This window comes from Trichosurus vulpecula, chromosome 5 (genome assembly GCF_011100635.1).
Source record: "Trichosurus vulpecula isolate mTriVul1 chromosome 5, mTriVul1.pri, whole genome shotgun sequence".
Classification (NCBI taxonomy): Eukaryota; Metazoa; Chordata; class Mammalia; order Diprotodontia; family Phalangeridae; genus Trichosurus; species Trichosurus vulpecula.
Window position 1 is genome coordinate 160,610,995 of NC_050577.1, and position 144,179 is coordinate 160,755,173.

At 35.9% G+C, this 144,179-nt stretch overlaps 1 protein-coding gene across 1 annotated transcript in view; it reads right to left on the reverse strand.

Moving 5' to 3' along the window:
• SEMA3A (semaphorin 3A) overlaps positions 1-7,912 on the reverse strand; it is a 299,829-nt gene extending 291,917 nt beyond the window's left edge. Inside the window, exon 1 of the mRNA XM_036761139.1 lies at positions 7,719-7,912. Coding sequence (XP_036617034.1) covers positions 7,719-7,830 — 112 coding nt within the window. The 5' untranslated portion in view covers positions 7,831-7,912. The remainder of the gene's footprint in view (positions 1-7,718) is intronic.
• Positions 7,913-144,179: the final 136,267 nt, after the last annotated feature.

The window sequence follows — 144,179 nt, forward strand, 5'->3', positions numbered from 1 at the left end:
TGAGCTTTTATTATATTTACTTAATATGGCAATTTATTTAGTGTATTTAAAAGACATAAGGAATATACTCAATTTCTTTTTAGCTGCGTTTGAATTTTAGAACTGAATAAATGAACCTTCATGGATATAGATTTTCAATTAAACTCCCTGTAGTGTGAAACTCCTGAAAATATGACTTATTTTTCTCATGAACAGTCAGAATGATCATAGTTTTTTAGCTAGTACCACATCTATATGATATCATTGAAAAGTCTCCTTTTCCACGGCCTATCTCTTGCAAGCAGTGGAAAATTGGAAATACTGGTCCGCCTACATATAAGGTCATGTATGATTTAGACTATCAATAAAAAAGATGACTGAAATAGTTTGCCCTGTTTAATTCTACTACAAATATATAGTAGTAAGCTTGCAGATAATGCGAAATCATCTGTACTTCTGTAATATAAATATATTTAATTATGACTATATACATATATGTATATGCACGTATGTGTATGTGTGCATGTGTATATAAACAAATACATATAAATAGGTTTTAAAGTAAACTCTTTCACAAGTTTTACACTAAGCAATAATCTTAAACTTACTCATTCTTTATATTTATCACCATGATTTTCTTTTTGCTTGTCTTCTTTCCCTAGCTCTATTATAAATTGTGTATTTTCCGATCCTGGGTCTGACAGAATCCAGCTTTGTTAATGTTTGGAAACAGTGTCAGAATTCCTTGTTTACACAAATGTTTATATCTTGGCAATGGTCAGATGGAGTGGATGGAAACTTTCAGAATTATTTGTGTCAGGAAGGATGGTGGATGTTCCCATATGTTTAATTAAGGGCAAGTAATTACAAAGAAACTATAAGTTAGAGAGGAATAACAGGGAGCTATTCTTTTTGAAACACACTTATTTCATTTTTCCTAAAAACTTCCTGTTTCTTATCTGGCTACTCTGTAATCACATAGGATGTAAAACTTGGTGTCAAAAGGAAGACTATTTTACAACACTTAAGCATGTTTAACAAATCATGGTAAAAACAAAGGCATTTTCACTTCAGCATACCAAGTGTCTTGAAATTATATACATGAAAAATATATTTTCCTATATACTCAATATATTTTTCAGCCACAGCTGAACTGTGGTAAGATTTGAACCATAATAAAGTAGCAAAACTAACACAAAGCAAATTCTTTAGCAAGTTGTACTTGAGCCAACAACCCTATCTTTTGCTATTGGGTCTCCACGCAGAACTGTATATTTATCCTATTTTCTTGACCATTTCCCAACTAATGAAACAACTGTCACAAATTGCTACTGCCACCTATTAGTGAAAACAGAGAACTGCAAATCCTGATAGTTCATTTTTAACTTGGACCATATGGGGGGGAAGTCATCTCACTAATCACACACGCCCTACTATGTTAGAATCTCAGCTAATGTCTCAATGTGTATGTCAAACACACAGATGTATATTTCATATGCTAGCTAAAAACTTTGATATTGTCACAAGCAAAGAAAGATTTTTCTTATAACTACAAAAAGATTGATAGAGCGTGGCGTTTCAGGGACTTTTCTTTTGTGCATGTTGATTTGTAGGAAAGGAAAGAACACGCATTTATTAAGCACCTACTCTGTGCCAGGCACTATGCTAAGAGCCTCTTGGTTTTGATACAAATGTCCAATTTCTAATATTAACATGTAGTCAACATATCATATGTGTATATTTCAATGTACACTGTATACATATATATATTTTCTTTATATATACACACACATATGTTTATATGTATGTACTGAAATACATAGGAAGAGGGGAAAGGAGAGAAAGAGACAGCAAATAAGGAAGAGGAGGAAAAAGTAAACTATAAAAATAAGCAAAAGAAATAGCAGCTGAAAAAGGACAGAAATTTCAATGTGCCAGATATAGGATAAATATTCTATTCAAAAGCACCTCTGGTACTGGTATGATATGGAATGGATTAAAGGGATCCAAATTAATCACTGTTGGCATACTACAGACTTAAATAATTCCCCAAAAGTTTGAATGGTAGTTTGAGAGTCTTGTCTTTTTGGGATTTACAATTTGAAAATTTGAAAACAGGAAAATATGAATAAAATATGAAGCACAACTTAATTCACATCTCCCCTCTGAAGCCCATGACAACTTAATAAAAAAGGAAATGAAATTTGAGTACAAATTAAAAATGCAAAAGGGAAAATTCACTTAATGTTATTAAATTCAGGATATACATATAATACATTGTATCTATGCTGATAAAAACTTTATCTTTTGAAATTAAGAAACTGTCCTTTGCTTTTATAGGAATTATTTGTAACTATATTAACCATATCAGTAAGTATGACATAAGAAGAAAATATTTCAATTATTAATGCTATCAATAAAATAATGGCTAATTTATATAGCACTTGAAGTTTTGCAAAGCTCTTTATAAATATTAACTCGTTCTATCCCTGTACCAACCCTGTAAGGTAAGTAGAATTACTACCCCATTTTACTGATGTGGAAACTGAAGTTGACAAATGTTAAGTGACTTACTTGCCTGTGGTCACACAGCTAGTAAGTTCCTAAGGCAGCATTTGAAATCAAGACTTCAGGACACACAGAACCATCGACCTACTTCCTAATCAGAATAATCAACATTTTTTTGTGTGTTTGATTTAATTAAATAATGAACATGTTAATATGTTTCATAATTTGAGTTATAAATCTGTTTATAACTTGTTAGTACATGATTTAGTACAAATAACAGGAACATTGGAATCCAAAGACCCGAATTCAAGTCCCAGTTCTTCAATGAACAACCAATACCTTGGGCAAATAATTTAGCTTTTCTAGATTTGTTTCCTTGTTTGTAAAATAAAGAGCTGGTCTTTAGATGATGTTTGAGGTTTCTTTTCACTCTAGGTTCCATGATAATAGGAAAGGGAGTGTTTCCAAGTTCTTAGCCCCCTAGAATGGCAGGTATTAAACTACCAGGCACACATCTATTGGTAATTCATACCTTGCTGACCCAATACTGGGTGGAGTAGTATCAATTACCCCTGTGTGAGAATGGGAAGAGAAAGAAGAATGGGAAGAGGGTGTGTGGGTGGTAGATATTTTCTCTGGGTCATTAGTTCAGATCTGGTTTAGGCTTCTAGTGACTAACAGTCAATGTCAAGTGGGTTAGTGGCTTAAGTGAAAAGTGGAAAGACTCTGTGGTCTCAATCACATGCCTACTTGCCAGAGTCTATCCTACAGAAACCACATAATGTCAATATGGTTGAGGGCTATAAGCAAAGTTGCTAAGGATTAGACTTTTACTGGCACCCTTGAGCTAGGTTGGGAGCAGTGTGAGGGAGCATCTATTATTGTAAGGACTATGTTTGTTGGAGTGGATGAATAATCCCCTTCCCCCTTCTCCCACCAACATTCAGGGCTTTTAACTAGATACTTGAAGAATACCAAATATTCTTAAAAGCTGATTGTCATTTAAAAGAAAGAAATGACCTCCTAAATGTAGGTCAGAAAATTTTAATCAGCACTTAAAAATGATACCAAGTGAAAATGCATGACTTTATATTTTTTTTGGGGGCACAGTGGCTAGTTCCAAATTCATGAATTACTGGCTGCTACCATGAATTACATTAATTTCTTAAATTTTACCATTGGCAAGTTCCTTATGAAAATCCACACAGGGATTTTCAAATGTCAGGTTTCTTTCAAATATAAGGATAATGAGGCAACATGGCACAGTGGATTTGGAATCAAAGTCCCTGGGCTCAAATCCATCCTCAATCACTTAGAATTTGGTATGGCTCACATATACTTCTTGCCTTCATGTTTTTAGAAAACCTATCATCTTTATCTTAATTCTTTGGGAGCCAGACTGTACCTCAGGCCTAGGCTGCATATTGCAGAGACTAACCATACCTTTTACTTGTACCTTTCAGTGAGCAAACTGTTGCCATAATCAGTGGCCAGGTAGATTAGGAGACTTATTTTCATAAAGTTAAAGAACACATATGCTTCACATGAAGGTATCTTTCATGTATATCATAACTCTAGGGGAAAGAGAAAGGTTTTAGAGATCTGAAAGGAAGCCAAGAAGTTGTACTACTGAATTTGTGTGGAATATTTTTCCAATTACTTGTTCAGAAGTATTATACTTTCACTGAGCAATGAGAAAGGGGGTAACACCCATTCCTCATAAAATCCACTACAGTAATTTTCTATGAACAAGTACTATTCATTTAGCAAATAGATGAATATGAAATACTTTCATTTACCATGTTCTCTCATTTTAAAAGATTTTAGGGTTTTTTGGGGGGAGGGAGATTTGTAAAATTATGTAATACAATAAAAACCTTAAAAGAAAACCCCATGAATGAAACTACCATTTACTTTATTGGTGTTACTAACCAAGAAAGAAATACTTTTGAAGCTAAGGTTACAGTCATTGACTTACACTTTGGTCTCACTTGATCACTATCATATTGAGGACTGAATACAGTACATATTAGTGCTTTCTCTCTGTCTCTGTCTCTGTCTGTCTCTCTTTCAAGAACAGTTCATTAGACAGAATGGTGAAATAGACATCACTTTAAAAACCTGAAGTTTTGTTCCATTTCCTTATCATTTCTATTAGTTTTTTGGCCCTCAAGTACTCACTCTATTATATTTTCCAAAAAAGATGACTTTATAGTATTTCAGATGTGGAATTTAAACAATTTTGAGGGAGGTAAAGAACAGTTACAGAATGCTAGTTCCAGAGAAGTATTTCAACATTTAGCCATATTAAAGATGTTTAAGGAAAAGAAGACATAATCTCTGGATGAGATCCCTTGAATGTAAAGTGCCTGTGATTGCTGAGACTTGTAGCCTTCTCATAAGTACCTTCCCCACAAGGAATTCAAATCAAACAGGTTCAGAGGAAAGAGTTATTATAACGTTTTTTTTTTCCTAATCTATCACTTCTCCAGAAGGTTCTGAAAGCATCTTTTAAGTCCCCTCCCCCTCTGCTGGATACTGAAGGAAGCCCCTGTTACCATATATTTACTAAAAATCCCTTCTTTTCCTACCTTACCATCTTCATTTGTCCTGTCAAATACCTTTCATCTGCTGCAAGGCCAGGTGATAAGACAAGTGGAAAGTGAATATTAGAACTGTGTGTAGTTAACTGAAACTTCTTCTTAGCAACCTGAGCAATGACTGAGTTTATAGTGGATCTTTGAAAACAAGTGACCATGGGAAATTAGGGTTGGCAGGGATTTAACCCTTCATGAATCATGCTGGAATATTTTTAGGAGCAAGCATTGACTGTTTTAACTGTGTTTGACATCTAATTAGCCAGAAGAAGAAAAAGTAGCTAGAAGTCCCAATTATTCTTTGGAAATAAAGTATAGACAATTGGATATAAGTCATTTACTTTGAAAAAAAAGTATACATGTAAGGAAAAAAAGGTAATGACAGCTCAACAAAATGACAGAAGAAAAATTGCTAGACACATTCCTTTTATTCTTCTTGCTCTTGTTCATTTCACAGTTTATTTTACTAAATTGCCAAGCACTGGGCATATAAATAGAACTGTTAGGTAACTGAAGGGTGGGTTTTCTAATTGTGGGTAGGATAATACAAATTAGTTCCACTACTGAGAAATGATTTTCATGAAAGAGCAATAGAAACACTATATCAAGATGTGCTTCCTGTTTATTCAGAGAGTTTTAAAGCATACACACTAAATTGCTATTCTCATTTAATGATGGTCTTTTATTACAGGGGGAATTGGTTCCCTGTAAAATGGAGGATAATCTATTGCCATGGAAATGTGTTATCTTTCTCTTTCCTGAAAGAATTGGGGGGGGGGGTGCAGAGTTAACAACTTACTGTGCTTTTCCAATTTGTACAAGAAATTGTTGAATGTACATTTTTGAAGCCAGAAGCACCAACTAGATAAAGATTATACAATCATAGAATCTATTCATGATTTTGAATTTCATGACATCAAAATTCTAGCACAGGACATCTTTGAGTCAAAATCTCAAACAGCACTTATTTGTGAGAAGTAACAACTTGAATAAAGTAGTTTACCAATATAAGACATTGAAACTTGTAAGGAGTGAAAAGATAAAGCAAATACTGATATAATATCAAATGACAAAATGCCATATAGTTAGGGAAATAACTTGAAATAGTAAATTAATTTATATTTATGAAAAAAGAATGAGTAGACATTATATGATCAATACAAAACAATTTACTTAACAGGGAAAGTGTCATATATATATATACATATAATATATATATACATATATTTATGTATTACATAACTCTTCCTTTAATTAAATGATTACTTTGAAATTCCCAATTCAATATCCAAGAATACATTTAAACCTTAAAAAGAGTTGTTCAAAAATGCACAATTTCTTTATAATAATTAAACAAGAACACGTTTAATAGGTGTTTAATTTTCTAATCTAAAGTGTGAAAATGACAACTCTCCTCTCTGTGAGGTGTTTTTTTTTTCACACAAGTGCATTCAGAAAGACAGATTTTCCCCATTATGTGAAAATGAAAGAACATATTTCTGCTGGCATGAAAATAATATACAGTAGACAGACAAACTGACAGATATCCATATCCAAAGACTCAAACATTCTCTCCTTTACATTATAGGGTGAAATAGGACATTATGGGAGGCTATTGCCCCACCCCCAGCTAAGGAAATCTGAGAATCATAAGAAATCAACACCTTAAGAAGAATAAACTACTTGGGTTAAAATAGTTTCATCTTCTACTCCATCTTGAATAATTCTTGAATTCTGAAAATGTTCTTTTTAAGCTGTATGTGCATATTTTGAATCTACGCTACTATATTTGACATATCTGGTTATAAAATTTACTGAGACAGATACATGTACTGTCTTACAAAATTCCATGTTAAAATTGTCCAAATGGACATAAAGGTAATTACTGAAAAATTCTGCAATGTATTCCTTGTGTGCTATTTACATTGCCTATAAATCAAAACTTGCTGTTCCAGCTATGTAACTAGCTGGTGATGTATCTTTAATTACTACTGAAACACACATAAAATGAAAATAGCATTTTCTTTCAAAGCCTTTAGCAGTACATCAATTAGCCAAATACACAATCTTTTGTACAATCATAACACCCTTTACAGAAGCTAGTCTGTTCCCTCCAGTTTATATTCTCTTGGCAAAACCACCATCTACTGCTTATGTTAAGCATCTGATTGTCAGATTTGTACAAACTGAATATTCATGACAGAGAATTAACCACTTAATGCCTAAAAAGTAAGAAAATGCAAAACTGCCATGACAGGTATTATAAAGGTACAACCCACACACCTACAGAGAAGAAAAGCCAGCTTTGCAACAAAATTTTACAATATTTTAGGGGGGTAAAGGCACGAAAAAAGGGAAGGTAACATATCATTGCCAATATATATCAGCATGTCCTAGGCATACAATTCTCTCCTGAAAACGTGATTAAGTGCTCTTTGTTTGCATTTAAATTGTCAGACTCTGAGCATGAGGCATGCTTTTAAAAAAGTGTTTCAATCATTTCCTTTATCTCCCCCTCTCTCCATATACATATATTAACACAGGCTCTCACATGTCAACAAACGAAAGGTTTTGAAGAAAGGAAATAAAGAACCTGAATGAACCAAAGAAGGAGAAGCAAAGAAAATGATTTACCTTTATAGGATAATTTCAGTCTTGGCACATTATTCTTCACATTTTGATAGTTTGCTCTTGCAGCTAGTAATACTCCCCAGAAAAGATAGGCAATCCTCCGGAGCCAAACCATGCTGAAGACAGTGTAGGTCCTCCCGCGGCTTCAGTGTTCTATCCTGTAGAGTGCAGCCACAGAAGTTCAAACAATCTGGAAACTGGAGGTAACAGGTGATTTGGGTCAGTTTCATTCATAAATGCAGACAATCAAGACCTCATGGCAATTCTAACATCTCTTCTTCTGTAACAGTCACTGGAGCAGAGAAACTTCAAACCCTCCAAAAAAAAAAAATGAGGCAGGCACTGGATAATGAGGCACAACTGTTGTGTGGAAAGAAAAAAAAATTAACAAGGGCTGCTGCAGTGGTGCTTAAGGAGCAGTCCCTTTTATCTACGCTACTCTGATAGCCGGTGGCAGAAGCTAATCCTGCTCTCTGCTTCATTCGGCTCTGTGGCAACAGAATGAAAGGAAAACAGAGAGAGACTGAGAGGAGAGAGAGACTACGGGAGAGAGAGAGAGAGAGAGGGAGAGAGAGAGAGAGAGAGGGAGAGAGAGAGAGAGAGAGGGGGAGAGAGGGAGAGAGGGAGAGGGAGAGAGAGAGAGAGAGAGAGGAGAGAGAGAGAGACTGTGAGAGACGGAGATCGAGAATGAGAAAGAGCAAGAGAGAGAGAGAGAGAGAGAGAGAGAGAGAGAGAGAGAGAGAGAGAGAAACTGAGCAGCAGCACACCGACTTTTCCTGTACACATGCAGGAGAGAGATGACACAAGATCCCACAGACAGGTTTTCCCAACACTCACTAGACTAGCTGACAATGGGAGAACAGGCAAGCTCAACCCACTCCCCTTCCCTGCTGTCACACAACACATGCAAAAAACATCTACCAGAGATTAGAGGAGGGAACATAAACCTCCAGCGTGCTTGTGAAAGGCATGTAGCTATAAATTTACTTCCCAAGGCATAGACTATTTAATAGCCATTTTTGGGTGCAATTTTGATGAAAAAAATCTGAATTCTGCTACCTACATAAATAATAGCCCATGTGTGTTGTATAATCCTGCTAGGATGTATGCACAGTAAAAAGAGAAGGAAAACAACAACAACAACCTGAGTCCTTTCCATCAATGTAAGTTTGCCATTGGAGATTTTAAAATCTTGTAAGAGAACATCCCACCAACCCCTCCCACTCACAGCTTCCCCACCTCCCCAATTTCAGTGAAGAAATTCCAAGAAAAGCCTATTTCAACAATCAGTTCAAGACAAGTATAGGTCCACTGGGAATTATAAATTACAACAGGGGATTCTCAAAAGGATTCTCTGAATTTAAAAATGTCTACAGTTTTCCAGCTTCTGGAATGCTCTGGATAATATGTTAAATACTATGCATCTCATTAATTAAAACCATTTTTTTCTTGTCTTATCTCAAAGAGCAAAGGAAGACCACAAAGTTCAGTAAATCCCTGCTGAGTGTCAAGGACTAATAAAAAGAATTTCCTCCCCCCCCCCCTTTTCTTTCCACCCCCAATTCCATTTCTTGACCTGAGGAACGGTTACTAAACTTTCTATGGCATGCATAATATATGTATTCAAGCACCAAGCCATCATTTTCTAAACTAGTATACTGTGTGAGCAGGTTAATTCTTTACCCCTTCCTCCCCAAATAATCTCAGGTTAAATACCACACAGGTACTTTGAGATAGTAAATACTCAGATCTTGCAACTTTGCTTTTTCTTCTTTCCTTTTAAAGTATACACTAATGGGCTGTTTGCTTTATTTCTGAATTCAAAGGCAAGTTCACACTTTACATAGGGAGGGGAAGGGTTTTTGTTGTGTTGCTGTTTGTTCCTGGGTTTCAATTAAAAATGTAAACACATACAATGAAAGACTTTAGTTCTTTTATAATGGAAGACCTAAGTGTTTAGTCATCAACACTTTCTCATTACTCTATAATCTGCAGGGTAGTGGAAAAAGGGCAAGAATTTGGGGGTATGGTGAGGAGTGGGACAGACAGGTGGTGAGGAAAGTGTTCTCTTTATTCACAAGATTAATCCATTAAGCTGACCTTGTTGCATCTGACATATAGTAAGTCTATTGAGAAGGCAGTAGTGGTAAGACAGTATAATCCCAAAATACGTTGATTTTAGTGATTTACACACTTGCCATCCTGAACACTTTCATGTTCCAGGCAGTGAACTGAAGCTACAAAATAACCAGAGAAGCCTATCAGTTTTCCAAGGATTAATTCCTATAGACTGTTACCCAGTAAAGGAATTCCTGTCACCTTGGGATTATTTGGAGAACTGCCCTAATGAATTATCCTATTATAGATCAAAAGTAATTAGTGGTTTTATAAATCCCTACTAAAAATACACTCAACTCAGTAGTATTTTCTTTTAGTTGCATTAGTTTAAATGAAGGCAATGATTCTGCAATGATGTTAAGTAAGAGGAGAAAAATTCTATTTTTGTACAAAGTAAAATGAATTAATAGTTCTAAGTTTATTCATTTTTATGCAAAAATCTAACCCTAAAATATTTTTGTGCCCCAAGCAAAAAGGTTTCTTGAAAAACTTAGTATAATAAAAGGTAAAAAGTGACTTAATAGGAGAGAAAGGTCTTCAAACTGAATTTTGAACCAGAGAATATGGACAAACATTTTATTTTTAAGCAGAAATAATCTAAATCAATGTTTGTGTCTGGAATTTAGTATAACCAATGTATATATTACTTTTGAAAGTCCTTTCTTATGTTTATTTACAGTAGGAATTGTTCCTATGTTCCACATTTTAAACCAACTTGAGGTTTTTTATGGGATGTTTGGAAAAAAAAAGATGAATAACTTTATATTTTCTTTTCCATAGTTTTTCAGCTAACAAAACTAGTTAACTGCCAAAGTGTTGTAAAATTTCTGAAAGAAAATGTTTTATTCTTTTTTGTATACCCCCTTGGTACCGAGTATAGTGCCCAGTACACAGCAGATGACCCATGAATGAATGAAAAAGTTGGATTTTCAAATTCTCAAAACTGAAACCCGAGGTGAGGTAAGGAGAAAACAGGAGGAAAGTATGTTAAAAATGAGAACGAACAGGATCAGAATTAAATGGGTTAATTATAAACTTTTTTTTAGGTTTTAAATTATTGTTTCTACTGATTTCTGAAATGACTACATGTCCCACGGAATAATGAAGCCAACAATTATCTTGTCAACACACATGTTTTATGTAATACATGTGTGTATACATACATATATACATATGCATACACACATGCATTATTAAGAATATGAAGGGGACCTTAATTTCATTGATAGAGCGAATACCTGAATGAGGGAACCCTCTCTATCAATGCAAGACTGCCCTGTTTCTGCAACTTCTATTTCTAGAGTTGCTTAGAACAACAGAAAGTAGTTTGCCCTGGAATCATGTAGCAAGTAAGAGACAGAGGTACAAATATTTGTGTTATTACTTATTTTTAAAAGGTTGGCATTGCCCTACATAGACATCACCTCTTCAGTATTTTTTTCTCCTGAAAGTCATTTTCTGAATTTTTCTCCATCTTCAGCCTACCGTATACCAGTAATTTTTCTAACTGTATCATTGCCTCTTAGGTTCTGTTTTCTTTTCCTTCAACCTCAAGTTTTTATATTTTCCAAGCTTTCATATATGGACAATTCATAGCACAGTATCAAATTCAATTGGGTGTCAAACATGATAAAGACAACGGTGACTTTTCTGCCTTAGATATATTAGTATTCTGCCTTTTCTCTACATGGATTGAAATGGAATAAAATGATTTCCCACTTTGGAGAAACTGGTTCTGAAAAAAGATTGTTCACTGCACAATGACTTTTATTTCTAGAGAATGAACTTTTTCAATTTCCACTGATGTATGGAAATCTGGAAGATCCTATCAAAACGGAAAGGCCTTGAATATAGGCTGTGTGGAAGACTAATACATCTGTCCTCCAAGGACTAGTATAGCTAGGTTCAGAGAGAGGCTTGTCATTAGGTTGGCCTCATGGTGATGAATTTTGCAGGCCATAGCAATTCTCCAAGACCATCAACTAAATCATAGAAGAGTCATGATGTGTGTCTGAGAAGGAATTGCTCACATTAACGATGTCCTAGGTTGTTAGAGTAAGAGGTATAATGTTCTATACAGTACAGAGAGGCTAAAACTAAAAAGAGTACTTAAATAGAATTATTCTGTATTCTAACAAATCATTTTTGAGGTAAAATCTACTATTCTTTTTTTTTTCTTTTCTTTTTGGCGGGGGTGGGGGGTGGGGTAGATTTCTTATCTTAGGAAACTCCCTCTTCTACTATTTTAATAAAAATCTCAAACTCTTCTTCAATTTATGGTCTAAGAGAGTTGCCTGGGGGCATTGTCAAAGTGATAATGAGGATAGCTAGTATTTATATAATACTTTAAGGTTTTCAAAGTGCTTTAGATATGTTATCTCATTTGAGCCTCACAACAACCTGGGGGTAGCTGCTATTACTTTCTGTTATTACAGATGAGGAAACAGAGGCTGAGAGGTTTAATGATAAGGGATTTGAACTCTAGGCTTCCTGGGATAAACTGATCACTTAAAATCTCCTCATCATGCTTTTCAACTCTGTCTTGTATGCTTAACACTTTGCCAGATAACCCTATGATAGTCTGGCTGCAGAGTAGGGCACTGAACTTCACTCAAAACTCTCTTTCAGAGAAGGCAGGACCTGGGTGTTCCAACTCATTCTCCATTTTCTATCTGCAGCTCTGATTGGTTTGAACTCCACTAAACAAGCCTGCCTGCCCACACTGCACTGAGAACCTTCCCTTTTATTCCCTTCAACCTCCACTTTGGAGCTTCCTTTTATATGTGGTTTTCTCCCATTAGATTGTAAGCTCCTTCAGGGTAGACACTGTCCTTTTCTTATTTGTACTGCCAGCACTTAGCTTAGTGCCTGGAACCATGGTAGGAACTTAATATGTATTTACAGACTTAAATTGGAAGTCCATGGTTCTATCCACCATGCCACCTATCTAACTCCATTTTATTATTATTCCAACTTTAGAGATGAGGAAATGGAAGACAGGAGGCTAAGTGACCCATCCAGGATCACAGAACTAGTATGTGTCAAAGTAATGACTTTAACCCATGTTGGCCCAATACCTAGGTCAGTCCTCTACACAGAACTCCACACTGCTACACAGGAAATGATTTTGTTCATTTCACTAATGAATTTTGCCTACTAATGAAAAATTAGTGGAAATGAAAACAAACTTTTCAATTTTTATATTTGCCTCAATGCTTAGTTCTGTGATATATGTATATAATATTCAATTTTTTTTAATACACTAAATTGAGAAAGGCAAACAGCAAGTTTTAAAGAAACTTTAATGAACCAAATACTGTTTGGTAGCCTCCCCTTTAGTACAAAAGCCTCAAAGTTCTATCATTGTCAGGTGAAAATATTGTTTTTAATTGTTGCAAATAGAACCTAAGAAGTTAGGAAGCATCAGTGTTATTCAAGAGATTTGATTTGCAAAACACTTAAGTCAACATACTCTTCTAAACATGTTTGCAGCTCCCTTCAGTTATTTGCTTGTTGTTTTAGTTAATAGACATAGTCTCTACCTAGAGGGCATGCCATCCTTAGAAGCAGACTTGATCTTTAAGAGAAAGATCATGTTATGAGTTTCAAAGTAAGTTGGTTAACGAGTTCTTCCAAGGAACTAGACTATAAAAAAAAAACACAATCGTAATAACAAACAAACCAAAATTCAGTAATCTTCCCAAGGTGTGTTTCTTTTGAGTCATGTGAAAATCATACACAGTTACCCTGCAACATCTGCTATTACCATTTTTCTTTCCTTGTATTTTTTCCTTCTCAACTCAAATGCTTTATTAGTATAAGAGAGAGGCAGCAAATGAATAAAATTATAGAAAATGTCACTGTCAAATATTTGCCCCAAATCTGACATAAGGAAGAAAGAATTTTTAATGGGACATTTTTCTGATACAGGGAATTGGAAATATAAGAGTTTTAAAAAAAATTATTGATACATCTTGTTTTCACATTGACTATATTTCCTTCTGTACCCGATGCCAGTCATCCCTTACAAAAAAACCCTTTTTAAAAAGGAGTTCTAGGGAAAAAAAATGTGTGGGTACAAACATCCTTTGTAAAATCTAAAAAGATTAAAGTTAAGTGGGAAAAACCCCACTAAATTGTTGGTTCTTCATTGTGTCAGGCCAAAAATGATAGTTATTTGAGAATTTCCAAGATACTGGAAGCCATAGGATAGCAGGTAAATTGCAATAGTTAAGAAAACAGGGTTGAACTTATAATAATTTGACCCCTGTGAATGCTTTTAGTGCCAGCAATATGTGAAAGCGTGTGTGTTGGGAGGAGGAGTTGGCGAGATACAAAGGGAATTCAATCTCTAAGGAAGCATTAACTCTCTCCCCCTCTCTCTGATGAATAGAGATTTCAGTAAAACATGCATGTCCCTCCTTTGGACTGAACTTGTAACAGTTTGAGAAAGGCTCTCCTTATGCTATTTTCCTGTTTTCTCCTGTGACATCATTGTTCAAAATACTTTAAGGTAAACAGGGACTCAGAGGAAGAAAGACCCCTTCTGTTCTCAAGGAAGAGGAGCGAGAAATGTTTAACTCAAGGCAAAGTTAAAGCAGAACTGGGCCAATTAGTCACAAATTCTTGGCTGTATAAACTTAAGGATGGGTTAAACAAATAAATGTATCAGCATTTCCAATGGACAAAAAAAATTCTTGGAGGAAAGTGCTGAAACCCTATGTTAGATCCTAGCTTTTCAGCCTTGAGTAATTTCTAAAGTTGGAGTGGAGTGAGAGAGTGGGGGTCAGGTTGGGGTGGGGAGTGACAGAGAAAGGAGAGATACAAGACAGTAAAAGTGATGGTTGGGTTCCAAATTGCACTGGCTAACATCCAGCTCTAGAAAAAGAAATTATCTTCTGCCACAGTCACCCTCTTGTCTATCGGTTTCCTAATTCCATCACGTTTTTCAACATTTCAAAATGTTTTGCAGATGGACCTTTCCCTTCTCTTTCCCCCTATTTAAAGCCCTTGTCATTATTATAGATACTTTGGGGAACTGAGTGCCAAGAAAATAAAGTCTCCGGAAGTTTGGGGTTTTATCATCTAAATAATTAGACTCCAAAATATAACCCAGAAAATACCTGTTACTTTTATGAGATTATCTGCACCTCAAATAAAATGGAACAAGACCTTGTTCAAGCGAGACAAAAATCCCATTGTTAATACTGATCAGTACAGACTAGGCAGTGAGGAGGAAAAAATGAGGCCTCTGCGGAATACAAATGAAGAAAGCAGGTTGGTTGTTGGGTGTTTTAAGTTATTAGTCTTGTGCCTTCAATAACTGAACATCAACAATTTTCTTATCAAATTAAAAAAAAATAAGAGAGAAAAGAAAACAGAATAGTCCTAAGAATTGTTTCACAGCAGTTCATAAAAGTGGTACAAAGGGTTTTCCTGTTACCAGTTGAAAGAAATGCTTTACCTCAAATATGTTTACCATAATCTCAATATTCTTCGAAGTGCTTTACTGCTTTTAAAAACACTTGAAACTGCTTGAATTACATTGCTAACAAGAGGGAAGAGCATGCTAAAACCTAGAATAAACCACCTTCAAAGGGTTTATTATGATGGCAAAGCATGCTGTTTAGCAGACTCAAAATTCTATGATACAGTCTGCCTTGTTATGAAGATTTTCTTCTGATAAATTGCTCTAACTGAAAAAGCAATATCTCATTCCAAAAGAGTTCTTAAGTTCTAAACAATATGTGACCTTATATAGTATATACTTCCCTTCCTCATGTTAAAAAAAAATGGAGGGTGGAGCCTTGGGTGTTACATGCAAGGCTGCAATTCAGAGTAATGGCTCTAAGAGCAGCTGTCACCTTATGGAAAAGCTCTCTTAAAAGTTAACTGTTTTTCAATGTTAGAAGTAAATTAAGAACACATAGAAAAGTTTTGTTTTTTCCCTCCTGTTCACTTAACAAATCCTTACTTTGCTTAAGATTTCTGAGTATTTAAAGTTTCCCCCATGTGTATTATATGACAAAAAACAAAAACAAAACTCTATTTTCCCTTCACTCTAAATCCTCCTAAATTCCAAATTCCAATTCCAAAATGGTCTGCACCATGAGATTTGCCTAAGTCATTATTCATCAGTAAAATGTAACATAATTATTACTTTGTCTATTTTTTTTTAGGATTCATGAATGGATTTGGTGATAGAAAGCAATCTAAAGACAGAAAACATATCTGATATATAGTTTTAAAATTTTCCCTTTTGTAGTTCAATAATCACATCTACTACAACTGTTCTCACAAAACAGATTAGAGTTTCCAATCTATTAGGTTAAACCTTATTCTCCTAATGCCTGTTACTTATAGGAAAAAAAAATCCACATTGGCTTATTTTTCAGAAACATACGTGAAACATATACTTTTGAATGCATATACTTGTGGGCATGTCATCTGACATTTTTGACAATCAGTTTGACTCTCTCTCCTACTTCTTCCCTCCCTCCTCTTTCTCCCTTTCTTTCTCCCTTTTCTTCTCCTCATACATCCATACATCAGCTTGTTACTACATAATTAATTAAGCAAAGGAGTTTATTTTGATTCTCCAAGGAATTAAAAGAATCAATGTGTAGAATTTTAAGCAAAGCTGAAAAAAATCAGACTGAAGCAAACTGTCCATTCATTTCACTGTCAGCAAATATCTGCAGGTGTTTCCATTGGTTGCCACAACCTGCATAATACTCAGTCTAATCCAGATACAAGAGACATAATAATCTTGATGCTTTTCTACTGTCCCAGAGACTAAAAGAAAACGTGATATGAAATAAAAAGATACTGAAAATCCAAATAATTCCTGGAGTTTCAATTATGGTCATGAACTAAAAGATGATCTTGATAGCTAATCAGCATATCAAGAGCTATTAGTCCTATATTAGTCTCCTTAGTCATAAAGGCCCCAATAAGGGATAGCATAGACATCGAGTAACTAGGTGATATGGTGAATAGTCAAGAAGAATTCAATTTGAATCTTGCCTCAGACTACTTGTATGATGGGGGGCAAGTCACTTAACCTCTGTTAGACTGAGTTTCCTCATTTGTAAACTGAGGAAAATAGCAACTACTTCACAGGATTTTTGTGAGGATAGAATTACATATATATGTATATGTACATATATGTGTGTGTATGTGTACACATATGTATATAACTTCCTGTCTATACATATAGCACTTTGTAAAACTCAAAATGATATATAAATGCTAGGTATTATTATAATTATGGTATGAAGAGACAACAATATGCTTCTTGGCTTCAAAAAATCACCAAAATATAATTTGTACAAACTTAAATCTTGTTTCCTGTTTTTACTAACCAGTATTGAAACTTATCCTTTGTCTTCTTTCCTGAGACTTCAGCTTTTGATGATTTCCTTTATACATACTATCTTCATGCTATCCAGGCAATCTACAGTAAAATAATTTTATTTTTCCTTAACTTGAATCATATAACCTCTTATAAAGCCTTGTTTTGTATTTATTTTAGCTTTATCTTTTTTAAAGTTTATACCTGTATAAATATTGCTTCTCATTTATTATACATATATTTCCTTTCATTTTAGTCATATCTTCTATATGTTTCTTTAGCTACCTCAAATATGGCTCTTCCCAACTATTAGTGAGGAATACCTTAACTGATGACAACTGTCCATAGCATTATATGTATCATTTATAAAAAAATGGCTATCATATTAACCTAAAGCAAGTCTTTATATGTTATTATTTTTGTGACTTTTCATGGGCCTCTATCAGAAATTCAGTTCAGTGTCATGAAAAGATTATTGGATTTTGAGTTAGAAAATTCCATTTCTAGAACTGCTTGTGATAGTTACTAACTTACTAGCCTTGTGGCCCTGGTCAAATGGCCTGACAAGCAATTTACTCATTTGGAAAATAAGAGTATTAATATATGAACTGTGACTCAAAATGTTTAGCCAAGAACTTTGTAAACTTTATAGTACTATGAAGATGAAAGGCATTATTATTATCTGGCATGTTTTGCTATTCCAGGAAACCACTGGTGAAAATTTGTACAATTTTTCAACCACTGTAACAAGAGTAAAAAGAGTGATGGGAAGTGGGGAGAAAATCTCCAAATAACATAAAAAAAACCAATAGAGTATTCCAGAAGTTTCAACCTTCTATAAGTACTTTTTTTGGTGGAAAGTATTTCTTTTCAGGTATAATTACATACATATATGCTACTGATCCATCTGCTTAAGTATGCACTGAAATGTAGCCAAAAACAGTTTAAAAAAAAGCTATCGTAGGTTTGCTTTAAACTGTCAAATAAATTATATAAACCAGACCACAAAAGTAAGAAACTTCTGAGAAGAGGGTGAAATCTTATCAGTTTATTCATCAAAAAAGTAAACCAGAAGTAATATTCTTGCTTCTCGGTCAATGCATGGAAGATATCACTGTTCTTTGGATTCAAATTAAAGATGATAGGAGTGGTATTTTTGTTAGGATTGAAGGCTTCCTTCTGCCAATTTCCTAACGTCTGCTGCCTACATCCTACAGCATATAAGATAGAGGTTGGAGCTTTATATGACTTACTAAGGGTGCTGTTGATCTAAATAAAAATTCTTCATTCGTCCTAATGACTATTTGAATATCTGACATAGTAACTGTATAGGGGTGAGGGAGTAAGGATGTATCTTTTCTTTCCATGTACTTGTTTTAAAAGAATGCTTTCTTTTATAACTCTCAAGACAGAGGTCTTTACAATGCAATATTTGAGGGGAAAGTACTTTTAAAATTAAGACGAAATATTTAAAATGCAAAGCCTCTTTTTTTAAGTATACACCTGACTAAGAAGAATAAATCTCATCTAAATTATTATTTAAATGAGCTTGAATAGGGTCAGTAGAAAAAAGATATTTATACTAAGCATAAGATTGCCTTGCCTAATCAGGTCACCATAAGCAGGCAGCTGCAAATCTAAGGAGAGTGGCATTTCACCACTTACAAAGTTCCCGGTGACTCATGTAGCCAGATGTGAATTTGAGATTCTCTACCTTTCACAGCTCACAGGGTGTAGAAAGATTCAGATCTCTTTTGGCAAACAGAACTTTAAATTATTAGGGGACCCATTACCAGGACTGCATCCTAGACATAGAATAGGTTTTAATAAGCTGACTTCCAAACTGCATTGGTTAGTGAATATTTATGTTTCTGGGCAAATTATTTTCCCAGGGAAGTGTCATGCTTAACTATAGCAGGCATAGGCTTGTAGGTCAGCAGGTGGAACACCTGTACAATTATTGTGGGAATATCTCTTGCTACTATTTATATTTTAAGTCATTACCTCTCACTGGTCAATAGTATTCTGTGGTATTCTTACAATGCAACAAGTTTTGCTTCATGCTGTTTTCAGACCACTAGGGAATCCTGATTGGCTGGTAAAGAAGTTAATTTTCCTCCTGGCGGAATGTTTAACTCTAATGGTTTCACCAGGAGCATTTGCCTTTTTCTTTATTATCATCGTTAAATACCAATGGCAACAAAAATGATAACAAATTATATTCTTCTCCTAACTTTCCCATGGCAAGCTCTCAAAGCTCCCAAAGCAAACTCTCGAAATATTCTTTGGCCATAACATGAGGGCCACATGGCACATATTAGTTCATAAAATATGCTCATTTTCTAAATTTTTTGTTCACGTTGAATATTGCACGATAATTATCTGTAGCATTATCACATTACAAAGCTAATTATAAAAATACCATAACCATACTTTGACTAGAGTTACAGATTTCTGTTTTCTACAAAGTGACATACCATAGCCAACCATTCTAGATTTATTGGCTATAAATTATTGTATACATGAAATAAATTAGTTAAGAGAAAGAATTGCGTCTCTGTGTATCTTACAGTATATGAGCAGTGTGAAAAGCCCAGTCTGTTTTGTCGTTGTATTTATGGAAACAAGTTCCCTACGCAACACTTACAAATGAGAATTTAGTAAGAAGGACGGAAAATGCACTTAATTGCCTCACTAACTGGAGTCCAAAGTAGAAGTTCAAATCTGTCATTGATTATTGTGTAGAAATAATAATGTTTTAGCTTTAAACAAACATAAGCCTTAGGCTGCTTAGGACTCTAGTGTGTAGATGAAAATAGAGATCCTTCTATTGAAATGGAGAAGATTAAGTTACATTTAACAAGATGCAGGATATAGCACTTTAGCTATCTCACAGTGGCTGGACAATTTGCCAACCCAGCAAGTGTATCAAATGTTCTATCCTAACACACTTTCAGAAGTATTTTCATTAAAGTTATATGATTGACTACATAGCTTTCTCCACAATGGAGACTCCCTTAAATGTTTATAATATGACAATGAAGTTATATTTTTTAAAAAAATTAGAAAATGGCTTGATAATGGCTACATTTAAAAGAAAAATAAAATAAACTACTTACTCTGGTGTCATTTTCAAATCTCTAGGTATTATAGAAACTAAAATGACATTTCTTGCATTTACTCTAATGGTTTCCTACTTTGTTTATTTTGCCTTTCATTCTATGTGATCTGATTAAATGATTTGGGGTTCTTGAAATGTTAACTAATCATATTCTCCTCTTTCCTTCAAACTACTTGAGTACAATCAGCAGGATAGTGTAAAAATAAGTAAGAAATATCTTTCTAGTTTTGGCAGGCTTACAGCCTTTTGTCGATAATCACATGTACATATACGCCAAGAATCTCCCACAAGGATATGACATTGGGTAGGTCATTTGGCCACTGTGGGCTTTAGTTCTATCATTTGAAAAATGAATGGAATACACGAGCCTAGAATATTCCAAGATCCTATGTTATGTTTCTCAGTGGAGTGCTTTACTTGACATAGCCTTATTATTAATAGCTAACATTTATATAGAGTTTACTATGTGCCAAGTTCTTTACAATTATTTTCTCATTTGATCCTCACAACAACCCTGGGAGACAAATACTACCATTATCCTCATTTTACAAATAAGGAAAATGAGGCAAAAACAGAGTAAGTGATCATGGTCACACAGCCAGTAAATGTTTGAGGCCATGTTTTAATGCAGGTCTTCTTGACTCCAGGCCCAGCCCTCTATCCTCAGCACCACCTAGAATCTTGAAAAAAGAACTAACTAAGGATACAAAAATGGAATCATCAAAGAGGAGAATACAGAGTTTTTGGTGCCAGAGAAGCTAAGAGAAGAGCAGCTACTGAGGAGAAATAGATTTTGAAATGAAGTCAGGGCAGAAAATGCCACTAAATTTTTTTATAAGGGAGTAATCTGTGAAAGAACAATTCCTATACAGCCATTGTAGTGTAGTAGAGACACCACCGGGATGGGAGACATAAGTCTTGGGCTTGAAAATGGGGTTTTGAGATTTTTTTACTGTAGCTTCTCAACATTGGTAAAGCCTGTCGGCCTTGGTTTTTTCGTCTGTAATATTGGGGATAATAATAAATATTCTATCTCCCTCATAGAACTATCATGAGGAAAATGTTTTGTAAAATTTTAAGTGCTTTCTAAACAAGTTATTAGAATGCTAAACTGAAGAGTAGAGGGATGGGAGTGAAATGAAAGCCTCAGATGTAGACTAATTTTTCAAGAACTTTGAAGATAAAATTACAGGATGACTTAAGGATCCTTTTAAAGTGGCTGTTCCACCCCATTTATTTCAAAATTTCTGACTGAAGATGTACATTAAAGAGAGAATAATTCATAGAGTAATCCTGGTGAGGATAGGATCAGAGGACCTAAAGGAGGCATTAGCTTTCACAAAGATTAGAGACACCTCTGAGACAAGAAAGGAGGGAAGAATGATTGAGGAGACGCACAAGTTTTGAAGTGTGGTGAGAGGAAGTTGATGATCAACTTTTTAGTAAAGGTAAGGTCATCTTAGATTTAGCAAAAAAAACCAAAAGATCAGAATCCATGTTATCAACATCATTCTTTTACTTTCTCAATTTAATATTCATTCCACTACCACTATGATGGACTTATCACCACAGGTCCTGCTATCTTGCATCATTGTGGTAGAGAGTGATCATAACTTTTGAAAGCAATGCTACTAGAGCCCTCGAACCAGCCTAATTACATTTAGAATGTCTCATTCTTGGTTCATATGGTTCAGAAAAAATTAGGGAGGATTCCATGGACTAAAAATGTACTAAGATGTAATGCAAGTTTCTCAATACTAAAATATCTGCAAAGTCAAAGAAAAAATACCAATGAAGAATAAAAGGGTTAGTTGTCTAAAGTAATACACAAGGAACATAACAACTAATTTAGAATTTTAAAAGACATACAAGGAAGAAACAGGCAAGAAAAGCTAACAGAATAATTAGAAAAGGATGATGTTATCCTGAAAGACTTCTCCCTGAAACAAAACCCCAACTTTTTAAACACGAATATTCTTTTGGTGATGTATGTGGTTGCGAATCATAGGATGCCACAATTGCTAGAGAATCAACATTTTAGGTGATCAAAAAGACTATGGAAGATTCTTAGTGGGTAAGTGACCAGTGTATCACCGACAACATTGTGCACAAGAAGCAACATGAAAGGTATGTATGACTGGAAAAAGAGTTGAGCATAATCTGTTAAGAGCAAAGGACGTCTACAGGAGAACACACTTGCTGCATAAGTATCCTAGCAATGTCAAGAGAACTAGAGCTGAGTTCTTTTAACCTTTTTTTTTATGTCATAGAATCCTTTTGCAGTCTGGTAAAGCTTAAGGACCCTTTCTCAGGATAATGTTTTTAAATGCAGAAACTATAACATATAGAATTATAAAGGCAACCTATTATGTTGAAACGTATCTATCTATCTAATTTCATAGACCCCTTATAAAGAACCCTTTGCTTTTTGTAGAGGAAGGTTCCCAATATATTAGGCTCACATTCTTGTGGAGGATTTATAGGAGGATATCATCAAGAGTCACACAAGATGAGAAACCGTAAGTTGGTTTTGATCTGCTCCAATGGACATCAAATTGACAAAAACACAAATCTACTGAATGGCTTAAGTAATTATTTGACAAGAATAAAAATATTGATTTTCCAAAAGGTGAAGAGTATAGATTCAGCAAATTGTAGAATAATAAGTTTAAATTTGATAGCTGCAAGGATTCTAGGGAAAGTTATCCTACAAAAGTTTAATGAATGATTGTAAAGCCAATCAGTAAGTAAAAAAGATCTTTCCCACCCATTGAATAGGCTTCAGGTGGGGCCAACAAAGGGAGGTCTGATTAAAGACAGGCCCACACCCTTTAACTAATTAAGTGTGAGACCTCAGGCCCCTTAGCAAACTAGTTGGCTAGTTTGAGAGAGGCAGGAAGCCCTCAGGGCCCTAAGGGGAGTTGCTAAAACCAGAGCCAATGGTATGTGCCTGAGCTCTAGTCAAACAGACGACTTTCTAGTCAATCAGATGACTGGTAAGGACTGTATAAAAAGAGAGAACAGAGGGAGGAGCAGAAGCTGCAGAAACTGAGAAATGGAGGACTAGAAGCTGGAGAAATGGAGAACAGCAGGATTCAGGAACCGAGGGCCAGCTTCCAGAGCATGCAGAGTGGAGAGTGCTGAACACAAGAGGGAGTTTCAGAACTTGGGGTCAGTGGAGCCACAGGAGGGATTGCTGAGCAGGGACTTGGGACTTGTGAGTGATCTTCTTATAGGAGGGCCCTAACATTGAAGGAAAGCACAAGTATGGTCTGGCTTGCTGCTATGATATTTTGTTGTAACCTCCTTGTTCCTATAGTGAGGCGGGATTATTGGTTTTGGAATGTTGTTGCCATGGTATCAAATTGGGGGCATTGGTCCATGGGTCTGATCCTTTGGAGTCTAAATAAATGTTATACTTCCTCTGCCTTCTACCTAGAGAATTCATTATACTCTGTGATTCTGAACCGTTCAGGCATGCTCATGGTCCTCTTCGAAGTCATGAATTTTGCCTTAATGATATAATGACTAAAGAGAGGAGAGGAATGGATGATAAAAGCCAATGTGGTTTTATCATGAACAGTCCATTGTACTTGTAGAATATAGCAGATTTTGCCTAGATTTTACCAAAACACTTGATGGAATCTCTCATACTGGCCTTGTGGTCAACTTTATGCTGCCTTTCACCATCAAATCACAGGTCACTTCCTCCTATGGCTAATCATACCTTTCCAAACCACAACCTGGATTATAACCACCACTTATTTTCTCTGATCTTATTCTATTGCCACTGTACATAAATAGAAGTCACACACATAGTCTATGTTTAGCACAGGTTTATGCTGTGCAATATCACATAGCCTCTCACTAATGAACAACAATCCCTCTACTTTTACCTGAAGAATGACTTAGTATTTTTGCCAGTCTTATTCCAAAGAGTCTCTTCAGTTTTCAAGCCAATTATGCCACTCCTTCCTCACTTTCTCTCATAATTTACTTGGAAAATTAAGGAAAATCATTATAACTCCTATTTCTTTACAATTTGATACCTCATCATATATATCAATGCCCCATTCTTTTTGGTTTTTGCCTTTGGTGAAGAGGTTATCTTCTTCTTGTTAAAGTTGACTCCCCTTGAGTTAATATTTTTGGTAGCATCCTTTTCAATCTTCTCTAAAAGTTTTTTCTCTCTCTCCAATCAATAAGCATTTAATAATCTATTACTGTATATGAGGTACTATTCTATGTGTTGGGCATACAAAGAAAAAGAAAAAAAGAAGCTTACCTTCTAATCGAAGAGATAATGCATAGATAAACAAGAACAGTGTTTATATGAAGAGGGAAATATTTGAGGATGGGGAGATAATGAATTCTGTTGACATGCAGACATGTTGAGTTTGAGATACCGATTGGACATACAGCTGGAAATTTCAATAGAGAATGATATGGGACTGGAGTTTAGGAGAGAGACTAAGATTGTATTGAGAGACGTAGGAATCACTTTTACAGATAATAACTGAGCCCATGGAAACCTCGTGAGATAACTAAGAAAGTGTCCAAGGAAAAGATAAAATTTCCCAGGTCAGAGCTGTGGTGGTTGTGGGGAAATGGAAGACACAGTGTTAGATATGTTATAGATCAGGCCTGCACAACTTCTTGTGGCCCATGGGTTGTCATACAGCCCACAAGCATGCCAAAAGATTTTGGGTGGTCCACGAAAAGTGGAGAGGATGTTTTCCTCTACATTTTCTGAGGGGTGCAGGGGCCATAAGCAGCCCATGGCCACAGGCTGTCCAGGTCTGTTATAGATGAATATAAAACAAAAAGCCTGAGAAGGAACAAACTGGTAGAGGAGAAGCAAAAAAGAGTAGTTTTACAAAACAAAAACAAACCAAACCCCCCCACCCCCAAACAAAGACATTAACATATCCAGGAAAGGAAGGTATTCAATACTGCAAGACGTGGAAGATCATTCAGCAAAAGAAATTGAGATGAAATAGTGACATAGGCTGGGGGAAAACAATATAGTTAAAAAAATTCCTCAGTCTCCTTTTGTCCATTGGCTCTTTTCCTAGGGTCTACAAACATATTCATGTCCACCCCGCCAATTCTTAAAAACAAACAAAAAACCTGTTCCTTAACTCTGCTATTTCGTTGTTGCTGTTCAGTCATTTCAGTTGTGTCTGACTCTTTTAGACCCCATTTGAAATTTTCTTGGCAAAGATACTAGAATAGTTTTTCCATTTCATTCTCCAGTTTATTTTACTGATGAGGACACTAAGGCACAAAGGGTTAAGTGAGTTGCCCAGGGTCACACAGCTAGTAAATGTCTGAGGTCATATTTGAAGTCAAGATGAATCTTCCTGACTTCAGGCCAGGCACTCTATCCACTGCTTTGCTGAGCTGCCCTATCATACTAAATAGCTTCTGCTTAAATAAAAATAATGATGATAATAGCTAGCATTTAGATAGAGCTTTAAGGTTTGCAAATCAAGTTCCTACACAAAGTTATCTACCTGCTTTGCCTCTTTTCTCACATACCACTCATTTTTCAACGTCTTGCAATTGCATCACTAGACTGGAACTACTTTCCCCAGGGTTACCAAAAACCTATTTATTGCCAAATTCAATTATTTTTTTCCTCAGTCCTCAACATTATTGACTTTTCTATAGCATTTGATACATTTGAGTATTCCTTTCTGCTTTCCTGCTTTTTTGTTTATGACATTATGCAGTAAGTAGTGCTACAACCTTAGTTGATATTTATGTGGCATCCAGAGAGATCCCAAGAAGATCTCAGGACATAGCAATTATAAGGGTGGGGTGATTGATTTATCCAACACTACCCTATTTAAAGTGATAAGATGCTCAATTAATCATATATAGGTTTTAAAACTAAATGAAGAAAAGTCCTAACTGTAGTTACATTTCACAAGAATGCTGTTCAAGTAGGCAAAGGAAACTTGGCCAAGTCCCAAAAATGATCTATAAATCATAAGGCTATAGAACCAGAGCCTTGTGAGAGGTTAGAGCAAGCATGGCTTTGTAACATACTCCTGAAGAGGAATATCCTGGGGGAGGGTGAGGAGGAAAGATTTTGACTTATTATACTTTGGCCAGATCCCCTTGTTTCGCCTCTACCCATTTACTCGAGTATGAGGTCATGAAGAGTCAGATAGGACTGATGGACTGAATAGTAACAACAAAAGACCTTGCTAGCTTCCTCTGTCATTATGACATCAGAGGAGCCAAGCAGATAAAAGTGGGTGTCTATATCAAAATTCAACAGACAGACATTGCCTCTTAATCATTAAATTGATTGTTCCTTTGAATATTCTCCCTAAATGGTACAACAATACTTTCCTAATTTGTAAATCCAAATACGTCTTACATCTCTCTCTGTCTCTCTGTCTCTCTCTCTCTCTCATGATTATTTTCCAGTGGCTCATTTTTTCATGTGGGAGGAGGGATGAAGGACATTTAAAGCTCATCACCCTGTTCCTGTTCTACCATTCAAATCTTCTAATACATTATTCTTTTCCATATACTTTATGGTACAGCCATATACCTTGGCATCCATCTTTGATCTCCATGCCTTCATAGGGGCTTCTGATGCTAACCCCCATTCCTGGAAAGCTTTCACTTCTCAGCTCCACCTCTTGAAATCTTTGAGCTCCCTGGATTCATTCAAAACTAAGTTCAAATGCTACCTTCTATGTTTATGAGCTGCTAATGTGTATGGATGGATGGATGGATGGAGAGGGAGAGAGAAAGAGAGAAAATATGCCCCTTTAGAATGTAAGTTTCTTATGGACATGGGATATTTTTGTTTCTAGCCCTAGCACTTAGTACAGCCTGTGACACATAGTAAGAGCTGAATAAATGCTTGTTGATGGGTTGATATAAGTGTCAGGGATTTTTCTTTGTCTCTTTTCACATTCTAAATATATACTACTTATTCCCTTTTTTATGTTCCACTACAATTAAAATCATATAGTAATAGAATTTCAGAGCTGGAAGAAACCTAGACAAACTCATTCAAGAGGGCAAAAAGTAAAAAGACGTATCAGATTACTCTTTTCTCTAAAAAGTTCATCCTGTTTTTCTGAGACAACTTTTTCAACATTACCAAGGACATATTCCAGCCATATTAATTGAATGATTAATTTTATTTTTTCACATATTTTTATTCAACTGTTAAAACTAACCTCATTCAGCAAAACATGAAGGAAAACCCAACATTTCCTAATTAAATGTAGAGTTGTGTGAATGGCTTTTTAAATCTGAGAAGCTTGAAGAAGCTTTCTTCTTTCTTCAGTTTACTATAATCTGAATTAACCAAATTCAACTTGTATCAAACAGTGGGATTCAGCTTGTTCTAAGGTTCTGGCTATTTTTTCTGTCTCAACTGACATAAGAATTGAACATAACCAATTCTATAATAGAGAACAGCAAATGAGAATTTTCAAGAATATTATTCACAGAAATTGTCATTTCAGTTTTATCTTCAGCAGATGCTGTTACTATCCAAAATAATTCTCAGCATTATGGGAAAGTGAATTAAAAGAGTGGAAAATAGGAAAATAGTTTCCAAGATGTACATGAATTATAATAAATCAACAAACATTTATTAAATGCCTACTATGTGCCAGGAACCCTGTTAAGTGCTGGAGATACAAAGAGAGGCAAAAGACAGCACCTGATCTCAAGGACCTCATGGTCTAATTGGGAGGAAAACAGGCAAACAGATGTATAATAAACAAGCTATATAGAAGCTATAGAAATGGAAATTAAGAGAGGGAAGGCACTGGAATTTAGAGGGGTTAGGGAAGGCTTCCTGTATAAGATGAGATTTTAGTTTGGGAATTAAAGGAAGCCAGGGAGGGCAACAGAGTGGAGGAGGGAGAGCATTCCAGGCATGGGGGACAGACAGAGAGAATGCCACTGGTGGAGAGATGGAGTGTCTTGCTCATGGAACAGTCAAGAGGCTAGTTTCACTGGGGTAAGGTGAAAAAAGCCTGGAAGGGGAGGAGGGGAATAGTTTATAACAGGCTTTGAAGGCCAAACAGAGCATCTTGTATTCAGGCCTGGAGGCAATCGGAAGCCATTGGAGTTTATTGAATTAGGGGTAGGACTATATCAGACTTGTGTTTTGGGAAAACCACTTAGGGGCTGAATGGAGGGACAGACTGGAGTGAGGAGAGACTTGAAGAGGGCAAATCCACCAGCAGGCTATTGTAATAAGCAAGGCGTGAGGTGATGAGGGCCTGCACTACAGTGGTGGCAGTGTCAGAGGAGAGAAGGGGTGTCTGGGGGAGAAATGTTGCAAAGGTGAAAAAGATATTCCAGAAGTCTTAGTGCAGTTTTAAGCTTTAACAGCTTAACTTTTCTGAAATTCTATCATTTGTCTCATAGTTATTTATGCACTTTCCAAAATCCTTCCCCATTCCCAAATTAAATTTTAAGCCTATCGAGAGTAGGTGTCATTTGAATCTCTATTAGTACCCAGATAGCCAGAACAACTGTCTTACATACAGTAAGCTTTGAAGAATTGTTTAAATTGAATTAACAAAGCCATGACTAAGATGGAACAATTGATTTTGAACCAGACTCTGAAATTTAGAGGGTGCTGAAAGCACTCAGATTCTGTTAGCAGGCCATCTTCCTCCTGGACTCTTATTTGGACCAGTCTTATCCTTTCCTTTTAATAGCAGCCCTTCCAAAATCCTTAGGCCTAAGTTTTTTTCCAAAATTCTCCTATCTTTCAGCCTGTCCTGGGTTTATTTTGTGGTGCTTGCCCGAGGTCTATGAAATAAGGAAGGAAGGTGGAGGAGGAAAAGCAAGTCATTCATATTTAAATTACATTATGGAAACAGACCTATATTTAAAATATCCATTTAAATGTTTTTATAGCAGCTTTGTCCTATGTCTACTTTTAATAATGCACAAATACCATATATTTAAATTTAAATAGACTTGTATTGTTGTGACCCTAGACAAGTCACTGTTTGCTTCAGTTTCTTCATCTGTAAAATGAGCTGGAGAAGGAAATGGCAAACTATTTCAGTATCGATGCCAAGAAAACCCCAAATGGGGTCACGAAGAGTCAGACACAACTGAGAAATAACTGAAAAACAACAACACACACACATATTCATTATATACAAATATTTTTAAAAATATGCCTTTAGGATCATAGATAAGGTAGGATCTTAGTAGTCATATAGTGCACACTTTTCATTTATATATGAGGAAACTGAAATCCAGAGAGGTTATAAGTTACTGGCCCAAGGTCAGACAGCTAGTAAGAGGCAGTAGGCATCCTAATTCAGGTGCTCTGACTCTAAATTCAGGTGTTCAGTACTTTTTCCACTGTTCTGTGCTATGCCCCACTATAATGGCACTGGGTTTATTCTTGTTTTCAGCAGCAAAGCAAGAAATATGAGAAAAAATACTTTCTCCTTGTTTTCTAATTCACAGCTCAATTTTTAGCATAGGCTAAAATATAGTCATATCCACTGAATCCATCTACACGGTGAAAAAGTTCCCTAAACCAGACCTTACCAGACCAGCTAACTGCCTCTGATCCTTTGTGGTTAAGTTGCCTTCTTTTTCTACTAGCACCTAGATTGGCACTGAGCCCTATGGCTCCAGGGCCAGGTTAGGACATAACTTTTCTATCTATGATACTATTATCATTTGGTAGGCCTAGCTCCACTCTTATTGGCTGAACTGAGATTTCATTTAGAATTGATGAAGACTGAACGCTTGCCCCTTATTTTCAACTATTGGCTATAAATACTATTCACTTCTCAGCATGCTGTACAAAAAACAAAATTCGATAAATATTATCACAACCCCTACTATATGCGAAATACAGTGCTTAGTGATAGTGTTGTATATATGGAATGAGACACAACGTATGAGCTGTTTTATGATAGGGAAGACCTGAACATTCGGAATCTAAGGGGATAGAGGCTTCAGGCAAGGTAGGAAGAGGGAATTAGGGGGACACATACACATACACATACATACATACGTGTGTGAGTGTGAGAGAGAGAGAGGGAGAATGAGAAAACAACAGAGAGAAACAGAGAACAGAAACAAAGACAGATTTAATCAAAATAACTATGGGAGCATAAAAAGGAGGAGGAGAGAGTGAAGGGAAAGAGGATGAGAAGGAAAAGGAGAAGGAGAAAGAGGAGAGAGTAAAGGAGAAGGAAAAAGATAAGGAAGAAGAAGAGGAAAAGGAGGAGGAGAAAAGAAGGAAGAGGAGAAGGATAATGAAGAAAGATTTTTCTGTCTTCAAGTTGATTCATTTATAGAAAATGATTTTGTACTGCCCAGTCCCCCAGAATGTAGTAAGGATCAAATGAGAACACGCATGTGTTGCAGTTTAACACTACCTAAATACAAGCTATTCTCTCTCCAATTTTATCTAATTTTATCTTTGTTGTTTTGTTATTGTTTAAGATATCACAGCAAGCACAAAGCAAAGAGTGATCTTAAAATATGCTATTGAAAATAAGAATAAAATAGAGTACCATGCATGCTTCTGAGGCATGCTGGGCAGAATGACAAATGGCTGATGATATAGATAATGACATGGAAGTCTTTGGCTTTGTAAAGGGGTCTGCAAATATTTTTCACATGCTTGGAATACATGGACTTCCAGCTGACAGACTATCCAAGAAAATTCTAAAATTAGATACCTGCTCTAAATTAGTAACAGAATTTTAACAAAAAGGGATGTCCTTGGCAGCTTGTAGGTCCTCACACAAAAGGCCCTTTATGATGTGATATCTGACATCATCATACTGTCTGTTAGGGCAAAATGAGTATGAATGACTGAACTTAAAAAAAGTTGCAATCAGTTTGCATAGCAGCAGCTATGTGATTCACATTAATTGTGCCAAAACAGCAGCAGCATGAATGTTAAATTATTCACCATGTTCACAAACTGTCAAATGGGGCAAATAACTAACTATTCAAAATAATTACAAAAAGATCAGCACAGCTGTAATTTATTTTCAGCTTGCATTAGATATACTCTTGAAACCAACAGTCAATGCAATGACACCCATACTTCTCCTAGATAGAAGGCTTGGATTTACATGTTATTCTGTCTAAATTGGAGTAGAAAGCTAAAAATAATTATTTCATTTGTCCTTCAATTGGTTCCTTTCCCGTGATTTAAAATGAGCAAAATGATTCCAGATCAGGAATAAATAGCAAGAAGTGAATGCTCAAGTGATATACTGATGACAGGCTCTCTTGGTATAGGTTGCCCCAAGATAGAAAAGGGGAGGGGGGATGAAATAGACTACTTTAAGACTACAATCCTCTCTACATTTGCTTTTATGGAGCCAGATTCAAACTCTTATAACATCATCCTATTCTCATGCAAACATATACCTCAGGGTATTTTTAACTCTTTACTGATAGGCACACTGACTAGTTTGCTTGGGTTGTGTAAAAAAAATACTTATAATTTAATTCTGAGATCCTCGTTTTATCAGTGATTTACTCCATAGACTCAAAAGTCATTTAACTTTTTGGATTGTCCATTTTTTAGTCTTCAAAATAAGAATGGGGTTTTTTATATATATATATATATATATACACATATATACTATATATATACTATATATATATGTATGGGTACATACACAAAATTTACGTATCTACACATAACATAGGCATACATAACTCATTTGAAAATAGTGACTAAAAATGATAATTCTACAGGGAGGACAATTCTCCTCGACTAATGTTCTTTTTAAAGTGCCAAACATTTCTCATTTATAAATATTATGTAAATATATAGTCCAACTAATTCTGTTAAACATTTCATATTCTATTTCTCCTAAACCATTAAAGCATAAAGTAAATTCATTATAAAATAGTTCAAAACACAATAACAGCAGGATATATTCATAGAATACTTAGGCATGTCCAAATATCCTAGATACTAATAGCTGATGATTTCTTGTTGAACAACAACTAATAAGTAATAATTGGTATGAGAAGCAAAGTGAAGAACAGGTAAAGAGTCAATCTCAGGCAGGAAGGCCTAGGATCAAGTCCTACCTCTGATAATCACTGGCATGGAATGCTGGGTAAATCATTTCAATGCCTAAGGAAATTCTCTAAGAGTATGGATTGCATAGGAGGTAGTAATTAGCTTTGACAGAGGGAGTTTTCTCTTCAGGAGTTACTAATACAATGAGAGAGAGAGAGAGAGAGAGAGAGAGAGAGAGAGAGAGAGAGAGAGAGAGAGAGAGAGAGAGAGATTGTATATGTTTTATTTATTTCTAATTCTGCTTTTAATTGATTATTAAAATTTTAAAAACTCAATGAAGGTTTATAATATATAGAAAAAAATTTTCAGAGACTCATACTGAGCTGTCTCAGTCTATTTGAGGGTCATTTTTTTTTTTTTTGCATATCCCTGCTAAGGCACAATTTCCAGTCATTTAACTGACAAATCAAACTAAGGTTCTGTCTGACTCCTTGACATGTGAATCTGAGGCTGAGATCCCCTGTATGGAAACTATTCACAAATTTAATCAGTGGCAGAGGAAGTCAGCTATCTGCTTGGCCTTTAGAGATTTTTTTTCCTATTCTATAAAACTTGTGAGGGCCAGAATTGCCTTCTGCAGAGACAAAATGGGAGAAGAATAGATCTTAGTACTAGAAGGGACCTTAAGAAACCATCGGATCAAGGCTAAATGGGGATGTCATTATCTGCATTTGTTAGATTGAGGCAATGAATCCCAGAGCATTTAAATGACTTGGCTGTCTTACAACTGGTAAATGATAGATTGGGGACAGGATCTCAAGTGATCCACTTCCTTACAGCTAGACTTACCAGGAGCCATCCCAGGTGGAGCCTTTGAGAAATATCACTGTCTTTAAAGGTCACTTAATACTAACTTGGGGGTTGGGGTAATGGAAAGGTAGCTAAATTCAGCAAGTCTTTTCTAAAATCATAGTCTTATAAATGCCGTGAGGGTAGGGATCGTACTTTGGTTTTTGCCTTGGTGTCTACAGTTATAGTTCCTACTACAGTGCCTGACACATAGGAAGCTTGTTGAACAGTGTTTGTAGTTGAGAAAATTGATTCCCAGTGACCCTAAACAATTCAGGTTGTATAGGTGATAAGCAGTTGACTCAGGATTCAAACCTAAGGTCCTTTGATCTCAAGTCCAGGATTCTCATGTCTGTTTAGAAGAGGGAGATAGTTTAGAAATACTGAAATTTGCTATGTGTCCCAAGGAAAAACATAATTTTAATATTCTAAACTTGTATGATTTCCATAACAAAATTGAAAGTAACAAAAAAAAGTTAGATAAATGGAGCTATTAAGGGAATTTAATAGTAGAAGAGCTATGGGGATATCTTTTGATTTGCTCTTTTTCAGGGGCAAAGTCACACACATTTGCTGGATACCAGGGTATTTTATATCCCTTCAGACAGATACAGGCCAGGACTAACATTTCATGGGGGAAGGGGGAGAGGAAAAAAATCAGTTTTTCAGCTTTCAGGAACACTAAACAGATTAAAGGATATTTATAGAATTTCACAGATATTTATCCTCCCCTAGGAGCTGAATCTCTTACAACATGAAGGAGATTGGTATGAAGTCATTAAAAGGATTAACCCAAAGTGCCCCAACTAGTGCCTGGGGCACTCAGGGCCTCCCTCCTGCTCTGAGACATGCCTATTTGCTCTTCTCTTAAAGTGGCTGGGCACTATCTTTGGGTTAATTCTTGTTGTTGGTTCTACAATGGCTATCTTGAGCTAGCTTTTACCTTCAAGGGTAAGCCCTCTGTTGATTTCTAAAGGAGACTGCTTGGCTTGGGTTTCTCTTCTTTCGGTTTTGTTCCCTTGCCTGGGGGACTGTTCTGTAGGGGTGACCATGACTGTACTGAGCGTATAATTCTCATTATCATTACTGCAGTCAGAGCCATGGATAATGGTAAGTCTGGGCATTATTATAAGATCACAGATTTAAAGCTGGAAGAGACCACAGGGATATTGAAGTCCATTTTATAGGTGAGAAAACTGAAGCATTGAGAGGATGTGACTTATTCAGTGTTATACAGGTAGTAACTAAGTACAGAATTTGAACACAGGTCTTCCTGACACCAGTGCCCTATGTACTATACAACACACTGGAAAGTCCTGGGAACAGCTAACATCCCCCTACCTTTCCTGACATCTCATATTATTCTCCTCCATTCATGCTCCAAAGGGAATCATTCTCTGTCCTCTGAACATGATCTGTTCTTCGCCATCTCCCCGGAGAATCCTCCCCCTGGATCCTCATCCCCTTTGTCTCTGAATCCCTACCCATCTCTTAAAATGCAAGTCAAATCCCACTTGTTCCAATGTGTCTTCCCCCCAACAATCTTTTCCTGTGATCTACAATAGCATTTTATTTTACTCATCTCCAAGGCACTTATCCATGCCATAAGAGATGTTACAGTTAACTGTATATGTGTCTCATTCCTTAATTAGACAGTAAGCCCTTAACTTCTTTAGGAGGCTCATTCTACCTAAATCTCTCCCTGCTCTTTCGATTCAGTAGGCACTTATTAAATATTTGCTAACCTGAGTAGATCTTTAAGAAGCACGAGGAAGAGGTGCATATACTGGGTTTATGCAACACTGAGGAAATGCTGCAATATTTTTTTTAAAGTTAAGAAAGCTAAATATAGTAAATTTCTTGCATATGTCTATATCTGCACATCTCAGGCACGGTGTTAGCTCAAATTCACCTTCATAGGTAGGCCACTGAAGAACAAAGTAAATCAGATAATCTGGGAAATGGACTACGGCCATACTGTGCTTCACAAATTCTAGGGAAAATGCAGCAATTAATTTCCACATGGTAACCATTGAGGATACAGAAGATATGATATCACTAGTGAAACTGGTCTCTAGGAGGTAAGTAAGTTTGATTGGCCCAAGTTTCACCAGCAGTCCAGATATCATAAAATCATGAACCTAAAGCTAAGAGGAAATTTTGAGATGACCTAATATTACCTATTTCATTTTTTATATATAAGGATAATAATTGGAGGGTAGAAAAGTTAATTGACTTGTCCAACATCATAATGACACCAAGTAGCAGATGCAGGATTTGAACCCAGTTTTATTGATTCCAAAAAGAGTATTTTTTCTCATCCCATATCATCATCATCATCATAATGATCATAGCAACCATTTATGTGGCACTTAAAGGTTTGCAAAGTGCTTTAAAAATTATCTTGTTTTATCCACACAACAACCATGGTAGGGAGGTGCTATTATTATTATCCCCACTTTACAGAAGCAGAAACTGAGGCAGACAGATGTTAAGCAACTTGTCTAGAGTCACACAGCTAATGTCTGTGGCTGGATTCGAACTCAATTCTTCCTGAGTTTAGTTCCAGAGCTCTGCCCCCTATACCATCTAGCTACTGCTGTTCTACATCACCATGGGTTGTGACAATTCAGTTTTTGTTTTGTTTGATGTGTTATTCATCCTGTCTTGTATAAGCATTTCTATGCAGTCATTCTTGAATCTTGAGTATAACAAGGAATCTAGATGGTACTGCCAGAATATATTTTCATACCTCAAAGAAATTCTTCCTACTTAACATCAGCAACCTAAGATTTCATTTGAAAATCTGAAGCCACAAAGTATTGTTGAAAGAATAGTGAACCTGGAGTCAAGAGACATGAGTCTTTATTCCAGCTATGAAACTTACTAGCTGGGTGGTCCTTTATTTCATTGACCCCATTTCCTTATGCAGAGATAATCCTCAGAATACGACAAGGTCTTGCGTGAGTGGAGCCGAGCCACACAAGATTTTGGCTTAATAGAATCTACAAGAAAAACTAAGGCAGAAAAGAAAGACTATTGTCCAGACTATGATATGCTCTCTATTAAAGTATTGAATGTATTCCCATAGAGTTGAATTTGCGTGCCTTTCAAATTGAATTCAATTCAACAACTAATTAGCAAATATCTATTGTGATTATAGCACTGTGGGGAAAAGACTGATTTAAAAAATATCACTCTCAACATTAGAAGAACATTTAATCTAGGTGTGAAGGTAAAAACATAGGTGAAATAAAAAGAAAATAAAGGTACCATTAATAAAAAAGACCAAAATATTTTATATTTAGTGGGTGACATGAGAAATAGATCACAGATCTCAAGATAGAAGGGAACATAATTTTCTATTTTTTTTGAAATATGGGTGATAAGGAAATATGTTTTGCATGATTTCACACGTATAATTGATATCATATTGTTTGGCCTCTCAGTGGGTGGAGGAGGTGTGGAAGGAAGAAAGAGAATCTGGAACTCAATATTTTAAAAAGAAAATAAAGTTAAAAATACATAAATAATAAATATTAATTTTTAAAAAAAGATGGAAGTGACCACAGAGTCCATCAAGTACCACTGCCCCAATTTAAACACAAAAAAAACAGATCAAGGATGGTTCAGCGACTAGTCCAAAGTCATATAGTTATATATTAAGTGTCAGGAGCACTACTGGAACCCAATTTGTCTGACTCCAAAATGTCCTTTCTCTGGTACCTTGCTGATTTGAATACATTCAAAACAGCACAAATATTAAATGACATGACTCAAGTCTAAAGCTGTCCCATATGAAAACTTTATCATTTTTTCAATTCACACCCCTTCTGAAAGAAGCCAGGTCAAGTCGAGCCAACAAGCATTTGTTAAGCACCTCCTATGTGCCAGGTACTGTAAGGAGCTTAAATTCTAATGGTGGCGACAGTGTATCAAGAACGATGAACCTATAAGATATAACATAAATTGGAGGTAATCTCAAAGGGAAACCACAAGTATTGAGGAGGCCCAGAAAGACCACTTGTGGAAGATAGAATTTGAGCTGAGGTTTGAAGGAAGCCAGGAGGCAGAAATGAGGAGGGAGAAAAGTCAAGGTAAGGGGTGAAAAGGCACAAAATCTGGAGATGGAGTATCATAGGCAAGAAATAGCAAGAAATGTGTCTAGTTGTGTATCTATTTAAAGTATCACAAAACTGATAAAGATTAAACTCTTCTTTAAAGTACAGATCAACATTTATGTAAAAAGATAATGCTTGAGCAGCATATTCAAAGCCTTTTTAAAATATGAATTAGAGGAAAATAAGAGGAAATAATTAGAGAATTCAACGTGATATTCAACATTGTTAAAACATTAAGCAAAAACTAACTGGTTTATATTTTTCGCATGCACTTTTCCCCATCTGTAATCCAAACATTCATTTGAAGAGAAATCTAAACCTTCTGTACTTCATGTTTTATTCAGCATTTATCCTAAGGTGCCTAATTTATACCAAAGGACAGAAAAGGCCCAAAGAGTAGCCCATGTAAGGAGAGAAGTTTTTAACATTATTATACCTGCCCTTTGATCTTAAACTTTAACTCCAGATATTTGGTATCCAAAAATCATTAGTGATTCCTACTAACAACTGCTATATAAATTAAAGTTTAAAAATGAAGAAAAATTGATAAGCATGACTACACTAAATGTATAATTAGTGGTCCAGGAGAAAGGTAAGTATTTTTTGTCTTAGTTACTTAAAACAAAATGTATGTGATAAATATCTTCTATTCCAAAGGGGAGTGGGTCATTTATTCTTTTGTTGTATTTAGATTTTGCATAGCAAACTATATTATGATGAATGAGCACTGACATTTAGCTAAAACATTCCCATGAAAATACACATTATGGACTATATACAATCCATTTAACAAGAAAAAGTTCATACTGTTTTCTTCCTTCCTTAGGCACTCTTGAATATTTAGGCAGAAGTTTCAGACACCTTGAACACTCTTTTAAGCACCACTAATGACATAAATTATGTTTGTTGTCAGATCCCCCACTGGGTGGCGTGTGGGCCTTCATGCTTGTTCATTTGTCACCCTCCAATTGAGTAATGCCTCCCATATTACACAGGCCTTTTCCTTACAGCTGGTAACTACCCAAGTGGAAGTTAATTGAGTCATTGGTTTCCCCTTGAATCTGTGAATGTTTGGGGATTTTGAGCCATCAACGCTGCATGTAATAAGGCATTTAATGCTTACTCTAGAATATTCTTGCCCCATTGTGAAAACCAAAAGAGCCTGTTTTATATTCTACTCAGATACAAATTTACGGGCACTCCTGTTCAGTAGAAATAAGATAAGCAGTTGGAAAATGATCAGGAAGTACAGAATAAGGTCAAGCTTTCAACTGTGGCCCTGCTAAGTAGCTTTTTTTTTCTAATATTGAATGTTCTTCATAACTGGGTTCTTATGTCATTTCAAAGGATTTTTATCAGTCTCTTATGATTAATTATTATTATAAATCTCATTTTGCTTTTAAAGTGCCCTTGGTAAGGTGTTACAGTATGGTATGAAGGGTAGAGGAATTGAGAGACTTGTTTGTCATCCCATCTCTGAATTTATGAATACATTTCTTTTCTTTGCTGTGCCTTGATTTTTCTGTCTTTAAAGTGGGGAGGCTTCTAACATATGTTGCGAAAAAGAGAAGATAATAAGCAAAACAAACCTGTGTTGATTTCAGAGGAAAAGAATGATGACACCAATGAGAGAAATGTTTAATAATATCCATAAAAACTCCTTTGGATCCATTTTTCTATTTCCAAGAACTCCCTTTAAGCAATCAGAAAATAATGAAGAGAGGAAGATGCCTGGGAGGATAGTTATTTATTTATTTATTGCCATAAGAGACATTCAGACTTTCCCCTACACACCTCATAACCCATTGGGAGAGCCAACAGTCCTAAGAGATAGAGTAACAATAGTTATCAGTTTCTTGGAGGAATACTCAGGGAATTTACCCACATGGGGATGAACATAATAGCATTTGAGAACGTTGGACAACTGAATGGGATAATGGAAGAAAGTTGAAAGAGTAAGATAGCTTGCTATCTGCTTTATAAGGGGTCTTATGAAGATTAATGGTCTACTTTGTAAGAAGAACTTTTTTTTGAGTTTAAATCATCATTTATTTATTTAATATTTTTAGTTTTCAGCATTCATTTTCGCAAGAGTTTGAATTACAAATTTTCTCCCCATTTCTACCCTCCCCCCAACTCCAAGATGGTATATATTCTGATTGGCCCATTCCCCAGTCAGCCTTTCCTTCTGCAACCCCACTCCCCCCCCCATCCCCTTTTTCCTTACTTTCTTGTAGGGCAAGATAGATTTCTATGCTCCATTGCCTGTATATCTTATTTCCTAGTTGCATGCAAAAACTTTTTTTTGAGCATCTTCTTTTAAAACTTTGAGTTCAAAATTCTCTCCCCTTTTCCCTCACTACCCACCCTCCCTAAGAAGGCAAGCAATTCAACATAGGCCACATGTGTATCATTATGCAAAACCCTTCCACAATACTCATGTTGTGAAAGACTATATTTTGCTCCTTCCTATCCTATTCCCCTTTATCCAATTTTCTCCCTTGACCCTGTCCCTTTTCAAAAGTGTTTGCTTTTGATTACCTCCTCCCCCTATCTGCCCTCCCTTCTATCATGCCCCTTTTTAATCTCCTTCCTCCTTCTTTCCTGTGGGGTAAGATACCCAATTGAGTGTGTATGTTATTCCCCCCTCAGGTCAAATCCAATGAGAGCAAGATTCACTCAATCCCCCTCACCTGCCCCCTCTTCCCTCCCAACAGAACTGCTATTTCTTGCCACTTTGATGAGAGATAATTTACACCATTCTCTCTCCCTTTCTCCCTTTCTCAATATATTCCTCTCTTATCCCTTAATTTGATTTTATTTCTTTAGATATCATCCCTTCATATTCAACTCACACTGTGACCTTTGTCTATACACACACACACACACACACACACACAGTGTGTGTGTGTGTGTATATATATATATATATATATATATATATATATATATATATATATATATATATATATATATATATATATATAAAATATTCCCTTCAGCTATCTTAATACTGAGGTCTCATGAGTCATATATGTCATCTTTCCATGTAGGAATGTAAACAAAACTGTTCAACTTTAGTAAGTCCCTTGCGATTTCTTTTTCTTGTTTATCTTTTCATGCTTCTCTTGATTCTTGTGTTTGAAAGTCAAATTTTCTATTCAGCTCTGGTCTTTTTCACAGAGAAAGCCTGAAAGTCCTCTATTTTATTGAAAATCCATATTTTACCTTGGAGCATGATACTCAGTTTTGCTGGGTAGGTGATTCTTGGTTTTAATCCTGGCTCCATTGACCTCTGGAATATCATATTCCAAGTCCTTTCATCCATTAATGTAGATACTACTAGACCTTGGGTTATTCTGATTGTGTTTCCATAATACTCAAATTGTTTCTTTCTGGCTCTTGCAGTATTTTCTCCTTGATCTGGGAGCTCTGGAATTTGGCAACAATATTCCTAGGAGTTTTCTTTTTGGGATCTTTTTCAGGAGGTGATTGGTGGATTCTTTCAATTTCTATTTTACCTTCTGGCTCTAGAATATCAGGGCAGTTCTTCTTGATAATTTCTTGAAAGATGATACCTAGGCTCTTTTTTTGATCATGGCTTTCAGGTAATCCAATAATTTTTAAATTTTCTCTTCTGGATCTATTTTCCAGGTCAGTGGTTTTTCCAATGAGATATTTCACATTATCTTCCATTTTTTCATTCCTTTGGTTCTGTTTTATAATATCTTGATTTCTCATCAAGTCACTAGCTTCCACTGGCTCCAATCTAATTTGTAAGGTAGTATTTTCTTCAGTGGTCTTTGGGCCTCCTTTTCCATTTGACTAATTCTGCCTTTCAAGGCATTCTTCTTCTCACTGGCTTTGTGGAACTGTTTTGCCATTTGAGTTAGTCTATTTTTTTAGGTGTTGTTTTCTTCAGTATTTTTTTGTGACTCCTTTAGCAAGTCATTGACTTGTTTTTCATGGTTTTCTCACATCACTCTCATTTCTCTTCCCAGTTTTTCCTCTACTTCTCTAACTTGCTTTTCCAAATCCTTTTTGAGCTCTTCCATGGCCTGAGACTAGTTCATATTTTTCTTGGAGGCTTTTGATGTAGGCTCTTTGACTTTGTTGACTTCTTCTGGCTGTATGTTTTGGTCTTCTTTGTCACCAAAGAAAGATTCCAAAGTCTGAGTCTGAATATGAGTCCATTTTTGCTGCCTGGCCATGTTCCCAGCCAACTACTTGACCCTTGAGTTTTTCATCAAGGTACGACTACTTGTAGAGCAGATAGTACTTTGCTCCAAGCTTGAGGGGCTGGGCTGTTGTTTTCAGAGCTATTTCTCACAGCAAGCTCTGCCACACCAGTGGTCCTCTTCCCCCAAGAACCGCCAACCCAGACTGACTCAGATCTTAAGCAGGCTCTGCACTCCTGCTCAGAACCGCCACTTAATTCCTCCCACCAGGTGGACCTGGGGCCAGAAGGAACTGCAGCTGTAGTTCTGTAGCTGCACCACCTCTGCTGCCCCCAGGGCTGTGGCCAAACCACGAACTCCTTTCATGAACTCCTTTCACTCTGTCCCAGCAGTTTTTCCCACTAACCTTCTCTGTTGTTTTTGGTGTTTGTAGGTTAAGAACCTGTTCTGCCCAGCTCCTGGTCTGGTTGGTCAGGGTACAGCCCATGCTGGGCTCTGCTCCACTTCACTCCCAGCTCCAGGTGCGAGAGACCTTACCCTGTGACCATCCAGGGTGTCCTGGGCTGGAGCTTTGCTTCCCTCTGCTATTTCGTGGGTTCTATCGTTCTAGAATTTGTTCAGAGACATTTTTTATCTGTGTTTAGAGGGTCCTGTGGGAGAGCCCTAAGCAAGTTCCTGCTTTCCAGCTGCCATCTTGGCTCTGCCCCTGTAAGAACTTCTATCCTTAGATGTCAAGTTTGAACATTATTATTAGTTTACTGTATAGTAGATTTCCTCAGAGAGCAGCACTGAAAGCTACCTAAGAATTTTCCCGATTTAATTTTCAATATGTTATAGGTATAATTCCTCTAGTATATAGGAGGGATTTAATTGTGTAATGACATTTGGGAAAGCAGTGAACCAGCCTCATGTAGCTCGAAGTCCCTGAAATTTAAAAAAGAAAGCTTCTTTTAAATATTTGAGAATATTTCAATGTTCAAGGGGAAGAGGTGAAGAAATCTATCACTACATGACAAAAAAGTTTAAATGAGACATTCTGTTCCCTGTGTCCCTGGAGAATAGGATGTAGGACAGAGAACATAAATCCAGAGTGGTGCTGCTGAGAACAGGCAAGGTGTCAGAAATCACACATTTCCCAGTATGTTTCTCTACAAGAAAGTCTTTTGAGAGAAAAAGCTCTAAGTATACAAGCAGAGCCTTAAAACTTTTTTTTAAAGAGAAGTACCAAGGCATCCACAATCCTATAGAAAATTTAAAAATTTATAATAAATTTACAAGGCACAATTCCAAAGAGTATGGGTCATATACTCAAAATTACAATTAATGTTTTCATTGCAGCGAGCTGTCCATTCTAGAAGCCCAATATAAAAATAAAAAAAAAAAAACAACCTATAGTCATAATATTGAGTGACTCTAAAGCAGGGGTGGGGAACCTGCAGCCTCGAGGCCACATGTGGCCTTCTAGGTCCTTGGGTATAGACTTTTGACTGAATACAAGTTTTACAAAACAAATCCTTTTATTAAGAGGATTTGTCCTGTGAAGTTTGGATTCAAAGGGCCACATTTGAGGACCCAAAGGGCCACATGAGGACTTGAGGCTGCAGGTTCCCCACCCACCCTTGCTCTAAAGTTTCACTTAGCAAATGGAAAAGTACGTATATAATATCATGGCAATGATATGAGACTCATATATCAAGACTAGAGACTCTGATAATGGGATATTTTTTCCTACACATTTCTTATGGTATCAGCATATTTATGCTCTGGAAAGGATATTTGATACATTCCCTTGTAAACTGAGCTAGTAGAAAATACTGATGTTTTTTGGCATAAGACTCCTAAAAAACATTTAGTTCAAATTACATATTCACTCTATTTCTAATGGATGTGGCATTTGGGAAATAAAGATTTAGACCTAGTTATCATTACCTCTAATTATAGGGATGTCATTTAAATATTCTCTATGCATTAAATATGCTCCACAGATTCCCCTTCTCTTATCTGCTTTATGTGTGAGGTTTCTTCTCCATAGAGCAATAAGAAAGACAATGGGAATGAGAGCAGCTATCCTGTTACAAGGTTAATTTGTGAATGATAAATGAGTGTTTTAGAATGAACTGCAGAGGTTACCATTTAAACAGGCTTTGGCAGAGAACCAGTTCTCTTCTGTGGTAGTTTAAAAAAAAAGGAAAACACCAGAGAATATACATACCATTGCCCCAAAATGTCTTTTTCAAGAGAGATGGAAAATTTTCTATTTCAACAAAGACAATACTTTTGATTTCAAGTCTGTGATTCGACAAATCATGTTACTTGTACTGCATTTCTCACAAAAAAGTTAATCAGTCAAAAAGTATTTTAAAAAATACATCTTTTTTGAACATTAGGAGAAACATAATAGGACCAAATGATTTAGGGCTAGAAGGAACCAACTGAATTGAAATTATTTCAATTAAACAAACTTGGCCACCAAGTGCAAGGTGGTGCATTAGGCACTGGGCTATACAAAAATAAAGCAGCACACCATACCCATGAGCTACAATTCTTTTGTGAGGATATATCATGTACACAAATAGGTAAATACAAAGTTAAAGAAAGTAATTTAAAGATAGATCGCTAACAACTAGAGGCAATCTTGGAAGGTTTCCTTTAGGGGGTAGCATCCAGGCTTTTTGGAAAAAAAAAGTTAAGGATGCTATGAGTTGGAAGGAAGGAGGGAACAATACATTCACTGTGCATAACACCTCATGCACGGGTATGGAAGATGCAATATCATGCCTATGAAACAGCTAACAGGCCAATTTGACTGCACCTGAAAGCATGTGAATGGGAAGTAATATACCTGGAACAATAGGAATTCTATTATGCAGGTCTTAATATACCAAAATAAAGAGTTTTGATTTTATCCTAGAGGTGATAAGGAACTATTAAAGATTTTCTGAGTATGGAAGTTATATGGTCAAATCTGTTTTCAGAATATCAGTTTGGTTCTGGATAAAGGAAGGACTGGAGAAGAAAGAGATTAGAATCAAGGATACTAAATAGGGAGCTATTTTGATAATCCAGGTGAGAAGTGATGAGGGCCTTAATTAGGGTAGAGGCTGTGTGAGTTGAGAAAAAGAGAAATTTAAGAGACATTGTGGGAATGAGAGATAGAATTGAGAAGAAGGCAACTGATTAGATATGAGGAGAAGAAAGGAAGTCAAGAGAGAGAAGGAAGAGGTCAGTATTAATTTGAAGTCTATGAACCCAAGTGCCTGGAATGATGGTGATGTCATCAGTAGGAGTGAGGAAGCTTAGAAGATTTTTTTCTTTGGGTGAAGGAGGAGAACGAGGTAGATATGAGTTCTGGATTTTTTGGGATTGAGAAATCTACAGGGCATCAAAGTTGAGATATTTAATAGTCAATTGCTAAAGAGAACCTTAAATTGAGGAGATTAATTGGGATTAAGGTTTATTTGCAAAGATAAGATAATTGAAGGGAATAATGATCTAGCAAAGGAATCTTATTTCATGTAATCCAACACTCTTATTTTACAAATGAGGAAGATGAGGCACCAAAAAGTAAAATGACTTCCCAAAGACCACAGAGTAGAGGTGAGATTTGAATAAATGGCACTATTTCCACTGTATCACCCTGCCTTTCTTCTATAAATATTTTGTAAAGCTTACCCACTTTTCCAGACTTCCTATTCTTAATCATTTTCATTTCTTTACACAATACTTCAGCTACTGAGGTGGTAGAGTCTAAATATGGTGTTGTTTCAGGATATTCCAATGAAACAAGAGCATTGAAAGGAAAAAAAAATCCACCTATTTAGTATAAAAAACATGAGCACAGTCTTTTAAGATTTCATTTGTTGAACTACAGTAGTTCGAAATAATAAATTCTCCTCTCTCCTGTCATCCTGCAGCACACTCCCCAAATATCTTTAGGACTGGTCTATAACGGTCCTATCTTCTCCACTTCATTGGCTTGAAATTAACATCATTCAGTAACTCCTGGGGGAGAGTGGGAAGAAGGAGACCTCAAGAGAGTGAGAATAAGGTCCCCAGATTGTCCAGAAGTGAGGAGTTATTTAAAATGTACTTAGACTCCTCATGTTAAGAGGAAACCTCTGTCATGGAAGGTGTACATGAAGAATAGAATATGCTCCATAGTTAACTATCTTTTTACTAACAATGGGCAAACAAAAGTATATCCAATTTAAGCTATATGGATAATAAAATTGAAGATGCAGAATATTATAGCCAAGACTCAAGCCAATTATTCAAAATATATAGAGATGAAAGAATAGGCAGGCTTTTCATTGAGTGAAAGCCACTTACAACTTAGTCTTGGGATATCTATCTATCATATATATAGATATGTGGATATCTAGATATAAATATAGATATATACATACACATGCACACCTACATACATATACATACACACATAAATATACATATTATACACACACATATATATATAAATATACATAAAAATACAAACATATATGTATATTACTTAGAGAAAATGGTGCTTCAATGAAATGTTATGAGTCCAATTGAAAGGGCTTGATCTCTGTCAATAGATTTGTGTTTAAAGTTATGGGATTTTACCTTGTCTCCTTTATGCCCTAAAACCAGTTTGATCGAACCAGACCTGAAGGGGAAAAATCCAATAAAACTGGCTTCATCTCATTCTTGTTTCCTCCCAGTTTTCTGTATAGGAAAGATCAATAAATGCCTCAACCCCTCCCTCCAAAACCCTATGTTTTTTATACACACATATATGTGTGAATGTATGTGTATAGCGTATATATACGTGTGTGTGTATATATATATGGAGGGAGAGAGGGAAAGGGAGGGGGGGAAGGAGAGGGAGAGGGAGAGTGTATGTGTATGTTGGTTATGGTCCTTTGTTCTTGAAGAGGACCAAAATGACATCACTATGTTAGAGTCAAGTTACAGTGAGTCTGACTGTGGCCAATCGGACCAATTTGAGCTCGGAATGCTTTATCACAGGTCAGGCACAAATGGTCCATGTGAACTTTTGGGGTGGATTCTCTAAATTTGGGAAATCTCCTGTTTCTTTTGAGCTACTTCAATTCTGTTTTGCTCATAGAGCACAGCACCTTTTCTGATGAGGTAATGCCAAGCTGGGCAGTCCTGTGCCAGTGTCTCCTATGTCACATAATTAATTACAAAGTTCTAAAGAGAAACTTTGAGAGTGTCCTTGTATTGCTTCTTCTGACCACCATGTGAGCGCTTGCCCTGCCTGCTTACCCAGTCCTCCCTGTGTGTGTGTGTGTGTGTGTGTGTGTGTGTGTGTGTGTGTGTGTATGTATCCAATATAATTCCTGGTTATATGAGTATTCAAGAAGGAATGGGGTTCTTTGAGATCCTGGAGTAGTAAGAGAATAGCAGTCAAATGAATAGAAGCCTAGAAAGAACAGAGATTTAGTCTTCCACACAGATTAGCCATAAGAATAAGAAAAGAGAAAAAAGGCAAAATTTTCATAGCTCCTTAAAAAACATCTGAGTAATGAGAAGAGTATCTCTCTCTTCCTTAGACAATCCTCAAAGGCATCCTTTTTAGTGCTTCCTCATACCACTAAAAGGGGTCAGTTTAAGGTAAGATAGGGTAAGTTGCTTGGCCTTTTCACCTTATTAAAACAATAGAAAGTCAATATCTAGCCAAAAGTTGTGGATCTTTTCCCTATGATTCATATACTACCTTGAAACTTCTGGTTTCCTGGAATTATCAATAGAAACCCCAAATTTCTTAATAATACCTGTCAAACTGCCATTTTTACTAAGCATAAATGTCAGTAAAAGCATGTTTGTTGACTGCCAACAACACAGGTGCTTGAAGACCTATTGGGCTCTTAAATACTTGAGCTACACTTTTTCATTATTGTACCTTTTTTAAAAGGATGAATGATTTCACTAGTAATAAAAAGCTTTTCCATGCCTGTTACTTATTTCCTATATCATCTGTTCTCTCTCTCTCTCTATGTATGTGTGTGTGTGTGTGTGTGTGTGTGTGTGTGCGTGTAATGTATAATATATATGTGTATGTGTATGTATGTCTCCTGCCAATGAAACTAGCCCTTCATTAGAAAAGTTCCACATATTTTCTCTGCTATGATATTTACCCTAATTCTTGAAAATTATATTTGAGATCAATTTTTATTCAATTTTACTGAAGATATCTGAGATTCCTCTAGGGCTTTTTCCTTCTAATTTATTTACAAAGATCCCCTTGGGGTTTCTCTTTTTATCTCTCTTCAGCAAATGTCACATTGCACTCAATCCTCCAGGCTTGTCAAAGAGTGTTCTTCAAAACTAAAAAGGGAAGAGCCTTCTTAATATTATTTTTCAGATTCTTTCTGACTTTGAGCCAATAATTAAAGCCTATGAAGCTTCTGATCCCAACGTATGTTTTATATGTTCCTAATATATGTATTGCTCATTATTAGCCATTTTTTTCTTTCAGTCTAAACTTAACATATGGCTTATTTCTAAACTGTATATTAGAACATTGATGCACTTTTATCATTCCCAATGTTTTCTAATTTATATTTTAAAATCTCAAAAAGGTTTGAATTAATGAAAGCATTCCCTTCAACAACACAAATTGTCCCCCAATAGAGGTTTATCTAATTTATATTAGCATCAAATCTTTTATCTACCATATATACATTTTTATAATACCTTAGTTAATAATTTTCAGATATTCATAAGTAAGATATGTGAAGTCCAAAGGAAAGGGAGAAATGACCCATCAATATGTCTAATGATGTATTGCTGTCCATTAAAATGGGACAAAATGGAGGATTTGGGTTCTAGTTTATACTTACCTGCTACTTAAAATACAGTTACTAATGACTTATTTAAAACATTTTCCCCACTTACTGTGAGCACTGAGTATCCCCCAGCAGTCTTAGTTTCTCTCTATTTAAGTGATCTATATAACCCTCCTCAGCCCCAACCTTCTTAGCTCCTTTTCATAACATAGAAGAATTAATTATTCCTTGAAACATTCACTTAAAAATCTTCAGTTGAACCAATCAGACACAATTTCCTAGGATTAGTTGTAAGTATCATGTTTTGGCATTGATAAATTGATTGGCTACCATCATAGCCAAGCCCTTTCATTGATTTCTTTCATTTAACAAGTACTTATTAAACATTTCCAAAGTATGAACACTGCTAAGTGTGGGGGCTGATATATATTTGGGATATAGAATATTTCCTAATTCATGGAGCTGGCAGTTTAGTAGAAGGCAGAAACAGCAACTTTACTTCAGGATATTGCACCAGTATTTTTTCCAGTGATGAAATAAATCATGGAATACTCCAACTTCTCAAGAATCAAAATGGAGACTCCTGAAAAAGAGAGACCACAATCTGCACAAACGGGCAGCAACATATCAACACCACTGAATTGAATGAAAGATGCAGCTTCAAAGAGCTTAATTTGATATATAACCATTAAAAAAGGTGGGCTAGTCACATAGTGAGAGTGAAGGGTGATAACAGATGGATAAGCTGAGTGTGACCCAGGTATTCATGAACTCTTAAGAGATCTGGAGGAAGGTCTTCTAGCACACTGGACAAATTCTTTCTTCTCTGTTGGGGGGTGGGGTGGATAGGGACAAGAATTACATAGGAAGAGAAGTTGAAAAATGCCAAGTTGCACAATTTCTGTGAATATCTTTTCAATGAGATCAAAAATATCACCAATGGAAGAACATGTGATAAATGCATTCCAGATCTGCACAACCAAATGTATGAGGCCAAAGTTAGGTGGTAAAGATTAGGGAAAGATTCATAGAGGTGGCACTGGCTAAAGTCTCAGTAACAACCATAACTGAATACTTTTTGGCTGTTACTGCTTTAATAGGATACAAAATTTCACAAATGTAAAAGACAAATCTTGGTTTTAATTTTACCCAAACCATCACAAATAGCTGAGTTCAGGTTGAAATAAAGGTAAAAAAACCTGCTTTGCAACCAATAACTCATAGATTAATTTATTTTGAATTAAATTGATTGACCTACTGTTCTGTAAATGAAATCTGGAAAAAAGAAAATCTAGCCTACTTCAAATTTTCTAATTAATGATAATCCATCACCATGGTGTTGCTGTTCATCAAATTCCATAATAATGAAATTCTCTTTCACATATTTGGTTTCTCAACAGGGAAAGGCTTTATTTTCATTTTTGTTAAAGTGAACAAACTAGTGGAAGATACCACGATGAACTTCGAGTGACCGAAATAAAAAGAGGAAAATGATCTAAACAATGCAATAAGAATGTTCTAAAGAACTGCAACATTTTGTAGACAGAACTGTCACAACCTTTTACATCTAGAATTCCATGTACTTGGCTGTATATATATACACATATGTTGTATAATTTAGTCTATATCATTTAATGTATATATAAGCATTCTACTTTGTTTTGTATTATTTACATGTATAGAGAGCATATGTATGTGTAGAGTCATAGTGCTATTTTATGTAATATTATAGTTTTAAGAACAAAGCTTAGTAATTAAAAAATCTATAATGGCCCCAAAGAACAGCTAATGTCATATAATACCCTCCTCATAGAAAAGAGATGGGAGTTTACTAGGTAGATTATTGTACACATATTAAGATGAGGTCACAATATCGTTTTTCTCTTAAAAGCTTGGAGCATACTGAATGATCAGTCTATGAGCCTTAACTTTGATATTTTGTAATTAGAATTTTATTGCCTATGTAGCTAAATCTGCCAAACTTTTATGGCCCCACTATTACTAAAGATATCAGCAATGGAAATACACACATATATATATATATATATATATATATATATATATATATATATATATATATATATATATATATATATATATATATATGTGTAACTTTTAGAGGAATATTTTTTATAGTAGCTTTCTATTATGACATCAATAATATTAAAGAAAACAACACTGGAAAACATTGCAACACTTCTCATTTCAGTGATCAATCATGATTTCAGATACCTGTGTTTTGTCTTGGCAGCAAGATGGTAGACTAGAAGTACCAAAGGAGGCATACATTTTTGGACATGGTCAAAGTCTTGATTTGTCCTCCTTGACTATACTTTGTTATAAGGGAGGGCTCTATTTGAGTCAAGGGGAAGCTAAAGAATAATAAAAAATATGAAAACTGAGCATCAATAAAACATTTTTAAAATAAAGAAAAAAATAGACTGGCTACAAGAGAGACAATTTGACTTGCAAACAGCTGTCAGGGCATATGGCTCAGCTTATGAGAAGGAAAGGAGGTAGGAGTGAAGTGATCACATAAAGTAAGTTTTAAGCAGGTGTACCTTGATTGATTGGCAAGAGATATTGTGGTGGTGAATAATAATAGAGTATTTCAAAATTTTACAAAATACTTTCCTCATATCAACCCCATGAAATAGGTGAAGAGGGTGAAGTAAATTAGTGCACACTGGTGAAAAGGATTTGAATCAGAGAGTAAGGCTCTTAATAAGACATACCAGGCTAGGGGAAAGGGTTAGCACTGAGTAAAGAGACCTGAGCTTTATTTCTGCCTCTGCCTGTAACAGGCTACATTAGTTTTGCCAAGTTATTTAACTCCATGGCTTTCAATTTTGCTATCATTCAAATGGGGGTAATATCTACCATGTCAAGCCTTTTCAAGGTAGGGTTGGCAGCTATCATCATTCCCACTTGATGGATGAGCCATGAAATAGCAAGCTGATGAGGGAAAAACATGCTTGTGAAAATTATTTGGAACATCCAGTATTATGAAAATTAAGATCTGACTAAATGTCATAAAGTCAAAGAATAGTTTTTATAGGTTATAATGTTCTAGGAATTTGTAGCGCAGAAGACAGGTTGAAAATCTCAGAGTTAAGAGGTTCAAGTCATCTCTGACACTTACTATCTGTGTGACCTTGGGCAAGTCATTCAAAAAAAGTCTGCTCTTTCCCCACTCCCCCTTTCTGTGCCTGTCTATTAATAGATAATATAGCATAATTTTGTTTACTCTTGTATACTGATGCTTTCCCCCTTAAACAGAGACACCAGGAATTAGCTAGAGATAAACAGAAGTTCCAATGAGGTCAGAGAGCTGAAGCTCTCATTGAATGATAGGAATTAGTTTAACTAGATGTTCTGAACTATTGTGATTGCACTTCTAATTTTTCATTGGCATAAAATCTTTAAAGCAGTGGAGGAGGTGGTCATGGAGATATGGAATTATATTGGCCCTAGGCTAAAAAGTGAGCTGTTATAAAAGGGCATGACCAATTAAATCTCTGGAAAGAAAGATGAAAGGGAGGAGAGGGCTATGACTAGGGTAAGGTTTACACCTTAAAGGACCTCATGTCACAACCCTTCCCTCCAGCACCCCAGGGAAGAGGGGACAAAAAAGTTCAAGTACCCAGCAGCCAATTGCACCTCTTGCAGATATTAAAAGATTATGAGTTGTGGAGCAGGTGCATTAGCAAGAGGGATTTGGCTGACAGAGGGTTTTCTACATTAATAAAATTACAGGTTCAGTCCAAAAAAAAGAATATTCTAGAACCAAAGATCAAAACAAAATCTTCATAACATATTCTCTGAATTACAGTATTTACTGGGGAACAACTTCAAATAGGGTTAAAATTAATGATAGGTTTGAATATTTTAATTTTTTAGCCACATTTCATAATCAAGCAGAAGGGTCAACAGTTATTTGTGGAAGGAAAAAAAATGAAGCAACAGACTGGCTATTCATAAACTAAAATACATGTCACAGGAAGTTTTTGTCAAAAAGGATTTGGAAACAAAGCAATGCCCAATAGTGCTAGCAATGCCTTCGTGTTGCCAATTTGTATAACTCTTCTCATTCGACTTAGAATATCAATGGATCTGATGGCCGTGGTTATTGCTATACTACTTAATCTTAGCAATTTATCAGTTTTAGAATGAATGGCTTAAAGATAATTTCTTTTTATATCTGGACTCGGCTTAGAAAGTCATAATTTTAGAATGCCGTTCAAGGTAGCAACTGTAGATGCCATTATGTATTATAACATTTGCCAAAGTACAGTTAAATTTCTTGATAGGTAAGAATAAAGATACAAGAACTAAGACTGGTATTTTCTAAAACTACTACAAGGCATGCAGTTTCCTATTATAACTTTTAGAAGTCTTAGACTTCTAAATGGACAAAACATATTGCATATATATTGATATAATATATGCTGGAGGGAAGGATTATGACATGAGGTCCTTTAAGGTGTAAACCTTACTCCAGTCATAGCCCTCTCCTCCCTTTCATCTTTCTTTCTGGAGATTTAATTTGTCATGCCCTTTTATAACAGCTCACTTTTTATATAATAGTCTGTGCATTGATCTGGGATATATGTATATAACACACACATACAATTATATGTGTGTGTGTGTATATATATATATATATATATATATATATAATACGCATCTGTGTATGTATGTCTGTGTCTGTGTATAATATATAATGCAGTTGCTTACCATATATGTGTGTACATATCTTTTCTATAAATACCTAACATAGAAACCTGATTACTCTTATCATCCATTATCTTGTTAATGAAACTTATTAAAGGCAAGTATTAAGTCTCATGTTGGGGGGAATGAACTAAATCAGCTAATTCAGATATACAATATGCAAGGCAAAATTATCATACTGTCATTTTCCAGTAGACATGACTGTGTTCAGACTTGGAAAATAACAAACAGTTAAAGAACCATTCATTCATCCATTCATTCCTTTAATTTTTATTATGTGCTTACTGCATGCAAGATACTGTACTAGTCAAAGGTGATATGTACATATACATGCATATATATATATATGTATACATGTATATAACATTTATGCTGATTTCAAAGAGTTTACTATCTAAGAGAAGAGAGACATTTATATAGGCATCAAGTAGGACAGGCAAGATTCTAACCCAGGTTCTCTGAAACACAGCCCTCTTTTTAGAACATTCATCCATTATTTTAATAAACATTCATTCAACTAACATTTCTTAAACCCCAACTGTGTGCATAATATTGTGCTTAGTAAGATAGTTTAGTAGAAAGAATCAGAAAATCTGAAGTCTATCTCTCCTATTTACATTGTATCTTCAACTTGCTGAATCTTAGATTTTTCATCTATAAAATGAGAATTTCAGAGAAAATCACTTGCTAGGCCCCCTTTCAACTACTAAACTTATGATATGAAAAAAAGAAACACCAAGGATAATTATGCTCTCTACTGTGAAAAACTGTGTGGGGGATCACTATGGGGATCTTATAGAGACTTAGTTCTGCAGGCATTATCTTCAAGAACCATGCACCACCTCCATGGCACCATAAGATACTAGAATAGGACACCAAAATGGGATTGAAAAGATAGCTTCTTGGAAGTGATGGCACCTGAATTGCATCTTAAAGGAAGGTAGGAAATGCAATACAGTGAACATTTATTAAGTGCCTATTGCATTCAGAAGATTGTTCAAGTTTCTGTGCAAGGTGTAAAGTATAGATAATACACAGTCTCTGCCATCAAAAAATTTGTAGTGTAATATGAGTGTGACACAAACAGTGATAGGTACAATACATGAAATTACAAAAGACTGGAGAGAGGAGAATCTATTCTAGGTATAGAAGTCATAATCAAAGCCAAAGGAGAAGACAGAATGATTATCAAAATAGTGAGTAGCTTCATTAGGGGAGGTATGTAAGATAAATCTGGAATGATAAGTTGGAGTCAGATTGTGAAGGACCTTAAAGTCAGTCTGGAGTCCAGGAAGTGTGTAGAAAATGTGGCCCCTTTGAAGATTATTTACTAAAGGAGCAGTATTAATATGAACAATGAGAAGCTTACTTAGGCAACAGTATGAAGGTTAGATTAGACCCAGAATGCACAGACTGGAAGAAGGAAGAATAGTTAGGTAGCTATCGCATTTCATGATGTATAAAATGAGGGGATTTAAAAAAATAAAAAAATAAAATGAGGGGATTTGCCTATGTAACATCTAAGGTCCCTACCAGCTTCAAATCTCATGATCCTATCAAGTAATTGAGATGACAAGAGATAAGTTAAACAATGTTGTTGAATTTGGAGTTTGTCACCCCCATAGTCAACTCAAGAGAAACAGAGCTTACTCATGATTCTAGTTGTCTTTCCCAAAGGATTAGTTGCCAACTAAGCAATGCATAACTACATAAGTGCAGAGACAACAAGCGAAAATACAGAAGAGCTCCTGATAGCCCAAATATACTTCCTGTTCTGTTCCTCCAACACATAGCTAATTTTTGTTCCCTGCTCTATCTTTCAAAAGCTCCATCTAAATATGCTAATAATGACAATGTAGTTTGAGTTTATGAACAGTATAAATGAATATTTTTCTAACTTTTACATGGTGACACCAAGCAGTCCTACCAGAACAACATTTTCACTGCTACTGAGCATGAATGTTTTCTATTCCTTCCCTTGGCCCCTATGCACGTCCTACCCCTATAGACTAACTAAATTATAAACAAAGCAACTATGCTACAAGAATTTTAATAATATGAACACATATATATCCAGTTTTATGAGATAACATGAGCCCATATTTATCCACCTAAGCTTTAATTTAGATACAATTGTAGTTTGGGTAGACCCAAGAGAGAGATTCTTAACCTGGAGTCCACAGCTCTCTAAGAAGTCTACGGACAGATCTGACACATGGATGAGGGGAAAATAGTAATCCTGTTGATTTATTAATTTTTGCATTTATAAACATTAGTTAGAGTAGGGGTCTGTAAGTTTCACCAGACTGCCAAGGAGTTCATGATACCATAAAAGGTATACTCCTTGTGAGAAACATGCTTAGTCTAGAAAAAAAAATACTCATTGTGAAGTCAGGAAAGTTCTCATTTTATTTTAGCCAATTATTCTACATTCCTAATGAATGGAAACTTCCTAAATGGAGAGTGTACTTGCTCCGACAAATGCAACACTTATTATGCTGTTCCCAATTCGAATTTCCCTCCTGCCTCCCATTGACTAGGCACTTCAGGGTTCCTAAACCCCATCCCCTGATTACATCTTCTCATTTCCACATTTCAATCCCCCCCCCACTTTTTTCATCCTCATATACTTTATCCTTTAAAAGGAAATACCGAGCCAAAATACTTTTAGTCTCTTTCTCATTTGTCTGCATCAGACAGCATGAGAAATGAATTTTCTCAATGACTAAGAGATTTGACAAAGCTGTTAGTTTAAAGATTCGAACCCAGGATATCAATGATAAAAGTCCCATTATCTAATACCACCTTCTGGGTTAATGGACCTCATCCTTTGTGAATGACACCTGGCCTGGCAGTTCTTTCCATATACAAGAAAAGACCTTCTTAGAACAAAGAATAGGAGTCTGCCCTTTTGATATGTTAATTATCAGCTGGCCAACATTCCCTGCAATGTTCCCTAAAAGCAGTTTTATCTCTTATATTAGCCAACAGTATGGCTTCAAATCATATGTTCATATAATTTCTGTGGAAACAAAATTCAATCATATCTTACACCCTGACCTGGTCTCAACTAAGGTAGCCATTAAGACATTCACTTAGGCAAAATTCTTTAGTTGCTTCAAGTATCCAGTAACAGTACAATGGAAGTATAGGAAGAAGCAGAAAAGTTTGCCTATGGAGCCATTGGGTTATCTAATATATTTTGCTTGGATTTGCTGGGAAAAAAAGCCTTACTCTCTTCAGCGTCTCCACTACAAATTTCTGTCCTCTTAGTATTATTGACTCTCCTGAAGTAGTCCTTGAACCTCACTTGGGTGTGGATCTCCTTCAATCAATTTAGAAACATATCCTCCAGTGCCATCTTTAAACATTGGCTACAGAACTACTCATTGATGTTTTTGTTTTCTTTTTCATTGAGCTTCCTCCTCTTCTTCCTTCTTCTCTCCCTTCATTTTTCTCCCATTTCACAACAACTACTGTGTATTTTATTCTGGATGAAAGAACAGAGTCTGAGCTTCCTAAACTAAAGGCTGTGAAGGTCATCAGTCCTGATTTTTCCTTTACTCTTGGCATAAAAGGAACCTGCCAGGGCCGCAGAGAGGATTTCAAACGTGGATGACTTGGGAACAAACAACAGTAAGGGGATGTTTCTGTCCCCAGAAACCTGATGTAGAACCACAGTCCACCTGACTCTGTGAGGGCGGAGGTGGTCCAGGGAACTTCTGAGGAGATAGCTGGGAATCACAACCTGGATTCTGGGGGTAAAGAGAGGCTGAGTTCAAGCCTAGTCTCTGCTACATACTAGAGGTGCAACCCACGGCAAGTCACTCAATATCTCAATGCTTTAGGCAATTCTCTAAGCCTAAAAATTAGAAAGAAGATGCTAGTTTGAGTTGGCAGAGGGATTTTCCTAATTCAGAAGTTCATTTTCCTTATCCTCCAAGACAAAACTATTACAATTCTCATTTCATCATAAAATAATGATGAGGATGAGAATGATGATGATGATAGCATTTATATATAGCCCCATATTATGTGCCAAACATTGTGTTAAGCACTTTACAAAAATTATTTCATTTGTTCATTCCTCATTTTAGAAAATGGAGACAGAGGTCAAGTAAATTGCCCAAGGTCACACAGCTTGTGTCTGAAGTAAGATTTGAACACAGGTCTTCCTGACCCAAGACCCAGCGTTCTATCCCCTATACCACCTAACAACAAGATGATGATTTTATTAGTCACAAGGTACCAGAATATTTCTGCCACAAATAACTCAAAGTCAGCATTTTTCATAGTTGAATGAAAAGAACAATGGAGCCAGGAAATATAGGTAAGTCATTTCATCCCTTTGAGCCTCTGTAAAATGGGCATAACGATAAATTTGCCACTTTATAGGACTGTTATCAGAAAGGTGTTTGTAGGCAACTTGGGGGCTTGGTGGAGGGAGTGATGACTAGGCCTGGAGTCAGAAAGACCTGAATTCAAATTCTTGCCTGGGACACTTCGTAAGTTGTCACCTTGGGAAAGTCACTTAACCTGTGTTTGCTTCAGTTTTCCTAAGTATAAAATCGAGATAACAGCATCCACCTCATAGGCTTATTGCAAAGATCAAATGGGATAATATGTGTAAAGGCAAAATGCCTGGCACATAGTAGGAACTATAATAAATGTTTATTCCCATCTCCCTTGTAAATTATAAAGCGCTTTATAAATGTGTTATTATGTCTGCAAACAAATTGAACCCACCACGTGTAGGTTGTGTAATAGTTCTGAGCCTTATGCAGTCTTTTCACATATTCACTTCACACTTAAATGTTGAAGAAAATTTGTTAGGAAGAAATGTGGGAATTCTCTTTTTGGAGCAATGGTGCAAGACAGAACATTTTTTGAAACTCTTGCAGAATTTATCCATTTATTTTCAGCATCTGGTTATCTTTCTAACTAAAAAATTGCTAGGCCAATTATATTTTATAGGTAGCAATTTTATTTTTATAGTTTAAAAATTGGATCATAAAAGAAAACAACTGTGGTTACAACATTTTAAAAGTATTTTTTTAGGATATAATGAGATCAGACCTCCACAAAAGTTCTCTGATGCTTTGTTGCAGCATACATGTGATGCTTGATTTTTTGAAGGCTATCCTAGAAGAATGAAAGCTCTGGCAGCCCCTACAAAACTGTAAATGGCTCAAGCAATAGCCTGGTGACTGGCAATGCCTTCACCTTTCAAAGATCAGCCTAGTCAATCAGGAAGATGTTCTCTACCAGAAGACTGGCCAAAAGGTGTTGATCCATGAAATGAACAAACTACAAACTGTACCAGATGCTCTTATGTTTCAGCAGTGAAGATGGCAGAGCGGAAGAACAGAAGCCAGAAAGTGCTAAAAAAAATTCTTAGACTGTCTGCAAACATTAATATTATCATTTGCACTCTGAACATGTGATCTTTCCTCATTGACCAATGCATCAACATCTTATCATACCAGCCAAGTTTATTTCATTATGTACGCAAAGGCAGCAAGAAGCATCATATTGTGAATACTTAGTCATCTTACCATGTGGAATTTTCACAATATGCTCAAGCAAAGAGACCACCATGAGGACAATTGTACACTAGGACAAAATCTATTACAGAATATAAAGCAGAGAAATGCTATTTAAAATAAAACAACTTAGGAAGATCAAAGTAAACCCAAAATATTTTGATATTTACCTTCAGTCATTTTTCAGTTGTGTCCAACTCTCAGTGACCCCAATTGACATTTTCTTGGCAAAGGTATTGGACTGGTTCTCCATTTCCTTCTCCAGCACATTTTTTTAAACAGATGAGGAACTGAGGCAAATAGAGTTAAGCGACTTGCCCAGGGTCACACATCTAAGTGAGTGTCTGCGGCCTGATTGGAACTCAGGAAGATGAGTCTTCCTGACTCCAGGTCTGGCAACTGTATCCAGTGAGCCACCTACTTGCTCTGCTACTTAACTACTTTAGTCTAAAAGTATATACAAGGGAAGAGCATGAAAATTATGATGGAAAATACAACCGAAGAAGCCAACAGCTTGTACAATACTCAAAAATCTCATGCCTGCTTGTTTATGAATATTTCCTTCAAAAAGGAGAGGTAGAAGTATTAGTGACAGAAAATATTGAATGATAGATCATTAAAAAATTTAACATCTTAGTGGAGAGAATAAAAGACATTTTATCTTTTATCTGTGAGTAGATCATTGGCAGAAGAAAGCAAAAGTTAAGGTAAATTCCAAATTATAAGAGAATAAGGACAAGATGCTATGAGTGATTATAGAAGCACCAACCAGAATCATTTAAAAACCTGCCCACTTCAAAATATAAAATTAAGGACATTATCAAAATTTCTAAGAAAAATGGTGAACTAATGATATAAATCAAGAAGCACAACATGGAGAGTTAAACAGCCTGCTTTAATTAAGCAAATGTTTGATGATCTTGCCAGTTGACTAGATAAAAAAGTATAGCAGTTTAAAGTACAAACTTGTTTTTTTTTTAAAAAATATTATCAAGGTTATTGGAAGACTATGAGCAATATTGTGTCATACAACAGGAAAAATCACTTAGGGGAAAAAATAAACCTGCAAATACAATCTCAAGATAACTTGTAAGAAAAAAATAGATTCAAAAAGGATTATTAGCCATTTTCACTGGTGACAAAAGCAAAACTGCCATATTCGGGTGCACCTGATTTGGTACCTGATATAAGATGATTAGCAATGCTTTTTAATACTCTGAAGTTGAAAAATATTGACTGGCCCTAGTAAAATACATACAAAAGAAACTTGGCTGGGGGTGATATAGGCACTCAGCCATTCAATAAAGGATTTTCAAGATATTTAGTTTATCTATATGAATGCCAGGCAGAAAAGATGAACAAGGAACTTTGTCTAGAATTGAATAAGAGAAAAATATGTTTAGATCATAATTAGAAGATACATAATACTTTCACAATGATCCTAAACTTCTTAATGTCACAAAAAGCCATCTCTTCCATATCAATACTCTCTTGGTTATGTTATAAAGTTGTGAATCACGCAAACAAAAACAATAACAAAAACCAGCATTCTCATAAGTATCAAAATTACAAATAACTCCAATGGCAAATGGAAAATTGTGGGATGGATGTAAACTGAAAATGGTAAACCACCAAGGATGACTTAAATGGGAAAAGTGACATAAATGACAGTGAAGACACCCATGGCTAGCAAAGATGATTTGTTCCTTTAGGGATGAGAAAAGATGACATTTGGATAGTCCAAGTTTTACACAATGGGCTAGTTTCTTTTAGTGAAAGTGATAGGCAGATATAGGACTTTTTAAACTCTAATGCTAAGGTTCATTTAATCAGAGATAACTTAAAGGAAATATTGTAGGGAGGTGTTCATGTTACTCCAATAAAGCAGCTTTTATAGGGTAGGGTCCTGTCAAGTCCAGGAAAATATTGGATTTTCCCTGGTGTGTCTTCTACATAATTTATATCATTTGTACTTGATGTAAGACTGTCTGGATGCAGGTTTTATAATCATATGGGACAATTATACATTCTGTGGTTTGGGTCATTTAGGGGAGTTTCCTGGAGTGTTTATATATACAACCTGAAATTAAAAGAAAAGGTAATTTAACGAAGTCACTTAACAGACATCTCTTGAAATTATCCTGTACTTTCTTCTTCTATAGATTCCTCCAATATAGATATCTCTCAATTATGCAAAGAAGTAGAGATTGCCAGATTTTTGTTTAATGTATTGATTGATTTTGCTGGTTTGTTTCATTTTTTTATTTATTTATGTTTTTAAACAAGGAATCGTACTCTGCAAAGATGAAATGAAATAGAGAAATGTGGGTCATGTAAACACAAAGATATGAATAAAAATCTATTAAAATAAAATTAAAAAAATAAACTATAGCTTCAGTGACACTGTATACCTCCCATCTAAAGACCGGCCTAGTTATATTGTGAGATATTCATTACCAGATTGGTTATAGGTAATAAATCTTTTGGAAACAGAAAGCCTAGAGGGCCATCTACTTAGTAAAAGAGGGTCTGTGATCTCCTTTAGTAGAAAGAGCACCTGTACTGACAAAGTCATAGATTAGTGACATATTGAAGTACAAGAGGAAAGGGCTTCAATGAACTGGGTAATCTCTGAAGGATTGGTGGAAGGATGTGTATAAGAAATGCAGGGAATGAATGTGAGAGTTTGAGGAGTTTGGCATCAATATTATGGCTAGAACAGCCACAACAGTGAAAATTTGGATTGGGGGGGCAGGTATGTAGTACAGTACATAGAACACCAGTCCTAGAGACACTAAGACCTGAGTTCAAATGTGGCCTTCGACACTTGTTTGCCTCAGTTTCATCATCTGTAAAATGAGCTGGAAAAGGAAATAGCAAGCCATTCGAGTATCTCTGCCAAGAAAACTCCAAATGAGTCATGAAGAGCCAGACACAACCAAAATGACTGAATGATAACTAAAATTCACATAGTCTAGGATTTAAATGCTCAACAAAGAAGCTTTATATTCTAAAGCGCCATATAAATTAAAAAAAAAAAGAGTTTCCCTGGTAGTAATAGAGTAAAATTTGCAAGGTACGATATAGTATGCTTTACATAAAAGCAGCACAAACTTCTGTTTCCAGTCTTGTAAATATGGTTAGAGAATATTTCAAATGAAATCAGAATGATTTCTAAAAGTGTCACTGAAATTGAAATATTAAGAGGAAGCCTGGTATTATAGAATCAACTAATCAAGAAAATTCAAGGGGCAGCTAGGTGGCACAGTGAGTAGAGCCCTGGCCCTGGAGTCAGGAGGACCTGAGTTCAAAATGTGGCCTCAGACACTTGAGACATGTTCTAGCTGTGTGACCTTGGGGAAGTCACTTCATCCCAATTGCCCTGCCAAAAAACAAACAAACAAACAAGATAAAAAAAAGAAAGAAAGAAAAGAAAAAGAAAAAATACTTAAAAAAAGAAAATTCTATAAACTTCATGGGTAGAAAAAAACCCACATTTATCTCATCAAAATGATTAGTCAGAATAATGATGGCTATACCTAACGACTGAGGGATACACACACACACGCACAAAGAGTATGTATACATGGGTGTATGTGTGTATCTTCTCTCTCTTTATATACCTATATCTATCTCTCTATATATCTATATTGATCCTTCTGTCTCTTTATATATAAATATACTGCATGTGTATATGTATATGTGTGCATATACATTTATATGCACATACACATTATATATATGTATATATATCTATATATGTATATACATATATATCTATATATATATATATACATATATATCTATATCTATATCTGAGGACCCTAGTGGTCCCATACAGAGAACAGATCTCTGTATATAGCAGGTATTTAATAAATATTTACTCCATGAGAAAAATCACTCCCAAAAGCCTCTCGAGGTACAAAATTTCCATTCTATTGAAAAAAATAGTCTCACCTTCTCACTGCATAAAATAAACAATGAATGTTAAGGGATGGTACTATACTGAAAAATGTGAATTGATGTCAGGTTGTCCTTCAAACACTTAAGCTTGGATCATTGAGATTTATTATCAGGATGAATTCACTACAATTTTAGTTGATTAAATAGATAAGTACTTGCTATTCTATTTAAACTATTTAGAAACTGTTTAGCTATTCCTTGTCAATCACCTAAATAATTTTTCCATTCTCATGTTATCTTTATATGCAACACAATACAACATGCAACATACATATCTTTACACACAACTTAGGTCAGGAAAAAAAGTTTTTATTTATAATTCATTCTAGTGAAGGAAAAAGCTAATACCAATTCAAAGCTTAATTTCTCACATTCCTAGTCATATCCCATCCCTTTAAAAATTATTTCCCTGGTTTCATCTCCCCCAAAGGTACAAGACCCTACATGTTCTCCTGTTGTCTTAAAGCTACCAGTGTTCGCATTTTAACTGGAAGAGAAATTTATTGAAGTGTCATTAGGTTAGACCTTCACATTCTTGACCACCCCAATTTGACAGATTAAAAAGCACAGATACTTTTTTCTTTCTTTAGATGTGTTTGGAGCATGCTCCAACAAGCAAATCTACTTTATTCCCAACAAAAGGGAACCATTTTGTTTTCTTTTAATTTATGGCATATAGTCAAGAAAATGTTTCAACAGTATTTTTGCAGAATTTAAAACTTTTAAAAATGATCATTAGTTTGTAGTTATGTTTTTGAGCATGTGTGCATACTTTGCTTGATGATCAAAATTGAGATTTAAGTCTTTAGCTGGATAGAAGTTGTAGAAGTGGCATTTTTTTTTCTGCAGATGGATGGGTTTCCATAAATATCACATCATTTATGGCTTAGAGACAAAAATGCCTTTTTTAAAGCATAACAGTTTACCAACATACTTTATCAATGTGCTTTTAAAAAATTAAATAGAAAAAAAGAGACTTCCACCTAGGAGAAAATTCAAAAGAATTTGGAGAGGATCATAACAGCTTAGTGTTCACTCTGTCAGGGAATAATGTTTTCTTTTCTACCTTCTACCTTCAGGGAAAAAAGGAAGCCTCCTCATAGCAGTTGGCGCATCCCTTGTTACATGATCTGGGTCATTGGGAGGCCACATTTGGCTGGACATCTGTGATTCCAGCTTCAACCTCATATGGAACGGGAGCATGAGCATGTCTACATTTGCCAAATTACATGTACTGCATCCGTTGATTCAATTCTCCCCATTCATGGAATGGAATCAGTGTTTCTTCATCCAGCCAAAGTGCTTCTCCCTACTTGCTTTTGCTAAGGAGTTGTGCCCCTGCCACAGTTACTACTCTTATTCAGCAAGTGAAGAATTAGTGTACTTGATGCCAAAGAACCACTGTCATACCTCCCTCTTTTTGGTGGAGAGGTGATATACTCTAGGTATGGAATAAGACATATTTATATACATATGTATATATATATACATACATAAACACACACACACACATATATACATTGCTACTGCTACTAACACATTTGTTTTGATTGACTTTACTTCTTTCAAGGGAGGGCTTCTTTGGAGGACATACTGATCTACATTGGCAGAGGGAATTAATATAATAAGAATTACTCAACTAATGAAAAAAATGTGATGATTAGTGTGTGTGTACACTCTGTAAAGACCAGTGATTTTATTGATATGAGCTTAAAAAATAACAATAGCATGAATACTACTAAGTTCCTGTGAGATAGATACTATAACTCTTACTTAGAATGTAAGCTTCTTGAGGGCAGGAATTGTATTTGCTTTGTCTTTGCAACCCCACTGCTTAGCATGGGTTCTGGTACATGCTTAAGTACTTAATAAATGCATATGGGTCAATTATTCCCTTATATTACAGATGAAGAGGTTTCTAGATCAGATTGCTTACACTAATACCTTTTATATATAGTTTCACCCAGTATAGAGAATGGGGAGTTACACTCAGAGTTAGGAAGACCTGAGCTCAAAATCTACCTCTGCCACATCCTGGCTGCATAATACTGGCTAAATTATTTAATTTCAATGCTCCAGATTTTTCTTTGAGGCTATAGGTTATGGAGCAGGAGTCAATCTGCTTTGGTATAGGGAGTTTCCTATATCAATGAAATTATCTTTGGTTTCATGTAATATTGCATAAAATTAGATGCAATTATATACAAATATACTCAATACCTCCTTGGTCCCTGTGGTTGCCTTGCCTCTCTAATTGAAGGACTAGAAGGTGGAGTAATGAACTCTTCCCAAAGTCTCCCTTTATAGAGAGCTCAGGATTTTCTAGCTAACTTCTAACCAGGTATTCATGCACCCAGGCAAGGCATCCTTTAAGGTATGGGGGAGGCTTTTTAACTTCTTTTTATAAATTGTCTGCCCCCATTAGATTGTACAATTTTTGAGCAGAACGATTGTTTATTTGTTATTCCCAGGAATTATTAGCACAGATCCTGAAATATATTAGGCACTTAATAAACGTTTTATGTATGTGTGTGTATTTGTTTTGTTATTGTTGAGTCATTTCACTCATGTCCAACTCTCTGTGACCTGATTTAGGGTTTTCTTGGCAAAGACACTGGAGGGGGTTGACAATTCCTTCTATAGATAATTTTACATATGAGAAATTGAGGCAAACAGGGTTAAGTGGCTTGCCCAGGGTCACATAGCTAGTAACTGTCTGAGGCCAGATTTCAACTCAGCTCTTCCTGACTCCAGACCTGGCACTCTATCCATTGCTTTATGTGTATAACACCCTCTACCAGGGCAGATTGTCAACAGTCTCTTCTCAAAAGTGGTGAATGTGAAAAACAAATAGTTCTACAAAATATGTAAAATGTTTAAAGATTAATAATATTGTAGACTTCTAAATACTTCTTATATTGCCATTTGACGAATTAAGTAATTTTCTCTGATGTTGTCAATGTTCTGTCGTAAATTGAGCTTCTGGGGGAGTGTAATTAGACAAGTTCAAAATCTATACTCATTCCACATAGTATGTATGACCCAACTGTGATAGCAGTTTCCTTTATTACTTTTCATTTTTAAATAGACAATATTTTCATTCATTTAAAACTGACTGAATGCAGTTAACAGTGACCAGGAGAGAATGGCTCCTGTGATGATAACCAATATAAAACATCGTGGGGAAGAAGAGTCCAGGTCTACTATTCTCTCGTGGAAAGGACCCTTTATGAATTCCACTGATCACAAGCCCAGTAAATATAATTTCATATCTCTAATCCATCTCAGTCCTATGAATTGCACATACAATCAAGCACATTTTTTTGGTGGCATGGTAGCATCTTTCCTAAATTACAACTTTCTCAGAAAAAAGTCATTATTTGCCCTAGATATTTCCATAGTGTGTATAGTGCACAAAAGGACATTAATCATTTTTTGGAATGCAGATGATCATTTTCATGTAAATTATAAAACAAGCTACTATTCATATAGTCATTCAGTATTAGTCACGCACATCTCAAAAGTCTCTAATCCATATATTGAAAAATCCATATCAACATAGATGAAATAATATAAAATCTACTATTTTGATTAAAGGAATTGAATAATAATTATTATATTTATAAATAAGGGAGTTGATTTCAATAAAATTGATTAAGTAGAAAAGTGACTATGAAGCCAAGGGCTTTAGAGAATATTTCCACAATTTTTTGTTAATTAGATGGTCATTGATCATTTGGTAGAAATATTATAGGAGGATTCATTCTTAGGTACCAGGTGAAACTAGATGATCATGAACTTTTTTTCCAAATCGGAGATTCTCTGGTAATCATTACCTCATGAACTGGGAAAACAGTTTAACAAAGACTACAGAGGGAATGATTCACAAAAGAGTAATACAACTATCAAGAGTCCAGAAAACATGCAAAATAAGGATGTATTTACTGAGAGCATATTTTCTCTTTATAATATGGGATTGATCTATACTATAAAAATATGATTAGTTTAGGTGATAATCTCCTTATATAAAATATTTTTGTAACTTATAAAAATCTCAACAAATGTAAATTTGGCCTGTTCAAGAGAGAGTATAATATCTCAGCCAGGATGAGGTCAAGAATTTAATTTTCAAGGGACAAGTAGTGACAACAAATACTTCTGTTCTGCTTTCTTTTCACTTTTCCTCTGCATTAGAAAATGATCTCTAACTCTTTGAAAGTTGTTTTAAGAGAGTTAATCACTTTCTGAGTTATTGTTTTCTCATATGTAAAATGAAGGGAATGGATTGGATGATTTAGAAGACCTTCTCCGCTTCCATAATCCTATGATCTTATTATCTTGAGAACTTTTAACTAAAGGAAATGACAGTAGGGGTTGGGCTGGACAAGGATAGAAGATAAGGATTAGAAGCCAAGTCTTTAAAAAGCAAGACGATTCCCAATACACAGTGGAACACAATTTTAGTACCTGAACATAACTCCTAAGTCTGACTCCTTAGGTGTCCTGTCTATTTACTCTGATATGCAGCCAAAGAATTCATTTGTAAAATCAAATTCACATTACTTCCCACTTCCTTGTTGGTATTGGAATATTAAACATTTCTCATGCCCAAGGCAGTTTGCTAAGCCATGGAGATAACAAAGAAAAATCAAGTAGTCCTTACCTTTAAAAACACAGCATTCTATTGCAGGGATAAAATGTACGGAGATGAACTCTAACTAATGGGGGAGATCCAAGATGACTTTACAAAGAATAAGCTGAGTCTTGAAGAAAGACAAATTATTATGAGAAACAGAGATGAGGAGGGAGTGCATTCCAGGCATAGGAGTCAGCTTGTGTAAATAGAGAGAGTCAGGAGATGGAATGTTGATCTTGCAGAATGGTTAGCAATTCAGTTTTGCTAGAATGTAGAGGCCATGAGTGGGTATAATATGAAATAAGGCAGAAAAGGTAGGACAGAATCAGATGGCATGGTAATTTAAAAGCCCAGTTGAGTAATCTGTAGTTCTTCTTAAAGGAAAGATATTAACAATTAAGATTTGTCGGCAGGAAAGTGACCTGGTTAGAAACATACCTTTAGAATGTTATTTTGGTAAATGTTTGGGGATTGCTTTTGCAAAGGGAGAGATTAGATGCAAGGATCCCCATTGAGGAGGCCATTGCAATAGTCCAGACACAAGATGATGACCTTAAATAGGGTATTAGATTGGTGAATAAAGAGAAAACAACAGATATGCATGGGATATTTTGAAAGTAGAATGGACAAAACATGATGATTATATAGCGTGAGATGAGGAAGAATGAAAAGTCTAGGATATATCTGAGATTATAAACTTGATTAGTAGGTAGTTATTACTTTGGTTTGGGAGGTAAGGCAAGTTTAAGGATCAAGATGATTACTTGAGAGACCAAAAAGGTATTCAGGTAAAGATATTTCACATAAATCTGGAGATGTGGGATGAGAGTTCAAAACACAGATGAAAGTCAGGTAAACATATTTGTGAACTATCTCTACAGAAATGAATGCTGAACCCCATGGGAATAGATGAAATCCCCAGGGAAGAAGGAAGAGAAATAGGAAATGAAAGGTCCAGGGAAGATGTAGAGGGGACCTAAATAAGGGGCAGGAGAGGAGATTAGGGAGTAAAGAGATTGGGATAGGAAGAGCAGTATCACAAAAGTCATGGGAGAAAAACATACTCAGAAAGAGGCAGCAATCAAGTTTCCAGAGAAGTAGAGATGTCAATGAAGATAAGGACTAAGAAATCCATTGGATTTAGCAGTTAAAAGATCATTAGTAACTTCTGAGAAAGTGATTTTAGTAGGAGAGTAGGTTTCAAAGCCAGATTGTAAGGGACTGAAGACCAAGTGGGTGGTAAGGAAGCAGAAGCAAAAACTACTTTTTCTATGAGTTTAACAGTGGATGGGAAGAGAGACCAAAGATAATAGTGAGAAGGAATGTGGGGTCAAGTGAAGGTTTTTTTTTTAAGTTTGGGAGAAATTTAGGCATGTTTGAAGGCTGTGAGGAAGGAGCTAGCAGACAGAAAAAGATTGAAAATGTGAGAGAAAGAATGAATGATGGATGGGGCAAGCTCCTGGAAGAATTCTGAATTCTTCAAAGTGATGTCCTCAGCAATTTCCCCAGGAGCCAAAATTCTTATTAGCTTTGAGTCCTTCCTAGGAGACCTGAGAGGTTAATGTGCCCTTTTCCCTTAGTAAGCCTTTTTTTGTGGCAATGGTTGTAAAATTTCACATGATTTTAAGATAGGTTTCTTTCAGCATCTGTCTCCTAGTGAGAAAAGGGAAGATGCAATTAAAAGGAACAGCTCTACCAAATAGGCTGCCAAATTATTGGTTCCATCTCAGTAGACTGATCTAGAGCCATACCAAAAGGAAAAAGAGAAATTTCTCCTTACCCTGAAAGGTTGCTGCCATTTTTTAATCCACTGGGATGATGTGCTTAAAATCGAAATTATAAGCAATAAAATACTTAAGGTATTTTATTCATACACAAATTACATGCTGGTTATGTCATGAGAGCTGTATGAAAGGACTGTAACCTCATCACTTATTATTCCATTCTTATCTCTTTATCCATTTCGCAAAGCCCCTATAATGTTTTGGAACATATAATAGGCCCTCAAATAAGAGATGCAGTTGACGTATTTGTTTCAAGCTTTTGCTTGTGTTTTCTACAGACTATCCCCACAGCTTTCACTTAGATTGGTATTTTATTCAATATGTCCCAACTTCATAACATGGCTATTTGCCCATCTCTCTGGCTGATGAATCAAGAGTTTTAAGTTGAATCCTAGTGGAGACACCTCCAACCTACATGACCTTGGGCAAATCACTTCTCCTCCCCTTGCCTCAATTTCCTCATCTGTAAAACAGATGATATATCAGGCTTCTTTCAGCTATTGATCTTATGTAGCAGCATGTTCAACTTTTTGGTGTCCTGGACCTCTATCTTAGGTGGTCCATTGAAACCTATGGATCCCTAAGGGCCTGAAATAAAATACATTGCGTTTCAAAGGAAGCCCATTAATTGAAATATAGTCATCAAAGACAGTTTAAAAAATAAGTTTCCAGATCTTAAGTTAATAACCTCTGATGTACATGTTAAATGTGTGTTTGCATGCATGTATAATAAGAAAAGGAAAGAAAAAAAGCAAAACTAAAGATTTAATTTTACCTTAGTATTCTGATGCTCAGTGCTTAAGGATGATGACTTCTTGTCTTTATGACAAAAGTACAAGTTCAAATTTAATAAGAAATGTCTATTGCCATTGAAGAAACTTTGTACATCTTTCCCCTTACAATTTTCAATTATTTCTTTATCTGAGTTCTATTTTGAAAGCCAAATGGGAAAGGATAAGGGAAACAAAGCCCTAGTGACTTTAAACATCTGTTTGAAAGGATCTGAGTTTACTACTGCAATAAAAATGATGTGATATACTGGACTGCATTGAACAAAGAAAACTCTGCACCATACCCTAAGAGAGCAAGGAAGGGGTTACTGTTTATCCTATTGTACAATGGGATGGAAAATGCACATTGGCTCTCAAATTCAAAGGGCTTGAAAGGACTTGGGTAACTTTATCCCTTGCCATCACAAACTGAGATGGCATATGGTTAACATCCTTTTTTTAGTGTTATTTTTAAACTTGTTTATGGGATATAAATATAAACTATTCTGAACCCTATAATGAAAACTTTCCCTGAATGGAAACATGAGTAAATTGGGCCAGGCCAAGCAGCTTCCACTTTGGTTATCTATTTCTGATGGAATAGGAAAGAGCACTAGAGATATGGAAATCTAAGGGGGCAATGAGGTTAGGTTGTTTCTCTTTTCATTTTCCTCTGAGTTTTCCCATGGCCGAGGTATCCCAGACAAAAGCAGCCAAGATAGCTGAAAAGGGGATTTAAAGAACTGTCAGAAATTGTTTAGGGAGAGAGGGTGTCTCCACAATTTTCCATGAATCAAATGGTAACAAGGGAATATCATTTTCTGCCTAACTCAATTTCTAGGCCTATAGCATCTAGTGGTTTGGTCCTACTAAATCACAGAAGTATTTCTTAAAGAAAAAAAATAAAACAAAGGAAGTAATAAATGTCAAACACCCATCAAAAACAGACCAGGCACTTTATTATTATTTTTTTTATTTTAGTCTCTGCTGGAGTTCTTTAAAAGTACAAGTAATCCATCTGTAGTTCAACTCTAATGTAAATCTGGTTTAACAAGCTACCTGTTTTTAAACTTACATCTCACCCAGATTAGGTAACTGAGGTCATAATACATACAGCAAACATAGACCTTTCTCCATTTCTTTACAAGCCATTTGGTATTTATTTTTAAATTCATATTAAGATGCATAAATAAGATGGGGAGTAGGTAAAAACCAGCCTTTCATTGTAGGGAAAAGAGCATGTACCTGGAACATTGAAATAATAATCCCTAGAGGAAATAATTTGGGCCTCCCAGTTAGATTTAAATACTCCACGTTTTTATTTTCCTTAATGATATTCATCAGCTGTGTGTTTGTGTGTGTTGGCTCCCCTTCAATGAAACCAAAAGCCAGATAGCTAAAACAGAATCATTACAAAGCCATTTCCATCAGTACTGGGTTAAAACTGAAATCAAAGTTATTCATGATAGAAAACCCAAGTAAAATATTTTAGGATGAATACTCAGATTAAAACTGCTTAATCAACCAATGAGAACGCTAAATTGTGGATGTATAACAGTCGCGATGATTTCTGATCTCCAAAGTATGAAAAGGCATGAACTAATGCAAAATGAACAACCACCCAACAATATACATAATGACTATAGCATTGGACATGGAAAGGACAATAACTTTAAAGAAAAATGCTCTGAAACTGACTGATAATTCTCTAATAATAATGATCAAAGCTGTTTATATATAAATGAGAAAATGCACTTCTTGACCACCTTTTCCTAGTTAAGGGATTGTGGAGACTGGATATTTCATACAATTCAAGAATTGGCTGATGCATTGATGAGCTTTGCTGAACTGTGTTCCCCCTATATTGTCCTCACTTCCCGCCTCCACCCATCCTTAAAAATGTGGTCTGAGTAGCAGAGGTGAGGGAGAAATATATTTATGATGAGGGTAATGCAGAAAAAGAGGCATCAGTAAAAATGTTTATGAAATGATTTCCATTCTCATGTCAATGCCATGACATTGAACTTTTATTTTTTTTTTATAATTCCTTCTGCTTTCTAACTTTTTTCTATACCTTGTCAAATACGCTAACAAGCATTGCATTGCCATTTTGCTCCCATGTAACTAACAGCAAGCTTTTCATACTGACATGAGATAGGGGGAACATCTGTTCCCCTGAAAAGCACTAAGATATAGGCCTTTGTCACTGCATTCAGAATTAATTTTCTACCTTTAGTCTGTCAACACTACTTCTCTGCAAGGTCAGCACAAGATCTGTTCTGCCTCCTTTATCATATATATTCACTTCCAGCACTTCATTTACTGGGGGTTGTGTGTCTCTGTGTGTGTGTGTGTTTCTGGGGGGAAAGGGATGATAACTTTTGGCTCCTGAATGGCTCTTCTGATCATAAGCTGCAGTTTCAAAAGGTCAGATGGTGCTTGCTTAGTTGTGTCAATTTTATTACCATCACCTCACTTCCAGGGTAAAAGGGGCATTCAAAGATTGATGTCTAGTAACATGATGTTCCTACTGAACTCTTAAGGAATTCTTTTCCACTGTGGAAAAGTTCAAGGGAGCGAAAAAAATGTGGGATAGTAAGGCCACAGAAGATTTATATACTGTATTTTGAGGAGCTAATACCTTCACCGTTCCATACAATTTTCTAGTCAAACTTGGGAGCAAAGTGAGCAGATCACTTGGTTGCTATAGTATTTTGCAGTTATTCAAATGAGATGAGCCTGAACAGGGAACATAATCAATTACATCTCAACTTTGTATATGAAATCTTAAGAAACAACCATTTATTTGCCTTTGTAACAATTTTTCTTTCCTCCACAAACATTCAGTCAGTTTTCACTCATTAATCTTTACCACTTTACTGTTTAAAATCATACAAGTGAATGATAGAACCAAAAACAGAATCCAGGGTCCCTCACTCCTAGCCAGGATTCCAACCACAAAACCACATTATTCTTTTTAAGGTATTACTGTAGGAAAGTCGTCTTTATAGCAAAGCCAAGACTCCAGGGATTATCTCAACTCGAAAGGATAATTTTTTTTTGTAAGCTGTGACCTGACCATCTGTCATGTTTTCCTCATTTCAGAGACCTGGTTTCCATGACCAAGAAAATAGTCCTTTTGAAGAAACTGGATATCTTGGTTTTATCATTTAATAATAAAACTGATGAGTGTTCATAGAGTCAGAAGATTGGAGAGAGTTATATTTTTATCATTTTATGTATTTTTAACACTGATTCATCTCAGGATAACATTAAAATGTAGCTAGCTGGTTCACATTTTATAAGTAACTTTGACCTTTTTACCTGGCAAATGTTAAAATGTTTTTAGTGAAAACATTTTTCTACTTTTCCCCACAGGTATTAGACATCCTAGTACACTATTTAATATTAGTCACCATTTGTGGATCGTGTTAAAATATACAAATCATTTTACATACATCATAACACTTGATATACTCATTCTGTGAGGTAGGTACCCATTTTACAATTTCAGGAAACCAAGTCTAAACTAGAGTCCCATGGTGAGAGTAAGAGGTGATTTTAAATTGTATCAGTCATAGGTGTTGACCTGGAAGAAACATCAGGGCTCATTAGTACAGCCTGTTAGAGAAGCCAATTGAAGACAAGCAAGCTTAAGTGACTTAACCAAAGTTACACAAGGAGTAAGCATCAGAGATATGATTGAAACCCAGGCATGTTGGCTTTGGTGCCAATGTTCCTTTCACTACAACAAACAGTGACTGCAGCTTCTCAACCTGATTCCCAGTCCAACATCATTACCACTTGGATCCATGGTTCCTCAGTATGTTTCTCCAGTTTACTAAAATGTCACTTTATCTGACTTTACTTAATGAACATGAATATTCATAAAGTACCCATACTACTTGAAACAATGATGCTTTGAATTTTCAATATGCTATAGTAATATGCACAAGACAAAATTATATTAAACCTTTTAATTAGGTGCTTCATGGGATTCAGTACATATTTGTGTTCTTCTGGTACTAGACTATATATTATCGGTGTATAAAGTATAACAGCATAGTATAATGAACAAAGAGCTATGCTGAACTCAAGAAAACCTGAGTCTTAAAGAGTTTCCTATTGTAGAGAGGGATAAAGAGCCTGAGCCAGGGTGATGTAGTGATAACTCTGAGGATGCATAGCTCAAAGTGAAGACAGTTCCTTCTCTTGAGGAGTTTATATTCCAAGGTGGGGTGGGAGAAAGGGGATAACAGGGGAATATTTTGCTTTAGAAAATGGTGAATGGAACTATAGGGGATTACAGTGACATACCTTTCCAGGAGCAATAACCATACTGAATTGATTATGGGTACAGTACTGGAATGCAAAGGGCAAAGTTTGTGGCAACAAAGTGGTTAGTAAGAATATAAAGGAATAGGGCAGCTAGGTGGTGCACCGAATAGAGTTCGGGGCCTGAACTCAGGAAATTCAAATCCAGTCTCAGACACTTACTAGGCACATGACCCTGGACAAGTCACTTAACCCTGTATGCCTCAGTTTCCTTATCTGTAAAATGAGCTGGAGAAGGAAATGGCAAACCATTCCAGTATCTTTGCCAAGAAAACCACAAATGGGGTCACAAAGAGTCAGAAATGACTGAAAAGATTAAACAACAAAGAATATAAAGAAGATAAAGTAGACTAGGGCCTGACTGAAATAATGGGCCAGGTAAGGCAGTCACTAATCAGAACAATGGGCTCAAAGTAAGGAGTTTCATAGATGAAAAGATTAAGACCTCTAGTGCATCACCTCTGGTCTAAGAAGCAAGGCAATTGGTGAAAAGAAAGTAAATTAGGGCATCACTTGGATCCGGTGTGTGTTGCTCTACAGAAATATGGACACTTAGAGGAGGGATTCTTTTTGTGAGAGATAAAATGTGTAATATTTTGGTTACTCTGAGGTTGAGATGCCCAACAGTAAGTAATTCAAGGCTGGAATTTAGTAAAGAAACTTGGACGTCATCTAAAGATCATCTCTTTAGAAGTGATAATTGAACCCACGAGATGTGAGTAGACTACCAAGGGAGAGGGTGCAAAGAGAAGAGGGGCTAAGGAAGAGCCTTGGGGAACAGCCATGCTTAGTGGTAGAAAATAGGATGAGGATCCAGCAAAGTAAGAGGTAACACCCCTGCTACCCATTATCACTGTTCCAGCCACCCTAGAAAGTGATGTTGTTTGACCCCATGCTTTCCTTTAATATAGTTTCAAAAGTCCTTTTGTGGTTGTCCTTAGAACTGGCTGCCAGCTTCAGTGCTCCCCATACTCTCCTCAAAGGCAATAGTATTCTTTTGTATTCATCCTCTGTAATCTACTTTTGCTGCCATTTTCTACATGTCAGTTTAATATCTAAGTTGATCTGTGATTCTCCTGGTTATCCTTGTTAGTCTCATTGGATAGCTATGCTATTCCTTGTTGGAATTGTTTCTGTTTGTATCTTCAGAATTTCCTTCTTGACAGCTTTTCATATTTTTGGACTTGGCTTCCATGACAGAGTTTTAAACCATAGGAATCCACCTATTCTTTTTTTCCTTAAATACTCACAAAACATTTAAGATTGTGGTTAGACTACACACCTAGCTTTCTGCTTGTTGTTGTCAGTGTTGAATCATTTCAATCACGTCTGATTCTATAACCCCATTTGGGCCTTCTTTTTTGGCAAAGATACCAGAGTGGTTTGCCATTTCCTTCTCCAGCTCATTTTACAGATGAGGAAACTGAGGCAAACAGGGTTAAGTGACAGTGTATGGGGCCATATCTGAACTCAGGAAGATGATAATATAACATATAGTTTTCCTGACTGCAGGCCAGGCGCTCTATCCACTGTTTCCCTAAGCTTTTCATTGATTCTACTTCAACATGTCACTCTTTGCGGTCAGAATTTGGCCCTAGTTGCATCCTCCCCTGGATTGCATACTCCAGATAGTTTTAAAAATTAAGTATATTTTATGATTCAAATAGTGAGAGAAGAGTGAATTCAATAATGTCTTATGCTTGGGTACAAAAAAATAAACTTCACAAGTACCGAATGATTGCAACATAGTAAGTGAGCCATCGTCCTGAAAGGGATATGGTACCCTTAGTGAACTAAACACTCGAAATCAGTTAGTGGTATGATACGACAGCAGGGATTGTGGGCTGCTATAAGAGACAGAGCTTCTGGGAATAGGTAGATAATATTTCCACTTACTCTGCCCTGGTCATGCTTCAATTGGAGTATTGTGTTCAGTTTCGAGTGCCGCAGTTTAAGAAAGACCCTGATGAGATTGATAACATTCAGAGAAGGACAACTAGGTTAGCAACGGGCCTTAAGACCAAATGATATGAAGATCATATGTAGTAACTGGGTATGTTTAGCTAGGACAAGGCTCAGGGATCACATGAAAGCTTTTTTCAATTATTGAAGAGCTGTTATTTAGAATAGTGATCAGACTTGTTCTGTTGGGCCCTCTGGAGACACAGTCAGGAGGAATGGGTTGAAGTTACAAAAAGAAAATTTTGGCTACATGGAGAGGAAAACAAAAAAAAATTTGGAAAAACAAAAAAAATTTTCCAACAATGAAAGCTGTTTAGAAGTGGAATTGGTCACTTTGAGAAGTGGAAGCTCACTAAGCAGAGGCTGGATGGTCATTTGTTAAGTGGGTTATAAAGTGATTCGTTTCACATGTAGGTTGGAGTAAACTACTACTGAGATTGCTTCCAACTCTCAAATTCTATGATTCTATGAATTGCTGAATTATACACACACATATTGCATAACTTCCCTATAGTTAGCTACATATGTATATGCATTTGCATATATGTATGTTTGACGTCGATCTCAGTAATAAATTGATCTCTATAAGTTCTGGCACAAATTTCTGCTTAAGTGTATTCCTTTTCCTTACAGTGCCATAGATTCATGGACTTGTCTAATGAATTTCAAATCTGGGAACATTGTTATAAAGCTATCACCATCTATGGGCAGAAAGAGTGCCTAACTGGTCATGTGAATTCCAAACTTGGAAATAGTATTATGAATCTATGACACTCTGTAGATACGGTACTTATCTGATTTGGTCCTATGAATTTCAGATTTGGACATATTATGAATACTTTCTGACAATTTAGGTATAGTACTCATAGAAGATGCAATACATTACTGACAGTATTTCCTTCATGTTTCTCAAAGTGCTTTTTTTTAAAAAAGGAAATGATTAAATTTACTTTTATTATTGACCTCCACTGTATTAAATGGGTCATTATCCTGGTCCTAATTGTTCACTTCTTAAGTTTTATTCATATTCCTCAATGAGCCGGTTTTCGTTGCCCAATGTAAGCTTATGAAAATAATAACTACTTCCTGGCTCAGAAGAAGAAAATATTTTAGCTCCTTTAACATCATTAGCTAATTCCAGAACACATGAGGATTGAATGAAATGTCCAAATACAATAAGGAGTGACCTGAAGCAAACAACATGGGGGGCCAAAACCAATTTGGATAGATCCCCGTACTTTCTAATGTTCCTGAACATCTATGGATTATGCCTCTGGCTAAGGATAGACGCAGAGCCAAAATAGCATGAGCAAAATTACTCTTGTGGTATTTCTGGCTCTTATAGAAACAATAAATGCAAGGATACTGGAGATATTAATATAGGCTGTTCTCATTAGATTTCTAACCCCAATCTTTAGATCCATGTGGTTCAGATAAAATTCATTTGAGTATGCAGACCGTTAGTGCTCATCTCAACTAAACCGAATGCCTTTGTCCCCAAGGAATTATTCATCATTAGAATGAACCCCATACATGACTAGGAAAACAAAATACAGTTCTTAACTTAGAAAAAAAAATAAAAAAAGGTACACTATATTTTAGATTTCTGAGGATTTCCCCAGAGGAAGGAAAACTGGGAGTGGGGGGAGGGGGAAGGAAGGAAATAAAACCACCTGAAATTCTTAATCATTGCAAATATAAATATCCACTTAGTATTTAAATGTTTACCTAAAAAGATTTTAATATTTTGACTAAACAAAAAAAAAGTTTGTTTAAAAGTTGAAGGGAGATTAGGTTAAATCTGCTTATTGCTGTTCACAGCTTCTAGTTTGTACCTTGGCCTTGTAAGTACTTAGAAGATGCCAGGTGCAAACATTATTAGCACCTGTGACCAGCTTTATGCTATTAATTGCTGGGACATGGACTTGGTGAGGTATTTTCAAGGGTTGGGACTTGTTAATTATTTGTAAATACAAGAATGCCATGTCTCAAAGGGGACCTTGACTTTTCACGGTAGAAGATGATTTTTGATAGTTATACATAAAGCTTTCCCTCAATTCTGTCATTTAAACATTCTCATCTTATTTTCAATCCTTTGTTTCTAATCTTGCTCATATCAGATTCAATAGAACATGTAGTTTTTAATATCATAGTCAGCATGATTTTTTTGTCACAAGAAGAAATGAAAATGTAGGTGTCACTTCACACTTTACACATGAGGTCTCCCAGGTGCAAATTGTATTTGCTGCCTAAATTATATTTATCACTTTAAAAGTCTAGAAGATAAACTAAGTCATATAAGAATTATGAAATGAACATGTTACTGCTAAAAAGCAAAGGCCAGCTAATATCATCCACATTTAGGAAGAACAATTAACAAACTGATTAACTGGTTTTGTTCATGTTTCTTCTAATCTGAAGCCTAATTATGTGTTTATTTAAATAAGGCCTTATGTTCTCATTAAAGACATCAGCATGAGAATGGCTTTAGGTTTGGTGTAAGGCATTAGACTCAAGATTAATTTTCACCATATGGGGAGGTTTCCACTTACATATGAGGAGGTGGATTTGAATCGTACTTTATATAATAAAGTCTTAGTTTGGCTTGTATTTCTATGAAAATACAAGAACGATGAAATTTCAAATTTATTGTCAATTAGCAAAGGCTACTAATGACCATAACCTAACTTATATGTTACTTAAGCAATTAAAATATAAATATTAGGAATAAAAACTGTAAGCAGAAACACAAATAATGAATATACTAACTTTTGCCATATACTCATTCATTCAAACAACAGATACTTTTTAAGCATTGAAAAATATTATTTGTACTGACATACAAAGAAATACACTAGACACTATAGGAGTATGAATTTGGACAAAGAGGATTCCTGATAACTATAGCAGGAGGAATATTGGATTTAGAGTGAGAGGACCTGGGTTCGAATTTTGATTGTCATTTATTGCCTATGACACTGGCCACATTATTTAACATCTCTGGTTGTCAATAACCTTAGCTCTAAAGTCCATTCCAGTTCTAATTCTATCCTATCGGCCTACATATAAAAATAGTTATAAGATAAGCCAATATGTGATATGTGACAAAAATGATATACACAGTTCTGGAAGCTCAGATTTCTGACTCAGGAAACCACTGATGGTTTTATGAAGAAGGTGGCTCAGAACTGAGACTAGAAGCAAGGGTCAAATTTCAAAAGGTAGGGATTAGAGGTGCATGGTGTTCGTGCGTGTGTGTGTGTGTGTATGGGAAGATAATTGTATAAATATACAACAAGGAAAAACTTCAAGTTACACTCAGAAAACAATGAGTATTCCAATTTAGTTAGAGAATAGAGTGCATATAGAGGGGAAATGGAATAAGCAGGTTAAAAATCAGACTTTGGAATCCTGAATGCCAAGCTAAGAACTTTGAGCTTGATTTGAGAAAGAATGGAGAGCTATTAAAGACCTTTGAGGGATTGTAGATATAAAATTAAGCCAATGATGTAGGAAAATTGCTCTGAGACCAAGATACCATAAGATATCTGAAAGAGAAGAAAAATAGTGAGGAATTTTTAAAAATATTCCAGGTCAGAGGTAGTGAAGGCAAAAATCAGTGTCCCAAAGGTCTTAGTGCAATCTTTTTTTTTCTTTTGAGGGGGGAAGGCAGGGCAATTGAGGTTAAGTGACTTGCCCAAGGTCACACAGGTAGTAAGGGTGTCAAGTGTCTGAGACCAGAGTTGAACTCAGGTCCTCCTGACTCTAGGGCCAGTACTCTACTCTCTGTGCCACCTAGTTGCTCCCTTAATGCAATCTTAAAAGTACACTGAGACTTGGGATATCCTGTGTTAGGATTATGGCAGTGTGAATGGCAAGGAAAAGATGAAAGAGACCAACCTGGATATTAAGCAGTTTGGACCTTAGTATATGCAACCATTTCTTTGGTATAAACTAGACAAAACAATTTTCAATTAGAATAGATCAGTCATATGAAACATAATGAGAAAAAATCTGAAATGGAAAGCCACAAAGCCCCTTTAGATGCTAAGTTTCTTGAAAGCAGGGCTGATGTATATTTACCTTATCCTTAGCACCTTAAACACAAAACAACTATGATGGTGATAATAATAGCTATTATTCATATAAGAAGACAGCTAGATGGCTCAGTAGATAGAAGAGCCTGGAGTCAGGAAGACCTGAGTTCAAATCCAGCATCAGACATTTAATCACTTATGTGACATTGGGGAAGTAATCTTGTTTTCCTTAATCAATTGGAGAAGGAAGTGGCAAACCACCCCACTGTTTGCCAAGAAAACCCGATGGACAGGATGGTCCACAGGGTCATGAAGAATAATACACGACAGAAAAACTCAATAACATTGTTTATATGACACTTTAAGGCTTGCAAAAATCTTTACATATAGCATATGTAAAGCTCATTTGATCTTCACAACAACCCTGTGAGCTAATTGCTATGACTCTTCTCTCCCTTTTACAGCTGAGGTAACTAACTCTCCCAAGATCACACAACTAGTAAGTATCTGAGGCAGTAGTTGGCATCCAGGTCCATGCTCTACCCACTGTGCCACCTAGATACTTAGCATTTAGATATTTATTGGAAAAAATTACATAAATGAAGCTCCATTCTAGAACCTAACTAGTCACGTATTCCATAGATATAGAATGAAACTACATTAGTAGCTGAAAGAAGAAACAGAAATGAAGAATTAACTGATATCTAGTTAGTATAGGGCCAAGTAGATAGACTCTTTTACAAGATGTGGTAAAAATAAATTCAGAAGTGTTTGATAGAAACATTTTGCATCTTAGATTAAACAGTTACCTGACTATGAATGTGTCTAATTGAATTTGTCAATAATTAATTACACCAATTCTAACATTTTCTTCTATAAAACTTCAACAATATTTATATTATCTCTGTAGAAGAGTATGTTATTTGAATGCCTACATGAATAAAGTCTAATGAGTTGGGATTCAAAAGAACATGGCATGGCAGGATGGATACAACATTGGACTGGGGAGTCAGAAAGTCCTAGGTCCAAATTCCCCCTCCCACACTTACTAGCCGTGTGACCTCGAGCAAGTACTGATCTTCTCCCAGACTCACTGTGCTCATTTGTGAATTGAAAGGGTTCTATTTCATGGCCCCTATGGTCCCTTCCAGCTTTACATCCATGATCAGTAATTTTTAGTCTGAAGACCTGAATTCAGTCCCTGGCTCTGCCATTTATTAACTGTGCTATCTTGGTCAAGTCATTTAAGTTCTTTGTGGCTTCATTTCTTTATCTGTAAAAGAAAGATACTTAGAAACATCATCCTGACATCCATAGGTTTGATGAGAATATTAGATGCTATAACGTATGTAACAGTGCTGTATAAGCTATAATGTTCTATAGAAGTTATAACTGTTATTTAAAGCAGCATGTGAGCAGATAAGGTCTATATACAACAGTTTCCAGTTTTCTATAAATATTTGTTAAGATAAATTTCATTTTGGGGACTGATGTTTCTGAGAACAAAGAAGTGGATTTTTCTCTAAGTTTCTATATTCTAAACAAGAAAAAAAGATAAGTAGAATAGTGTGCTTAAAATATAACAATGTTCTAACAAGATGGTCTTTGGCTCTGTCTCCATGACAGCCTTAAAATGGTTTGAAAATGAAGAATAGAGGAATTACTGATTCAATGGTCATTAAGATGCTTACAACATTCAATTTTAGACTCAATGAATAGCCCTTTTCACCCAGGAAAAAGGAAAGATGTAAGCAACAGTGCCAATTGCATATAGGCATGATACTTACTTAAAAAGTAAAATTGTTTCCTTCTTACCTCCAAGCTACTCATCCCCTCAAGCACATATCATTGATTCATTTCCCTTATATCAAAGAAAACTCAAATCCTATTCAGTGATCTCATCAGGACAGTTTACTAATTAAATACCACACATATTAGTAGCCAGAAGCTTCTGCAGTCATCCTGATGAATATCTGGCCCCTGGACCCAGATGGCTCTGGAGAAGATGAGGCTGATGACCTTGCACAGACCTCCCTTAAGTCATCATTTCCCTGATGTCATGGTCCTCTTAGAAAATGAAGGACAAACACAACCTGTGTGAGTTAAAACCTATGATTTTCAGATGACGAAATCAAAGCAGAAAGATGTGAGAGTTGTCCCAATGTCTATTATCTCCAATTTATCATATGTGTGTGTGCATGTGTGTGTATCTTTGCACATAGTTGCTTGCATGTTGTCTCCATCATTAGACTGTGAGCTTCATCAGGGTAAGAAAGTGTCTTTTGCCTTTCTTCGTATGTCCAGTGCTGAGCACAGTGATTAACACACAGTAGACCCTTAATAAATGTTTATTGGGTTGACCTAATCAGAGATAATTAGATATGTCTCCAAAGTCCAACATGAACCATGTACCTCTTCATTGCCAGCTGGGAGGTATTCTTTCCATTGTTTCATTCTTATCTATGTTTTTCCTAACTTTACTACCAAACATTCACACGTTACCAATGCACTTGCTTTTTTTTCACATCACCACTATACTTGTGAAATACATATCCATCAGTTGTCTTACACTTTCACCCTGCATTTTATTCAAATATTTCTTTGCTGACAAGCTTTACTCCAGTTATCCTTTGCAATGCCCCATTTGTAATTTGTTGCAGTCTGCTCATAACCTCCATGTGGCTCTCCATTGACATCTGGGTGATTCTCACCTATTATTCTTTGGAGTCAGTTGTATTCTATGACTCACAAATACAAACACCTAATTCATATGCAAGATGGGTTCTTTTTTTTCAAGGAAAAAATCAGGAGATACTGGACATAGGCTACAGAGAATAGCCCCATAAGAAATGAAATTCATTATAATTTGTTAGGAAATAATTTATCATTCACATGGGAATTATTCCTGAATCATCTGACTCTATATGTATAGTCAGAACTCTGACTTGTTAGGGCAATGCTCAAAATTAATACAGAAATAGAAGGAAAAAACTAAAAAGATATGCAATATAAGTAAAACAATTTTAAACTAACCTATTTAAGAGTTATTCATACAAAAAAGCAAAACAAAGAGATGTGGATGGAGGAAAGGACATTGACAAAGAATTTTATACACAAGTTTAACCAATATAAATCACTTAGCATAACAGGGAGACCAGAAGAGCCCAAAAACTACTTTCATTTGGCTTACTTGCTAAGCAGCAAGATAATAGGTCAAAGGCAGCATCAATGCTGAATATAAATTTGATGGCAAAATCTTACAGAGAAGGATAGTAGCAGAGTGTGAATGATATCACTTCAATACAGAAAATATCAATGGATAATAAAACCAGCTTAAAAAGGACTTGGTGAGACATCTATCTAAATAAAATAAATCCAAGTTCATTAAAGGACAACTGGAAGAAGGACAACAGTAAAGATGGGAAAGATCTACAAATATTTTTTAAAACAAACCCACTTCCCCATCAAGCATAGTAGTTAACATTAAGTTAACATCAGTTTCCTCATCTCTAAAGTAAACGGGTTAGAAGAGAACCTCCAAGGTGCCTTCATCTTCTAAATTGACCATTCTTTGAAATCACCATACCTGAATTCTAACAGAACAATCCTGAGTATACTTAAACTGTAGATAGAGAACAAAAAATGGGAAAAGAGCTAGACTGGACTAAGTATCAAGAGGAACTCTGTGATGGAGGAACTGCAACTGTGAAGGCACTGAGAGACTGATTCAAAAAATCACCCAAAAAAGCACTGAAAAAAATCTCACACTTAAAATTAAATTAAAAATTAAATTAAAATTATAAAGTGGGGTGGAGCTAAGACATTAACAACTACCAAACACTAGATCGTGTTTTTAAAAAAAATAATAATTCACTATTAGTCAACAAACATTTATTAAGTGTATACTATGTGCTAAGCACTGTGCTAAGCTGGAGATTAAATGAAAAACATAAGACAGTGCCTGCCCTCAAGGAGCTCACAATTTAATGACAGAGCACATCAAAATTTACAAAATTCTTTGTCTAGGATATACCTCTGAGTTAAGTAATACAAATAGGATTATCCTTCTTTTACAGATACAAAAATGTATCTCCAACAGATTAAGTGAATTTCCTATGATGACGTAATTATTAAGTCACAGAGCCAGGCCACGAACCCATTACATGCCAGTACATTCTCTATCATGCCATGCTATTTCTCTAGAACTCTTTAACAGCTCAGAATACCTATTGACTTATTTTACTGAGTGATATGTTTAATTATCTGATGTACAGTTGAAAAAAAAAACTATCAACACTTAGACAAAATAAAAGGTCTTATTAATAGTCCTTAACTGGTAATAACTGCTGTTTAATCTACCTTGGTTTTACACAGGGAGTCCTAGAAATAATTTGGTCTTAATATTCCTTGGAGTTAGTGCTTCAGGGCCTTGTTAGCACCCACCTCACAGGGTTGTTGTGAAGATCAAGATAATCTTGACAAAGTGCTTAGCACAGCACCTGGCACATAGCAGGTAATTAGTAAATGCTTGTTCACTTCCCTCTTCTTCCTTTTTTGATAGTTATGACATGACTCTCAGCAGCCTCCATAGATGCCCAAACCCTTTTAGTCTTCTGCTGCAGGTTTATCCCTTGATCCCTGTTATCAGAATCCTTTGTCATTATTTTCTCTTTCAATCAGTGCTAACTACATAACTTTGCCTTGGGAGAAAACCTTTAAAAATTCAGGCATATGGGTACTGCCCCAACGGAAGTCTTATTCTGATATTTGATTGAGATCTGGAAGTAATACTAGATCCTTGAGGTCTATGAAAGCAAAATATCTGCACCAAAAGGTCCTACCTAGCTTAAAAGCCTTTAAGTATCAGTCTGGTGATATTCTATATATGTCTGTATGTACTCATGACCTTTAATTACCAAATCTAATGGCCTGTTCTCATCCTTCTTGACTTCATAGTATTTAATACCATTGGCCAAATTAGTCTCCTGGATATTCTTTCTTTTTATTTTAGAGACACTGCTCTCTCTTGATTCTCTTCCTACATATCAGCTGATTCCTTGTCAGTCTCTTTTTCCAGATCACCATCTATATCATACTCTATGTATTTATATGTGTACCCCAAGAGTCTATGCTGGACTCTGCCTGGACTCTTATCTTTATGCTCTCTCATTTGGTGACCTTATCATTTCACATTAACATCTCTATGCTGATGTATCCCCTATATCCAGTCCTAGTCCTCCTTTTCTCAGATCTTCTATCAAAAAACTGCCCATGAAATGCTTCAAATTGGATGTCCTATAGGCACCGAAGCCTAAACATGTCCAAAACAATCTGTCATCTTTTCCCTCAAATCCTTTTCAGGTCACCATCTTTCTGGTGACTCAGTTTTGTGATCATTGTGTCATCCTCATTTCTCCTTCTCCTTCTCCCTCTCCCTCTCCCCACAAATATCTAATCAAGCAGCAAATATTATGCCTTTACCTCCAAAAATCTCTCTCCCTTTCTGTCTACTACTCAATTTTCTCCTCTTCCAAACCAATCTTACATACAACTGCCAAAGTGAATTTTCTAAAGCACATCTGACAGTGTGTTAGTGCTCTCCAGTGGGTCCCTATTGCTTTAAATCAAGGATCAAATACAAACTACTATGTTGACCATAGAAAGCCCTTCATAACTTGAGCCTAACTCACATTTACATCTTCTCCCTTCATATTCTCTACAGTTTAGCCAAACTGGCCTTCTTGCTGTTCTTCACAAAGAACACTTCTGTCTTTGCACAATCTATCTCCCATGAGATACCCCCTCCTGACCTCTGCTCTTAAAATCCTTTGTTTCTTTCAAGACTTAGCTCATAGATCAATTTCTCCTTGAGGCCTTTCTTGATTCTCTCCAACTGCTAGTGCCTTCCCCCCAAAAATGACTTTGTATTTATTTTATATATTTTTGTGTATACTTATATGGGGTAGCTAGGTGGTGAAGTGGAAAGAGTACCTGGCCTAAAGTCAGGGAGACTCATCTTCATGAATTCAAATCTGGTCTCAGTCACTTACTAGCTCTATGACCCTGGGCAAGTCACTTAACCCCATTTGTCTCAGTTTCCTCATCTGTAAAATGACCAGAAGAAGAAAATGGCAAACCATTGTAGTATCTTTACCAAGGAAATCTCAAATGGGGTCATGAAGAGTTGGAAATGACTGATGTGGGCGAACAACAACAAAACATATGCATAATCATACATAAACAAATGTTATTTTCTACAGAAGTGGTATTAAACTTAGCAAGGGATCCCTACAGATACTTATAGACTTGGGAAACCACAAATCACATTACCTATGTTGTATTGTAGTTTTATTCTATTAAACACTTTCCATCTCGTTTGTGCCACACTCAGCAGTTACTAAGTTTGATACCTTTGTATAGAACATAAACCCCATAAGGGCGGGTACTATTATCTTTGCATCTCCAACACTCCAAACAATGATTGACATATACTAGATACTTAATAAATGTCTGTTGATCATCACTTGAGGACTAGCTAGACAAGTTGACAGAGGCTCAACAGCACGTCATACACAAACTGATTAAGTTTTTGGCCTGAGTCATTCTTAAAGACTCTCTATCAAAGTGTAAACAGTTGGTGTCCTGTGATTGTAGGAGTACCTGCACTAAAAATAGTATGGATCCCAATGGCAGCATTGGACTACTAAGAGCAAGAGTGTGGTCACAGTGTTACAGAGTTACGCTTCACCACCAATGTCTTCCCAAGATAGAAAAGTTCTTTATCAGAGACCCTGTCAAAGATCTCTAGTCCTCTTCCCCATCAAATTCTCAATCAGCAGGTTAACTAGGTACTGGAGCCCCTAAGTATATGAAGGGAAGGGGATGGTATTCCTAAGGTCTATAGAGGTGGGTTTTGTTGGTTTGTTTGTAGCACTTAAAGGGCCTCTGGTGGCCTCAAGGCATTCCTTTTCTTATTCAAGAAAATATATAAATAAAATATAAGAATATAAAATAAAATATTCTTATTTCTTATTTAAGAGTACTTAAAGCAAAAGAGCATCAATAAAACATTTTAAAAATACATAGAACAGCAACAACAAAAAGGTCAGAAGGGGATTAAAAACCAAATAGGGCAATTTTGTTATTACCACAGTAAATTTGATATATACTTTCGAAAAGCTGTGGGTGACAAAAGTTCATGGTTCCCTATATAGTTCTCTCTCTCCCTATAATTCCTTGTTCATTGAAACAGTCTCATTTGTGATCTTTAAGAAAACTGAAAGGGGAAAAAATAAAAATGAAAACAATGACCAAAAACACCAAATGAAAGGAGAAAGCAACCTGTGGGCAACAGGCCAATGACAGCACATTCTAAGAACTCATTTGCCAGTGTAATATTCATGGGTTGTAGATGAATTATACAGGCATAATCTGTGCCCCTGGAAGAGATTCCAATGTCTAAAAACCTCAGTACAAAACTTGCTTTGCCATTCCTCCATTTTTTTTTGATCATGTCTCACCTTGCTGATGACTTCTCTGTCTGCTGCCAGTCATCTGTTCGGTTCCCCTGTCGCAGTAAGGGAGTTAGCACCACAGTGTCCCACTCTATATCTCATCTATCCCTTCCCCCTTTTCCTCCTGTCAATTCAGGCTTCAATCCACTCCTAAATGCAAAATTGTCTTTTAATCTCAAACTCCTATTGCCTGCTCCCACTTTTATCAATAAGGAATCTCTGTGAATCCTACCTGATCAAAAAAAATGCAAATTCAACTCATCCTGCATAGGTCCTTCAAGACTCTTTGAACTGCCCCCCAGCCCCACTCACACACAGGAGAGAACTCCAAACATTCAGGGAAAGTGGGCTGTGGGGCTCAACTCAGAGGACTCTTAGAGGGAGCAACAACATGATGTGGAGATACTTAGCAGAAGAAGTTAGGCCCCCTTAAGGACAGAGCAGACTTCTACAGCACTAAAAGTTGGCAATTCTATTTGTGAAACACAAGTACCTGGAGGTCTCCAGGCTGCTGACTTTTACTGAATACTTACTAGTTGTCCTTTCTGTCCCTGTCTCACTTTTCTGTAATGCTTTTCAATTAAGAGTTCATCAATTAAAACTCTTATCTAGCTCCATTCTGTTCCAACTCTTGAATCCGAAGGACTCCCAATTTAAAACATAGTTATGTGGCCAAATGGAGACCCAAGCTCTGTAAAGATTACTAATCCCAACCAACACCTGTTTGACAGCCCCTTATGCCTCCTTGGTACCACTAAATTAGAACAGCTTTCAGCTGCTAGCCTGACAGTCCTTCTACCCCTTCAACAATTCAATTTGATTAAACACCTGAAGGGACTCCAGCATATCAAACCACTGCAAATTAAGTTTATTATGATTGTTCTTTATGTGACTGACTTTATATTTTGTTTCCTTTCTCTCTTAAGTCAATCAGTATGTTTTTAGTACCTATTATGTGACAGGTATAGGAATGCAAACACTCAGAATGAATTTTTTCTTATTTGAAATGACCTTACACTCTAATTAAGTAGATGATAGTTATACACACACACATATACACACAAATATGTGTGTATTTATATATGTATAAATGTGTATATATACTTATATATAGAAATATCTATATGTATGTATATATCATAAATATAAATGAAATAAATGCCTCCATTATATATTATACATTATGTATGTTTATACAAAGCAGTTAAATATAAGGTATTATAAAAGAGAGGGCACTAGCCTTTAGGGGGTTTGGTAACTGCTTCATGGAGAAAAGTGTCTTTTTAAAGGAAGTGAGGGAGAATGAAGCAAGCCTATAACCCTCCCTAATGGTCAATAGCTTAGGTAGGTGTCAGTTAGCAAGTGTTTATTAAGCACTAAGTATATACTATGCTCTGTGCTATACAAAGAAAGTCTAAAATTAGTCTCTGTCTTCAAGAAGCACACATTCTAATGGAGGAAAAAAAACATGCAAGTGTGTGTGTAAATACAATGTGCTTTGAATTGTTTCTATAGTCATCTTCACAAAAACTATCAGAATCCTCTGTTTTCTGACCTATTCTTCTCTTTTCTCTACAAAGGTCATGATAGAAATCCAGAGTGAACCAGCCAATGACTTTTAAAATATTTAGACAGACTATAACAATGTCTGTATGTAAAATGTTTTTTTGGGGGTGGGGGAGGGAAAAGCTAACATTAACAAGGATGAAGCAGTTTATCCTTAGGTATGTGTGTCAGTCAACTTCTTTAAAAATAAATCGTGGCACATATAGGAGTTTGGGAAAGGGGTGTGTGTGTGTGTGTGTGTGTGCATGCGTGTGTGTGTGTCAGAGAGAGAGAGAGAGAGAGAGAGAGAGAGAGAGAGAGATCCATTTCCACCGACAAAAAATGAAGAATGGGGTAAACAACCAGATGGGACTCGATCATATTAGAGACAGGAGAGGATGCTGTAGAAGACAAAGAGTAATGTGGAGTAGATAGATTTCTTGATATTGGACATCTAGTCTAGGCATTCATAAGTTTTATTTTTGTTTTGTTTTATTTTTGTATCATGGGCCCTGTTGGCCTTCTAGTAAAGTCTACAAACGCCTCCTTAGAAAATTTTTAAGTGCATAAAATACATGTGGAATATTACATAGAAAACCAAATATATTGAAATAGGATTATCATTTTTTTAAATTCATGGGCCTCAGGTCAAGAACTCCTCCTATTCTGGTCACTTGCCTCTCCATTTTGAGTTGAAAAAGTTGAGGTGCAAAGAAAGAACTTTTCCCAGGTTTACAGAAACATTTAGCCAAGTGATGGAGACCAAAACTCAGGTTTTCTGACTCTCAGTCTGAGTTCTTTCTGCTAAGGTATACTTTATTTTCAACTACAAAAATGAAGAGAGATGACGTAGATTTAAATTTACTACTTTAAATTTAATAGTAAATTTACTACTTGCTTTATATTAAGGAAGTCACTTCACCTCTCTTGCCCTCAGTTTCTTCATCTATAAAATGAAGTGCTTTGATCAAGTGATTTCTAAAGTTCTACCCAGGTTCAACATGCTCAATCTATAATCCTATAAAAATCCAGGGGGTATTCTGCAAAGTCCAAGAGATTGGACTCAGAACCCCTGGGAAAAACTGGATTGCTAAATGAGATTTTCAACATTACAGTTGATCTCTACCCTCATTGCTAAGTGCTAAGCTAGAAGCTAGAAATCTACAGCTCCTTTTCTCTGGGAGTCCTAAATACTGAGCTAAGATACACTTCATTTAAATATTTTGTAAAATAGAGAAATCATTTGTTTAAAAATGTTTAAAATTTGTTTAAAAATCTCTTGTAAGGAAAAGGAAAAGCACTCATGTTTACAAAGATATTTATAGCAGCTCTCTTTTGTGGTAGCAAAGAATTGGAAATTAATGGGATGCCCATCAATTGGAGAATGGCTACATAAGTTGTGGCATGATGATGGTGGAATATTTAAGAAATGATGAGCAGGATTGTTTCAGAAAAACCTAGGAGACTTATATAAACTGATGCAAAGTGAAATGAGTACAATCAGGAGAACACTGGACACAGTAACAGCAATATCGTAAAGGTAATCAACTTTGAAAGTCTTAGTAACTGATCAGTTCGGTGACCTGCCACATTTCCAAAGGACTCATGATGAAAAATACTCTCTACTTCCATACAGACAACTTATAAACTCAGTGTTTAAAATGAAGGTTATTTTTCTCTTTCTTTTTGTGTATTTTCTTTAACACAACTAACAAAGAAATATGTTTTGACTTCATATATATGATGGATATTGTAATTCTTGCCTTCTCGGTGGATAGAGGGAAGGAGAGAATTTGGAACTGAAAAAATAAAACTAGACTTTCAAAAAAACTCTTGTGATGATAGGTTCATAGCTGAAAGGGAACTTAGAGGTAGGTTAATTTCCTAATTTTATGGATGAGGAAACTTGAGGCACTGAAAGGTTAAGTTACTGTCCAAAGTCAAGAACTGAACCAATGTCTTACTAGTCCAGTGCCCTGGCCACTATGCAATGGGCCTTTTGCTCAATCAGATCAACAAGATGAGAGTAAGTATAATAGATTCTGTAATGTACTTATGCTATTAGGACCATTAGATATTTCATTTTTAATATGCCATATAAGTAAATCCATCCACATTATTATTATTCCTTTTCCCTTGAAAATGTTTTTTTTTTGTTGTTGTTTAGCCCAGTGACTGGCACAAGGGAGGTACTCAATACATACTTGTTGACTGACTGACTGATGGATATTTCATGGCTATGTAGGTAAAGGAGACAGTGCAGTGTAGCAAAAAGAGTGATAAATTATAGAAGTCAAGGAGACCTGTCTTCAAATCTTGCCTCAGATCCTTACTAGATGCACAAACCCAGGCAAATCATTTAACCTCAGAGCTGCCATTTTCTTATCTGTAAAATGAGGATAATATTTTTACTCCCTACTTGTGTTCTAGGGATCATGCTTTATGAAGCTTCAAGTAGGATTTACCATTTACATAATATCCTTACAAATCACTTTACATATATTTTCTTATTTTATGGAAGAGAAAACAGAGTAAGAGAGGTTGAATGACTTCCTCAGGGTTAAAATGGTAGCCCGAATCTGAGTTCGGATTTAAGTTCAGGTCTTCCTGAAGGTAAGCCAGTGACCTATCTACTGTACCAAATTACATCTCAAGATATAAATAACTTACTATTAGATGGCTGCCTAAGAAGAATATTTGAACATATTTGATTAAGCCATCTCATATGAACTTTGTAAGGCATATGGTGTTGATGAAGTTTAAAGTAAAATGTTCAAAATCAAAAATAAATTATTGTACTGCTCTTTCAATTCTGAAAAGCAACGAACATAAGAATCTTAAGATTGATCATTTGAAAAACAAAGAAAAAAAGAAAAAAGTGGGATTTATTTTCCACAAAGATAATTGAAAAACAGATTTAAAAAGCTGGAACAAAACCTATATAAAACATGTGATCTGGCATTTCTCAGGGTATATAGATTAATTTTCAAAGGATTAATCCAGGAAGTCTTTCGGTGATTCACCTGTTTGTCTGGCTAACCATGAGAATAAGGGAAACTCTGAGGCTGACTTCATCCTTCATCTTGGGTGGGCCACACTCTTTAATTCTGTGAGGAAAATTTCAGGGTGAAGAAATTCCCAGGTCCTGATTGCCAATCAAAAATAAACATGTTACTGTTGGCACTAAAGGGTGAAACACCTGTGTACCAGATACACACAGCTGTATGCTTGGTGGAAATCTCTGCCCGACCTTTATTTGACCTGCTGTATTTCACTGAGAAAGGATGCAAAGGGAGGGATATAATAAATGTTTGTTGAATTGTTGAACTGAATTGAATGGAGGAAGAGAAAAGAGAAAATACAACAGGATTAACAAATGAATTCTTTCTCCCTGGTTACTCCCATCTAGGTTGAATAGCTAGGGTGGCAGTTAGTGCCTGTTTAGATGAATGGAAATCTTAAACTAAAAGCCCTCAAAGTGCATCTCCTGGTGTACTTTCTATCTTTGTATCATCTGACAAAATATATGCTTCCCCTCCTGATTCGGCTTTCCATCTGGTAAGGCCAGTTAATGACAGTAGCTGTTGGGAGAGAGAGAAAGACAGACAGGCAGAGACGTAAAAAGAGAGAGAAAGAATGAAGAAGAAAGGAAATAAAAACAGATATTATTATGAAAACTGGAACTATGTCAACAACAGAAAAATTAGCAGCACAAAACCTCTCTTTCATGGGCTTCATATACTGTCACATCATTGAGACCAAACCTATAAAGCTAAATTGGTCAACTATATCTAAAATATAGCTGAATGCTACATATGTCATCTATCTACATAGTTTTCAACAAGTAGCACATAGGATCATTCCATTGGTTATAATTCTTCTTTGCTACATGACTAATGTGAAAATACATTTAACGTGAATGTGTATATAGAGTCTATATCAGATTGCATTCTGTCTTGGGGAAGGGGGAGAGAAAGGAGGGGGAGAAAATTTGGAACTCAAAAGCTTGTGGAACTGAATGTTGTAAACTAAAAATAAATTAATTAATTAAAAAAAAAAAACAAGCAGTGCATACTATGTTCCAGACACTATACTAGGTTGTGGGGATAAAAATATAAAAAAAATGAAATAGTCCTCCTTTATGTGGATAAAAAGTCTATTATATATATATAGTATATATATAATAGATATATATGTATATAGTATATATGTATATACAAATACATCTGTGTGTGTATGATAAATACAAGGGAATTTTTTTTGGGGAGAGTCAAAGACAACTGGGGGGAGGTAGAATCAGCAAAGGCCTCATATATCAGTTAGTGTTTAAACTAAGCTTTAAAGAAAATGAGTGATTGTAATGGTTGAAGGGGAGGAGAGAGTTCATTCCAGGTATGGTGAACAATCTGTTCAAAGGCCCAGAGACAGAAATGTACTCTATTATGTGAAGAATGGCAAGAAGGCCAATTTGACTGGATCAAGAAAAGGAGTAATATATATGTTTGAGATTAAGTCTGGGAAGATAAATTGGAGCCAGTTTGTAAAGGGTTTTAACTATCAAACAGAATTTCTATTTGATCTATTTGATACAAGGAGCTACTAGCACTTACTAAAGAGGAAAGTAATATTTTAAAACATGGGTTTTCGGGAGATTAGTTTGACAGGCATCGATTGGAGAGGGGGAATACTTGAGGTGGTGAGACAAATTATGAAGCTAGTATAATAATCTAAGTGAGAGCTTATGAGGGCCTGAACTAAGGCGCTAACTATAATGGGAGAAGGGGAAACCTGTGGGAGAGGTTATAGAAGAAGAATTAACAAGGGATATCAAGTCATTTCATTTGTAGAGTGAGGAGGATTGAGGACATAATTAGTATTAACCTGCATCTTGGACTGCAAAAGGCCAGAAGGACTAGATTTCTGTTACCATCATTCATTCATACTGCTCATAAAAATCTGAGGTGTTCTTTGGTGGAGGACCAACATTCTAAAACATTATGAAGAATACTCAGATCAATCCATCAATGTATTACTTAAGATTTTTATTCAATGTGTAACAAGTTAGTCAGGCCGCTGAGTTTTTGCACTGATTTTCACAATATTAAATACAAAACTTCTGAAAATCTGACAAAGAAGCAGAGACACAAAAGCTTAACTCACTGGAGAATGCTAAAATGAAAGCAATATAAAATCAAGAGGGCAGTAGTTGTTTGAGTTCTTTCTAGAAGATACACTTTCCCATAAAGAAGATGGGTCAATGGTGCGACTGGCCATACACTGTCTAACCAGAATCTGGGAAAGAGAAAAAAAAGTTTAATTAAATGGAAGAAGGCAAAAAGTCCAGTTTGCTAGAAATGGAATGGAAGATAAGTGGGATTAGCAGCAAGCTTCTGAGCAAATATCCATGTGCTCCTTAAATTTTCCCTTACTTAGGACAGAATTCTCTGCATCTCTCAACCAGATGTGTAGCTATATAAATGTGGTTTGTGAATAAAATTGTCTGTAAAAAAACCACATTGTTCCTTTTTCTTTTCAACAAGCATACCTTTAACATATCTCAAAAATATTTTAGAAAGATTAGGAAATCAACATATGGATTATTGGATATTGATGTCTTTCTAGCCATCTTTTTGGGATAAGGGTAACTGATAATTTCCATTCTTTTGGTCTCTTATCCCTTTGTAATAGTTTGATAATCCATGGGTACCTTTAAAGGTATGTCTCTTCCAGCACAGATTTCTAATTCATGTATATCCAACCAAACTGATAATCCTAACCTCATCGTCTTCAATGCCCTGACCACATCTTTCACAGGTACAGTGAGTAGAGATTAAGGACAAGATAAATGGTGTTTTTTCATTGTCACTGCTGGTGACTGTAAATCACCATAGAAACAAAGGAAGATTTATTTCACTTCTATTTGCTAACATCCTACTCCCATCTCCATTTGCAAATACTTTGGGTGACCTGAATCGCTGCTTACATCTTAGACCAAGTTCTCTTTGAGTTAGTTCTTCCCCCAACTATTTTCTGTTACTTCGTCAAGTGATACTGCTAGTAATCTTCAGACATCATCTTGCCAAATGTTCTGTAAATGAAGATGCATTCTAACTTATTGTTGTTCTCATCTTCCATAGGTTCCTGATTGACAGAGATCAAAAGTGTTATGGTATAGTGAGGAGAGGAACAGATCTGAAATCAGTCAATCAACAATTTATTAAGTACCTACTATCTGCTGAGGAAGGAAGGAAGGAAGGAAGGAAGGAAGGAAGAAAGAAGGAAAGAAAGAAAGAAAGGAAAAAAGGAAGGAAGGAAGGAAGGAAGGAAGGAAGAAAAATAGAAAGAAAGATAGAAAGAAAGAAGGAAGGAAAGAAAGGAAGAAAGAGAGAAAGAAGAAAGGAAAGGAAAGAAGGAAGGGACAAAGACAGAGAAAAAGAGAGAAAGTAGGAAGGAGTAATAAGGAAAGAGGGAAGGAGGGAAAGAGGAAGGGAAGGAAAGAAGAATGGAGGGAAAGGAAGAAGGAAGGAAAGAAGAATGGAAGGAAAGGAGGAAGGAAGAAAGGAGAAAAGGAAGGGTGGAATAAAGGAAAGGAAGAAGGAAAGGAAAGGGCAGAGAGGAAGAGGGAAAGAAAGAGAGAAAGGAAGGAAAAAAGTAGGAATAAAAAAGTCAATTTAGATTATTTTGTTCTATAAACTTTGAACTACGCCCTCAACTCTAGACTTCTAGTACAATGTAAAGTCCTTGAAAACAGGGACTATTTTTGCCTTACCAATCTTATGTGCTTAATAAATGTTTGTTGGATTTAATAAAATTGCAAAATTCTTGTGGTCCAAAAGATTAAAGTGTGGGTGCGTCAGAGTAAATCAATTACCACCACTAATGTAACACATAACAGTTAAGTACTACTTATGGAAAGTCAGCTACCACATCTGCATATGTTAATGATACCATACTACTTTCAAGTGCTTGATAGTCAGATAAATCCTATGTATGCCTCAGGGGAAAATGTTTTAAATGCATAAAATAAAAAAAAACATAGGATTTGCAAGAAAGCCAATTGATACATTTATCAAAATATGAATATACCTATCAAAATAATTTTAAATCCAAGTTCAAGGAGCCCAGGTTAAGAACACCTGTTAGAGCAGAAGTTGCGAAGGGCAGAAACCTTCTGGATCATCTTTGTAGCACCAAACCAAGTACTATGCTTAGCAAAAGTAAAAGTTCAATGGATTAATAAAACATGCATTCTATAAGAATTAAGTGCCATCTATGTGACTGGCACTGTGCTGAATGAAAGGTGATTAATTCTGTATGACTAAAACCCACATATGACTGATATGGTAGGAGAACTGTTGTAATAGACAGGAGGTCACCCTCAGAGTTGGGAAGACTGGAGTTCACAAGGACTTGAGCTCACTAATATGTGCACATATTAGCTCTGTGATTATGAGCAAGTGTCTCAATCATTTAGTGCTCTAAGCAACTTTCTAAGACTTTAAGTTGCACATCTGTATCAGAGAAAGAAGTTTCCATACCAGGTATTATTAAAGATGCTTTGAGTTCTGGACAGCCCCCCTCCCAAATATATGTATGTACACATATACATGTGTATACTCACACACAAAAACCCCCACATTCATTTAGCAAAATATCCATATAAGTTTCCAGAGAAAAAAATAAATAGGCATGCTGTTCTGGCAAAAAATCAACACAAAAGGGGAAACTAGAAAACATTGACTAAAATAGTAAGCAATTTTGCATATACTGGTTGCACATTTTAAAAATTTTAGCTTTACCATGTTTTGGTAGAAATTCATAAAGTGGCATTCCCATATAGTTGCTTTATCAGCAGAAAATTTTTATACTTGTTATAGATTACTGCAATTTACTTGCTTAGTAGTCGTTTATGTTATAATGAGTTAATAAAAGATGCATCTGAGCAACCATTTTATTTGCTACTATTATTGGAAAATTCTTTAGACATTCAGCCTGCAGGTATTAACTATTTCCTAGAAAAGGTACTTGTCCTGAAGTGAAATTTGACAAGGTCGGGCATGAAGGGAGTAAATTGGCACATGTTAGCACAAACAAAAATGAGAGCTTCCTCTGAATCTTTGCCTTGCCACTTTCTCAGCTCTCTTCTCCTGATTCTCCCATGCCTCTTTATTTATTTTCTCTTTTAAGCTGTATCAATTCTATTTAGAGCAAGTGATAATAAGTACAAAGTCCAATGCAAGGAGCTATTTTTTTCCCACACTTTTTACCAAGTTAACGCTTGTACCAGGCAGATTAGGTTACACAATTATCTCTGAGCATCTGGAAAACTAGAGTATTTTGCTCCCCAAACGTCCACAAGCAATTCCTTTAGGGAATTATCTCTATTTTTCCAGCCCATTTTTTTCAGTTTCAATTTTCCACATTAAGAAATGAATAATAACTATGAGCTGAAACTCAAAGGTAACAATAAATTTATCTGGATGAAACAATATTCCATATATGTATATTTGTATATATATATATATATGAAAGGACACAGTCTAAGAGTATTCATTGATTTCTCACAATTAAAAATGTTGACATTAATAATAATAATGTTCTTTACTATACTATTGAATATGTGTCTATGGGTTCAAGTTAGGTCCATACATCTTTTTACATTTAGGCCTTTAAAATCAGATAATTTTTAGGAAACCTCTACATACTTCGTTGACATACTAATTATATATTAATATTTTGTTTTTCTACACACCTGTGACTTTATATGTAATTTTTGGTTTAGAGACTACCTGAATAGGTGAAGGTTAGGTGGTACAGTGGATAGAGTGCAGAGCCTGGAGTCAGGAACACTCATATTTGTGACTTCAAATTTGGCCTCAGACACTGACTAGCTATGGATCCCTGAACACATCACTTAACCCTGTTCGCCTCTGTTTCCTCATCGACAAAATGAGCAGGAGAGGCAAATGGCAAGTATCTTTGCCAAGAAAACCCAAAATGGGGTCAAGAAGAATCAGACAAGACTGAAAAGAGTTTCAACAGCAACAACAGAAATTCCCCTGTAAGTTTAGAGAGAGGTTCAAGAAAACTAAGGGTTGAATGGCTTGTCCAAGGCCAAGGTCATGTAGTCAGTATGGCTACATTTGAATTCACAAGTCCCAGCCCTCTATCCACATTGCCAAGCTGCAACTCAATGTATTAATGAAGGCCTGTAAATAATAATACCAAACAGAAAATGCACAAGGAAATCAGATAATGAGAAGTTAAACAACACTCAGTTACAAAAAAAGGACTTTCCACCTCCTTTTAATTAGTTTTATTTAGATATTGATGCACCATCTAACATCATGGCATAAATGTTTATGGCAATACAAAAACAAGAATCCTACTGCTTAAATCTAAAGCACACCAAGAGTCTCTTGCCAGTCTCAGGGTTTCACATCTAACACAGTTGGGTCCAAAATACCCAACACCTCTCACTGCAAGGAAATACTTCAGGTTTCTATTAGTTTTGTGGGGGGATTTAGGAACTCATCAACATCTCAAGGCAACTAGACCTAACTGCTAAGGTAACACAGTAAGTTCTTTTGAAAACTCAAATTAATTTTGTCCTCCTTTGCTCTAAATGGGGGCAAGGGAGAGGACTGAACCAATCTCCAAATATTTATTAAGTGCCTACACTGAGCTAAGGATAGATACAAACATAATATAAAAAAATACCCCTTGCTCCTGAAAAAATTACATTCTATTGAAGGAAAACGCAAATAAATAAACAAATAAATAAATGTGTGTGTATATGTGTGTGTGTGTGTGTGTATACTCGTGTATATGTAGGTACACATGGAATATACACATGTAGAATAAATAGAAAATAAATATGAGATAAATAAATGGACACTAGCAGTCAAGGAGATCAAAAAAAGCAGGTGAGTTATTTCTTGAAGGAAATCAAGAGATTCTACAAAGCAAAGTTGAAGAGAAACTACATTACAAGCATGAGAAGTCATTGCAAAGGCAGAGAGATGGAATATTGGGTGTCATGTGTGAGGAACAAAGAGAAGTATAATTTCACTGAAGTACAGGCTAAGAGAAAGGGGGTAATATATAAAGTGGCTGGAAAGTTAGATTGGAGTCTAGCTTTGAAGAACGTTAAAAGCCAAATGAAAAAATAGGTGTTCATTTTTTTCCTAAGAGGAATAGGGAACCATCGCAGTTCCTTGAGTATGGGAGCAACAAGATCAGAGATGTGCTTAAGAAAAATTGCAATGGAATTTGTGAGAAGGATGGATTGCAGAGAGAGTGACCTGATACAGGGAAACCACTAATGAGACCATTGCAATAGTCCATCAAGAGGTGATAAGTCTGAACTAAGGTAGTGGCTACATGGGCAGGGTGAACAGATAAGAGATTTTGTAGGGTTAGAAATAGTACGATTTGGTGTGAGTGTTCCTGTGAGCACTGCACCCGCTCTCTCGGGGAGCGTAATAAAATGCCTTCCTCTGCCCCCCCCAAAAGAAATAGTATGATTTGGCAGCTGATCAGGATTATGGGGTGAAGGAAAATGAGGAGTCCTGTATAAAACTGAGGTTATGAACCTGGCAAACTAAAAGAAAGGTGATAGAAGTAAAGAAAGTTGGTATAGGAAAGGGTTTGGGAGATAAGTTATTGATTTCTGATTTGGATATAGTGGAAATATCAGTAGGTTACCTAGTTGAAATGTCCAATGGTAAGCAATATAGGATTTGTGCTCATGAGTTTATACATGTGTATCTATGTGTGTGTATATATATACACACACATACACACAGATACACATATATAAATATATTTATAAATTTATACATATTTATATACAACATGCACACATATACATATACACACATGTGCATGTGCATATAGACACATATACGTATACCATATATAGTATCGCTCTATGCATGTGCCTATAGACATACACATATATATGTGTATGTTTATATATGGGGAGAGGGAGGAAAGGAGGGGAGAGAGGGAGGGGAAAGAGGAGGGGGAGAGGAAAAGAGAAAGAGAGAGAGAGAAAGAGAGAACATAGTAGATGCCACTATAGCGATACAATATATGGATGTATACACACATGTGTATATGCATTGTACAATTTTATACATGTGTATAATGCACTGTGTTGTAAGTATTGTGATTTACATAAAGATGATATCAACAGCACATGTAAGGAGTTAATCTTTGCAAAGAGAAGGGTACTTTCCTGCTTGGAGCCTAAAGGACAGGAAAAAAAGTTTGAGTTGATTACAAGGAGTTTAAAGATGAAAAGGGGAGAAAAAAGGCATCATAAGAATGACAGCAGTTTTCTGAGTACCAGAAGAAGTAAGGTACTCAGCTGAGTGCTGAGTGGGTGGGGAAGAGGAAGTGGGAGAGTCTTGATGGGTGGAAGACAAGGTCTAGAACAGCTTCTGTGGGGTGTAGGATACAAACTGAGCTTGCTGCAGTAAATGCCCAGCTGATATTAGATAACTTCAATCTATAGTGTACCAGTCAATTCATTTGTACAAAACCTTCAAGCTCTGGTAAGCAGCTGTTGAATAAGGACAGAAGAGCTGAATGCTGTGATTTATCTAAGTTTGGGGTTTGATGGGGGAGATTCAAGAACAGACAGCAATGTAGGCAACTTGACTTCATTAACCATTGAATAGAGATTTGGGAAAGGGGAAAAGTGAAGTCAGGAAAGGGGTAAATGATTGCCAAAGTACTAAAGCACAGAGGGCTTGCAGGCCAGGGGAGCAAACAGCTCCCACAAATTGGCATGGGTAGCTGAAAATTTACTGAATATTTTTCCAGAAAATAAATAATGGATGGTTGATGGAAAGAATATGGGTTGAGGATTCTGGAGTCCTAAGTTCTAATTGTAGCTTTGTTACTAACAACCTGAATGACCTTTGGCATTTCACCTCCATGTACCTCTACTTCCTCATCTTTGAAATGAGGGAGATGATCCCTAGGGTCCTTACCAGTTCTAATATCCCATCCTTAGGTAAATACTAATGGTGACAATGATGATTGTAAAAAAATTAATGTAAAACAAATGATAATTAATGTGGGAAAACTGACAAATTGCATTATTAAAATACGATCACAGCTATAATGATCCTATTCCTATAGAAGGTATTAACCCTATGTATGTTGTAGGTTTCTAAAAGGCACAGACTTTTTTCTTCTTATCCCCTATTCCTAGAAAAGGGCCTCAAACATAGTAGTTGCTTAAAAAAACACTTGATGAATTGCAGGACTAAGTGGGCTTAATATGGACTGAAATGTTTTGTTTTGTTTTCACAAGTATCAGATCAGGCATGCTCTTCTCTTTGGAACAAACTCAGAATCACTGACATAGTTTTCCACATTACAAATATTTATGTAGCACTGTCCTAATTTGCACTAAAGGGATCATAAACTGAAAACTTGGATATCTACTGTAAAGGATGATCAGAAAAATAATAAAAGCAATATAGAATACCGATGTTTGATGCAATGGGACAGCATGCTTTTAAATACCTTCAAATACCTTACAAATTAAAAGAATAAATTTAATTTAGAATAAGAAATAAACTAAATATATAGAAGTCACTGAGTTTTGTTACACAAAATTTTGTTCAATACTATTCAAATATATCCCTATATTATTAAAATATCCAATCTTATCATAAGGGCTGATTGAACTTTAATGTCCACATTGTAGAATAACCTGTGAACTAGCCTCAAAGATTTAGGCACAACACAATCTCAGTAGACATATTAGCTTATCCCTTAATGTGCACCTAATCATCTAGTAACCAAGCTGGCTGTTCTCAGAAGAGTGTACAATTGAAGATTAAGTCTGTGTTTGTGAAAATAACCATCTCTTCACAAGCAAATGGCCACAGATGTCATCAAAAAGCCAGGTGACCAATATATGTCCATGTTTAAATTTAAAGTGAAATGTGAGTACCAATTATGTTTCTCTTTCTTCTGCTTTCTAGTTAATTTTCCCTTCAAATGAAAGATTTGGATTTCTCAATTCCTGCTGATGTTTGTTTTTCATTACAGGCTGATTTTTGTTGGGAAGAACAGTGAGTGAACATTTACTAAGGAAATGCTCAGGCAGGGCCTACTGGTTAATGTCAAAGGGCAGCATCTGGTACCATTCTCTTAGTAGTGAATTGCTTCTTTCTTTCAGCTTTCTTGTAACTCAGGTACAACTGGAGAAATAGAGTATGAGTTGCTAAAACCTGGACAAAAGAACAATTTACGTGGATAAATCTTTTGTCACTGATAATACTTCACCCCGGTCCAATCCATTGAGAATAGTTTTGACTTTATAGAACTTTTGTGAGGATTGTGGTTCCTGGGGAAGGTGGGGAAGAGATCAAAGACAAATGTCAAACCTTACTAAGGCAACAATTTCCACTTCTCTCACAAAGACACCCCAAAGAACATGGCCCTAATGAATCTAATCGTCTTTGGCTTCTTTCAAGACTCAGCTCAAATCCGACATTCTGCAGGAGATCTTTCCTAGTTTCCCCAACTCTTAGAGACTTCTCTCTGAGATCATCTTCTATTTACACTGTAAATATCTTGTGTTTATGTAAACATTTGCTTGTCTTTACCATTAGAATGAGAGCTCCTTGAGGGGAGGGATGGTATTTTTGTCCTTTATATCCTCAACACTTTGCACCTTTAAATGCTTATTGACTCAATGGATAGTTTCTTCCATTAAGGACAACTGCAACTAGATATTTTTTCTTTATCAGTTCGGACATTCTCTCAAAAGCCAGGGCAAGAATACTTAACACCAACCAAATGACAAAGTTATGATAAGATTATTTTGCTGTGTTGTGCTTTGTTTTCTAAAAAATCTTACCCTATCAATTTGCTTCAGAATCTATAGGCAAAGTTTTCATTTTGATTGACTTAAATGTTAAACTTCCATGAATAAAAGCCAAACAAAGTAGGCATACAGTGTCTCTCCACAGGCAAAGTTTCAAATCCTGGTTAACACAGTGGGGTCACTAAACATTCAAAGTGGCCTTTGCCAGTGTTTGTGTTTTCTTGCAATTAGAAGAAAATCAAAGCCATGTGGACACCTACAGGGAAAACAGGAGGTCTCAATGTGTTTTTGGCAGGGTAAACTCTGTGAATCTCCTGCACTGTTTTATTTCTTGACAATCTAAGGCTGGACGGCTCTTTTTTCTTTATTCTCTAATTATCCAATTTTCTACATTCTGTTTATATTATTTATCAGTGATTCTCAGGAGGGTTCAGAGAAGAAAATAAAGCTACCCTCTATAGTAATTCCAGATCCTATGCTGTTTAAATACCCAGAATAATATAGCAGGTGTCCAAGTTCCCAGGGGATACATTAAAGAAAAGACAAAGTTAAAGCCTTCTGACTTAATACACTACCAATAGACTTTCTCTAAGAAACAAAGTGATTCATGTATAACAAAGGCGTTAACCTTCCCCCATACCCCTTCCCCAATTTTCATCTCTATAAAAAAAGCTCATCTAAATGCGATAAAGAAAATTGATAATCTATTATTATCTATATCTTTTAATAAAATGTCAAAATATACATGGACTGTGGTGATAGCAATTTTTAAGAAGTGGACAAAGAATTAAACATATTAAAAGCTATTACAACATGATTTATTCTTGATAGACAGAAGATACCTTTAATCTTTTTAACTGAAAGAACTTTTATGTTAAAAGAAATCAGATGTCCAATTACTCTTTTAAAAAGAGAGAAATTTCAGTGGGGAAGACTTTAAATAGAGATGCTAAGTTAACAATAAGTGCCATTTATCTGTGGTCATTAAATTCTATGTATAAATTTCAGAAGTTTATTTATATAAATATATAAAAATATAATATAGTATAATATAATATAATATTTATATTATTTTAAAATTAGGAAAGAGAATTTTAAAAGTGAATCACTGCTGTTGTGAACTTAAACTTGAAGGTAGAGGCAGGAAAGCAAGTGAAATATGAGAAATCCTAGTTACTTTGGATTTTTATTCATCCAAGCCCAACTTTTTTTTTCCACATCTCAAGTCCTGAGTTCAGTGCCAAAAAGTGAAGGAGCATAGATATTATGCAGATAAGGCAGTATCAGATTGATCATTTTATTTTGAGAAATGATTCCTTTTTACTAAAACAAAAGTTTATTTTAAAATTGTGAAAAGATCCACCTTAAACCACAGAAAACTTAGGTAGCATGTTTCAGTATCCAAAAGAGGAAAATGCTTATGTTCATCCATTATTTGCTAGGCGTCTTTAAAAGACTGGTCGATTTTTTTCATGTTAGATTATCTGTGCAGTTAATAGAGATCTTGCATATTTCAAAATATCATGTGTACCTATATATGCTGTATATCTGTTGATATATGTGTTCATGTGCTCTGTGCTGTAATCCTAAGAAGCATAAAAATGAATGTAATAAGTTCTCAATATTTCAAGAGACCCACAAATTCATTGGTATGCTAGTACATTCTCCACCAATACAGACTGCTACCCTTCTTGTGCCTTACAGTAGTTGTTACAGCAATGCTTCTAGCAGCTGCTGTGGAGGTGTAAGACCAACAACAGCAGCACACAGGAGGGCTGTCAGCACATGTTCTTTGACCTGCTTTTCTAAGGAAAGCAACTTTAAGGGGTTTACAATCTCACTTTAATTAAACATACATATATCATTCACTTAGTTCAGGGGGAAAAGTCAGCATCCTGAACCTTAGGGAAAACACAAACAGAAATCACATGCAGAAATTATGTAAACAGAGAAAATAACACATATCAGCAGACAGGGCTTTTGTCTGTCCATAGCAATACATACATAGTTACTAGAGAGAGAAGTACCAACATCTAGGTTTTCAAAGCCAGGGGAGGGGGGAGTCTTTAATGGCTATCCAGTGTCTCCACACAGACACTCTTCCAATGAGTGAGCTCCAAAAGCAAAATGCTAACCTCTTAGTGTGTATGTGTGTATACACACACACACACACACACATACATGTACACATATACATATATTATGTGTGTATATATATATATATATATATGTATGCATGTGTATATACATACACACACGCCTCTTCAGGGTCAGAGGGCATCACAACCATGCGATTCAAAATTATGTGACTTAGGCTTTCTTGTGACTTAAGCAGGTCATCAAAGACTCTTGATTTAAACAAAGGCAGGACTCAAAGGCACTTGATTGTCTTAGTGCTGAGAAGCACCCCAAAAGAAAAAAAAAACAGCAAAAAGGTCTCACTTTGCTTGCCATTACAAGTACACAATCTTCATAATTTACTTTAAATAAAAAAAAATCATAATCTTGTAGCCAACCTTAATATAATAAGACTAGTCATTAGGTAACTTATCTGCTAAGCTTTTATATTTTGGTAGTACCTACCAGAGGTTCCAATTGGCCGATACAGTCTCTGAGAACTTGGAGCATCAAAATAAGTAAGACTTTTGGAAATGGTGTCATTGGCATCTCTGATAAGATCTTTGAATATGCTACACAGTCATCGGAAAGTGGTTTGTTTTCTTTGTTTGAAGTCCTCAGGTGTGGCCCTTTGAATCCAAATTGAATCCAGAACAAATCAGTTCTGCGAAATTTGGATTCAGTCAAAGGGCCACACTTGAGGACCTAGGGGGCCACATGTGGCCTGGAGGTTTCAGGTTCCCCACCCCTGATTTATACACTAGGCCAATACAAATTAAATAGTAGCAAACATTTATTAAGTAGTTATGATGTGGGCAATATTATGCTAGGCATTGATGACAAAAACTAAGATGAATATGATGGCCCTAATAGTTGATGAAAGTATGTACTCCCAAAATTATCATACAAGAGAAAACATGATAGGTTCAATGAAGAGGCTGGCTGAGATTTTATGTGAAATCTATGAAGGGAGAGAATGTTTTCAGATGTAGGTTGTTCATGGACTATTTGGAAAAGGACATGGCATCTTATCTTTGATGGGAGTCAAAAACTAAGCAAGGGAGATGTCCATTCTAGGAATGGGATATGGTTTGACCAAAGTCAATGCCTTAGAAGAGAAGAAGAAATAAAGAGGAGCAGAATAAGAATAAGAAATGGAAACTAACCCATTTTGGTGAAAACCTAGAGAATATAAAATAGAAAGAAGAGTAGCCTAAGGTAAAGCTATAAATAAAGCTGATTCAAAGATTTAAAGCTGTAAAGGAGCTCAGCAAAGGTGTGTTGGTAAATGTTTAACAACTCGTTCTCCAAAAAAAATTGAAAAAGGTACTTGCCATCTTTTAAGTTTAATCTTCATTATTAATGTTTTCTCCAGGATTTTCTTAAGTCTAGACAATCAACAAAGCAATAAATCAGTCCCTATATGTTTGCTAATTTCTGAGGTGTAAATTCACTGAAAATTTAACAAATAGCTCAGTAGGAGCTGGCTTCAGTATGGCCCTGCATCTCTGACAACATTTAATGCAACCCCTTTATATTATACCCAAGCTCTATTTACAAAGAACAGGTTGAGTTAAACTTGGAGGATAACTTAAAAAAAAAAAAAGAATGCTTATCTGAAATTCATTGGACCTCAGCCCAGTTTCCTTTGGACTATCTCAAATGAAGCCCACATGTAGACAGATATGCATATGAGTCAAAGGGTTCCCAGTTCCTATTCCTTCCCCCTAATCAAGGAAAGAAAGGCCAGTGGATTTATTTATAAGGAGATCATGTAAAGAGCTACCTACACCTATAAGAGAACTGTTTCAGTAGAAAGAATGGGCTAGAAGTTGGGTTGGAATGAATGGAGAAGTAAGTAATTAGTAGTTAGAGACTGAATAAAAGTACTTCTCCAGGAAGTTTCATAGTGGAATATTAGGAAAAATTTGAGGGATTGTGGGGGTAAAGGGAAAATAGTTTTATAATATGGGAAACCTTAGTTTTTGGACCCAGGGGAATTCAGAGACAGATAGAAGATGACAAAGAGGGGATAAATAGTGGAGAAATATCATGAATGAGACAAGAGGGGTCAAAGAATCAAAGACAGATGTAAAATATGTTGAGGAAGCAATATTCTAATCCTTGTCCCCACATTAACTGGGCTATTTATCCAACACATCCCAAAGGTATCAAAGCTATCAGAAGCAAGACATTGTGTAATTTGTTTGTTTTGTTTTGGTCGCTTAGCAAAAGAGATATTAAAAACAAAAATTAATCAGGGTTTGCCCTAGGCAAAACTATGAAAGTAAATTTTATATTTGGCAGACCAATGCTCTCCTTTCTGCATGACTTGCCTACTTGGCCCACCACTGTTTCTTGTTTTCTCCTTTTTATTGACCCCAGTACCCACTTCCCTACTAAAACCTACTTTCTTGAAAGGATGCTATTTGTCATCATACTGAGATTTTAATTTTATTTGCTATCTCTTCCAAGCATGTTTAAATTTTAATCATTATTTTTAGTGATTGAAACACTCCTCCTCTTAATGGAATTCTACCCACTCCTTGAGCAGGTTAGGTCGGGAAGCCCACCCAATCCTTTTGAAATTATGCTATATGTAGCCAACTGCAATTATGACTAAGCCTGGCCCTGTTGCTTGTTGATCTGGGTTTTTGTCTATATTACTTAGGTTTATTTTATTCTGTTTTCCTAAAATTATTTATGAATGTCATATGTCTCTTACTAATATATAGTACATCCCTTCCATATAATGCAAAAAGGAAAAGTAACCCAGGCAAATGGCTTTTAAAGGAATTAAACATACTGTTCAGAACTTTATCAAACAATACCCATATATAACAAACTTTCTTTAATTATTCTGAAAATTTCATTATGATATATTAAGTCCTTTCATTAAATGGATCTTTCCCAAATATGAGTCAATATTCATATGCCATATATAAATTACTTCAATTTAATTAAACAAACATCAAAGTACTTATTATTTTTTTAACCACTGGGGACGTAAAGATAAATAATGACACAGTCCCAACTTTAAAAATCATCAACATTGCTTAGTTAAAAATACAAAATCCAGCCCACCAAGTTGTATGCCAGCAGTTCCTAAACTTAAACATGGCCTGGGAACAATGAAATAATCTTAAAATCAGGATAAGAAAATTGTCAGTTATGGATTATCTTCAATCAAAATTAGTTTTTTACTTGCTTGATTTAGGTTCCTTGTGAGTATCATCTTATCAATGTACAAATACCAATGTAAAAATTCAATAATAATACAATTCTATAATGCTCTTATTTCTGATTATTAATATTCGAGACAAATATTTTAAGGTTAAACATTAAGCACAGACAACAGTGTTTTGAACTTAATACTTTTCTTGTCCCCATTCTCTAAAAATACTATAAAGGGGACATTTCCATTGAAATATGAATTGAATAAGAAAGTGTCAATCAGTGGTAGACTACAGGCCGACTTTCTATACATAGATTATGCTATTTATGTTTTGTATCCTTTACAATGGTACTGACATCTCATAGGACTATTCTTCACTTAAAATGTGAAAAGCTCCTAAGGAAGAAAAGCTTCTCACCCAATTTAATTCTTTTAAGAGTTTATTCCCTTGGGCCAAATAATCAAGTGGAGCACCTGTGGTGCAAGTGTTAAAGAAATATCAAGCAAAAGCAAACCACAGCTGTGTGCACAATCATTGAAGTGTGCCCAGTTCACAATGGCACATTAGGTAGGCATTGATCTCTGCCAGTTTATGAGGTCTCTTACAGAATTAAGCAGACTTTTTCATGGAAACCCATGGAGCAGAAATTGCTACTTCTAAGCTAATCCATTTTCAAATTACCATCCAATTGTGACTGATGACCTCACTACAAATCCGCTTATCTACCTCCAACCACTCAATAAGGAAAGGGAAATCAATCTTTACTTCCCTTTATTTCCAATTCTTAAAAAAAAAACCACAAACCAAAAATCATGCACACAACAACCCACCAACATCATTGTTTCTTGCTCTTCTTAGTCACCTTTTATACCACTGCAGTTGTGCAGATAAGAATGATAGATGCTAAATGCCATCTATTGTCTGTGTGTGTTAGGAAAATAAACTAAGGAAGGAGAAAATGTATTTCATTTGATGCTCAGTATCACCAAAACTAGATTTTAAGAAATACTTGATATGTAGGGGTAATTCATTTTGTGACCTGACTATGGATACTTTATCTAGAGCTGGTTATCTACTGAATGTTTAATCACCACAAAATGAAACCATCTCATGAAGGTTGTTACCTGAGGTAAAGTTAACACAAATTTGAAATATATATGGTTGAGTACAAATTATTTAAGCCGTTTACCAAAAGACCCTGTGATGTCACATCGGAAATAACAGATAGTACCCATTATCTTCTTTTATCTTTCTTGGAAGACTCTCCAATTAAAAATTTTAGGTGACAGAAAATGTTATTTTCTGAGAAATTACTCAAGAACTTACCTCCTAAAAAGAAGTCACTAAAATAGTAATAAAATTAATTGTATTTTATACTCTGAATAACATCTAAGTGGAAAAACACTTTAAATTGTGTTTTTAACATTATGTTACGAACAGAGAAACCTACTTTGCATTAATATTATAATTTGTTGTTATTCCCAAGTCAAGCTTAATATATCTTTAAAAATATTTTTAGTGGATATCATCCTGGTTAGTTAAATTGAAAAAGAGTTCAAGACCCTATGCTTACTCAAAGCTTTCAAGGGAGCAAATTTAAATAATATTTAAACTGATAGCCACATATGTACATACGTATATATGTACATATATACATATCCACAGTCGAAATGATATACATCTAGATTTTAAAAAATTAAAGTAATGGATATTTTGAAAGTAATATGTGGAAAATTTTAGCATTATCAGTGTATCACTGAACTGATTGCAAAATACTTGATACTGGCAGAGTGATGGATGAGACGGCGAAATAATTATTTCCATGTCTATAAATTAAATCACATATTTTCCAATGATTCCAACTCAGATGTAATCAAAACTCAAACATCTGGACCCATCATTGCTGTGAAACATCACAATAATGATATTAGTCATATTGCTCTGTACGGTTGAAATCATTATAAATTCAGAGCCAGGCTGGTAGTGTCTCAGTTGCTTTCAAAGAGTTGTTTTTTTGATTGATATGCTTCTTTCTGAAGATTTCTAATGTTCTTAAGGAAACAAACAAAAAATTTTCTGAACATTAATCAACTATAATTCTTCAGATCCATTGTGCAAACTCAAGAGTCAGGGGCGAAATTGACGTTGAGAAGCATAGTGATATGATGATATGGACTTGAAAGATGTATTTCTCCCTCAAATTAGAAGTTCCAGTAGGGCAAGAGCTGTCTTAGTCCATTTTTTTTTCTGGAAACTACCACTGAACTTTGGACATAGTAGACTTGGTGAAATGTCACTGAATTGAATTGAAAGTTTTGGATATTATTGCAAACTCCTCAATCTTATTTTTAGTTTATTTTTTTAAAAAAATTTACTTATAGCTTATTTTATATGGCCTAAATTTCCCAATGTATCCCTCCAATCTCTCCTTCCTAGACAGCAATTACTTAAAAATAACATATTTTAAAACATATAAAAAAAAATTGAAAAACTCTGACTGTATTCATAGTGCTCTACAGCCAAAGCCTCAGACTTCTGTAACAAAGAAAAGTGAATTTTAACATCTCTTCTTTGGAGTCAAATTTGGTCATTATAATTTCTAAGCATTAAATTTCAATTACTTTATTATTCATTTACTTTGTTGTTGTCATTGGGTATATTGTTTTTCCGATTCTTCTTAGTTACTTGAAACCATTTCCCCCCCCCCCCACTTCTTTAAATTCATTCATCAACACAGTTTTAATCCATTACATTCAAGTACTATACCAAGTTTGTTTAGACATGCACTAATTGATGGGCATCTACTTTGTTTCCGATTGTGTGCTTCTGGGTTACAGATATTTTGTTGCATGTGAGGCATATTTTATTTCCTTTGCATGTTTCCAAAGTGCTGCCTAGAATGGTTGTACCAAGTTGCAGCTTGTGTTAAGAGTTTTCTAGTGATGTCATCAGTATTCTTTGAGAATGAAGTATGAACAATAACAACAGTTATTATTATTTGCTAGTTTCCCCATGTATCTAAAATTCCTCCAACAATGATGATTCTCTTCTTCTATTCTTTATGTGAAGTGACATCTCATTTAAATTACTAATTAGTCATGATTTAGAACATTCTTTCATATAGTTGTTATCAGCTTGGAATTCTTTTGAGAATTGTTACTCATGTCCTTGAACTAACTCTCATTTGGATAATGTCTTTTGTTGTAACATTTTTCTGTAAGTTACTGATATTTTTTTGGACAAGAGACCATTATCAGTGATAAATGTTGCACAGATTTCCTCCAATTCATTGTTTCCCTTCTTATTATAGTTATGTTAATTTTGTTCATGCAATTTTTTTTTGCTACTTTCTGCAATCAATTTTTTTGTAATAATTTCTATCCTTAGGTTAGGAATTCAACCTGATTTTTACATTTCAATGAATAATTGATTCAATCTTTAAAAATATATTTAAATATGAAAAAGGCAAAGATTCGGATATTCAAGATGTTGAATAATACAGAAATAATTTCAGATGTACCATACAACTTGAAATATTTTGTTAGATTATAGATTCTTTAAAAACATGAATGTTTCTAATATGTCTACCCTCTCCTTGCCCTAGTACAGAGCCCAGCACAATACTTTGAATGTAAATGTTGCTCTGCCATTGCTTATTGATTGATATATATTTTTTCTTTTTACCAAGTGAACCCCCCAAAACTCTACCTGGAAAGAAGTAGAGAATAACTCTAAGACCAAATCAATGAGGGACATAAAAAAGAAAAAAAAACACTTTCTCCATCAGACTTTGAGAATATGCATTTCCTGATGTCCTAGGGAGAATCAAACATTTGTTCTCAAATGTAAATTTTTCTTATTTCCCTTACTTTGAATATCTGTCTCATGTTCATTCCATACAAACTTGGCAATCCAGGACTGTGTGGAATTTCAACTAACACATCTCAGATGTGCATGATCTCAGTCTGTGGAAGATGAAAGGGATAAATTTAGAAGTTACCTCTATCCTACTTAAGACTCTAGACTAGTTATGGGGCTACAATATTGCCACAAGACAATGGTCTCCTGCTTCCAAGTAGACAGCCATCACAAGGCGCTATCAGTATGATTTTCTATTCAAGTGGATGACACCAAGTCAATTATATTTGATTGAAGGGTATTCTTGCACTAGTCATACAGTATCATATTTACTCTCCAAAACAAATGTTACAATGGATCTGTTGTTAGATATAAAATTTATTTAAAAGTATATAATGTGATTCCATAATTTACTTATGATGAAGGGTTTTTTTAAATAAAATAAGTATGCATCTTGTAGCATGCAATCTTACATACAACAAATAACTTATTTTTCCCCTCCTATATCAGTGTGTATGGCTACAATTTAAACTTCAGTTCAATTGCTGAGCTAAAGGTCAGCATTTTCATTATGCTCTCAAACCTAGGTGAACCTATTATATTGTCCAAGCAGTAGCTGATTGTAAAGTCTGCACAAGTTTAAGATATGGTAGTTATTATGCTCATATGGGTAGAAGGCATATAAGTGTATCTAGTCTTAGGCTGAGGGAGTATTCTTGAGTTCTGACCTTCATTGCTCACTTTAGGAGAATTGTGACTGACCTTCCAGGGCACAGTGATTTCACTAGCTACCAAAGACACTGTCATTAGGGTAAGGTTAATAATCCAGGCCAGATAGCTCATGGCCTTGGGAGATTTGAATAATTTAATCCAAATGCTTAAGAAGGTGTAAAATGGTGACTATTTGGGGTGCTTTGGTGTCTTCGTATCAGTAGGATGTACTCCTTTGGCAAAGGGACATTACACTCTTAAGTGGAGAAATAGGAAAGATAAGAGGGAGTAGGTGTTGCTTCAGCCAGTCAATATATATCTGGAATATGTAAAAGATTGGGAGATGAAAGGCATGAAAGCACAATAAGATGAAATCTTTGTTCTGGTGTTGTTGTTCAGTTGTGTCTCTTTCTTCACAACTCTGTATGGGGTTTTGTTGGCAAAGATACTGGAGTGATTTGTCATTTTTTTTTCTCCAATGCATGAGAGCAAACAGAGGTTAAGTAACTTGCTCAGGGTCACACTGCTAGTGAGTATCTGAGGCCACATTTGATTTCAGGTCTTCCTGACTCCAGTCCCAGTGCTCTACCCACTGAGCCACTTAGCTGCCTCCCTTTGTTCTGATGATAAACCTATGAGTCTGTTAGGAAATAGCTATAATGACTTACCAGATTAGTAGACAAACAGACTTTCATTACCAGTACCTAAAGCTACAAGGGAAAATTCCAAATACAGTTATTGCCTAAGAAGGGACATCAGCTAGGAAAATAAACTACTGGCTTAGTAGAACGGAGGAATTAAGAACATAGCATTTTGAGCTGGAAGGGAACTTTAACATCATTGAGACCAATCCTTTTAAAGGAGGGAAAACAGAGATCTAAGGAGGTTAATTCATTTGCCATGTATGAGAGAGTTACCACTTGAATCTAGGTCTTCTGACACCAGATCCAGTGTTTTTCCCAGTGCACCACGATGCTTTAGTATTGCAGGGAAGCAGAGGCTATGTAATGATAAATGTGTAGTTGACTTCAGCAGATCAGTGGGAGCCAAGCACCTCAGTAAGAAAATCTAGGTATTGGCATTATATAATTGACTTTGGGAAATATTTAGTCATAGTTTGGGAAGACATGATCATTTTAAGTTTTCTGTCCTTACTCTCATCCCCTTCCTATTTTAATAAAAAATGTGCCTCACAGGAAAAAGTTAATGCAAACCTATTAGGCTGCCCAGTAAAAAGTTCTCCAGATTTCTGAGTAGTACCTCAAAATAAATGAAACATAAACTACCAAATATGTTTCAAACCCTTCCTACCACAAATGCCACACAGACAAGGCTGATACAAGTTAGGTTTCATTTTTGCTCAACACAAGTACTGAAAATTAGCGCTGATATTACAGATTTAATTCTGACATTATTTATGTAGTTCAGGCACCAGTCAACAATTGTTAGGAACCTACTATGTGCAAAACTCGATCAGAAGAGCAAATAACATAAAGAGAGACAAAACAAAATGAAACAAAACAAAAACAGTCACTATCATTCAGGGAGTTCACAGTCAATCTGAGTCCTTTGAGAGGCAAAATTTTCAGAGGTAGAATTCTTAGTCATTAAGGGACAGCTAGGTGTGCAGTGGATAGAGCACCAGACCTGGAGTAAGGAAGTTTGGAGTTCAAATCCAGCCTCAGATACTTACTAGCTATATGACCCTGAGCAAGACACTTCACCCCTATTTGCCTCAGTATTTCATCTATAAAATGGGGACACACTGGAGAAGGAAATGGCAAACCACTCCCATATCTTTGTCAAGTAAACCATACAGAGTCATGTAGAGTGGTACATGACTGAATGAATGAATGACTACAAAAGTAAAATTTATAGAAATTAAGCATCAAGTTAAACATATTTTAGTGATTTTATAAGGTCATCTTTATTTTCTTGCTATAGAAATTATAGAGACAGAGAAGCTATAGAGAATTAAATGAGTAGGAAAATCTGAAAATGCTGTAACATATTTGTGCATTAGCAAAAGAAACAAAGGATAAACAGGTCTTCAATATGTGTCTTTTGTTGACACAAAATTACAATGGTTAAACTCGTTAGTAAAAAAAAGAATCACTGAAATATATGTCTATTGGAAGTCAAAAAGGATAAAAGAATTAACACATATTTATCATAAATAAACATTATCCTAGAAGAATGCTTTCCTAGTTGATCAACATGAGGATATAAATCCGACTTTTGGGCACAGCCTCTGAGACCTCAATTGTAGGAAAAGGGGCCCACTGAGGCATACCACAATATTGATTTTTTTATAGAAAATTATGAAAGATGATCCAAGTTTGGGTGTGCACATATTAGTGTAGAGAACACCTTATTGTCTGACTTACCAAGGCTCAGTTAAGTCTGCATGAAGATGATTAACATCTTAAGACATCATCTCAATCATCTCATTAATAATTCAGTGAGACACACTCCTGTTGTTATATATGTTATGACATGTAGAATGATGAAGTAAACTGCCAAGTCCTGTAAGCCACATATCTCTAATAACATTCATCAAGAGACATCAGAACCTGGGGTCCATTGTATCAAGAGATTGTTTGTTGTTGTTTGTCCTTCGATCTTGAAGAGGACCATGATGACATAGAGAAGATGATGCTATGACTTGCAAATGAATTGGATTTAAGTGAGGGAGAGCTGAGCAAGGTCATGAGCTTCACTTTCTTCTCAGGAGCCATCTGGCCAGATATCATCAGAATGATTAGGGATGACCCAGGATGCAGTGGGAGACCTTGGTCTCTCTGAGTTCTCACTTTGACTATGGCAACACCCATTTGGTGATTAAGGCTGGCTAAGAAATGAGCCAAGGAAGGGCCCCTTTTATTCAACCTAAAAAAAATCTGGGAGGGGAAGACCCTCAGGGTAAGAAGAATAAAGAAAGTAGAGCCCAAGAACAATATACACAAGGATTATAGTTAACATTTATATAGTCCTTTAAGTTTTGAAAAGTGTTTTAAATATGCTATCTCATTTGAGTTCCATAACAAGCCTGTAAGGTTGGTGCTATATTTATCCCCATTTTACAGATGAGGAAACTAAGCATGATGGAGGTTAGTGATTTGCCCAAGTTCACACAGCTAATAATTATGTGTCTGAAGTAGGACCCAAACTTGAGGATCCCAATACCAAGTCTAGCTCTATACATCACTTAATGGCCTCATAGGGAGACAACAGAACAGTAGTGACATTCAGGTCAAATACAATAGACAATGTTGGTACCCAATAATGGAAGTTATATGGCACGTGTTTTGTTAATAAAAGGCAAATGACAAAGATTGAAAGTGATATGCTACACCTACTCTTTTAGGTAATTTTATTCAACTTTTAGAGAAATGTACTTTGTGGTAGCATTGTGCATGTGTTATTGTGTCTTCTGTGTCAAAAGAGGAATAATCAAGAAGATACACAAAACACTTTAAAGCAACCTCAGCAGTGGTTCAGTGTGGTGGGATAGAAAGAGAAATTATTTTCAAATCTGAAGATCTCAGTTTGGATGCTAGTTTTGCTTCTTTTGACTTTTGTGACTCTCTCGTGCCCTATCTAGGCCTTAGATGCTGCATTATGAAAAATAAGGGAGCTAGACTAGGTCATTTAGAAGGTCTCTTTCATTTTTAAACCCTGTGATCCAATGATGTTTTATTATTACACAATTTTCTTTTCCTCTTTGGTTTTGTTTAGTAGTGGGGATTTTTTGTCTCTAGGTTTTTCAAAAACTTTTTTTTTCTTTACTATGAACTTAAAAATCATCGAACACAAACATTCCACTAAAGAAAAAGCAACAAAAACATAAGATCATACATAAAATCACAAACTTCTGTTCTCATCTTACCTCTCCAGTCTGACTTCCAGACCATTATTCAACTGAAGTCATTGACAATCTTTACTGGCCAAATTTAAGAGCCCTTTCTCCATCCTCATTCTTCTTGATCTTTCTGCAGCCTTGGATAATATTATTCACTGTCTTCTTCCTAATCATGTCCCTCTAGGTTTCTGTGACACAGCTCTCTCCTGGTTTTCCTTCTACTTATCTGGCCACTCTTTCTCACTCTCCTTTGCTAGATCTTCACCCAGTTTATGACCACTAATCCCAGGGGTCCCACACAGCTCTGTCCTTGTCTTCCTATTCTCCTTCTCTGCTGTTTCACTTGGGTGATCTCAGTGCCCATGGATTTAATTATCATCTCTATGCTGATGATTCTCAGATCTACTTAGCCAGGCCAAACCACTTTTCCAGTCTCACGTCTCCAAATGCTTATTGTACATCGTGAACTGGATGCCCTGTAGACATCTTAAACTTAACAAGCCAAAATCCAAACTCATTATCTTTCCCGCAAAATTCTCCTTTCTTTTTAACTCCGTGAGTGTCCCATTATCCTCCCAGTCATCCAGGCTTACAATCTAGGTATAATTTGCAACTTTGAACTATCTATTACCCCTTATATCCAGTCTGGTGCCAAGGTCCATTAATTTTTCCTTTGCCGTATCTCTTAAATATGCCCCTTTCTCTCCTCTAACACTGCAACTATCTTCGTGTAGGCCTTTATCAACTCACATCAGGGCTACTGCTGTAGTTTGATGGTTGGTCTACCTGCCACAAATCTCTCCCAACTCTAGTCCTTCTACCTGTCAAAGTGATTTTCCTAGAGCATAGATCGGACCATGTCACTCATCCTCCTCAATAAACTCTAATGGCTCCCATTAACCTGTAGCATAAAATATAAAAGCCTCTGTTTCTTTTTTAAGCCTTTCATAACTAGTCCAAAGCACCCCTACATCCATCTTTCAAGTCTTCATATAACTTACCCTGTCCCCTCCCCTCCAATTTCTGTGATATAATTACACTGGTCTCTGCTTTTCCTCAAACAAGACACTCTCTCTCCTGTCTCTGAGCATTTTCTTTGATTGTAACTAATGCCTGGAATGTCCTCTCTCCTCATCTCCACTTTCTGGCTTTCTTCAAGGTTCAGCTAAAATCCCACCTTCTACAAGAAGCCTTCGCCAGTCTCTCTTAATTCTAGTTTCTTCTCTCAGTGATTATGTCCAATTTATCCTGCACATAACTTATTTGTAATTTACAAGTCCTATTTATTAAGTTATGAGCTCTTTGGAGGCAGTTACTATCTTTTACTTTTATTTGTATTCTTGGTGTATTTCACAGTGCCTAGCATACAGTAGGAGCTATACAAATATTAGCAATTATTATATTACATTTAATACTAGTAGCAAAATTATCCATTTTGTGACCCCTTCTGAAATTATTTTGTATATTTTAAAGTGTTCTGTTGAATGTTCTTCCTTTTTTAAAATTTTGGATCTCTAATATCTTCCCACAAATTCCTTTCCCAAACCCACCTCTCTCTGACAGAATGTAGAAGACACGACTCATTATCTTGATTCTTTTTGGTTATTATCTTGCCTGTACTGTCTTTTTTTGTTACCACATTTGATTATGTCAATGGTACTTAAAACAACATTTATCAATAAAAGTGAAAATACATTTAAAAAAAATGCTTGACCCGCGCTTCTGGATCACTTCCCATTGTCAGTCAAATAATTTTGGCAGTTTATCCTGAGTAGCCTAGTATGCCAGAGGGGGAAAGGAATAAAAAATGATTTAAGCCAAATAATATTTTAACAAATAATATTTATATAAAATCCCTGATAACGGCACGTTCAGGCTATGGTTGAAAATTCCAGTCACAGAAAATTCACTATCTCTAAATGGATACATTTATTTTAGTATCAAGCTGAAATCTGTCACTGTAATTTTTAGCAATTATTCCTGGTTCTAATTTCTGGGAAAATACTAAGAATAATCAACAAAATAGCACTTTAAAGTACTTGAAGACAGCTCTAATCCTCCCATCCTCACCCAGAGTCTTTTATTTACCAGGCCAAACATCCCAGATTCCTTCAATTGATCCTCATCATGATGGCATAGTTTCCACTTCCCTCACCATGCTACCCTCCTTCCTTTGAAAAGGGACTGTTTATCACTGTCATTGTTAAAATGTGGTGCCCAGAACTGGGTGGAAGAAGTATTCCAGATGTCATCTGATCTAGGCAGATTAGACAAGGATTTCCAACACCCTAACCATCAGCACTCTGCCCTTTTAATGCAATACTAAGATTAAGTATTTCATACTAAATTTGTTGTTATTCTGAATACTCTGTTTTTACTAATAAAGCACAAGATTGGTAGATTTTTGGTAGTTATGTCTTACTGTTCTGTTATAGTGTACTTACAGACCATTAGAACTACGAGGTCATTTTCACATAAACTAGTAATCCCCCATCTTATACCTGAAATGTTTATTTTTCATTTAAATCTAAGCATAGGACTTATATTTATTTGCATTACATTTTATCTTATTAAATATGCCTGACCATTCATTTTTCAAGATATTTTTAAAATTGTAATTGTCATCCAATATGTCAGCACTTTTGCTAACATAGCTCCCAAACTTTTGATCATTTTCAGATTTGATTTAAAAAATAAATTGCTTCTATTTCTTCATCCAAGTCACTGGCAAAAATATTGACAGAGAGCTTGCTCTAGGTCCAGGTTGATGATGAACCATTCCTTTTTTTTCTTTTGTATCCAGTAATTCATTATGTTTTAGTCCACCTAACTTAAAACACTTGGCTCACATATTTCAAACTTATTCCTGAGAATATTATTAGAAATTTTGTCAAATACCATATTGTTACACAGGTAGTACTATGAGGTTAGTGCTCAAAATGGCTTATAATGATCAATGATTTCTTCTAAACACTCATAACCAATGAGTGATTTTGATCTTCCCTGTGACAACTTTATATTTTGAAAGTCTTTTTGCTCCATGTAGATTGAAGATTGTGGTTATTTGGAAAAATAATATCTCTAAAAATGTTGTTAAATTGTTGTTGGTGCTGTTTTAATGGATCAATGTTATGACCAGGTAATGATAGCAAACAGTATGGCTTGTATGTACCTATGTACCAGGCACTAGGCCAAGAACAGAAGCTTCTAATTTATTTAGTTCTACTTTAGTTTTACCTTGAAGAGATGATAACAGATTTAGGGCTAAGCAGAGATGTAATTAATTTAAACTGTCTCCTTGAAGAATGTTCTACTTATTTCAATTGTTCTTGACATGATTATGTTTATGGAGAATCATTTTCCATGTAGATATAGAATACACTATCACTATTCTTGAGTCTATTTTAGATATCTTGATGAATAACAAAACAATACATAATTGTCATGAGCACAAAACTGAGACAAAAGGATCATTATCATCATCATCATCATCATCTGTCTTTGGTAGATACATGGAGTAAGGGGTTGCCTTTTCCTTCCATTTTTAGTTGATCTTCTCATTAGGTCCAGAAGTCCATAGGCAAATTTTTATTTTATTGGCACCCTCTCTGAATAAGGGCCTGCTATTTCTATATCTTTAGCCTCATGACACAAGGCTTTATAGTATTCTATAACAAAAATTAATTGTAAGCAAAAGATAGAGTATTTATCTAATGCCAGATACCTATGCAAAAACAAAAACAAAATAATTTAATATAGCTGGACAAGGTCAAACTTGATTTAGACCTTTGCTTATATGCCCTAGTTACAACACATTTATAGTCTCTTCAAAACCTTTCCTTTAAGCTTTTATACCATCAAATTAGTCTGACTCTACCAAGATTTAAAGATTCCTTATTGGATGAATTGCTAAAACTCATCAATCATTTCACATTAGCCCCAATCCACTCCTACCTTAGAGTAAAAAGTTTATTTATAACTTTTAGTCAAATTGGTTCAATGGCTCGATATACAAAGAATGACACTGATTCATCTTTGCAAATTCTCAGTTCCTCATAAGACACCATGGGGAATATGCTAACAAGGTACCAAAATTTATTTATTCCAACAATATAAATGTCTTGAACAATGAATTGCAAGTGTTGTGAAACATTGCAAAATACTGGTAATATTGTTGAATGGAAGAGTCTCTGTGAAGGAGTTATTCTACAAATAATCAAAATTGATTCTAACAATATAAACTAGGTAGTCGTTGTAAGCTCAAAGGATGCATGGTGGCATCCACATCTTTATTCATGGACTTTGTGAGGAAATACCACAGACAGTTTTTATTATTGAAAGAATATTACTTTAATAAATTTCTATTTTGTACTCAAGGATATTTGTAAGCACTCCCCCTCCAAATGCTATAATATTATGGAGGTATCTTATAAAAGTATCATAAAAACACCCCAAATCTAAATTTTTTCCTGTCATATGAATTATGAAACTGCCTGAAATAAAAAATCTTTCAACAGAAATGGTACTCAGGAACTTTCAGGAAAATAAAATGCTACTCTTCAAAACCCTGTCTTTTGTTTGCTGTAAGTAAAAGTAAAATCTCTGTATACGAATCTTAGAAAGCAGGATGATTTATATTGTGCTTTCCAATAGGATCGAAAGTGGCCATTTTGAGCATGTCTGCTGGAGTTCTATAGTAGAAGACATATTCTATTGCTTACCTGAAGTTGTTGAGAGGAGATTTATTGTCTATGTTGTGTAGTTCAAAGAGGATCCCATCCTTGTTGGTAGGGAAAAGAGTGGTGTATTGTAAATCAGAAAAACAGATAAGAGATGGACAGGCTTTCAATATATATATATATAGCTTTGTTTTTGTAAGCTTTAGTTGGATTATGTGATTGGAAAAAAAATCATTGCAATAGGCAGCTACCAGAACCCAAAAAGGATAAAAGGTTAACATAAATTTATAACTAAAATAGTAATACTATGCCATCAAATTTCTTGGTATATGTGTTCATATATATTATGATATGTGTTTAAAAGATACAAATGCGGAGCCAAGATGGCGGCTGGTAAGCAGGGACTAGAGTGAGCTCCGTACCCGAGTCCCTCCAAAAACCTATAAAAAATGGCTCTGAACCAATTCTAGAATGGCAGAACCCATAGTACAGCAGAGGGAAGCAGGGCTCCAGCCCAGGACAACCTGGATGGTCTCTGGGTGAGGTCTATTTCACATGGAGCTGGGAGCTGGGAACGGAGTGGAGCAGAGCCCAGCCTGAATGGGGTGGACCATCCAGACCAGAAGCCGGGCGGAGGGGGCCCTAGAGCCCTGAATATGTGAGCTGCGGCAGTTACCAGACCCCTCAACCCACAAACACCAAAGACTGCGGAGAGGGTTAATGGGAAAAGCTGCGGGAGTGGAAGGAGTTCGCAGTTCGGCTTCCAGCCCTGGGGCAGCGGAGGTGGGGCAGCTACAGCTGTCGTTACTTCTGGCTCCAGGCCCACCTGGTGGGAGGAATTAAGTGGCGGATCAGAGCAGGAGTGCAACAGCCTGCTGAAGATCTAAGCCCAGTCTGGACTGGGGGTTCTTGGGGAAGGAGTAGTGCAGGTCTGACAGAGCTGGCACCTCCCCCACAAACTTGGAACATAGAACTCGTTAGTCTACAAGCAGTCATACCCCACTGAAAAACTCAAGGGTCAAGTTAGTTGGTTGGGAATATGGCCAGGCAGCAAAAACGCACTCAGATTCACTCTCAGACTTTGGATTCTTTCTTTGGTGACAAAGAAGACCAAAACATACAGCCTAAAGAAGACAACAAAGTCATAGAGCCTACAACAAAAGCCTCCAAGAAAAACATAAACTGGCCCCAGGCCGTAGAAGAACTCAAAAAGGATTTGGAAAAGCAAGTTAGAGAAGTAGAGGAAAAATTGGGAAGAGAAATGAGAAGGATGCGAGAAAACCATGAAAAACAAGTCAATGACTTGCTAAAGGAGACCCAAAAAAATACTGAAAAATACACTGAAGAAAACAACACCTTAAAAAACAGACTAACTCAAATGGCAAAAGAGCTCCAAAAAGCCAATGAGGAGAAGAATGCCTTGAAAGGCAGAATTAGCCAAATGGAAAAGGAGGTCCAAAAGACCACTGAAGAAAATACTACTTTAAAAATTAGATTGGAGCAAGTGGAAGCTAGTGACTTGATGAGAAATCAGGATATTATAAAACAGAACCAAAGGAATGAAAAAATGGAAGACAATGTGAAATATCTCCTTGGAAAAACCACTGACCTGGAAAATAGATCCAGGAGAGATAATTTAAAAATTATTGGACTAACTGAAAGCCATGATCAAAAAAAGAGCCTAGATACCATCTTTCAAGAAATTATCAAGGAGAACTGCCTTGATATTCTAGAGCCACAGGGCAAAATAGAAATTGAAAGAATACATCGATCGCCTCCTCAAATAGATCCCAAAAAGAAATCTCCTAGGGAATATTGTCGCCAAATTCCAGAGCTCCCAGATCAAGGAGAAAATATTGCAAGCAGCCAGAAAGAAACAATTTGAGTATTGTGGAAACCCAATCAGAATAACCCAAGATCTGGCAGCTTCTACATTAAGAGATCGAAGGGCTTCGAATGCGATATTCCGGAGGTCAATGGAGCTAGGATTAAAACCTAGAATCACCTACCCAGCAAAACTGAGTATCTTGTTCCAAGGCAAAATATGGATTTTCAATAAAATAGAGGACTTTCAAGCTTTCTCAGTGAAAAGACCAGAACTAAATAGAAAATTTGACTTTCAAACACAAGAATCAAGAGAAGCATGAAAAGGTAATCAAGAAACGGAAATTGCAAGGGACTTACTAAAGTTGAACTGTTTTGTTTACATTCCTACATGGAAAGATGATGTGTATGATTCATGAGATCTCAGTATTAGGGTAGTTGAAGGGAATATGCATATATATATATATATATGTTTATGTATATATATAAGTGAATGTGTATGTATGTATATATCTATGTGTATATGTATGTATGTGTATGTATGTGTATATATATATGTGTGTTTTTATATGTATATATATATGTAAAAGAGATAGAGCAGACACAGGGTGAGTTGAAGATGAAGGGAAGATATCTAAAAGAAATAAAATGAAATTAAGGGATGAGAGAGCAACATACTGAGAGAGGGAGATAGGGAGAGATAGAATGGGGTGGATTATCTTGCATAAAGGTGGCTAGAGGAAGCAGTTCTGTGGGAGGAGGGGAGAGCGCAGGTGAGGGGGGAATGAGTGAACCTTGCTCTCATCAGATTTGGCCTGAGGAGGGAATACCATACATACTCAGTTGGGTATCTTAACCCACAGGAAAAAAGAGGGAGGAAGATAAAAAAAAATAAAAGGGGGGGATGATGGAGGGGAGGGCAGATGGGGGTGGAGGTAATCAAAACAAACACTTTGGAAAGGGGACAGGGTCAAGGGAGAAAATTCAATAAAGCGGGATGGGTTGGGAAGGAGCAAAATGTAGTTAGCCTTTCACAACATGAGTATTGTGGAAGGGTTATACATAATGATACATGTGTGGCCTAGGTTGAATTGCTTGACTTCTTAGGGAAGGTGGGTGGTAAGGGAAGAGGGGAGAGAATTTGGAACTCAAAGTTTTAAAATCAGATGTTCAAAAACAAAAAAAGTTTTTGCATGCAACTAAAAAAATAAGATACACAGGCAATGGGGTGTAGAAATTTATCTTGCTCTACAAGAAAGGAGGGAAAAGGGGATGAGAGGGAGGGGGTGATAGAGGGGAGGGCTGACTGGGGAACAGGGCAACCAGTATATATGCCATCTTGGAGTGGGGGGGAGGGTAGAAATGGGTAGAAAATTTGTAATTCAAACTGTTGTGAAAATCAATGCTGAAAACCAAATATGTTAAATAAATAAATTTAAATTAAAATAAATAAATAAATATTAAAAAAAGATACAAATGCTAGAAAATTCATGACTATAAAATCTAAATAAAAGTAAAAACATTGAAAGACAATGTATCTATTGAGCTATAATTAATAAAACTACTGTTGATATATTTCATTTTTATAATTCCATGTCACCTTCATTTCCAAATGTAGCCCTGCCTGCCTCTCATTAAAAAAATGGGGGATGGGAGAGGCATGAAAGAGAAGCAATTCACCAAAACTAAAAACACATCAAATGAGTCTAAAAGTATATACAAAGTTCTGAATGACTAATCCTTTACCTTTACATGAAAGTTACATTTTCTCCCTTCTTCTTTGGAGACAATTTTGATCACAATTACAATACTAAATTTTGATTTTGATGTTATTCTTTCTGGTGTTATAGTCATTGTACATACTATTTTCTCTGTTCTGCCTATTTCACTTTACAACAATTTATTAAATGCTTAATATGTGTTACGAAACATGCTAAGTGCTGGTGGTATCTATCTACAACCACTCCAATGTTGACTATTTTCATCTTTTGTCATTTTTTGCCAATTTTTTGAGTGTAAGGTGAAACTTTAGATTTATTTGGATTTGAAAATCTCATCATTAATATTTTGAAGTAAGCTTTCATGTGGTTGATAATAGTTTACAATCATTATTTTGTGACTTTTGTTCATTCAAGAAATAAGCCCTTATTGAGTACTTATGATGTACCAAGTACTATGCTAAGCACTGGAAATACAAAGAAAAGACAAAAGATAGTATATCCCTTAGTTTCTTCTCTACTGGGGAGTAACTCTCGGTCCTCTATGTTCACACAATAGTTCCCTATGTATATCTCAGATATCTGGATTAGAGATATTTGATGCAAAATCCATCCATTAATCCCAATCGACAAATTGACAGCTTGTCTTTTTATCCTACCTATTTAGATGTTTTCATGCAAAAAGGTTTTCAATTTCATCCATCATGTCACATTACAAGTGAATCATAATAGTGGAAATTTTGCTGAAACATATATTCTGAATCATATTTCAATGACTAATCAGGGAATTTTATTAAATTTTTCTATATGTATGCATGTCTGTATTCTACATGCATGTTATTCCTGACAAAACACATCCATATCACCTGAGCAGTATTTCAACATTAATCTTTACATTAGTTTTGTAAAGGCATATCCAAGTAAAATACCATCATGAGTGGGGAAAAAAATCAGAAGATATTTTTGAGAAGCCACTTTATATGCCATTATTTCATGTCATCTATATAGAATTTTTATTCCAGGACAGCACAACTTAGTAACAGGGGATGCATTTACATCTTCATGGTTATTTCTAATAGCATCATTTTTTTTTTCTTGTATCATTTGGTGACAATACTTTAGTAGTATAAAGTGATGTTCTTTTTAGCCCCTTTATCATGCCTGGAATACTATCATTATTTGGAAGGTAGGAAGTCAAAAGAACTCTTGAATAATTCAGTATTTGTCTTGATTGAAAAAAAATACTGTATCTGGTTTGACTTGGCATTTCTTCTTGATGCAATAATTCTATTGAAAAAATGGAATAATCCTTAAAAATATAAATAAAATTACTGACTGTTAAAATCAAGGTATTCCTCTCTATTTTTAACAGTTTGTTACTGAACAAATAGTCCTAACAAACTTTCACTTGAAAAAATTTATATCAACAGGAATAATTTCAGAAGGCAGATTTATGCACATCCATAGGTAACTGCTTCTCTGAGACTAGTTTCTATTGTTATCTCCCTGGATTCCTATAATTTGTTCACCTTTCTTATAATTTCAGCCTAGATTCATCACCTTTGCTTAGGGTTTTACTCTATATTACTGGAGGGGGAGGTTTCCATGGCAACTGGAGGAGACCCTCAGGCACATTCCTAATGACTCTGGGCAGCACTTCCAAACACAGTTTGCTTGAAGGTCCAATTGTTGTCCAACAGGGGTGTAGTTGATGAAACACAGATGAGTGTTTCATTCTGCACTCTCACATCTAGTAGAATCAATTATTCTTGGTACTAGGAGAACATAAATAGACTGAGTAATGAAATCCAGAAATAATCATAAGATCATTTCAAGTAAGAGTTTCATATTACTTCCTCAATACACATTTTATCAAAACTACTAGCCAGTGGCAAACAAACTGACAGAATGGACCTCCTCTTGTTTACTAATATCAAAGTGTTAATAAATATAAGATTGACTCTCCTCTAAAAAAACTGTGATAGGAAATCAAAGGTGCCTGAAAAAAGCCAAGGTAAATAGTGGCCTCTAAAAAAATCAAAGTTTTTTTTCATACTTGTCTTTTAAAACTCAGAGGCAGAGTGGTAAAGAGGAAAGAATCCTGGTTTTGGAGTAAGAGGACCTGAGTTCAAATATTAGTTCCATCACTTATGATCTGTGGCAAGTCATTTAGGCCTTGGCTTCTAAACCTGTCAAATGAAGACATTGACCCTAAGGTAATTTCTAACTCTCATTCAAGTATTCTTTTTTTCTGAGCAAAAGATCTTTATTAAAGAACATACAGAAACTGAGGAAACAAGAGACATCACCAACACAGAAGAAGATTGAGAAATGGAAATCTACAGAGTACTAAAAATGAATTTGCCCTCAATCAAGTATTCTTAACCATGAAAAACTTTTAGAAGTTTACATATAGTACCCTTATATTTGCCATTTTGATTTGAAAAGGGAAACGAAACAATGTAAAAATATCAAGTGCTTACTATGTGCCAAACATGGTGCTAAATTTGGATATGGATCCAAAAGGATACGGATACAAATTTTGATATGGATACAAAAGCAAAAATAATGCCTGTCTTTGAGGAAATTATATTTTAATAGGGGAAACAACACACATAAGGGAATGGTAGCTAGAAAGGGGTACTTTGGTCCATAAAGTTACTGGAACTGTGAGTGGGATCACAGAAGATTATACCGACATAGCCCATCTTGGAACAACTGCAGAGTTGAATTGAACTGTGGTTCATAGGTCTAGAACTTCAAGAAGAAGATGAGGAAAAACTACAGGTATGGTAATAAGACAGGTTAATGAACAGCTAGTCAAACATATTATTGCTTTAATCACATTATCAGTTTTATTACACAATGAGAATGTCAGATTCACTTCATTGAATATATATGTTTAGAAACAAAACAGTAGAACATGGTAACTATATGATTCACTATACTGGCAGAGTATTTACTCTAGTTTATAAGAGAATGCAGTATATACAATATCATCAACATGGAATATGATCTAGAATGCCCAGAAATGGTAATTATCCTACTTAAAGCGTCAGACTACAATATGTTAGCATTCTAAATGTAAAGAACTCCCACTATACTGTAAAATTAACACTAAAAAAGAATCTCACCTGACACAATTGCCTCACTCATTGGGTTCAATTAAACTTAATGGTTGAGCTGTTTTTGTACTCCCTTTCAAAGCTACTATAATCCTTTGATAGAATTATGGAAAATATTAAAGATCTGCCTTTTATTATAGTCCATAAATTATACTGGAAATATATAGAAATAAAAGACCAATCTATGAGTACAAGAAAGAAGTGCAGGGGACTAAAAGACAAAAAGGAATTCAATCCAGCAAGCATTTATTACGAGTATAATTTGTTCTAAATACCATACTAGAAAATCTACATACCTAATAAGAAAAACAGAGGCAAGACCTGCCCACTCTACCAGGTATATTACGGTTGTAGTTGTCTAGTTAGTACCAGAGCCAAAAAGTCATTTGTGGTTACAAATACCATGCAAAGTGTAAGTGGTCCATATGGGAACCAAAAACAAGTTAGTATTGCTATTAAGAGTAGAAGGAAGAAGAAAGAGCCAACTCTCCACCTAATATCCCTTTGCTTCTGGAATAGTGAGGTTCACAAATCCTCAACCTAAATTTGTCAGTTAATATAAATCTTGATTTCTCAAGAGTTGGCAGCCTTCTAGGTAGATGAAGTCATTTCCTACATTAGCAGAATATAGGCATTTTTCAGTCTGCCAGCTAAATGACTAGAGGAAGATGGCTGTATATGTATTCTATGCCAAAAGTTCTATATGAATATAATGTTAAAATTGAAGACAAACACATTCATGACAGAAGCCAAAAGTGATGGTTCATATTTTCAGATTAAGTACGCTGTTGAAACTTTGCATTTCTGATCAATTTTGATTTATATGACTTACAGGTAAAGATGACTAAATGATTTAGGGGTATTTTAGGCACCTGTTTCACCAGACCCAGAAGAATTTGTGAAAGATGAGTAAGCACTGAAAATTCTCAAGGCACATAGAGAACTGGCTGTAGGGGGAGATATTTTTACTTAAATATATTAGTATGTTAGATATTTTAATGCCCATTCACCGTGGAAAAGTGTGCGTTGTGGTTATGAGTTCTCAAAAGTTCAGTGCAAACTTATGACAATTCTCCTTTCAAATTTGTGAACTAACTTAGAGACTAAGGCTGGTTAAAGGAAACAGATGAGGGAGGTTTTCAATAGAATTTAGGAAACTAATAATGTCAGACTACTTTTATTCCATGGAATTATTTGGAATTGTAACACACTAACTGGTAATAGGACAATATTTTACTTTTTTACCTTTCTATATTTCCTAGTGTCTAGACACAATTTTGGCTGTTTCCCCTTTCCTTAATCTTATACCATCTTGTTCCCCTCTGATATAGCTTTATATTATCAATATAATTTTATTTAACTACTAAATATCTCCATTCTTTCTCTATGCTAATATTTATATATGGTGTCTCCAAAGTCTTTAAGATATTAAAGCTTAAAACTGCAATGAAAGCTCAAAATTCTAGTATCTAATAAAGTTTAAAATTGTCTTTAAGACTTCTGGGACACCCTTTAGAGCGTCCAAATAATTCCAAAATAATTTATAAATATTTCCTTACTTTATCCTCATTGCTATTCTTTAGAGTTGTGTCTACACCTATTATTACCCCCATTTTACAGAGGAAGAAAACTGAGGCTGAGAGGGAAAAATAACCTACCAACTGACATACAACTAATAAGCATGAGAAGAAGTATGTGAATAAGTCTTCCAAATTTCAAGTCTAGAAGTCTTGCTTTTATATCCCCTACTTCTCAATTTCACCTTAATCTACATGAAGGGAAAACTGAAAAAAAAGCAAAAATAAGGTAATTATGTAAATTGTATATATACATATAATATATATTCATGTATATTTACATGGGTATACATAACTATATATTCAAAACATTTCTAATTTTATTAGTGTGGATACTCCCTTTACTGAGGCAGGTCATAGCCTCTCTATAATTTAGTAAAGAATAATATTTATATAGCACTAAGCATGTGCCAGGCACTGTGTTAAGTGCTTTTTACAAATATCTCATTTGATTCTCACAACAACTCTGAGAGGTAGGAACTATTATTATCACCATTTTACAGATGAGGAAAATGAGGCAGACAGAGATTTAGTGTCTTGTCCAAGTTCACAAAGCTTGGGTCTGAGGCCAGATTTCTGGAAGATGATATTCCATACATATTGGGTCTGAAGTATACATTATATCCACCTGATGATGAATCTCTTCACATTTTACTGGGACAACACTGGTCTCAGTCCATCACTGATCCCTCCCAGAAGCCTTTCCAGATCTTGAAAAACTTGTGTGCTTCAAGAAGCTTGTGTCACTTTCATGGTTTGACCAGATAGACACAGACAGATACAAGCTAAACTCTCTACCCTTCTCTATCGCCACCCTTTGGTGAATCAATTCAACTCTATCTTCTCTCAAATCTTGACATCTTGTCCTGTCACTCAAGACCCCTTGCCAAACCTAAACTTTGGATTACTCCTACCTATTGCCTTTTTCACTGCTATGCCCATGCTGCTGAATAGGGCTGGAGGAAATCTTGAAACTATGCTGATCAGGACCACTACAAAAAAGTATGTTATCTAATCTCCACTGGGTTCTCACTGGAATAAGACACTTATTCTAACTGATTAGATAGCTTACTCTCTAAAATGGCTATTTCAAGTGTTCTCATCTCTCCAGGAGCCTCTCATAATGCATCCTCCCAAGATCTTGGGGAACCCTTCCACTTAGTATTTTAGCAGAGAAGCTCATACTTCCCCGAAAAAAAATGGCAGTCATTCACCACGACCTTATACATCTCAATATCCTCATTGAATACTGCTCACAAATCTTCCTGTGCCATCTACTCCCCAGTCAACAAGTCAACCAGTAGTCAGAAAACAAATATTTATTGTTTAGTATATACTGCGCCACCTCTTCATCTTCTTTCCTGTATTTGAAGAGTGACTCTTTTCCTTGTGAAGTATAATTCGTCCACATGTATCCTTGATCCCAGTTCTTCTTCTCTTAATCATCAAATTGTCCCCATTATCATATACATTCTATTCTTCATTCTCTTTATATCTGCTTGCTCTTTCCCTGCTACCAAACATAGTTGTCTTACATGTTATTAAACAAAAAATTTCACTCTACCCTTCTATCCCTGCTATCTTCCCCACCCCGTACACTTCATTGCTAAAGTACTTGAGAAAGCTGACTATTCTCAATGCTCCTTTCATCTCCTCTCATTTTCTTCTAAACTTTCAGAAATCTGGGTTCTGATTCTGTCATTTAATTAAGATTGACCTCATTGAGGGTAACAGGGACTGTCTTTTGTCTCTTTTTGTATCCCCAGCACTTTACACAGTGCTTGGCAAATAGGAGGTGTTTAAGAAATGTGTATTGATTGATGGCTGTCTTTCACCTCACCTCCACTTCTTAGTTTCCCTGCTTCCTTCAAGACTCAGCTTAAATCTCACCTTCATTAGGACACGTTTCCAGATCTTTGCCTTCTAGTGCCTTCTCCACTTAGAATACCTTCTATCTATTCTGAATGTTATATATACTCAATTGTGTATATGCTGTTTCCCCTCATTAGAATGCAAGCAAGAACTTTTTCCCCTTTCTTTGCATCCCCAGTGTTTAGCATGGAGCTTGGAACATTGTAAATACTTTATAAAAGCCTGTTAGCTAAAACATAACCACAGATATCTCTCCCCCCCACACACATACATATACACACATACGTGTATATGCATATAATACTAATCATATTTATTAGTAATTTGATCCTTTGGTTTGACATATTTACATATATGCATATTTCTCAACATATGTATATGTATATATGCACCTCTTCAAAACATGAATCAAATCACTAATATATGATCAAATAGCATTAAATGTGTATGTATTTAAATAAATATAGAGGGGGGTGGAGTCAAGATGGCTGCTGAAAAGCAGGGACTTACTTAAGCTCTCTCCCAGGTCCCTCTAAACACCTATAAAAATGGCTCTGAACAAATTCTAGAATTGCAGAACCCACAAAATAGCAGATGGAAGCAAGGCTCCAGCCCTGGATGGGTGCTGGGTGAGGTCTATTGCATGGAGCTGGGAGCAGATTGGAGCAGAGCACAGTGTGGGCCGCGCCCTGACCAACCAGACCAGGAGCCAGGTGGAACAGGCCAAAGTGTCCCGAATCAGTGAGCTTTGGTGGTTACCAGACTTCTCAACCCACAAACGCCAAAGACAACAGAGAACTTTAGTGGGAAAACCTGATGGGACAGAGTGAAAGGAGTTTGCAGTAGGCCACCCCCCACTCTGGGGGAAGGTGGAAGTGGTGCAGCTCTGAGGCTGCTTCCAGAGCTACAGTTGCAGTTGCTTCAGGTCCCAGGACCACCTGATTGGAGGAATTAAGTGGTGGATCAGAGCAGGAGGGCAGAGCCTGCTTGGATCTGAGTCATGGTATAGGTTGGCGGTTCTTGGGGGAGGAGTAGCACTGTTGTGGCCGAGCTTGCTGTGTAGAAATAGCCCTGAAAATAGCAGCACAGTTCCTCAAGCTTGGGACAAAGTACTTTCTACTCTACAAGTAGTCATACCCCGACAAAAAGTTCAAGGGTCAAGTAGTCAGCTAGGAATATGAACAGGCAATGAAAATAGTCTCAGATTCAGACTCAGACTTTGGAATCTTTCTCAAAGAAGACCAAAACATACAGATAGAAGAAGTCAACAAAGTCAAAGAGCCTACATCAAAAGCCTCCAAGAAAAACATGAATTGGTCTCAGGCCAATATAGATTAATTCAAATGGCAAAAGAGCTCCAAAAAGCCAATAAGGAGAAGAATGCCTTGAAAGGCAGAATTAGCCAAATGGAAAAGGAGGTCTAAAAGACCATTGAAGAAGACACATCCTTAAAAATTAGATTGGAGCAAGTGGAAGTAAGTGACTTTACGAGAAATCAAGATATTATAAAACGGAACCAAAGGAATGAAAAAGTGGAAGACAATGTGAAATATCTCATGGGAAAAACCACTGACCTAGAAAATAGAACCAGGAGAGATAATTTAAAAAATTATTGGACTACCTGAAAGACATGATCAAAAAAATGCCTAGATATCATCTTTCCAGAAGTTATCAAGGAGAACTACCCTGATATCCTAGAACCAGAGGGTAAAATAGAAATTGAAAGAATCTACCAATCGCCTCCTCCAAAAGATCCCCAAAAGAAAACTCCTAGGAATATTGCTGCCAAATTCCAGAGCTCCCAGATCAAGGAGAAAATACTGAAAGCAGCCAGAAAGAAACAATTTGAGTATTGTGGAAACCCAATCAGAATAACACAAGATCTAGCAGCTTCTACATTAAGGGATCGAAGGGCTTGGAATATGATATTCTGGAGGTCAATGGAGCTAGGATTAAAACCAAGAATCACCTACCCAGCAAAACTGAGTATCATGCTCCAAGGCAAAATATGGACTTTCAATAAAATAGAGGACTTTCAAGCTTTCTCAGTGAAAAGACCAGAGCTGAATAGAAAATCTGACTTTCAAAAACAAGAATCAAGAGAAGCATGAAAAGTTAAACAAGAGAGAGAAATCATAAGGGACTTACTAAAGTTGAACTGTTTTGTTTACATTTCTACATGGAAAGATGATGTGTACAATTCATGAGACCTCAGTATTAGGGTAGCTGAAGGGACTCTATCTATCTATCTATCTATCTATCTATCTATCTATCTATATACATACACACACAGAGGGCACAGGGTGAGTTGAATATGAAGGGATGATATCTAAAAAACTAAAATCAAATTAAGGGATGAGACAGGAACATATTGAGAGAGGGAGAAAGGGAGAGATAGAATGGGGTAAATTATCTCACATGAAAGTGGCAAGAAAACGCAGTTTGCTGGAAGGGAAGAGGGGGCAGGTAAAGAGGAATGAGTGAATCTTGCTCTCATGGGATTCAACTTGAGGAGGGAATAACATATATACTCAAATGGGTATCTCACCACACAGGAAAGGAGGAGGAAGGAGAAAAAAAATGGGGGATGATAGAAGGGAGGGTAGGTAGGGGGAGGAGGCAATCAAAAGTAAACACTTTCAAAAAGGGACAGGGTCAAGAGAGAAAATTGAATAAAGGGGGATTGGATAGAAGGGAACAAAATATAGTTAGTCTTTCACAACATGAGTATTGTGGAAGGGTTTTACATAACGATACATGTGTGGGTTATGCTGAATTGCTTGCCTTCTTAGTAGGGGTGGGTGGAGAGGTAAGAGGGGAGAGAATTTGGAACTCAAAGTTATAAAAGCAGATGTTCAAAAAAAAGCTGTTTTACATGCAACTGGGAAATAAGATATACAGGCAATGGGGCATAGAAATCTATCTTGCCCTACAAGAAAGTAAGGGAAAAGGGGATGGGGGGGGGAGTGGGGTGACAGAAGGGAGGGCTGACTGGGGAATGAGGCAATCAGAATATATGCCATGTTGGAGTGAGGGGGAGGGTAGAAATGGGGAGAAAATTTGTAATTCAAAATCTTGTGGAAATCAATGCTGAAAACTAAAAATACTAAATAAAAAACAAAACAAATAAAAATACAACATATAAAAATAAATACACAAGTGTTTACATATATATGCATTTATATGTGATGTGTGTTTACATACACATAGTTATTGATATCTATCTATTACTTAGCCATTCAGTGGATAGAAAACAAAGAAGGAAGGAGAAGGAAGTGGGAGAGAGTAGCCCCAGGGACAATTCAGAATAATTTTTTGTTATCTTAGAGACACGAATTAATTTAGTTAAGGATTCGGCTTAAGGCAGTTGATTGCTATTTTCCCATAATGTCTGAATCTTTATGTTTGTTTTTACTCCCTCTGGGCTTTGTACCATTATAAATACTTTTGCTTCAAGGGGAAAACAAAAACCAAGGCATGCTTCAGCTCAAGAGTACTTGTCTAGGTATGAGACAGAGAGGTTATTTCAGGTGTGGCTTTTCAAAGTTGATTACCTAATGAGCACTGTTCAAGTGCTTTATACTTTCCCAGGCCCATCTCCCCTTTTATAGCTGCTTGGGCTTTATTTGTGAATAGCTATCACTTCTTCCAGATGTCTGGAAACTTCTGCTATGTGTAAAGTTTCGGAAACCTATTATATCTATTTCTATCTAGTTTTAGTCTACTTACCAAAAGTCATCAAAAACCACTTTCCCTTTGTGTTTTATGACATCTCTTAAAGTGTACTAATACTGTGGTTGATTATTAAACCAAATTTCTTACTAACATGAGATTTGAATTTTAACAGGCTATTTTTCTAAAAATACACAACAGGGAATTAAAATTACGTTATATATGTTATGTAAATACAGTTGTTCATACCTAAAGAATTCTAGAAGGAAAAGTGCTTATAAACATCTTCTTGGACAACAACTCATCTTCCTGGAGATGTGCCTGGGGCAGGGAGAAGCCAAGTGACCAGTCGAGGGTGATTCTGTCAGTATGTGTCAGAGGCAAGGTATGAACTCAGATCAGTACAAATTTTGCCCAAAGCCTGGCAGATAGTGGCTTTGTTACTACCTGCAGAGAATTTGAAATTATACAAAAAATTAAGGGAAATTCCACCGCAATGTTCCACCCAGACATTCAGGTACATATGTAAATTGCCAAGCTTGGCCCTCTGTAGAGGGAGACACTCAAGAAGACAGTATTTAACATTGTTCCCTCTTCCCTCTGCTCTTTTAACACAAGCAGGGGGTATAGCTCAAGGATCAAAAATCACCAGTGGAGCAACAGTAGAAATTATCTCCCAAATTCTTACGTATCTATTTAATGGCTCTGAATTTTAAATTATGACATGAGGATGGAAACAATGGTATCCTGAATAATGAATGGGTCATATGTAAATCATAGAAACTACTGCAGCAGGGTTTTACAGGGTCTGGTGGTTGACCATACTCACTCCAATTTTTCCCATATTTTTTCTTATAATCCCAAACTCTAGGTAAATCCAAAGCTATATTTGTATATTGAGTAATTAACTATGGATCGATTCTCTGCTGCTTGTGCTAATTTTGGCCTAACAATTAATACCAAGAAAACACAGGTGCTCCATCAGCCACCACCACACCATCCATATGTGGAACTATTGGTTACAGCAAATGGAGAAGTTCTGAATGCTGTGGATAAGTTCACTTACCCTGGTAGTGTACTTTCCAAGGATGTACACATTGATAATGAGGTTGATGTGCTCATTACCAGATCTAGCTCAGTGTTTGGGAGACTCTGAAGGAAAGTGTGGGAGAGAAGAGGTATTAGACTGACTACCAAACTGAAGGTCTACAGAGCTGCTGTGCTCTGTTGCATGCCTGTGAAACCTGGTCAGTATACTAGCGCCATGCCATGAAACTGAATTACTTCCATTTGAATTGTTTTTGGAAGATTCTGAAGATCACCTGACAGGGTAAGATACCAGATACTCAGCTCTGGTGGGCTGGTCAAGTTGTTCAAGTGCAAAACATATGCTTGCCCAAAAGACATTTTATGGAGAACTCACACAAAGCAGGCATTCACATGGTGGTCAGAAGAAGAGATATGAGGACCCTCCCAAGGTCTCTAAGAACTTTGGAATCGATTGCATGGGAGACACTGGAACAGGACCAATCAGCATGGAGTGCCCGCATCAGAGAAAGTGCTGTGTGTTATGAGCAAAGCAAAATTCAAATAGATCAAAGGAAACTCAGTATGTGTAAATTTAGAGAGTCCACTCCAAATGTTCACATGGACTATTTGTGCCCCAACCTGTGGTAGAGCATTCTGAGCTTGTATTGGTCTCATCAGCCATAGTCAGATACATTGAAACTTGGCTCATGATGTCATTCTGGTCCTCTTCAAGAATGAAAGACAACAATAAAATATTAAGTAATACACAATTTCCAAAGACTAACACTGACATATTTCTTTTCTGGGTGGGTGTTCAAAAGTTGTGATGGCAGAGTAAGCAAGAGCCACAATACCTGCAGGGTTAGTTGCCAGACCACATCTCTCATAGTTTGCTGTCTGTTTGGTTCAGGGGATAGTCTAGAAGCATGGACAGTGGTCTAGGGGCATCACAGTTTCGACATTTTGGGGTGAAGTATCCCTTACTGTTTCCACCTGGGTTTAAAGTGAGGAGGAAGTGGCAGGGTGAGAAGAAAAGAGAGGAGTATCCAGGAGAAGAAGACTACTAATAGGGTAAATTTCAGCACAGAGGTCAAGAAGGATGAAAATATTCCATTAGCTTAGGCAACTAACAAATACTTTTAACTTTGGAGAGGCTGTTTCAATTGAATGAACAGGTGAGAAGACAGGGAGGAAGGAGGGACACAGAATATAGACAGGTTTTTATGGAGTTGCATTATGAAGTAGAAGAGTGCTAAAGAATAACAGCTAGTGGAAAAGGTAGGATCTAGTGAGGGGAATGGGCATATTTGTAGGCAGTAGGAAAGGAGCCAGAAACTGAAGATAACAGAGGGAATGGGGATGATTTTGTTCCTGTTGGTTAGGCATTTCCAACTCTTCATGACCCCATGGACCATAGCACAGCAGGTCTTTCCATCCAACACTATCTCTCAAAGTCTGTTCAAATTCATGTTTGTTGTTTCTATGATGCGATCTATCTATCTCATACTCTGTCATCCTCTTCTCCTTTTGCCTTCAATCTTTCCCAATATCAGGGTCTTCTCCAATGAGTCCCATCTTCTCATTATGTGGTCAAATTATTAAAGCCTCAGCTTCAGTATTTGACCTTCCAGTGAATAGTCTGAGTTAATTTCTCTATGTATTATCTGACTTGATCTCCTTGGTATCCAACAGATGCTCAAAAGTCTTCTCTAGCACGATTCAAAAGTGTTGATTCTGTTGTGCTCAGCTTTCCTGATAGTCCAAATCTCACAGTCATACATTACTACTGGAAAAAAAACATAGTTTTGATTATGTGAGCCTTTGTTGGCAAGGTGACAGCTCTGTTTTTGTAGCATCCTGTCCAGATTTACCATAGCTTTCTGTCCAAGGAGCAAGTGTCTTCTATTTTCATGGCTGCATTCGTCTCTGCAATGATCTTTGGTCTAAGAATATAAAATCTGACACTTGCTCTCCCTCTATTTGTCGGAAGTGATAGGACCAGTTGCCAAGATCTTAGTCTTTTTTCCTCTTAAGCTTCAATCCAGCTTTTATACTCTCTCTTTCACCCTCATCAAGAAGGTTCTTAATTCTTCTTTACTTTCTGCCTTCAGAGTCATATTGTCTGCATATCTGAGATTGTTGGTATTTCCCCAGGTAACCTTAATTTAGCTTTTGATTTATCCAGTCTGGCATTTATCATGGTGTACTCTGCATATAAATTAAATAAATAAGGTGACAATATACAGCCTTGTTGTACTTCTTTTCTAATCTTAAACCAACCAGTTGTTCAAGGTCTGGTTCTAATGGTTGCTTATTAGTCTGCGTACAGGTACCTCAGGAGACAGTTAAGATGGTCTGTTTCTCCCACCTCTTTGAGGGCTTGTCATATTTTGTTGCTCATGACAGTGGGGTCAATTTTATGGTTGACAGGTGGGATATAATCAAGAATACATGAAAATAAGGTTGGGTTTGGAGAGAAGGACCCCTTCTTTATGTAAAGCCAGAGTATATTTAGAGAACATGGGGGTAAGATGTCTGACATATTAGATCAGGAGGGAGAAGAAGAGAGACCTCTTTATTAATAATCTTTTTTTCTTTTTCAATATGAAGCAATGTCCTTGATTGACAAAGTAGAAGAAAGGGATGCCACAGGATCTTAATACCAAAACCCAAGTCACATAAAATAGAAAAAGAATATTAGAGACTAAAAACTAATGAATACTGTCATAAATATTTTGAAGCAATATGTCTAAAATGTTAAATAGTCCTAGAAAAATGACTACCATCAAATTACATTCCTAATAAGGATGAAAGGGAAAATATGATAACGCTATTTAAAACAAAGACAACCACATGATTTCATCATTTTATGAAGAAAAAAAACATCCTTGACTAAGTAAAACACTCATTTTTGTTAAAAACACTAAAATGATTAAACAGAGAAGTGATTATATTTTAATAAGGTAAATAGACAGCTATAATAAGAGCTAATAATTCTAGTCAGGAGTCACTAGAAGCAAATACAGGGACAAAGCACACTTTCCCACGAACATATGGCATAGTTGTAGGAATGCAAAAGATAACAGTAAAAGAGAGGAGAAAGAAATTAAAGGCAAAAGCTCTGCCAAAAAGGTAACAAAATTTTCCCTATTTACTAATAACAACTTGTAACTAGTGAAGTAGAAATGTTTTTCTTAGGAAACCAAAGAAATTTAGCAAAGAAACTTGTGGCATGAGTAAAATGGCAGGATGCAAACTAATTGCATGACATTATCAACACCTTTACATAAAAATACCAAATTTCAGGAGGAAATAATAAAAAGGGAAATTCCATTAAATAAAATACAACAAAATTATACAATACACACACCATCTGGGAGAAAATTTACACACTCAATGCTTATACCAAAAAATTACAATACATTTTTAAAGAAATGAAAAAATGGCGTAAATCTAGGGATGAATCTATCACAGCCCATGATTTAATTCAACAAAACTATTTAAAATGACAGTATTATTTACATTTATTCATGGTTTTAGTGGTACTCTAATGGGATACTTTAAAAAGCTAAACAGAATAAATTATTCAGAGTAACAAAAGTTTTAGAAAAGAAGGGGGAATATAATTTCACACCAACAAATTATATTATAAATAGGACTCATCCAAACTATTTGGTCCTGGTTAAATAGATCAACTTAAGCGACTCAGTAAACAAAAATCAAAACCAATCAAAATTAAATAAAAAACTTACTATGCAATAAACCTGCCTCTTATTTTAGAGGAAATGTTGGGAAAATTGGAAAGTAGGTTGGCAAGCACAAGTACAAACACAAATATACAGACATGCGCATCTAATGCCATATCCTATAATAAGGTAGATTCATATACAATTTAAGTATAAATTTAAGTATAAATTCCATACTAAAGGAAAGGGGGTGAATATGTCCAAGAGGAAAATTCTTAACCAAAGAAATGATAGGAGAAATCACTAGAAGATAAAACCTTACAACGAAAATTTTGCACTAACACAATCAATGCAGCTGAGATAGGAAGAAAATGATAATCAGACAAAATATATATTTGCATCACATATTTCTAATGAAGGCTCGATATAAAAAATATAAAGGAAATTAGCAAAAACATGTAAGACAAAGGGCTATTCTTCAATGGATATGTAGACAGAACATATAAAGAAAAGGTTGTGAAATGCTGCAAATTATTAATAACCAGGCCAAGATGGCGGCTGGAAAGCAGGGACCAGCCTGAGCTCCCTGCCGAGCCCCTCCAAAAACCTATAAAAAATGGCTCTGAACCAATTCTAGAACGGCAGAACCCACAGAACAGCAGAGGGAAGCAGGGCTCCAGCCCAGGACAGCCTGGATGGTCTCTGGGTGAGGTCTATCCCGCACGGAGCTGGGAGCTGGGAACGGAGTGGAGCAGAGCCCAGCCTGAGCGACTTGGACCATCCAGACCAGAAGCCGGGCGGAGGAGGCCCTAGCGCCCTGATTCAGTGAGCTGCGGCAGTTACGAGACTTCTCAACCCACAAACACCAAAGACTGCTGAGAAGGTTAGTGGAAAAAGCTGCGGGAGTGGAAGGAGTTCGCGGTTCGGCTTCCAGCCCCGGGGGCAGCGGAGGTGGGGCAGCTACTGCTGCTGCTGCTTCCTGCTCCAGGCCCACCTGGTGGGAGGAATTAAGTGGCGGATCAGAGCAGGGGTGCACAGCCTGCCGAAGATCTGAGCCCAGTTCGGGTTGGGGGTCCTTGGGGAAGGAGCAGTGCAGGTGCGACAGAGCTGGCACCTCCCCCACAAACGTGGAACATAGAACTCTGTAGTCTACAAGCAGTCATACCCCACTGAAAAACTCAAAGGTCAAGTTAGTTGGCTGGGATTATGGCCAGGTAGCGAAAACGCACCGAGATTCAGTCTCAGACTCTGCATTCTTTCTTTGCTGACAAAGAAGACCAAAACATACAGACAGAAGAAATTACTAAAGTCAAAGAGCCTACAACAGAAACCTCCAAGAAAAACATGAACTGGTCCCAGGCCATGGAAGAGCTCAAAAAGGATTTGGAAAAGCAAGTTAGAGAAGTAGAGGAAAAATTGGGAAGAGAAATGAGAAGGATGCGAGAAAACCATGAAAAACAAGTCAATGACTTGCTAAAGGAGACCCCAAAAAATACTGAAAAATACACTGAAGAAAACAACACCTTAAAAAACAGATTAACTCAAATGGCAAAAGAGCTCCAAAAAGCCAATGAGGAGAAGAATGCGTTGAAAGGCAGAATTAGCCAAATGGAAAAGGAGGTCCAAAAGACCACTGAAGAAAATACTACTTTAAAAATTAGATTGGAGCAAGTGGAAGCTAGTGACTTTATGAGAAACCAGGATATTATAAAACAGAACCAAAGGAATGAAAAAATGGAAGACAATGTGAAATATCTCCTTGGAAAAACCACTGACCTGGAAAATAGATCCAGGAGAGATAATTTAAAAATAATTGGACTACCTGAAAGCCATGATCAAAAAAAGAGCCTAGATACCATCTTTCAAGAAATTATCAAGGAGAACTGCCCTGATATTCTACAGCCATGGGGCAAAATAGAAATTGAAAGAATCCATCGATCGCCTCCTCAAATAGATCCCAAAAAGAAATCTCCTAGGAATATTGTCGCCAAATTCCAGAGCTCCCAGATCAAGGAGAAAATACTGCAAGCAGCCAGAAAGAAACAATTTGAGTATTGTGGAAACCCAATCAGAATAACCCAGGATCTGGCAGCTTCTACATTAAGAGATCGAAGGGCTTGGAATGCGATATTCCGGAGGTCAATGGAGCTAGGATTAAAACCTAGAATCACCTACCCAGCAAAACTGAGTATCATGTTCCAAGGCAAAATATGGATTTTCAATAAAATAGAGGACTTTCAAGCTTTCTCAGTGAAAAGACCAGAACTAAATAGAAAATTTGACTTTCAAACATAAGAATCAAGAGAAGCATGAAAAGGTAATCAAGAAATAGAAATTGCAAGGGACTTACTAAAGTTGAACTGTTTTGTTTACATTCCTACATGGAAAGAGGACATGGATGATTCATGAGACCTCAGTATTAGGGTAGCTGAAGGGAATATGCATATATATATATGTTTATGTATATATATATAAGTGAATGTGTATGTATGTATATATCTATGTGTATATATATGTGTGACACAGGGTGAGTTGAAGATGAAGGGAAGATATCTAAAAGAAATAAAATGAAATTAAGGGATGAGAGAGCATCATACTGAGAGAGGGAGATAGGGAGAGATAGAATGGGGTGGATTATCTCACATAAAGGTGGCAAGAGGAAGCAGTTCTGTGGGAGGAGGGGAGAGGGCAGGTGAGGGGGGAATGAGTGAACCTTGCGCTCATCAGATTTGGCCTGAGGAGGGAATACCATACATACTCAGTTGTGTATCTTACCCCACAGGAAAGAAGAGGGAGGAAGAAAAAAAATAAAAGGGGGGAGATGATGGAGGGGAGGGCAGATGGGGGTGAAGGTAATCAAAAACAAACACTTTGGAAAGGGGACAGGGTCAAGGGAGAAAATTCAATAAAGCGGGATGGGTTGGGAAGGAGCAAAATGTAGTTAGTCTTTCACAACATGAGTATTATGGAAGGGTTATACATAATGATACACATGTGGCCTAGGTTGAATTGCTCGACTTCTTAGGGAGGGTGGGTGGGAAAGGAAGAGGGGAGAGAATTTGGAACTCAAAGTTTTAAAATCAGATGTTCAAAAACAAAAAAAAGTTTCTGCATGCAATTAAAAAATAAGATACACAGGCAATGGGGCGTAGAAATTTATCTTGCCCTACAAGAAAGGAAGGGAAAAGGAGATGAGAGGGGAGGGGGGTGATAGAGGGGAGGGCTGACTGGGGAACAGGGCAACCAGAATATACGCCATCTTGGAGTGGGGGGGGGAGGGTAGAAATGGGGAGAAAATTTGTAATTCAAACTATTGTGAAAATCAATGCTGAAAACTAAATATGTCAAATAAATAAATTTAAATTAAAAAAAAGAATATGAATGTAAAAAAAAATTATTAATAACCATATGAAAGCTTGCTCCAAATCACCAAAACACAAAACAAGTATTAAGTTTTTAACCTCGAAGCTAGCAAATTCTTATTGATGGACTATTGAAAGAATCAAAGTTATTATTGGGACTGCAGGAACAACGACACATTAATTCATCATTGGTGGATGACTGGGAAGGGGTCGGGGCATTATTGTGCAAAGTATCACTCACAGTCTGATGTATCAGTTAAGCAATTCCTTTAATAAAAATGTAATAGTTGACTTCCTGGTAAATGCAGTCTCAAATAGGTAAGTGAAGTCTCAAGGAGGTAAAATTAGCCTTCAAGGAAATGTTTTAGGACCTTAGGAAAATCCTGACTAATCCATAAGTCCTTGTATACTCCTTGCCCAAAGGGTCCACAGTTGAGTTTCAAGTCAATACACTAAGAGCAAAGTTAACTCCAACTTGCCTGGATGTTCAGTAATCAATCAATCAATTAACATTTATTAATCACCTACTAAGTGCTAGGCACTATGCTAAATAGAGTTTCTTTAAAACAGAGGGGAAAAGGGGCAGGGGTGGAAAAGAGTAACACAAATTGCTCTGCTTCTGCCTTATTGATACCTGGCCAATAAAAGTCTAGCTATGAATTAGCCCAACCATTTTAGAAAGCAATTAGGAATCATCTTGAGAAAATGACTAAAATTTCCATACCATTTAATACCATTTCTAGAGACATTCCCAAGGATATATGTTGTTGTTCAGTCATTTCAGTTGTGTTCACCTTGTCAAGACCCCATTTGGGGGTTTTCTTGGCAAAGATACTGGAGTGGTTTGCCATTTACTTTTTTTTTTTTAGCTCATCTTTACAGATGAGGAAACTGAGGCAAACAGGGTTAAATAACTTGCCCACAGTCAGAGCTAGCAAGTGCCTGAGGTGGAATTTAAAC